This window comes from Myotis nattereri, assembly GCF_964212035.1.
Source record: "Myotis nattereri genome assembly, chromosome: 6".
In the NCBI taxonomy this organism is placed as follows: Eukaryota; Metazoa; Chordata; class Mammalia; order Chiroptera; family Vespertilionidae; genus Myotis; species Myotis nattereri.
The window spans coordinates 8,938,281-9,081,688 of NC_138081.1; the positions used below are offsets into that span (position 1 = coordinate 8,938,281).

At 47.2% G+C, this 143,408-nt stretch overlaps 2 protein-coding genes across 4 annotated transcripts; both read left to right on the top strand.

Moving 5' to 3' along the window:
• Positions 1-12,650: 12,650 nt before the first annotated feature.
• On the top strand, positions 12,651-78,222 carry MAPK14 (mitogen-activated protein kinase 14). 2 transcript variants are annotated; one of them, XM_081094363.1, is made up of 12 exons: positions 12,651-13,108; positions 36,670-36,799; positions 43,953-44,011; positions 49,579-49,690; positions 50,446-50,475; positions 50,676-50,723; positions 52,177-52,291; positions 52,860-52,931; positions 63,889-63,968; positions 71,373-71,451; positions 75,128-75,301; positions 76,056-78,222. In XM_081094363.1, the coding sequence occupies exons 1-12, from the start codon at positions 12,993-12,995 to the stop codon at positions 76,121-76,123; spliced, it is 1,083 nt and encodes a 360-aa protein (XP_080950489.1). In that variant the 5' UTR covers positions 12,651-12,992; the 3' UTR covers positions 76,124-78,222. The 2 variants fall into 2 exon arrangements, with proteins under 2 accessions (XP_080950489.1, XP_080950490.1); XM_081094364.1 differs by lacking the exon at positions 63,889-63,968 and adding an exon at positions 67,874-67,953.
• An 18,324-nt stretch (positions 78,223-96,546) lies between these two features.
• On the top strand, positions 96,547-105,904 carry MAPK13 (mitogen-activated protein kinase 13). 2 transcript variants are annotated; one of them, XM_081094361.1, is made up of 12 exons: positions 96,547-96,771; positions 97,442-97,571; positions 98,773-98,831; positions 102,883-102,991; positions 103,163-103,192; positions 103,547-103,594; positions 103,715-103,829; positions 103,958-104,053; positions 104,623-104,702; positions 104,905-104,983; positions 105,100-105,273; positions 105,584-105,904. In XM_081094361.1, exons 1-12 carry the CDS (start codon positions 96,653-96,655, stop codon positions 105,661-105,663), a joined length of 1,119 nt encoding a protein of 372 aa, XP_080950487.1. In that variant the 5' UTR covers positions 96,547-96,652; the 3' UTR covers positions 105,664-105,904. The 2 variants fall into 2 exon arrangements, with proteins under 2 accessions (XP_080950487.1, XP_080950488.1); XM_081094362.1 differs by having other exon boundaries at positions 103,982-104,053.
• The last annotated feature ends 37,504 nt before the right edge of the window (positions 105,905-143,408 follow it).

Here is a 143,408-nt window from a genome sequence, read left to right on the forward strand (position 1 = left end):
CATTATCCCTTTACCTTTCCTGTTCTTCCTAGCAACTGCTTATCTATTTGACCATTGTCTGATTCCCATACTAAATGTAAGTCTAAGAGGTGGGACTTTGACTGTTCATGGCTGTATTCTCAGAGCCCAGAAGAGTGCCTGACACTTAGTATGACCTCAACAAATATTTCTGAAATGACTACGTAGTATCCAGTTGGTGGCGTCATGGTGTAGCAGAAGAAGCGTTGCACAGGTTCTCAGGAGAATGGGCTTCTGGCCCTGGCTGTTCTCCTAACTAGCTGTCTGCCTGGGGGCAAGTTTCTCAAAAGATAAGTTTCAGTTTCCTTGTCCATACAATGACAGGGCTGGACCAAATGATATCTGAAGGCCACTTTAAGATTTAAAAGTCTGGTTTTAAACTCTAGAGACAGTGAGGAGGAGGAGGAGTTGATGATGGCTGTAAATCCACTTCTGAACGAAAACAGAACCATTCTTGATCATCTGTGTTTTTAAATAACAAAAAAGGCATAAAATCTAAAATTCTTCCACATAGTTCCGCCCGTGTGGCTCAGTGGTTGAGGTCAAGCCATGAATCAAAAGGTCATGGTTCAATTCCCGGTTGGGACACATGCCCAGGTTTTGGCTCGATCCCCAGTGCAAAAGGCAGCTAATCAATGATTTTCTCTCATCATTGATGTTTCTGCCTCTCTCTCCCTCTCCTTTCCTCTCTGATGTCAAATAAATAAGTAAATAAATAAATAAAATTCTTCTACATAAATGTAAAAAAGTATATATATATATATATATATATATATATATATATATATATATATGGTAAAAATCATATCTCTATATATAAAAGCCCAGTGACCATTACGGTGGAATGACTGGAACGACCAGTCACTATGACGCGCCAGCCGCAGGGGACACCACCAGTGCCGCTGCCAAGGCTGAGGGCCCCGGGGCCAGTTGCGTGGCCATCGCCAAGGCACTGGTGGTGGCTCCTGGTAAAGAACGTGTAGGTGGCCAGCGTGAGCGTGCAGCTTGAGACGAAGGCTCTGTGAGACAAATTTAATCAGCTGGGCACCAAGATGACCATCACCAAGGCTGGCAGGTCAGGGTGCCCTTCTCGCTGCGGCAACCCTCCCCACATGGCACCAGTCTTGGGCAGCAGGCTTTGGCCCAATCCATGCGAGCGAGACGGAGAAGCGGGGGTGGGGGGACATGGCCTGGCCACCTGCGGGTCCCTCTCCGCATGGGCCAACTCCTTCACTCTCCGAGTCCCGGCTCTAGCGACAGCCGCCTGGCGTGCCAGGCTGGAGGGTACTGCTGGGGAGGCCAGGAAGGTGGCAGAGAGAAACCCTGTGGACTTGCCGCCCAACCAGCAGTCCAGGACCCGGCACCACCAGAAATGGACCAGCTCAGAGCATACCAAAAGCCTGTGGGGAAGGCAGCTGCCTGTGAGGGGCCTTGCTACCAGCTGGCTCCCGGTGATTCCCACCTCAAAGGGAACTCAGTCTTTGGTTCCTTAGTTTAGTGTATCCTGGCTAAAGAGGAGCAGCTGGGCACATTTTAGGGGCGAATGAAGACTCTAAAGCAGTGTGTTCTGTCCGTGGAGATTGCTACCCACTTTCTTAGGCCTAAATTCCGGGTGATTGTGGGGCCTGGCTCTGCCATTGGGGCCTGCGTCTTCCAATTAGCCTGTATTTGTTGTAAGGGCCCAGAGAGAAAAAGGGGAACACGTTCTTCCATGCAATGGATTTGACCAACAGACAAAGGCGAGTGCCAAGCTGTGTCTAATGTACACACAGAGACACCAGCTCTGAGTCCGCCTGGCCAAAGGGAGCTCAGGGCCTGCTTGCAGAGCCTTCTGGTAGTTTCTGTTTCCTTGCAGAGGCCATCCTCCCTGGGAAGCCTGGGGCCCATGCTCAGCTCCAGCTCAGTGGGTCTTCTCCAGGCCCCTCTGTCTGGCCGGCCCTGCCCCTGAGTGCCCCCCCCCAATTAGGGGTGTGGCTGGCCTACCTCCCACATCCCCTCCCCCCTGGCGGCTTGACCCTGATTGGCCCCCTTTGGGGTGGGCTGGCTATACCTCACCCATGCACAAATTCATGCACTGGGCCTCTAAAATATATATATACTAGAGATTTGGTACATGAAAATTCATGCACTGGAGGGGGGTCCCTCAGCCCGGCCTGCCCCCTCTCACAGTCCAGGAGCCCTCAGGGACAGAAGGTGATCCAGCATTCAGGGGAACTACACCCCATCACACCTCTGCTGCTGCCACTGCCAGCAGCTCAAGCCTTGGCCGGCCCTGGTTACCTGAGCCTCGGACAGCTGTGGTGGCTGGGCAGCCACCATCCAAGGCTTGCCTGGGCCTTGGGCCAGCCCTGGACGACTAGGGGGCTGAGGGGACTGTGGGTCTCCGGAGGCAGGCATGTGGAGCAGCCTGCTGCCCTGGCGGGGCTGAGGGGACGGGGCATCGCCATCTTGTGGCTGTGGGTGCTGCCATCTTTGAGGGCAGAGCAGTCAATTGGCATATTCCCTTCTTATTGGCTGTGGGTGCCGCCATCTTTGAGGGTGGGGCAGTCAATTAGCATATTCCCTCCTCTTTATTAGATAGGATATATATGAGGCCCAGTGCACAAAAATTTGTGCACTGGCGGGGGGGGGGGGGGGGGCGGAGGGGGGTCCCTCAGCCTGACCTGTGCCCTCTCACAGTCTGGGACCCCTTGGGAGATAACCACCTGCTGGCTTAGGCCCGCTCCCCGGGCTGCAGATGGCAGGCCCAATCCCGCGGTGCCTGCCCCGCCTCCCGGGTCGCAGATGGCAGGCCCGGATCCCGTGCTGGGTCGCAGATGGCAGGCCCGGATGGTGGCGGGCCGGGCAGCGAACTGCGCTACCCTGCCCCGCCACCCCAGGTCACAGATGGCAGGCCTGGATGGCGGTGGGCCAGGCAGCGGCTCATGCTGCACCGCCTTGCCTACAGTATGCAAATTTAACAGCCATCTTTGTTGGGTTAATTTGCATACTCTTCTGATTGGCTGATGGGAGTAACGAAGGTATGGTCAATTAGCATCTTTGTCTTTTATTAGTGTATATATATATATATATATATATTAGAAGTCCAGCGCATGATTCAAAATCGTGTGGTGCTACCCACCCTCCGGTCCGGCCCTGCAGCAGCCACAGCCACTGCTGGTCCAGCCCTGCCTCCCTCTCCGGCCTTTGAAGCAGCCGCGGCCGCAGGTGTACAGAGGCCCCTGCCACCCCACCCCCAATGCTGCACGCACAACCTCCTCCTGTCTGGTCGAACCGTTACGGCATCCTAGTTAATTAGCATATTTCTCTATTATATATATCCACATATATATATATGATTGATACCTTGCATTTGCATAATACACTGCAGTTTTATAATAGCTATAAAATATATAGGTAAACACAAAGTATGTAGATTATATAAATAGTTCTTTTTTTTTTAATCCTCACATGAGGATATTTTTCCATTGATTTTTTTAGAGAGAGTGGAAGGGAGGGGGAGAGACAGACAGAGAAATACTGATGTGAAAGAGGCATATCGATTGGTTGCCTCCTGCAGGGTCTCTGATGGGGGCGGGGATCAAGCCTGCAACCAAGGTATGTGCCTTTAACCAGAATCGAACCCATGACCCTTTGTTCCTCGTGCTGACGCTCTATTCACTGAGCCAAACCAGCTACGGCCAAATAATTCTTTAATAGTTGAGGCTGCAAACAAGCTTAATACATCATCAACTTTGCTTTCCTTCAGAATGACCGAGTATCATCATCATTATCATCGCCAACATTTATAGAGCACTCACTATATGACAAGCATTGCACTAAATTTTTTTCATGAGTTTTTTCATTTAATTCCCACAATAATCCAAGTATTACTGTTATCCCTATTTTATAGGTGATAAAACTGAGGTTTTAGAAAAATTAAATAATTGGGTTATAGTTACATATTGTATTTTTACCCTTAAAGGGCTGGGTATCACTGGTGTGCTATATAATACATATGAACTAAAAATCACAAATTCTATAAAGAAGTGAGAATGTTGTTGGGGAATATCAAAGATGGAAGAGGTATTTCACAATGAGTCACTTAAGAGAATTAGGACTTCATGTCTTTTACAGAAAAACAAACAAACATGTAGAACTGTACATTAATACATTCCCCCACCCCCCCCTTATAGCAATATTGACCCAGTTTTGTTTCGTTTTACAATGTAACTTTACAGTAAAATTCCATTACTAGAATATATCTCTTTCTGGCATCTAAAAAAGCCTAATTAACCTGCTAATAATATTGAGATTATAGTAACGGCCATCCTGGGTTGGATCCAGGGTCTAAAATCCAGCATTTTGTTTCCAAAAGTGGCACTAAGGCCAGGTTGGTGAAAAGCTGGCAATGTGTGAACATTAAGGACCGTGGGAACAGTGGGACTCAGGGGGCAGCGGCAGCCACTCAGCTCCAGCAATTGTTGTCATGGGTCATGTTGGGCCCAGCATGGCCAGATCTGACCTTTTCCAAGAGAAGCCATAATTCCAGAGTTTATGTGAAGTCTTCTGACTTTTAAATGCTGTCAATTACTTTACATATTTTTAAAACCATAGTACACATCTAATAAACACCTCTGCAGGCTGGATTTAGCCTGTGGACCTCCATGTGTGACTTCTGTATCGAGAGCCTTGTTACTGAAGACACACACACACAAAAACCCTCATCTCCTCCCATCACAAATTAGTTTATCCTCCAAGAATTTCCCTCTCTTCCAAAGCTGAAGTATTTATGTTTTCTGTTGTTGTACCCTTTGGAGGTATCATATCCCATGAGTTCATTTATGGAAAGTAGTATTTCATTATACTGTCTTCAATCTACATCATTTCTATTCAAAAAATGGCTTTCAGACTAGTCTAGACTAGGACTTAGTAAGTTTGTCTGCTTTTATTTTCACAATTTTATAAATTCCTCCCATATGTAATCTTGGTCTTCATTTGTTTCTGACTAAAGAATACTGTTTCACTTGTGGTCAATTAATTTAGTGTTCCACAAACACTTACTGAATGCTAGGTGCTCTGGGTATACAAAAACTCTACAGTTTACTAAAATAAAAATATGGTTCTCTGAGAGTTTAGAAGTAAGAAATACAGGAATTGCCCTAGCCGGTTTGGCTCAGTGGATAGAACGTCGGCCTGCGGACTGAAGGGTCCCAGGTTCAATTCTGACGGAGGGCACATGCCTGAGTTGCGGGCTCAATCACAAGTAGGGGGTATGCAGGAGACAGATGATCAGTGATTCTATCCCATCATTGATGTTTCTATCTCTCTCTCCCTCTCCCTTCCTCTCTGAAATGAATAAAGAAATAAAAATAAATAAATAAATAAATAAATAAATAAATATGGAATTAACAGTTATTGCTGCCTGCCAGGTGCAAGGTTCTTCACACATCATCTCAAGAGATAGGTACTATTTTCCTGATAATGATTATATTCATTTTACTGATGAATTTAGTGATGTCCTCAGAGTCCTACAATTACTAGTAAATAGCAGAGCCAGGATCTGAACTTGGTCTTTCTGATTTCAAAATAGATACCACATCCTAATACCATTGTGATCTCCTACAGAGTGGAGTTAATAATCCCAACCCAGAGGGATGAGGAAGACCTCCTGGAAGAGATATGATTTGAGCTCTGCTCTGTCCAAACTGGGGGCAGGGATGAGACTAAGGTATTTTAGGAATAGGATAGGATAAATGTCAGAGATAATAAAATAATAAGGCAAAAAAATTTTTTAAAGATAATAAGGCAAGTAATTCAATAGATTTTAGTAAAGTCAATGATAAGCCCAAAAAAGTAGGTTGAGGCCTATTGTCAGAGGGTCTTGAATGCTTGGTTCAACCTGGACGTTTCAGCTGTTGAAAGTGTTTGAGCAGATGTAGTCATATGCACAGAGACATACTTTGGGAAAACAAGTATGTTAATAGTATGGTCTAGAGCAGCCGTGGGCAAACTACGGCCCGTGGGCCGGATCTGGCCCGTTTGAAATGAATAAAACTAAAAAAAAAAAAAAAGACCATACCCTTTTATGTAATGATGTTTACTTTGAATTTATATTAGTTCACACAAACACTCCATCCATGCTTTTGTTCCGGCCCTCCGGTCCAGTTTAAGAACCCATTGTGGCCCTCGAGTCAAAAAGTTTGCCCACCCCTGGTCTAGAGCTATGCTGTCTATGACAGTAGCCATTGGCTACTTGTGGCTATTTAAATTTAATTAAAATAAAAATTTCAATTCCTCAGCCACACTAGCTACATTTTCTTATTTTTAAAATATGTTTCTTATTGATTTTTTTTTTTTTTTTAGAATGAGAGGAAAGGAGAGGGATAGAGAAATAGAAACATTGATGAGAGAGAAACATCATTGATCAGCTGCCTCCTGCATGCCCCCTACTAAAGATTGAACCCGAAACCCAGGCATGTGCCCTGACCAGGAATCAAACCGGTGACCTCTTGGTTCCTGGGTCGATGCTCAACCACTTGGCCACCCTGGCCAGGAACACTAACTACATTTCAAGTGCTCAACAGCCACACATGGCAAGGGTTACCATACTGGACATAAATCATTTTCATAATCACATTAAGTTCTACTGAACAGTACTTGGAGTTAGAAGATGACCAAGCTAAAACGACCAGTTTGAGACCATTACTATTACCTCTAGGGGAGAGGTAACCAAACCATAACTCATGGGACCATAGTGAGGATGTCTAGAAGGGGCAGATGGAAGGCCGTCTGTAAAGGGCTCATCCTATGACTAGCTAAAGGCAATAAAGAAAAACGCATGATTTCCTTATTGGGTTTCTTTTTGGCAGTCTTCTCCGGACTTTCTCCAGCTCCATAAGTCTTTCTTGATTGCATAGAAGCCCTCATGATTCATTTGCATGCACCAGCAGGACCCTTTCCTTTCCCAACAAGGTACAATGACCAGAAGCTCCTACTGACAAGTGGCAGATGCACTTTGGTGTGGAGAAGGTGATGCATCACAGAAAAAGTCATCCAAACCACACTGATGGGAAAGAGACCTTTCAGCCAAGACACAGCACACGAGGGAGCAACACAACGACTCCCGAGCATTGTTAGTGCGATGGGCCTCTGCCCACGGTGAGAGCGGCCACATGCTAAGCTCTGCCTGTAATCTTGAAGATAAATGTCTACTCAGAAAACAATTCTCTGATGCTTCCTGCTATCAGACAAAATATTTAAGTGGATGAACCGTGGGTCTGAACTACTTAAGGTTTCATTTTGTAATTTCATAAATGTGACATAATTTGGGGTATCTGGATTTACTACTAACGAATAGAAATTAGTTTGATCTCTGTCGTCCACACTCTCCCTACATAAACAGCATCACCATCCCCTGGGAACTAGGTTAGAAATGCAGATTCTCAGGCCCTGATTAATCAGAAACTCTAAGGGTGGGCCAGCAATCTTGTTTAGGAAGGCCTCCAGGTGACTCTGCTACACAATAAAGTAAGCAAACCACTGCAAACATAGCCAATCACCTTTTTCAGTCTCTCCATGCTAAAATGGGGACACTGTTAAAATACAGGCACTTTTGACCTAGCTCCATTATCCTCTAAAGATGCCTACCTACCCAGCCACCCATTGATTCGTTTACAAAATGTGTTGAAAATATTTTAAAAGCCAAGAATAACTATTTTAAATACAACCCAATAAATGTGAAATCCTGAGCCTTAGTTTAATTGCAAGAATCTTTCCCACAATATTGTCATCTTTCCTGTTCTCTTAATCATGGGAAGGTAAATTTCACTTTCAACATTTCAAAATAAGCACTTGGAATTTCATCAGAAACAGCCCCTCACCTATTTTTTTTTATTTTTTATTTTTTTATTTTTTTTACCTTTTAAAATGGGGAATGTATGTGGAATATGGAAAAGGCACAAGCAAAGAGCTTTCAGTGTCCTTCAGTCACTGTCTGGTGGCTGGGGAAGAACAGTAAGATGACAGACCCCATGGAGCTGACCAATGGGCACAGACACAATGATCTTGGGGGACAGGTAGGGTGTGCTGCTGAGAACTCATTATCGGGGTGGGGATGTTGGAGAAGGCTTCGGCGGGGAACACTGAAACATTGATTAGAAGAGAAAGGGATTCAGGGGGTGGGGGTGGGAGTGGGGGCTCAGTTGGGGGAACAGAATGAACAACAGCAGTGACCTGTGAAAGCAGGAGGCACGCCGGCCGTGGGGTCTCAGGAGGAGATGGACGGGTGTGGGGTGAGGCCCGGGCAGCGGACTGGTCCTGGGGCTTTGACCAATCAGACCCACGAGTTTGAAAGGATGCGGCTTGCAAAACGCACGCATCTGCCACGGCCATTCCCCGCGGCCTTTCTGCAGCGGAGACAATGCCTCTGAGAGAAGCTGCCAGGAACCACCGTCATTCATTCCACACATTTGGACTGAGCGCCCGCGACGCGCCGGCCCTGCGGCGGACGGCGCCCCCGCCCGGGACGTGGACCTGCCACCGGGACGCGGGCGCCCCGGACCCGCTCCAACCCGCAGCCCCGGCGCCCGGCTCTCCCGCGGCGGCTCACCGGCTCCTCGGCGCGGGGCGCAGTGGGCGCCGGGTCCCAGCAGCTCCGGCCGGGCTGGCGGCGCTGCCCACGGTCGCCGGCGGTTCCCGAGCCGTTGCGGCCGAGCCCGCGGGCGTTCCGGCGGGCGGGCGACAGGCGTGGGGCGAGGTGGGGGAGCATGGGCAGCGGGGGTGGGGTCCTGGGCCGCCCTCCCTATACCTGGGCCGTGGAAGCCCCTCACCTGTGCCACCCAGGTTTGACCACTGGTTTGACTACTCTTTTTTTTTCAGAGAGGAAAGAAGAGGGAGAGAGATAGAAACATCCATGATGAGAGGGAACCATTGACCGGCTGCCTCCTGCACGCCCCACCCTGGGGATGGAGTCTGCATGTGCCCTGACCGGGAATGGAACCGTGACCTCCTGGTCCATAGATGGACACTCAGCCACTGGGCCACGCCCGCGGGCTGACTGCTCTTGATGGAGGGCCCACCTGATGCCAAGCCTCGCCCCGCCCCTCACAGACAGTAACTCACTTGTCTCCCCACAACCACATCAGGTCAGAAGAGGCCGAGGGAACGGGAGGCTAGAGGGCCCCACAAGCTGACTCCCCCCACTGGGGGACACTGCTGCCCAGGCCTCCGGCTCTGCTCTGTCCCTTGACCTTCCTTCGAAGCTGTGGGCGCAAGGGGCCACATGCTAGCCTGACAAGCTCAGGGAAGGCCTGCTTGGCCGCCTTGCAAACTCAGAGACCTAAATTAGCCACAAAAGATGGTCTGAAATAAAAAGTTTTTAACGAAAAGCAATTTACGGTGAGCAGTCATGTTCTTAGGTAGCTATCTTCCCTGACAATCTTCACCTTAACTAAGCCTGTCTACTGTCTTCTGGCATCTATGATAACATATTAAAATGTCAAAGTAGCCTAGCTGGTTTGGCTCAGAAGATAGAGCCGTGAGCCTGCAGCCTGGAGGGGCCTGGGTTTGGTCAAGGGCGTATGCCTGGGTTGGGCGCATGCCCACTCCCCAGTAGGAGGTGTGCAGGAGGCAGCCAATCAATTACTATCTCTCATTGATGTTTCAATCTCTCCCTCTCCCTTACTCTCTGAAATCAATAAAAAAATACATGTTTTTAAATGTCAAAGTAATTTTCCTTTTTCTGGACCCCTCAAAGCACAGGCACTGCTCCGCCGAGACCACAGATCTCATTGCCACTGAGTTAATTGTTGACGGTTAACTGTCTTATCCTCACCCATGTGAAAGAAGTATGTGTCTATCAATTTACTTTTTATCCAGTCCCAGAGGTTTCCCTGCTTTGCTTTCTCCAGCCTCCCTAATCTATCACCAGTGGATTTCATGCAATCCACTTATGTCACCTCTTTTGATTGCAATGTATAAAATACTGTAAGACCCAAAGCTGCCATTCTCCAGAGCATTATCTCAATCCATTGAGATTCTGCTTCGCCGCATTGGTTGGCAGTTTGGCTCACATAAACTCACAAAAATTCTTCACAGGTTTGAATGTTTATTAGGTTAACAAAGCTCAGTCCCAGCCCCTGTTTCTCACTGCAGCCTTATATTTCTGATCAGCCATTGCAGTTTTACAATTGCTGGATTGCTGTATTCATGTCTAACATAGTATTCACTTTTCCCATTCCTTTTGGTAACTGTCTCTCCCCTATAAAGACAGGGATTTTTATCTTTCATTAACTACTGAATCATCAATGCCTAAAACAGTGTGGTAGATATAGTAAGTGCCCAAGAAATTTGTGTTGAATGGTTGAATGACTGCCCTCAAGTTAATTGTAAGCTCCATGTTGGCACAACCAAATTTGCTTTTAGATCATCCTTTCATCAGAAATGCCTGGCACCTAGTAGGCATTTAATACATATTTGCTGAATGAGTGAGTGAATGTAACGCTCACTCTATCTTTACCCTTTTGGTCACTCTCACCTCATTATCCCAATTTGTTGGATAAATTTATGATTTTCTTAGGATTCCTACTTCCAAGTTTCCTCCCTCATCTCCTTGATTCTCCACTCCAAGCCCTCATTTTTTTTTCACAGTCATATTTTTTCTCTCACTTCTTCCTTCAACCTTCATTACTTCTTTGAAAGCTCCCTAAACCTGCAGGTAGGTTGGCTTGGAACATTTTCAAGCACCATGTCTTTGTAGGCAAGAGAATCCAGGCTAAGCCACATTGAATAAAAAAAATAAAAAATAAAAATAAATTTTAAAAAAAGCTTTGCCTGAATCAGGTTTTAGGTTTTCTAATTTTTTTCCTAGAGGAGAACTGAGGATCCTGTACTACCTGTAGTGCAGGTGCTCTGCTGCTGGTAGTGACTAACCGCAGTTCAATGGTCATAATTTGTTCAACAAGTATTTATGAAATATCTTTTATGTTCTAGGCACTGTGTTAGATGCAGGGACAAGACAGGCAAAATTTAAGCATTCCAAGGGATGCATAACACAAAAGAGAATAATCATGGGAAGTGATGAGAACTGGCTTGTACCTTGTTATTTCTTTTCGGGTCCAATTCTTTTGCTTATTTTAACAAGCTTGAGCATAGGAGTAGGTTGGTAACAGTGGGGGTAGGCATGGGATTATAATACCTTGCCCATTTATATTTAATATCTTGTTCAGCTTTACAAATGACCCTATTAGGTGGGGATGTAAGAAAGGAGTTCTCTTTTGCATTAACTGGAATTAAGGTCTAAGAAAGATCAATTGACTTGCCTAATAAGACCACTCTCTGCCCTGGTCTTCTAACCCTGAGAGGCATGAATTAAATGCTTAACGTCCTCTTCAGTGGAAGTTCTTCAGGGCAGGAGTCCATTTCAAACCCTCAGGGAAGTGTTTTTTGTTTTATTTTGTTTTGTTAAATATATTTTTATTGATTTCAGAGAGGAAAGAAGGAGAGACAGAAGCAAGAATGATGAGAGAGGATCAGGGATCAGCTGCCTCCTGCATGCCCCCTGCTGGGGATCGAGCCCACAACCCAGGCATGTGCCCCAACCAGAAAATGAACCGTGACCTCCCGGTTCATAGGTCCATGCTCAACCACTGAGCCACACCAGCCGGGTCCTCAGGGTAGTGGTTTAAAAAATACATCTCAAAGGGAGGTACCAGAGACTTTCCTTAATCAGAAGGGGCTGGGCGGTATTGTAAAAATGCACATTCTTGGTGCCCATCACGGACCTATCCAATCAGACTCCCTGTCTGGGGATCTGCATTTTTAAACTCCCAAGGTGATTCTTATGCACATAAAAGTTTGAAAACTGCCCTAACCGGTTTGGCTCAGTAGATAGAGCGTCCTCGGCCTGCAGACTGAAGGGTCCCAGGTTCGATTCTAGTCAGGGGCATGTACCTTGGTTGTGGGCACATCCCCAGTAGGGAGTGTGCAGGAGGCAACTGATCGATGTTTTTAACTCTCTATCTCTCTCCCCTCCTCTCTGTAAAAATCAATAATATATACATATATATTTTAAAGTTTGAAAACTCCTAGGAGAGTTAGGTTGCAAAGCGTCAGTCTATTAGGCAGGGCTGATAATTACTTTTGGGATAGATTTAATCAGAATTCCTAAGAGTAAGCCGTATGTCCTTGAGTAGATGGGAATGCAACAGCTTTCTGGACTGAACCTTTATCTCTCTTTTTTGAATGCAGTGATTTCTTGGCAACTGGGTGTTCCGCTGCGCAGGTGCTCTGCTGCTGGTGGTGACTAACCGCGGTTCAAAGATCTTTTGGCTCTTTTCCCGACACTCACTGTCAATTTCCACCAGGCATTTGCCCCGCCGGCCACGGTGGGGCGCACGCGGCATGTGTTGCCTGCTTACCTTCTCCTTCCCGGGTCGCCTTCCCGCCCGTAACCGACGCCAAGCTCCTTCCACTGGTGTCCAGCTGTTGCTCTCTTCTCGCGAGAACTGCTCCTCCCGTCCCGTCCCCTCCTCTCCCCCCTCCCTTGGGCAGGTTCCATATTGGGTAAAATCTAGGTTCGCGGAGCGTCTCGGGAGCTCATCTCGCGAGAGTACAGCGGGAGGCTCCTGTTCTCTGGCTCGCGAACAGCGACCACTGGAAGCCCGGGCGGCGCAGCAGCTGGAGCCGTGGTCCCGTGGCGCAGCCGGAGGCGGCCTGACAGGGAAGAGGGTGCAGGGAGAGCTCGGCGGGCGCAGCCTTGAGCCCCGGAGTGCGTCCTGCCCGTCGCGGGGCTTGCTCCCACCGCTGAGGCGCGCCCAGCCTGCGGCTGACAGGGGCCGCGCGCGGGAGTCAGCGGGGTCGCGGCCACCGCACCTGCGCGGGCGACCAGTGCGGGTTCCCGCCCTACCGCGTGGGCAACGAGGGCCAGGCAGCGGGTGCGGGTGCAGGCGGGGCCCCGGAGGGCCACCTCCTCCCCCCGCGGCCGCCGCTGGAAGATGTCTCAGGAAAGGCCCAAGTTCTACCGGCAGGAGCTGAACAAGACCATCTGGGAGGTGCCCGAGCGCTACCAGAACCTGTCCCCGGTGGGCTCCGGCGCCTATGGCTCCGTGTGGTGAGTGTCTCTGGGCCTGGGGCCGTGGCGGCTAGCTGGCCCCGCATGCCCCAGAGCCAGGCCTGCCCCGCGGCTCGGCGATGCACCAAGTGGCAGGAATTTTCCTTGGGGGAGGGCATCGCCGCCCTTTCGACCCCTGTCCAGCGCTCCCTGTGCGCCTTGCACCCTCACCCTGCACACCTAGGTGGGCGGTCGGCTGTGTTCAGGATGCAGGTCCATGGGGGGCGGGCGGTGGTGGTGCTGGAGCTCGGCCCTGGCTGCACCCTGCGCATTCCCTCCTTGGGGGTTGCTGCTCTGGGGCCAGGCACGGGGTCGGGGGGGGGGGGGAGCGGCACTTTCCCGGGGGTCTCCTGCCGGCGTCCAGCAGAAGGACCCTCCCCGAGGTGCGCCCACCCCGGGCGCCGGCGCCTGCCCTCTGAGCACAGCAGCCCGGGGAGCTGCCGGGAGAAGCAGGAGGGCAAAGACCGACTCGGAGACTGCGGTCGCCTGAGCAAAACTGACGGCGGAGGGCGTCAGGCCGGACTTGGTTGCAAGCTTCTGTGTCCAAATCCCATTTTGAGAAGCGTTCTTTTTGAGTTGGCAGTTGAATTAGCAGCGGCCCATAGAGCTTAAAATACCGACTTTATCTCGGAGAGCCCTGTGCCAGCTTGAGTGGTGCGTTTCCGATTCGGTTGAAAGCGCATTTCCTTTGGCAGCTGGGGGGTGGGTGAGATGCCGGCGAGAACCCTGCAGCCGGAGAAGCTGGCGGCCTCGCCGATTACTCACATTCCGCTGCTCATTTAAGTATTGTTGGACGAAACAGTGTTCTCAGTTGGAGCAAGTGAGATTCCGATCCGTTGGGCGCCCTCGAGATCAAACAGTTCTTCACAATGCTGGGAGATGTTGTAAATATTTTCCAGTGGCGGTCATTCTTGAGCACAGGACCGTGTGTTTAAAGTCCCCGAGAGTTTGCAGGGGGCTTATCTACATTTATCGCCTGAGGATCACGATGGTTTTGTGGGGTAGATCAGCTTCAGTTCACACTGTGGGTTTTAAATGAAATTAAATTAATACCATGAAATTTCCAGATCTGAAACATTCCACTTACCTTCGCTAACTTCCAAGGTTTTAGACACTACAGTTTAGATTTACTGTAATTCAAGAGCTCCTGATCGGAAGCTTATTCGTGTAATTCGTGCCCGTTGAATATTTGAAAAGGGGTCTATAAAATTATTTCTTGTTTTGGAACAAATTCCAGGCTTTTGAAGTGTATTCATCTTTAAATGTAATTCCTGTGTTTCTTAAAGTCACATCGTGAATTTCCTGTTTGGTAGAATCTTCTGGGTAATTGAGATTGTGCAATTGTGTCCGGCAACAGATCATATTGCAATATCTAGTTCAGGCTGCTTTAATTATGTTGCTGATGGCACCATATTGACATCTTTTCCACGTTTTCGTAGTATGATGGACTGCATTTTAAGGGAATTTGCAGCATTTTACTGTATGTCCAGTTTATGTGTTATTGACTTGCTACTTTTCAAAGATGTATTTGGATCATTGCTCCTTTTATAGCTCATTAATCTGCTTTGTTTTTTATTCTTGAATTGACACATTCAAGTTTTTGTTACCAATGATGTTTACTGTAATGCAGGGATACAGTAGATTGGTCCAGCTATGATGAGTTTAGTGAACTTGAACTGCTTGCAAGGTTTCCCTGCTGTTGGTGTGAATAGCTCTGCACTGGAACTGGAGGTTCAGATTCACAGCGAAGTGACGTTAAAATGAACTCCACAATTCTTTAGTGCTAGTATTCTTTTCTGGCTTGGGAGCCAGAAGTATCCGACACTTGGAAGTAATTTTGTTAAGCAGGTTTTAAAAAATATGTAATGCATTCACATTGTACAACATTCAAAAGGTGTACAAAGATCTCCAGTGGAAAGTCTTTTCTTTCTGTTCTCCAGCCATGCTGTTCCTTTCCTCAGAGATAGCCCCTGTTAAGTTTCTTCAGTGTCCTTCCAGGAAGGCAGAGTTTGTTTGTTTTGTTTTTTAAGTAGTATTTCTGGGAAGGCGATTTAAGGTGTAACCTTTAGCACATTAGGGGAGGAAAGTACAGCTGATAGATGTAATAATTGACAAATATAACTGATTTTGGATTAAAATCTCAGAATTTAGATCTAGAAGTAAGTGTGTATATCATTCAGAGTAGTTATTTGGAGCTCTTTCCATTAGCAACTTTTCAGGTATGGCAGAAAATACTCCATGAACTTCTCTTAGAATTCATTTTGAGCCTGTGTTATTTTTCACCATCTTCATCCTTTGAGCGTAGATTTTGGGAAATAACAAAATCAGATTGAATCCGAACAATTTAGAGAATTTGTACTAAAGTCTGGTGAAAAAGATTAAGCAGTCAGGTTAGTGATACTGTTTTGTGTCTAATAGGAGTCTCAACTAAAAAGTAATGACACAGAGTTTCTTGTGTGACTTGTAGAACTGGATCTGAAGTCTGTTCCCAAAAAGAATTTCTGAAAGTATTTTAAGGAATGCAACATCAGTGGAATATGTGTCAGCTTCCTAATTTGATTGTTCTGAACTGCGATATGCTTTGATGTGTAACTTAAATTTTTTTTTATGTAAAGGCTATTTTTCATTATTTTAATTTGTGCAAAGTATATAATAAAAATGCAAATAGAGCTGGTGTGATGACCAACCACAAATCAAAGAGTAAGGAATCAGACTAGAAATTTGAGAATTGATAAAGTTTTACAAATATGCCTTTCCTTTTTAAGGGATAAAGGGAACTAAACTAAACCTTGCAGTTTGAGGAACTTTGTACTTTGTCTGTGAGGGGAAATGAAGCAAAATTGTTTAAGAACAGTTGTTGCAAAGCATTGATTTTGTGGGTTTGGGGCAGAAAGGGGGGAGGGAATCTTTGTGGTTAGTTTAAGGAAACATAAACAGGAACTTAAATGCCTTTTTCTGGGGTATGGTAACCATAAAATAGGTGAGAATTGAGTATTACTCTTAAAACATATTCAATTACTTATTCAACGTATTTATTAAATACAAACTGTGGACCTGATAGTGGACTGGGTTTCTTGGGATAGAGTGCTGAATGAGACAGAGCAAGATAATACAGTCCCTCATAGAGCTTATAAACAAATGTGATTAGAAACCACATTTTATACATTACTTACTATGTTCCCAGGCATCGTGCCGTGAGATTTATATTTATCATCAGTATATAGAGTATATAACAAAACTTTCAGTAAGAGTTTGGCAAAATTTCTTAAATCCAGTTCCCTGAATGCTTTGTGGAACAATTGTATATTAATAAATATAATAAATAAATTAAACTAATTTTTCAATATTAATGCCCATTCATCATTTAAAATCTTTCATTTTTATTTATTTACTTTGGATGAACCAGGACACAAATAAAAATATGCCATCGTTGAGTATATGAAGATGACTTTCTTGCCCTGACCAGTTTGGCTCAGTGGATAGAGCATTGGCCTGCGGACTGAAGGGTCCCGGGTTCGATTCCAGTCAAGGGCATGTACCTTGGTTGCGGGCATGTCCCCAGTAGGGAGTGTGCGGGAGGCAGCTGATCGATGTTTCTCTCTCATTGACGTTCTAACTCTCTATCCCTCTCCCTTCCTCTCTGTAAAAAAATCAAAATATATTTTTTTAAAAAGATGACTTTCTTGATATACTCAATGAGACAGACTTGCCTTTTACTTTACTAGTGGTGACAATAAGCCCATGCTGACCTTTTTTCCCATTGTTTTTCTTGGTAACCAAAAGTAATGTGATTGGCTGAATATAATTAGTGCTAAACAATAAATATTTAAACACAATGGCAAATATTCGTACTGATATATACTTTTATTTTTAATGTCTTTATTGATTTTATAGAGAGAGGAAGGGAGAGGGAGAGAGAGATAGAAACATTAATGTGAGGGAATCATCGATTGGCTGCCTCTTGCATCATGGAGCCCGCAACCCTGGCATGTGCCCAGGAATCGAACCGGTGACCTCTTGGTGCAAGGGACGACGCTCAACCCACTGAGCCACACTGGCCTGGCTATATATAAAGACTTTTAAGAAGTTCAGTCAAGTTGGCTATGAAGCCATTTTACTTGTCAAATCCCACTTTTCCACTGATAGTTTTCCATTGGTTCCCATTTTAAAATAAGGGTATTCTGGACCTCTAGCTTTTCAATTCTGCCAGTTTAATTTTCTGACACTGAGGAGTACTCTGCTTTTGATTTCACGCTGTGTTGTTTGCCTCCCCCTGTCCCTTCTTTTTGAAGAAAGGGGTTGCTGGGTCACTTGTCATAGAGCTGTGATTATATAAAGACAATCCCACCAATGTCATTGCCCATAATCTGAGGGATAATGACTTGACTTATTAAAGTCCCATCTCTTCCTCAGAATTGATAAAACAAAAATGAACTTACTGTCCAGATTAAATTTTCTCCTCAAAGAATTATTAGGCAGTGCATGTAGTTAATTCCTGAATTTATGACTCTTGTTGATTTGAAATTCCTCAATGTGCATTTTGTAAAGTTGAGTCTTCTGTGTATGTTTGTGTTATGTAAGTATAGGACATAAATAGAAATAATTGTCTCTCTAGACCTTTGAAAATACATTGGATTTTTGCTCTTTACTGTGAAATTTGGTATTGATTTGTTCCTGTCCAAGAGATATAATTACTGTAGTGCTTTAAAAAAAAATCCTCATTATAAAGTGGGTTCCCTAGATCAACCGAAGGACTTGTATGCATGCATATAAGCATAACCAATGGACATAAGACACTGGGGGGTAGGGGTGGCCAGGGGATTGTCAAGGGTGGGGGAAAAAAAGGACACATATGTAATACCCTTTGTAATACTTTAAGCAATAAAACAATAAAAAAAAATGAAAAAAAAAATAAAGTGGGTTCCCTGACTTGGAATCTAGGGATTCCAAGATATCTTTAAACTTGAAATGTGTGTGTGTGTTTTTAAATAAAGCTTTCAGTATTAGAAGTAGTTTGTCTTTGCATAGTGCTTCCATAAATTATGTATATATGTGTTAAGGATTTATAAAATTAACTGGCTTTTCAGCATTTCATTTTTTTACAGTTTTAGGGAAGAAAGAGATGGTGGTCTGTAAGTTCTGCATTTGAGAAATAGGTCCTGGCTTCAGACATGCTTGGTTCCCAGGCTGAATGTGGGGAGAAAGGGCAGAGAAGAGAGGGGACTCTAGGGTGACCCCTGAGTTTTGGCTTAGGACAAATGGATAGATCTTAGTGCCATTATCTGAACTTTGGAGTATTACAGGGCATAGGATTTGGAGGCAAAGAGAGAGGAAGATGGGTTCATGCTAATCTCTTTGAGGATAGGACTCTGAATATTATACTGATATTTTGAGCAACTACTATGTCTTTCTTCAGGTGCTGGAAATGGAATATGAGCAAAACAGGCAAGAATTTCTGCCCACAAGAAACTATATTCTAAGGAGGTGGAAGTAGAAGATAATAAGTAAAAATTATAGTATGCCAGGTTATAAGTACTATGAGGAAAATGAAGCATGGAAAGGAGAGGGAATACTGGGATGGCGCTTTGAAGCAGAGTAGACAAAATGATATAGAACACCTGTTGGACATGAGTGGGGAGAGAACATTTCAGGCTGAAGGATCAGCAGGTGGGAAGGCCCTGAGGCAAAGGCCCCTTGCTCTCTAGGAATAGCTAGACCAGTATGGCTAGAGCTGAATGAACCAGGCCAAATAGTAGTAGGAAAAGGAAGTAGAGAGGCTGCAGATGGGCAGGGATCATGAAGGGTCTTTTTTAAAGCCTTTATAAGAACTGTGCCTTTCACTCTGAGAGTGGAGGCCATGGAGGGTTGTGATCAAAGAAGAGACAAGATTTTTACCTTCCGTTTTAAAACATCACTCTATGCAATGGCCCCAGTGAGGTTGAGACAGCCCCTGTGCTGAGACGGCCCCGGTGAGGCTGGGACGGCCCCGGTGAGGTTGAATCAGCCCAGTGAGGTTGAGACGGCACCGGTGAGGTCGAGATGGCCCTGGTGAGGCTGAGACGGCCCCGGTGAGGCTGACACGGCCCTGGTGAGGTTGAATTGGCCCCAGTGAGGTTGCAACGGCCCCTGTGAGGCTGAGATGGCCCCTGGGAAGGCAGGAAAAATACCACATGAACTCTCATTTATGGATAATAAGGACCATTATAGACTGATGAACAAAAATGGATACAGAGGCAGAGCAGCGTTGAGCAGACTGTCAAACTATAGTGGGAAGCCTGGGGAGGGTTGGGGGGGGGGGTAGGAGATCAACTGAAGGACTTGTATGCATGCTTATGAGAATAACCAATGGACACAAGACACTGGGGGGTGGGGGAGGCTGGGGGAATGTCAAGGGGTGGGGGGGAAAGGAGACATGTGTAATACTCTTTGTAATACTTTAAGAAATAAAAAAAATTAAAATAAAATAAAATAAAACATCACTCTACTCTGCGTCCCTACTTTTTTCATTTCTGTTTTTTATCCATTTAGAGGTATTCATTGTAGTTTAGGGTTGATTGGGAGAGTCAGATGAATTGGTGCACAGCCTGGACTAATGCTCACAGCTGTCATTCCAAAAGACTCAGTACCAGAGCCAGTACTTTTGGTGGGCCCTAGAAATTTGGGGTACTCAAGCTCTTTAAATAACATGGGCTTCCTTCACCTTTTCAGGTTTCTGAAACCAAAAGGAAGGGAGCAAAGAGATTATCGTGAGGCTTCTGTGACACAGGAAGATTAGCCTGCTGGCAGGTTTTTCAGCTTTCTTTGGGTTTCTAGGTGTGTGTGTTTTGTTTTGTTTTTTATTGTCAGGTCATATTTTAAAAGTAATTTTTGCCTTCCTTCCACATTTAAGATTTCATTTAATTTCTGTTTTATTTGGTCCTGTATCAACTTTACATTCATCCGCCTTTTCCCCATTACAATAATTGTAGTCGAGATGGGATTGTTGTTACCAGTTACTGATGTTTTGGCTACGAGGTCCCCAGAACCTCTCTCTTAACTTGAATACATTTTATGGATTAAAAGATTACACATACATGACCCTATAAAAGCTCATAAGAATGATTGTCTTCCCCACCTTTACCGATACAAATTTCTCTCCTCTTACAGGAAAGCTATGCCCCCTTTCGCTGCTCTGACATATAGTTGCAGAAAATGTGTTCCTAAACACTGATTCCCATGGCAACATAACAAAAGGTTATAGAAGAAATGTTTATTCTGTTTAGATCTGCTGTCAGAGTAACTTTAGACCCTGAACATGTCAGCTCCTGTTACTTGGAATGATGTTGTTAACAGATTTCCTTGTTTTCCTCAAAACCTTCACCCTTAGGCTGCGGTGGTATTGTCACTGTGCCTGTGACGTGAGGAAGGTATGTGAGTATGTGTGCCTTACTGTCATTCTACTCACATGTATGCTTGGGTTGCTTTTCCAAGCCTGTCATCCAGAGGGTAGGCATCACGTAACACATGACCATGGAAAACAAAAACCAAACCCCACGAGCATACCAGGTGTCCCTTTTGTTTGCTTAAACCCATTAACTCAGTATTGCCAGTGCTTATAAAGATTAAAAAACAGCAACAGCAATGCAGGAAGGATCTCTGCTTTTGAAAGTATCATTCCACCAGGGGCATATTTATGTTGTTTCCTCAGATTGCTTTGGAAATCCTCTTTGTTTCTCCATTTTTTAAAACTCAAATTGCCATCTCAAATCTACCTTTATATTTCTAATTGCTTCCTTGAAATCTTTTAGATTTTTCTGTGTCTCTTGAATCTGGTGACATCCTGGTCACTTTTTACATCTAGGGCAACTTCATGCAAGGCTATGGGTTGAAGATCTGTGTCAGAGAAGCCTTTCCATCTGATGACTCACATCTAGAAAGTGGTGACATCAGCATGTGCCCACAAGAGGTCAGAACTTCTCCTTTTGATCTGCCAAGGGCTCAGGGAGGCTATGATTTAGGGGGAGGAAGGAACTGTGAGGGTAAAGGTCCTCTAAATCCTTAACCCAGCCCTATACCTGCACTTGAGCAGTGTCTCTGTGTGACAGTTTCTCACCTACAAATTAATCTGCCCCTAATCATGCCCTTAGTCTGTCCTGTGACTCTAGCCTGAGGTGTCTGGTTTATGCAAATGTATATTTCCTCAGCCCTGTAGTAGATATAACTTTATTCCCAGAAATAGTTGCCTTATTCTTACTATCCCTAATAGCTATTTCTTTATAGCCCCTTTGTCAAGTCCTTCATCGAAGGCTTTAGCTAACTTGAACCTTCTTGTACCCAGCCTTTTGAGTAATAGTTTCTGTTTATGTTTTCTTCTCCAGGCTGCCAAATGCTGGTGAAAATCTTAGTTATCTTCCTATTTGGTATAATAAAAGATGACTCCCTAACACTCTCTTAGTATTAAATTTAAGTGAAATATTGATGTTGGTTTCTTAAATTGATATATTTCTAATAATTTCCTCATCTGATATTATAAGTTTAGCTTGCTTCATTTTTCGATTCCTAGTTTCGTGTCCTAAGTGCCTTTATGCTTTGAATGATATGCTTTGAAATGAACAATCTCAATAAATTAAATGATAGAGATACTAAAAGGAGCTAAAGGGGGAAAATAGCAAATGAAGAGAGCAGTAAGTATTATGAGTATCTATCAAGCTGTGTTTCCATTTTCTAATATACAGTACATAGTATTACCTAGGATTATACAATCTATTGACATTTTGAGTGGGATAAATTTTTTTGTTGTGGGGGCTGTCTTGTGCATTATAGGATGTTTAGCAGCGTCCTTCTACCCTACCCACTAGATGCCAGTAGTAACCCTCAGTTGGTACAACCCAAAATATATCTAGACATTGACCCATGTCCCTAGGGGCAAAATTATCCTTGGTTGAGGACTACTTATATAACCTTGTATATTTAGATCGATTGGCCGTGAATAAAAATGAGATTGGATAACTTGAATCTTCCCCCTGCAACAAGGATAGAAGCTATATACTTTCTGTGCATATTTCTTTTGAACCCATTTCTTGATACAGTCTCCACAGTGGCCTTGTTCATATACTGTGTGTCCAAGCTTGTACTTAACAAACTTAATCTTAAGAATTTCCCCCCCTTTGGATTTCAAGTCTATTGAAATGTAGTGTTTCTTGCTTTCCCTGATTACTTTCCTACACATTATCAAGGACAGAGCTCTCAGAGACATAGTACTAACCACCCCAGGAATAGATTCATGTTGTAAAATTGTATGGGTCAGCTTTAGATATGTGGAGCTGATATTTGAAGGAAGCTTATCATTAGATGAATGACAGTTGTCATGAAAATTACAACCAGGGACTGAGCTAATTACCTGAAGATTTCTATTACTGTAGGTATTTAAAGCAACATAATTTTGAAAGTTTGAAATATGTGTGTATATATGTGTTTTTATGTTTGTGTTTTATACTTATGGTAAGAAAGGAAATCTGTTGGTCATCCATCATACAGTATTAAGGGCTCACTAGTGTATAAAAGAAATAGATATAAAATGTTAATGAACTGTATATAGGTATTGATGTGTATAGAGGTATGGGGACATTCTGGGCTATAGTAGTTAGAATGGTTCCATGGAAGGAGAAGGATTTGAAGGCTATTTTGAAGGATGGGCAGTATTTGGAAAGGAAACATTTTTAGATTAACAGGAGAAACCATAACTAAAAGAATTAGATATGAGATGGACTGGCCCGATGGAGGAATATCTAAGTAGGGTGAACCCCAATTGTTTTTATGCTGTTTTGTGCTTCAGAATCATTTGTGGAACTTTTTAACATGCAGGTGCTTGGGTTCTACCCTCAGAAATTAAGAATTAGGTCTGGAATAGGGCTAAGGCATCTGCATTTTTCTAGGCAATAGAGAGCTGTTAGAGTTGAGTTGTAAAGTAACAAGGAAAAGTGTTATTAAATTGGAGGTACAGAATGGATTAGAGAAAGCATATGTGTTGCTTTGTAAAAGTCTTCAGTAATTTGTTTGTGTGTGTCTGTTCATTCTGACTCCGCAGCTAGATTTCTCAGTTCCTTGAGGTCAGGAACTGTCTGCTTAGATATGTATTAATCTTGCAGTAGTTTCAGGCACTGGGCTAGGTTCTGAGGATAAACTGTAGCTTCTGCTCTCCCTCCCAGTCTAAGTTGGGAAACAAATATATAAAGGAATAGTTTTTTGCAATTCAGTGTCATTAAGTATTGGTTACATTATATTGCTGTTTTTAGTAGTTCTTAGTTCTTATCTGGTAGTCACTGAATAAGTATGCATATTAACTTGTAGAAACAATATTTTAGTTATCTGTAGGGTGACAACAAATGATCGAGGATTTGGGCCCTCAATTACATTTAATAATCTGCCTTATTTTACTGTCATTTCAGAGATATGCTCAACCTCAAATTTGAGAATAAGAGATCTAAAAATAAGTATTGAAAATTGATTATGTAATAAGCCCCATACTATTTAATTTCAACTTGGAACATTTAAAATTACCTGCCTTACCTAAAGGTTAATATGCAAAGTGTCCCCTTGGGTGTTCGACCGAGAGACTGGGAGTTCGATTGCTCACTATGATGTGTGCTGGCCACCAGGGGTTGGTGTGGAATGAAGGAAGGCCCTGGCCGGCAGCCGGAAGGCCCCGATCGGCCCTGATCACCAGCCAGGCCTAGGGACCCTACCCGTGCATGAATTTCATGCATCTGGCCTCTAGTATAATTTATAAAGTACTTTCACATAATTATCTTGAGCCTCAAAACAGCATTTCAAGATAAGCAGAGCTGGTGATACTACCATTTTATTCTATTTATTTCATATTTATTTTATTTTTATGCATGGGTAGGGTCCCTAGGCCTGGCTGGCGATCAGGGCCCATCAGGTTTCCCGCCTCCCTGCCTCCCCGCCTCCCCACCACCTCCTTCCTTCCCTCACCACCTGCGCACCACCACCACATGGTTCCCCGCCTCCTCCTTCCCTCACTCCCTCAGCGCCCCACCTCTGGTCATCGACATGTTCTGTGCCGCCCCCTGGTGATCAGCACATGTCATAGCAAGTGATCAAACTCACAGTCAAACTACTGAGAGGGAATTTTGCATATTAGCCTTTTGTATATATAATTAGAGGCCCGGTGCACGAAATTCGTTCACGGGTAGGGTCCCTAGACCTGGCCGGCTATCTATGGGGCAACTGGCAGGATGATGGGGGGGGCCCCACTGGCACCCACCTTGGCCGGCCTGGCGACGCCTGCTCACTTGCCAGTCCTGCCCCCTGCCGCCGGTTGCCTCCCTCTGCAGAGCAACTGGCGGGCAATCAGGGGGCCCCCCGCTGGCACCCACCTTGGCCAACCTGAGACCAGCGGGCTGGGAACAGCTCCTGCACAGAGCGTCTGCCCCCTGGTGGCTAGTGCACGTCATAGTGACCGGTCATTCCGCTGTTCGGTTGATTTGCATATTAGGCTTTTATTATATAGGATATCGATTTTACTTTATTTTATTATTCTATTTTTGGTTAATCATCGCTTGAGGATATTCATCCATTGATCTTCAGTGAGAGCGGGAGGGAGACGGAGAGAGAAAGAGAAACATTGATGTGAAGAGAGACACATCAATCGATTGCCTCCCGCAGGTGCTCTGACCAGGGCCAGAGATCAATCCTGCAACCCAGGTATGTGCCCTTGACCAGGAATTGAACCCTAGACCCTTTGATCCGAGGCTAATGCTCTGACCACTGAATGACTTTGTCAAGGCAACACCACCGTTTTATTGATTTGGAAACAGGTTCATAGAAACTTTGGCCAAGATCACTTGCTGGGAAGTGCCAGAACTGAAACCAGAACACAAATCTTTTCACTTCTAGTTTACTTTTCTCTGTATCAGACTGCATGTGTTTGTGCTTAATAGAATTTTTTTAGGTTAGGTCCTCAAAATACTGCAAACAGAGACCTTTCTCTAGGGTGCAAAAGTAGCTTTGTTAAATGGAATTTCAGTGATTTTTCTAGAGCACTAAAAAGATTTTATCTAGCATTCCCAAACGTAAATGAGCTATCTTGAAAATTCCAGTATTTTGATTTTAAAAAATCAAGTTGCTTTGGGGAGGTGAACACACAATACAATATACAGATGATGTATTATAGAATTGTACACTCGAAATATAATTTTATTAACCAATGTCACTCCAATATATTTAATTTAAAAAAGAAACAAATCAAGTTGCTAAGTGTTATGATTTAAAAATATGGCTATAAATTACTTGATACTCCTCCCTTCAAGAAGTGGAGCTTAATTCTCCTCCCCTTGAGTACTGACTATACATAGGAATCCACTTCTCTAATGTATAGAATGTGGCAGAAATGATGGGATGTGACTTCTGAGGGTAAGTTATAAAAGACATTGTGGCCCCTACCTTGCGCTTTCTTTGATATCAGTTGCTCTAAGGCAGTTTCTCATCCTCCGTACTATTGACATTTAGGCCAGGTAATTCTTTGTTGTGAAGGATGTTTAGTGATATCACTGGCCTCTACCCACTAGTTGTCAGTAGCAGCCCCTAGTGCCCCTCCCCGCCACCCCCTCCCCCCCCCCCCCCACACACACACACCAGTTGTGACAGCTAAAAATGTCTGACATTGTTAGATGTCCCCTGGGTGCGGGGTACAGTTGGTCTCTGTTGAGAACCACTACTTGAGGGGGAGTTTTAGAAACTGAAAAGCTGGAAATTGGTTGCATTGCACATACTTGTGTTAATACCATTTTAAGTTCTTCCCATCGATAAGAAAGTGATACTGTAAGAGGCTAAATTCCATTTTAAAATACCACGTGTAGTGCAAATAGTAAATAATTTTTTGATTTTTGAAAAATCTCAAAGTATTATGTAGACATTAAAACAAGATATTTGAAAACTAGTGGTGATATTAAAAGAAAGCTCACAATGTTTTAAATGTTATGAGTTTATAAAGTCAATTTTAAATTCCTTCCTACTCTGAAGAATATATGTTTTTCAAAATATATTTTTATTGATTTCAGAGAGGAAGGGGGAGAGAGAGATAGAAACATCAATGATGAGAGAGAATCATTGATCCGCTGCTTCCTGCACATCCTTAAGGAGTGGGGTGGGTTGAGCCTGCAACCTGGACATGTGTCCTGACCAGGAATCAAACCGTGACTTCCTGGTTCATAGATCAATGCCCAATCACAGAGCCGCGCTGGCTGGGCTGAAAAATATTTTTTTTTTGAGGTTCCTAAATCAAAACTTGAGCTCTAGTTTTTGCATAAGTTGCCTTTATTTTCATGTCATTTCTAGGAAGAGGCAGAGCATAAGCATCAAAACTACATGATACTTGCATCTGTGTCTGAATTTAGAAGAGAGAAAGTAGGTTTGTGTAGTAGAGGATATATGTACCGAAAAGTATTTCCAGTATGGTATTTATTATAATTTATATCAAGCATTACTAGGTAAAGGGAAGGTATCAAGTCTGAATTACTTAGTTATTTAGGAGGCACATTTTGAAGGCAATTAGTAACTGGAATTCAGTTGGGAAAAAAGCCTCAAATTGTATAATCTGTGGAAGAGTAAATCTTTCCATTGATTTCCAAAAATAAAATTGTGTTTATCTTGTTAACCATTATTGAGGGCTCATTTTTCCTTATTAACATCACATAGGGATTAGAAAAGTCACCTATGACCATTGAAAGAAATTGTAAAATTACTTATGAACAAATTATTCAGAGACTTGCCAGGTGATTGATTATTTTTCATTCTGTTGGGGAAAATCCAGATTGTTTTCTGAGGACAATCCTGGTGCACTTTTTGTCCTCTCATGCTTTGTGGACGTGGCATTTGTCTGGGTTAGGCAGCACATCACCTTTTTAAGTGGTTGTCTCCCTTCCTCTACCTACCAGCTCAGCTGACAGAGCATATTGCTCTGCCTTTATCCTGCAACACATCTGCAAGCCAGGTGCCGGTCATGGAACAAACACGAAGTCTCTATACCTATCAAAAGCTCAGTTGATGGGGATCATCATCTTTGGAAGATTGTCTAAAGAATATGGAGTTTATTAATCTCTTTTTCTAAACATACTGAAGATTTCCGCTCGGATTAAGTCTGTCGGAGCAGCATACCATACTATTTTATACTCCCCTTCCTTCTTTGCTAACAATGAACTGCATTTTGGCTTTGTGAAGATGCTCCAAGGAAAGAACCACCTGAAACACACTATTATATTTGTGTAAAGCTGTTGATAGGACATCTTTGCCACATTATAAACATACACAGGAGTAGGAACTTCTCTAGTTTTATTACAGGAATAATTATGCCTCTCTTCAGTTCTCCTGAGTACCTGGTTTGTTTTTATTATATGGTTCTTGTGACACATGTCTTAACTGGTTGTTTTTTGTGTCATGGCTTTCGTGGACTCCGAGCCAAATTTGAGGCCCATCTCTAACCATATTTAGAAAGGTCCTCCTGAGAAACGTTTATGCTAACCTCACCCATATTGAATTTCTTATTTGTCTTATTTTCTCTTAATCACAGTTGTGGGTATATATTTCCAGGCTGCTTTAAATTCATTGTGGAATAAAGCAGGGTGGGATATATAAATAAATTTAGAAGTTAAACAAAATTATATTAGTATGTAGTAAGCCTTCTTTATTTTCTGGGCAGTTGCGGGGGAGGCAAGTATGAATGTATAACAAAACATTCAATTTCCTTAATGACTATTATTGTGTACTAGGTACTGCATTTATGAGAAGCAGTAAATGAGTGACAGTGACATCCTAATGTTGTAATAACTGCTTTTAATGAGTTTTATATTTATTCCTTTATTTTGTTTAACTTCAGTGATTTTATAAAATGTGAATTAACTATAACTTTGGGAGAATTCATTTGAATTTATATTCAGGGGAAAACTTATTAAGCAATGTGTTCTGAATTTTAGTTTGGAGAATCTGGTCATCATAAAGATAATTCCATTTTATTATATTGTTAATGAAAACAAAGTTTTATTTGTAGTTGTAGTTTTTAAAATGTGATTTGAGGAATCTTCTCAACTGCTAATACTAGTAAGTGAATCATATAATAAAGGCAAAGTCAAAAGCTGGTCCTAGGGTTGTCCTTATTCTGGCAGCTTGGCATCCTGGAAAAAGAGTGAGCATTGAAATTAGACAGATTTGGGTTTGAATCCCACTGCATACTACTTATATGACCTTGGGTGAGTTGTTAATACTAGTAGGCATTTCTGCTTTTGTTAATTACAATGTTCAATTTAGGATGAGTTACATGATTTCTCTCTCCAAATACTGCATTGATCAGTGGTAGAAACAGGAGGCTGGGTCAGAGCAATTAATTGCTTAAAGAGGTGGGGGTGGGAATGGATTGCATATTCCTTGCTTCAGCAGCTTTTGCTATAATGATTACTATTAAGCAGAGAGCAGTTTCTCGAAACAATTCTTACTTGTTCTCTTTTGTGAGTAAAGTGTGTTTTAAAAAGTGGGAGTGGACCTAGCTGGTTTGGCTCAGTGGATAGAGCATCGGCCTGCAGACTGAAGGGTCCTGGGTTTGACTCCAGTCAAGGGCACATGCCCAGGTTATAGGCTCAATTCCCAGTAGGGGATGTGTAGGAGTCAGCTGATCAATGATTCTTGATATTTCTATCATTGATATTTCTATCTCTCCCTCTCCCTTCCTCTCTGAAATCAATAAATATATATATTTTTTAAACATTGGGAATGTGTGTCCTTTGAAATAAAAATTAGTCATCTGTTCTGAGGAAATCATGCAGTTATGGAAGAAACAGTGTAAATTATGCAGACATGGGCAAAAGTAAGTTTACAGTTGTGAGTATATGAAACAGTTTATTCTTGTATTATTTATTTGTTTTACAACTGTAAGTCAACTTTTCCCACCCCTGTATATTAGGAGTATAGCTATATAAGTATCATTTGAAGGGAAAATAATTGTTAATAGCGGTTTTATTAAAGTTTGAGTGTCTCTTTTGTTTTAGGGTAATAGAACAACACAGATGACTTTTGCTTCTAACTTTACTAATGCTCTTATTAAAAGGTAAAGCTCACACTGGCCAGTTTGCACAGTGGTTAAAGTGTCTCCGTATGCACCAATGAGTCTCGAGTTTGATCCTGGCCCCAGTCAGGTTGCATTCTGGAGGCAACCAGTCACTGTGTCTCTCTCACATCGATGTTTCTTTCTCTCCCCCTGCCCCTCCTTCCTTCCACTCTCTCTGAAAAGCGATGGAAAAAATATCCTCAGGTGAGGAGTAACAAAAAACACACCACTTGGATTTGAATTGCAGCTCTCCCAATTTCTGTCTATTCCCTGAATATATTACTTAACCTCTATGTGCCTCAGTTCTCTCATGTGTGAAATGTGAATAAAGTTGTGATCATTAAAGACATTCATTCATGTAAAGATCCGAAAACAGTGACTGTCAATAAATGTAGTTTTAAAAAAAAATTTTTTATCCTCACTTGAGGATATTTTTTCCATTCTTTTTCAGAGTGGAAGGGTGGTGAGGAGCGGGGGAGAGAGAGAGAAACATCGATATGAGAGAGACACATCAACTGGCTGCCTCCTACCTGTGCCTCAACAGGGGCCAGGGCTCGAACCTGCAACCCAGGTACATGCCCTTGACTGGGAATTGAACCCAAGATCCTTCAATGCTCAGGCCAATGCTTTAACCACCGAGCCACAGCGGGCAGGGCAATAAATGTAAGTTTTTAACATTAGTATCAGTTTCTTATTAGATGCTATTGAATTTATCAAAATTGAGAACCAAATGAGCAGTTAAAAGTTTTTCTTTAATATTTCAGATAACTATTATTGTAAAATACTCTCTTATACTTTGTTAAGTATTTATTGAGATTGTAACATATGCCAGGCATTATTCTGAGTTTTACATAGTACAATAGTGAGTAAAACAGATGACACTTTTTGCCCTCGAGATGTTTAGGATGAGTGGAGCAGGCGGACGTTAGTAATATCTAATACTGGGCTTTATCACATTTAGTCCTAACAAACACCCTACAGATTAGATATAAACATTATCCTCCTTTTATATGTGAGGCTGAGAGAATTTAATTAACTTTCTCAAGATTAGACAGCTACTCCAATCGTCCAATACTAAAGCTGCAGCTCTCATTTAACCACTCTGATGGGTTGTAAATAAACATACAGTAATAAACTGTAATTATTGGGGTCTGTAGGTACTGATTAATCCTAGCCTGCCTCTTAATTAACAGATACAGGAGTCAAATAGAGATTGAAATATGTATTCTATTACTGTGAAGCTGGCATAGAGAACGCCTTTTAATGCTTGGAGGAGCAGCTCAGGTGGGCTTCTTATTTTTCCCCACTGAATTTAACTCGCACACTGAGTCACAGGCAGGTCAGCTAGAAACCCGATGACAGTCTTGCTCCAAGAATCCCCGTCAGGCTTACAGTGGAGTAGAGGAGAAACAGAGAGTCGAAGGAAATGGGCCAGACAGGAGCAATGGCCATTGCTTTCAATCTCACCAGAGCCAGTGAGGGCTTTAGAGAGAGTGTAAATTTACTTGGTACTTCCAAAAAGAAGTTAATCTTTTATGGGTTTGTTGGAACAAGGGGAGTAGGAGAGAAGAGAACCAGGCCCTCCCTTTATGTGGGATAAGGTAGGAAGCAATGAGGGTGTTGTGACAGGGAATGGCTCCTTGGGACCCGTTAGAGACATCTCTGCAGGGATGGCTATTTAAGCCTATGCTTCAAGGATAGGATTCAGCCGTGGGGGGAGTGGAGGTGTAGCGATGCGGGGAGAAGAGCATTTCAGGGACCAGGAACTGCCTGCCTGAAGAGCTGAAGGAACTGACAGGAGCCAGCATGTTCAGAGCACAACATGTCTGAGGGGAAGGAGGACCAGCACAGGAGCAGCGTGGGATGGCCTCCGGTGGTCAGATCACCTGAACCTTGTAGGCTGATAGGATATTTGCTTTTTATTTTATATGCCAAGGAAATTCTTGGAAGGATTTGAAGCAGGGGAGTGGTGTCATCTAAGTTATATTTTTTAAAGATTGTATTGTATGCTTGTGGAGAGTATATTAGAAGGTAGCAAAATAGAGGAAGCGGGGAGACCAGTATAATGAGCAGTCTGGTGATGAGGATGACTTGAGCTGATGTGGAAGCAGTAAAATGAAGAGAAGTTGAATTAGCCCTGGCCAGTGTGCTCAGTGGTTAGAGTGTCGGCACAAGCACGAAAGGCTCTCAGGTTAGATTTCTGGTCCCATTCAGGGCACTTGTGGGAAGCAGCCAATTGATGTGTCCCTTTTACATCAATGCTTTTCTCTCTGTGCCTCTCTCCTCCCTCACTCTCTCCATCTCCTTCTCCCTGCTCCCTCCCTCCCTTCCATTCTCTCTAAAAATCAATGGAAAAAATATCCTCCAGTGGGGATTAAGAGAAAAAGAGAGAGAGAAGTTGAATAGAGATGTGTTTGGAGATGGAAACCATGAGATTTGCTGATAGATTTGCATGGGTCGGGGGCAGGAGACGAGGAAAGGGAGAAATCAAGGGTGGCATTCAAATGTCTGGCTCGAACAACTGGATGAAAACCATTTGCTGAGATAAAGGAGACAGGGAAAGTAGTTTTGGGTGTTTTGAACTTGCTAAATTTAGATGCTTATGTGTTTTTATATGGAGATGTCAGGTAGGCAGTCAAGCGCAGAGGGGATTTCAGTGAGAGACGTAGATTTGGGAGTTTTCAATATATAGATGGCATTTAATTTAAAGTCATGGGTAGAGATGAGATCATCGAGAATGAGAGAGAGAGAGAGAAGAGAAGAGGGCCCAGTACCGTGCCCCGAAGAACCCCAACGTGCAGAGCTTGACTAGCGGAGACAGAAACGGTGCTGCCGCAGAGGACATAGGAAACCAGTCGAATGTGCTGATACGGACTCCAGGGTGGACGGTGTTTAGAGAAAGGGAAAGTGGCAACTGTGTCCATTGCTGATCCAGAAAAGTGGCCATTGGATTTGGTAACAAGAGGGCATCGAGGACACCGAGAAGAGCAGTGTAGTAGCTTGAGGAAAGATGGGAGCTGAGGAAATGTCGTGTAGATATCTGTGCTTCTCAGACCTTAGATGCAGATAATTACCTGGAAATCTTGTCAAAATGTAGATTATTTTCCAGGGCCTGAGATTCTGCATTCTAAGAGCATCCAGATAATTCAGTGCTGCTGGTCCATGGATTTGTGGTTCTCAAATTCCAGTGTGTGTTAAAGTCACATAGAGGGCACTGGCTGGTGTGACTTGTTAGTTGGGCGTCGTCCCATGCACTGAAAGGTTGGTGGTTCCATTCCTGGTCAAGGCACATGCCGGGGTTTTAGACTCAATCCCCTGCAGGAGACAGCTGATCAGTGTTCTGCTCTCACATGGACGTTTCTCTCTCTCTCCCTCTCATTTCCTCTCTCTAAAAATCAATAAAAAATCTTCTAGAAAATTATGTGGAGGGCTTGATAAAGTACAGATTATTGGACCACTTCAGACTTTCTGATACAGTGCGTCTGGGGTGGTACCTGAAAATTTACATTTCTTTTAAGTTCCTACGTGGCACCAAATCTGCTGGTCTAGGAACCACACTTTGAGAACCACAGGAGAGGTTTTAACTGCGATGGGGAGCTGTCAAGAGAGATTTTTCATTTATTTGTTGAGGGTGGCAAATAAGTAGAGCATTTTTATGCTGATAAGAATGATCCCTAGGGAGAAACTGATGATATAAGAGAGAAAGGGAACAAAGGAGTCAGCCCTTGAAAAGATGAGGGAAGATGGGCTCTGAAGCATGCTTTGAGGTCTTGGGTTTTTATAATAAAGAGCATGCGCCCTTCACTGTGGCAAGAGAGAATGCAGAGGAGATGGGTCCATGGGTTTGTAGATTTAATGATAGGCAGATGCAGTTCCCCTTTGATGGTTTCTATTTCCTCAATGAAGACATGGGCTACTCCTGAGGAAGGGGGGTGACGTTGTCAAAGGCTGACTTTGAGTAGGAAAATCAACTTTAAGAAAAAAAAATGGCAGTATTGAGAGGCTTATTTGAGGTTAAGGTAAGAAATTAAGAGTGAAACCGATCTGTATGATTGTGATTTCCTTTTATTCTTTTTTTTTTTTTGTCTTTAACCACAGTTAGTTTTTCAACCACAGTCCGACATGGAGAATTAAGTAGTTGAGATCTCCCAGAGTTAAAGTTTATCTAGGTCAGTGGTTCTCAACCTTCTGGCCCTTTAAATACAGTTCCTCATGTTGTGGTGACCCCCAACCATAAAATTATTTTTGTTGCTACTTCATAACTGTAATGTTGCTGCTGTTATGAATCATAATGTAAATATCTGATATGCAGGTTGGTCTTAGGCGACCGCTGTGAAAGGGTCGTTCGACAGCCAAAGGGGTCGCAACCCACAGGTTGAGAACTGCTGATCTAGGTGAATATAAGAGAGAGAGAGAGAGAGAGAGAGAGAGAGAGAGAGACGCAGGGAGGGAAGAACGGAGGGGAGAGAGAGATTAGAGAAGTGGTACAAGGGAACCTAGACTACAGTCTAAGCCTGGCAAGAAAGGAAATGAAGACATGAGAGGGTGCAGGATAGAAATAAGCAGTGATGAAGAGGTCAATGAATTACCATAGTCAGGTACAAGTAAACTAAAACTAAAAGGCACAGGTTTGTGATGGAAAATCAGTGCTATCATTCAAAATTTGGTAGACAGGGCAGCTCTTGGTGGTGATAGAGGTCTAGAGTGTGGCACAAAGATGGCTGAATGAGGTGGAATTTCCTGGAGAGGTCAGGAAACTGACCAGGATGTTGGACGTGCCCTCCTGGATATTGAAGTTGCCAAGAATGATGACAGAAGTTGGGAGTGGAGAGAAACTTTGAGATAGGAACTAACTTTTCAATGAATGATGGAAAATCCCAGGTCAGTGGATAACAGCAGCAGAGAGGGTTGTGAACAGGGACTTTTATAAAACAAAGGGAGAGTTCGGGTTGGAAGTGGTAATGCTTGGCAAGGCGGACATCTACCCCACCTGCTAGCCTTGAGAAACCTGGGATATGAGGGAGAGATGCCCTCTAGCTGCCAGGCTGTGAGGGAAGTAGTATCTTCAAGGGACAGCTTAGTTTTAGTTAAAGCAGATGGAGGGAAGGTTCAGAAAAGGGGTTGAAGAAGATGTACATGAGTTGATCACAAATAGGGAGTTGAGGAGCAAGGACATGGTGTAAGGATTTGGGAGTGAAGGTAGGGAACTTCTGGAGTAAGTCCAGAGTCATATGGGAAAGAGAGTTTGGTGATAATAAATGATCTGAAAGTCTTGGATGCCCATTAGAGACTGACATAAACAGGAGGATGAGGCATGATGGAATTAGCCAAGTCTCTAAAAGTACTTAACATAAATGGTAAGTTTGTTGCTGCAGATGTTCTGTTAGTGGTCGGCAAACTCATTAGTCAACAGAGCCAAATATCAACAGTACGATTGAAATTTCTTTTGAGAGCCAAGTTTTTTAAACTTAAACTATATAGGTAGGTACAGTCAACTTTAAATTCAACTCTAAATTCACGGTTTTCGTCTTCCGTTTTTCTTTGCTTCTTTGTAGCCATCTCAAACAGGGCACCTAAAAAAATGTTTCATTTTATAATAATAAAGCCACCAACACAAAAGAATTACAATTCTTAAATTGATGACAAAAATCCCTGTAGGATTTGCAGCTGGTTGGAAAAATACAGGTAACTTTATGCTTCGAGTAGGTACTTTTGTCACCTGCGCGCGATTTGCAGACTCGACTAGCACTAACCACTGCACATGAGACTGCTGACTGACTGGCTCACTCAACTGGTGCATGAATCGCGCGTGCTGCGTCTCCCGTCGCCCAACTGACCAACACCCCCCACTTCTTCTAACGCCACTTCTTCAAAATAGACTCGCCCAGGCCGAAAACCGACTTCTGGCATGGGCCACGAAGTTTCAGTCGCACTGTACGTGCGCGCCCCCACGTGGTATTTTGTGGTAGAGCCACACTCAAGGGGCCAAAGAGCCACATGTGGCTCGCAAGCCGTGGTTTGCCAACCACTGTTCTATGCGATCGGCCTCTGCCTACACCTCTGACCTCATTCTCTTCAGCTTCGCTTGCTCCCTGTGCGTGCACGCCATCTTTCTCTCGCCCCTTCAGCATGCTGTAGTTTTTCTACTTGTTTCCTTTCCCCTTGGTTTGCACCTGCTCTTCTGAGAGGCAGCATAGCAAAGTGGCTAATAGCATGAGCTCTGGTTCCAGACTTCTTTCTGCCACTTTCTAGCTTTGTGAAGGTTATGCAACCTCTCTGGGCTTCAGTTTCCACGTTTATAAAAGTGATAGTAGTATTTACTACAGAGGGATGTTGGGAACTAAAAGAGTTAATTTTTAATATGTCAGATGCTTTCAGTGGTTCCTGGTATTCAGTGAAGATTCAATAAGTATTAATTTTCTTTAATGCTTGAAGCTCTTTTTTCCTATTTCTTTACATGGTTGCTACTTACATTCAGTTGTGTCAGCTTCCCCAGACATCCTAGCTAAAGTAGCATGACTCCATTTGTTTTCTTAACCCTGTATACCATTATCCTGTTTTATTTAGTCATAGCATTCATCACTGTATTTTTAAGGTTTCATGGGTTTTTTTAGAGAGAGAAGGAGGGATAGAGAGATAGAAACCTTGATCAGCTGTCTCCTGCATGCTCTCTACTTGGGATCGAGCCCACAACCTGGGCATGTGCTGGAAAGGGGATTAAACTGGTGACCTCTTGATTCATGGGTTGACACCCAACCACTGAGTCACACTGGCTGAGTCATCACTACTTGAAGTTACTTTATTTTCTCTTCCCCTCTCCCCCCTTCCTCTGAGGGTAGGGGTTTGTTGACTTGTTCCCTACTATATCTCAGCTTCTAAAAAGTGTCAAATACTTTAAAGGTGCCCAAAAAATTTTTGTACCAACTTGTCCTGAAAACATGGTGGTTTCCAAGGCCTCTACTCTGAACAGCCAGCATGCTGTGGCAAAGGGACAGTGAGACGCAGGCAGAGAGGACAGACGGATCTTGCTCTTTGTGGATCAATCTGTTGGCTTCTCTAGATCAGGTGGCCTTTTTTTTTTGAGCTACTGGGACATAGCCACATCCATTTTTTAGATTTATTATCTGGCTGCTTTTCAGCTACAACCACAGAGTTGAGTAGTTGTGACAGAGACTCTAAGCCTCACAGAGTCTAAAATACTTACTGTCCAGCCCTTCACAGAGAAGTTTGCTGAGCCCTGATTTAGATGTATAGAAAAAAAAGGCTAATAGGAAACACCAAAAATAATAACAAGTTTTATTTGGGTTATGGAATTACAGGTTATTTTAGTTTTATCTTTATACTTTTTTGGTATTTTGTTATAGACCCATTTAATTTGAAAATGAAAGAGCCTTGTAAATGCTAAATTTTGAAGTATTTAGAGCACATTTAATGATGGTTTTTGTGTGTGTGTTTTTTTCCTTAGTGCTGCTTTTGACACAAAAACTGGGTTACGTGTGGCCGTGAAGAAGCTCTCCAGACCGTTTCAGTCCATCATTCATGCCAAGAGGACCTACCGAGAGCTGCGGCTGCTCAAGCATATGAAGCATGAAAACGTAAGTTCTTCACTCAAGGGAGAACAAAGTCTGCTCTGAATGGACTAGAAAAAATTGTTTTAATTACTGCCGATGGAAATACATTCGAGGGCATCAGACTTTGAACCATGCTTCTTACACTGGGTGTTAGTGGCCACTGCATTATGTCAAAGCCTTGGGATGCAATTGGTGCATCTTCTTGGAGTTTGGGTTTTACTCAAAGATTTTTAGAGGGAAAACATTAAAATAATTTTTTAATAAAAAAAGATATATTATGAGTTATAGCAATTCATAGCGAGTTTTAAGAGAAAATATTTTAAAAAATGTGTTCTTTACCTGGTTTACTTAAGGCCACCTTATCAGAATATGGGGATCCATGGCTATTTTGTATTATGGGTTATTTCAGTGGAGAAGTTTGAGGAAAGAGTACCTTAGGCTCACTCAAAGTCCTATCAGAGATGGCTCTTATTTTATGTACAAATTAACATTATAATTTTTCTTTTCGGCCTGCAAAAGCAACTTTACCAGATTTGGGTATTTTAATAAATATGACAAAGGCATTATTTAAATTAAAAAACTTTTTATTTTCTATCAATTTGGAAATTTGAGAGCAATGCCATCCTGCAAAGGAGTGCTTAAAAGTTCTAATTCTAATATGTAAAGAGCCAGGGTCCATCATGACCTAAGCGTCCGACGGACAACTGAACACCAGGCTAGGGTCCCAGCTGGTACAGCAGAAGTCAGTCCTGGGTCCCAGCCACCCGCGGCGCAGCGGCGGGCGGGAGCTGTGGGAACGGAGCCATGCTGCCATCGGACTGCCTCTGGGTCCCTGCCCCCCCCCCCCCCCCTAGGCTCCAGGGAACCAGAGCCATGATGCCATCGGACTAGCCTCTGGGTGCCTCCCCCCAGCCCTCAGGCCTGGGGAACTGGAGCCATGCTGCGATGGGACTGGACCCTATCCAAGGGGTCCCAGATTGTCAGAGCGTGCAGGCTGGGCTGAGAGAGACCACCACCCCAACCCCCCCTTGCCCCCCCGCCAAGTGCACGAAATTTCATGCACCGGGCCTCTAGTATGGTAAATAACTGGATGCAGTTGGAATATTATCTGAAAGTGAAAAAACAATTGACTGAGGACACTTATTTTCCTGTGTTTTGAAATCAAGTTAAAAAGAATTTAATGTGATTGCTATGTGAAAGGAACTGTAAATTTTGTAGCATTGTAGAAACAATGACTGTAGAGATTTTAGAGTCATTTGACACTATTGATTGTTACTGTGTAGGGGAAAAATTCAAAGCCTAAATTTATTACTTGCCTATTCAGACTTTTTCTGTTTTAATAATTGAACTTTTGTCCATAGTAAGAAAAAAAAACACCCACAATAAGTGATACATTATTAACCCTTTGTGGTCCAATTTAATTTTGGAATTCAGACAGTCTGGTCCAAATTAATTGATGGGATTGAATGTTGAACCAGTTTGTGGTGTCAACCTCAGCCTTGACATTGGACCTGCTCCTAGCCCCTGATCTGTCGAGTCAGCCTTGATGTTGGACCGAAAAGGTTTAATATACACTTGTTTCACAAAGTCTACATTGAGACATAAATTCAGAATTGGATTATGGGTGCTGTTATAATTTTTCCTAGGTATAATAATTATAAATTTATAATTATAATTTATAATTATTCTCAGGTATAATTTTATAGGAGCATCCATGTGCAAACCTAAGTTTTTAAAAATTTCAGTGCAGAGCTGCAGCTTTCCTAATCAGTGACATGTTTACAAGAAGTTGAGATTGTGGAAAAAGCTGGCAAGAGAAGCTTGAATCCAAGGTCTGCATAAAATAAAGCCTGGCCTGGCAGCTTAATTGATACGTTTACATTGAGTTTTTAACACAGTTGAGTGTGTATGCTGTTTTCATTACATATTAATATGACAGAGACTTGTCATAGCTTTTTAAATATAAAGAATACTTAGAAAATGGAATGCAAGCAAACATAGATAGAACCCTAAAATACCCCCAGGAGGCCCCAGGATCCCACACTAATTTAAGAACATCTGGTTTACCAGTGCTATATACTTCATTGTTTTGCTTTTCTTTGTAGACAAATTAAGCCAGTATTTAGGGCACAATTTATTTTGGGTTATCTGAATCCATGCCTTGACTTTCCTCAGTGATCATAAGCAACAATCTTACGTAGTTTTTTTATGCTTTCATTTTCTGTAATGATATAATTTGAAATGTGTCATGACATTGGGCTGGTTACATTTGGGCCATTTTGTATTTGTAGAAATGAGGACGCCAGAGAGATGGATACAGTTTTTCTCATTTAGGAGAGGTTAAGACTCCTTTTAAAAGGAGAGCTGAGCCTGGCTAGGGTCATTCAGGGGTTGAATGTCTACCATGCACCAGGAGGTCTCAGTTCGATTCCCTGTCAAGGACACATGCCTGGGTTTCAGAGTCCATCCCCGGTACAGGGTGTGCAGGAGGCAGCTGATCAATATTGATGTCGATGTTTCTCCTCTCTCTCTCTCTCTCTCTCTCTCTCTCTCTCTCTCTCTCCCTCTCTCCTTCTCCCCCTCCCTCTTCCCCTCTCTTCCCCTCTCTTCCCCTCTCTCTAAAATCAAATGGGGCCAAAAAAAAAAAAACATTAAAAAAAAGAAAGAGGGCTGACTGTATTAGAAAAACAGGGTTTTAATGTACATAAATTATAAGCAACTTGCTTAATAGCAGTTCATCATTTTTATATTAAGACTAGAGGCCCAGTGCACAAATTCATACATGGGTGGAGTCCAGCTGGCCTGGCCCCAATTGGGGCAGATTGGGCCCAGGCTGGCTGGGGGGAGGGGCCGTGGGCAATTGGCCAGCAGACCCTGCCCCTGATTGGGGTTGGAGTGTGATTGGGGATGAGGCCAGCCATGGGGAGGGTCTATGGGTGGTGGGCTGGCTAGCCCCAACCCTGATTGGTGTGGGGGGGTGGAACTGGCTTGCGGGAGGGGCCACGGGACGATCAAGGTGGTGCCAGCCGTGGGGAGGGACTGTGGGTGGTGGGCTGGCCAGCCCCGCCCCTGAATGGGGTAAGGGGGCCAATCAGGGGCCAGTGGCCTGGAGGAGGGGCCGTGAGTGGTTGGCCAGTTGGCCCTGCCACTTATTGGAGTGGGGGGGCCATTCGGGGGTGGAGCTGGCTGTGGGGAAGGGTGGAGGGGGCCCATAGGGGTGGGGCAGGCCAGGGGGAGGGGCCTCAGGCAGTTGGCTGACTGGCCCTGTCCCTGATGGGGTGGGTTGGCGATCTGGGACGGGGCTGGGCAGAGGAAGGGGATGCAGGAGGTTGGCCGGCTGGCCCTGGCCCCTATTGGGGGGTGGGCAATCAGGAGTGGGGCAGGCCGGGGGGAGGGGCTGTGGGCCATTGGGGTGGTGGGGGCTTATCAGGGGGTGCTGGCTGGGGGATGGGCCACGGGAGGTTGGCCAGTCAGCCCCACCGCCCCCCTGAATGGGCTGGTTTGCTGGCCGCAGTGGGCATCATAGCAACCAGTCTTTCCGGTTGTTATGGTGCTCTGGTCGCTGGCTTTTATATATATAGATAGATGCTTAGATTTTAGCAGTAACAGTGTAGAGGGCCACCTATGCTTAGATATTGGTGATTTGTTGTTTGAACAAAAGAAGGCACATGGCTGAATGTTTCATAGTTCTCTGTTGTTTTGGCAAATATTTGAAGGGGGAATGAGAAGAGACCAAAAGACTGACTCAATGTAGAAAAATTCCTGAGTTTCAGTCTTGTCTACAAACAATTGTTAGGTGCTTACAATGTAAAAGTAGTTTTACCGAGTAAAGAACCAAGACTTCAAGTAAGCTTAAGCAAGAATTTTTTTGTTATTGTTAATCCTCACCTTAGGCTATTTTTTCCATTGCTTTTCAGAGAGAGTGGAAAGTGGGGGGGGGGGGGGGGGGGGAGGAACATCAGTGTGAGAAAGACACATTGACTGGTTGCTTCCCGCATGCACCCTGGGGAACGAACCCAAAACCCAGATACATGACCTTGACCAGGAATTGAACCTGCAACCCTTTGGCACACCGGCCAATGCTCTAACCACTGAGCAACCAGTTAGGACAAGCAAGGATTTTAAAAGGAATTCCTCTCCGTTGTCCTCTTCTTCCTCTTTCTTCTTTTCTTAAATGACTGTTTTGGGCCACCGTCTAATTTTTGGGTAGCCACCAGGCACCAAAGACAACAGCAATAGCAACAGCTTAAAACTCTTTAAACCAGTGGTTCTCAACCTTGGCTGCACATTAGAATCACCTGGGAATCTTTTTAAAATCCTCCCGGATGAGGCCCAGAAATCAGGATTTTAAAAAGATTCCCAGGTGATTCTAATGTGCAGCCAAGGTTGAGAACTGCTGCTTTAAAAGTTTAAGTCCTGGTGATAATGAATGACAGGTGTACATTTATCAGGTGGGTAACAAGAACTAGGGGATGTTTTCTGTGACTGTAAGTTACTCTGAACAAAGTTAGCTTGCTCGTTCTTGATTGAACTTGTGACCTTGGCCTCATTAACACCTGCTCTAAGGAAAGATTAAAGGGAAGCAGCTTGCCAGCTGCATCCTTTTGCTGTCGGGGTAATTACTACTAAGACTGCCCCGTTAAAGGACCTGGAGATCTGTAAGTTTTGAAATTTAAAAATGATTAAGGGAATCCTTTCATAAATTTTATTCGGGAACCTTAGATTCAGTCTTACCATGGTAGACCAAGTGGTGGTTTTGTGGCTTGTGTTAAATACAGTAAATATTGTCTTCAATTGATTACTAAGTTACAGTGTTCATTTTTTGAGTGTTTGCTAATTTAATAAAAATGTATTACCCTGTTAGCTTTTGGACAATTGTAGGGCAATTAGAGATATTTGCTGATTATTTGTATTGTAAATGTTTTTTTCTAAAAATTTGAATCCTGGCCTTTTAAGTGTCATATAGTGGCACAAAGAGTAAGAAAATAGGCCAAAATATGATGAATTAAAAGGAAATTTCCATTAAAGAAATGAGAAATTATTAGATTATGTAATATTCCTAATATGTTCGCCTGATCTATTTTAATGCTGAGAAATGTTTTTTACAGTGTTTTCCTTATGATTAACACTCAAAAATATGATTAATAGAGAAGGGATATTTTGTAAAAGCTTACAAAACATTTAAAATACTTTGATGTTGCCCTAACCTGTTTGACTCAGTGGATAGAGCATCACCCTGCAGACTCAAGGGTCCCAGGTTTGATTCCGGTCAAGGGCATGTACCTTGGTTGCGGTCACATCCCCAATAGGGAGTGTGCAGGAGGCAGCTGATCGATGTTTCTCTCTCATTGATGTTTCTAACTCTCTATCCCTCTCCCTTCCTCTCTGTAAAAAAAACAAAATATATAAAAAAATACTTTGATGTAAAAACAACAACATAGTTTTAATCTCATAAAACTTGTCTCATTTAAGGAAATTAAAATTTGATAGGGCATTTACTAATATGATTTGCTCTACTTTTTCTAAATTAGTTAATTGTACTTTTTTAAAATATATTTTTATTGATTTCAGAGAGGAAGGGAGAGGAAGAGAGAGATAGAAACATCAATGATGAGAATCATTGTTCAGCTGCCTCCTGCACGCCCCCTACTGGGTATTAAGCCCACAACTTGGGCCTATGCGTTTGACCAGAATCCAACCCAGGACCCTTCAGTCAGCAGGCAGACGCTCTATCCCAGGGGTGGGCAAGCTTTTTGACTCGAGGGCCACAATGGGTTCTTAAACTGGACCGGAGGGCCGGAACAAAAGCATGGATGGAGTGTTTGTGTGAACTAATATAAATTCAAAGTAAATATCATTACATAAAAGGGTATGGTCTTTTTTTTTTTTTAGTTTTATTCATTTCAAACGGGCCGAATCCAGCTCGCGGGCCGTAGTTTGCCCACGGCTGCTCTATCCACTGAGCCAAACCAGCTGGGGCAGGGGATGATGTTCTTGATCATTGCTAGTCTGGATCCCCCAAAGCCACAGCCGGGCACTGGCGCTCAGAGGAAGCCGGACCGTGTATGTTCACCTGCCCTTTAAGAGGACCTGCTGGGTCTCCAGCAGCCTCCGTGTCCTCAGCCACAATCCCCACTAGTTTTTATAAGCCAAAGTCTGTGGCTTCTCTTCCCAGCTCTGGAATCCTGGGCTGGGGGTCTGGTGTGGGGCTGGGACCCCTTGCTTCTTACAGGAGGCCTCTGCAGCCGAGATATCCCTCCCTATTGAAAACAATGCCTCGTGTCGGTGTTGGGCCAGCCCGTTCCTCGTGCACCTCTCCTACCATTCTCCATGTGCTGCTTCTTGAATTCTCTAGTTGCAGGACTTCCATTCAGCTAGATTTCAGGCGGTTCTGAATGATGTTGTTCTGTATTTTGGTTGTTTTAAACTTTTCTTGTATTGAGGAGATGGGGCATCTCATAAAGGGAACCAGTGATTAGAAATGTTGGAATGGGTGGATAATGTTGGCTTCTAGCTCTCAGTTCCCTAAAATACAAATGGGTAGAGGGGAGAGAGTAATCAAAAGACCAGAGATTTTAAGGCAGGAGTATATCAAACTCAAGGAGAACAATTGTGATTTAGATGGAGAAGGAAAAAGAAAATGATTTCACTTAAATGTAAAGCACTGCTGAGAGCCGTGGATACATATTGGTAAGATCATGGATACACTGTTGGTGAGAATGTAAGTTGGCCTCACTTATGGAGGACAATTGGATAAGACTAAAATCCTTAAATATATTGGTGTCTTTTTCATGGAATAATAATACATTTTTAAAAGAAAAATGATACTGTAATAACAATTGTAGAAGTGTGACTTGTTTCTGTTTCTTAGACTATTAGTGCATGTTAAGTCAAGAGCCCTAAACTTTTTTGCTTCCTGATAAACTAGTAGCTGTATATGACTAAATCCTAGGGAGTTGAATGTTTTTAATAGTAAACTATATTTTTATGAGAGGTAATATTAATAAGTAAAAACAAAAGCATAATTTTGATAGAAAATGTGTTATACAGTGTATATATAATATTGTGATGTTATTGAACTCAACGGGATTTAGAATCAGTTCGTAGTCATAGACCTGATGGATACTATACTAAGTTTAGTATTTATTGACTGTTTGATTTTTATGTTTTCTTACAGGTGATTGGTCTGTTGGATGTTTTTACACCGGCAAGGTCTCTGGAGGAATTCAATGATGTGTGAGTAAAGCTTGTGCATTTGTCTTCCTCCGCTGGAAGATGAAAACTAGCAGCCCGTGTCTATTCCTGAGCCATTTAGCAGGATACAGACTTCAAAAGAGTCTTTAATTCTATCGTCCAGTTCCCCTGGGGGGTGGGATAGATACAGAAGATGTGTATTATGGGTAGTGAATGTATTTTCATCATTTCAGTCAGATTGTACTCTACTTGGAGAGTCAGTGGTGAGTCCTTGCAAATGTTCAATGGAAAAGAGTATAGGGAGTTTGGACTATGATTTTTGTTCTGAACTTGTCTGCCCCAGCTTTTAAAGGGACACTTTACATGCTTACATTTACATAAAGATAAGTAATGGTCCCTTGGTTCCACAGAGGTTCTTCCTTCTCTTTTATCCCACCCGTGTGTGGGAACTGGTACTAGGACTGCATGCTGACCCTGAAGCATTGGATTTCTGCACTGGGACAAGGGGTGGGCCTCACATTTTGAGAAAGCTGATGAATAGTTCTGATTCTCCCAGTTTTGTGACCATCTCTATTATTTTAGTGGTGGGGGCTAGGGAAAATGAGACAGGGAAAGAGAGAAAGCTGCTACAAGGATATGTTATTAAGTTGCTCACTATTGTGGGCTGGTGGGCTAAACAGGGCTGCCAGGATCTTCTAGGAAGCTATACAGAGGGCACCTGAGATGGAGAGCATTTACCCACTGGCAAGATTACTCCATGGGGCATTTGTGCCCTCATGTGCCCAGGTTATATATGTGTGAATGCAAGACACATGAGTGCACAGGTGTGAGTGCAAGATAGATTCCAGCAGGTATTTTTGTAACGTACAAGCACTCCATTGCAGGTTTCCCACTGCGGAATTAGCACACCCCCTCCCAGAGTGGTGTGTTTTGTGTTGTTTTTTTTTTTACCAAGGCTGAGCCTACATTGACACATCATAATCACCCAAAGTCCGTAGTTTACCTCAGGGTTCACTCTTGGTATTGTACATTCCATGGATTTGTACAAACATATAACAACATATTATTTTGATGTACACTGTATTTTCATTGTCCTCAGAATGATGGTTTTGATATTCTGCCTATATGTGGAAGAAATGCTGAAGTAATGTGTTTGTGAATTACTTTGGAAAACATTCGAATCAGGTCTGAGCTATATCCCAAAATTTTAGGTACAATGAAGATGGGTTTATTTAAACAAAGAAATTAATGATTTGCTGACCTAGGCAGATGCTGTATTTTGGCTTAATCAGGCATTATGGAATTGGATTAGTCCTATGTGAAAAGACCTTATTTAAGGCTAGTGTCTTTTTGAAAGGTTAAGTTTTATCCATTGTAGTGCCTTTGACTCCTTTATCCTTTTGAAAGCCTACCAACTTAAGCATACCCACTGAACCAAAGTTGTACTTATTTCTTCTTTGAAGGAGTAGAGGAATTAGACTCATGGGTGTCTGGTGGGAGAGCATCACAGGCAGAAGGCACTGCCAGGGAAAGGCTCTGTGGTGGAGGCTGCGTGATGTGTTGGAACTGCAGCAGGAGTAAGGCGGGCTGGTGTGGAGCTGAGTGAGAGCAAGGGAGAGAAGTGGGTGATGAAGTGAGAGTGGTCACTGGGACGGCCTACTGGATTATGTAGGGCTTTATATGCAGTTGAAGGGATTTTTGCCTTTTGATGAGAGGAGGGACATGATGTGATTTTTATTTTTAAAGAATTATTGTCTGCTGTGTTGAGAACAGACTGTAATAAGTCCCAAGGATCATTGAACGTTATTTCAGAGGCTTGCGGTTGTCAATCCCTGTGATTATTTTAAATAGTTTCTTTAAATATGGAAGTGTTTTTTGCCTTTTCATAATTGTGCTTTATCAGTTAGGGCTGGCAGTAGGAAAGATGCCAATCTGTAGATGTAAAAGTTTTTTCCTACATAGGTTCTTTCTGACTATTATGCTTTAAAAATAAAGGTGGTAGGGTAGGAATCTTGACAATTGGGTGTTACCCAAAAGTGCCTAATAACTGAAGTTCTAGAATAGGGCTGTCTACGGTACTGAAAATCACTTATTGTAGACATTTGCCGGTACAGTACATTTTAGTATGAGTCACTTTAAGAAATGGTGGTTTATACTGTTTATAGTTTGATTAGATTTAAAGGAGACCATTTTCACAAGAAAAGTGAAAAACACAATTTGTATCAGCCCATGAAATAACCTTTTCTGCCGTTAGCCTAATAAAGCCCTACTCATTTACCTCCTTTTTAAAGATGGGAGAACTAGGTATAGAGCTGTCCAGCTGTTCTCAAGTCAGACCTTTAATTTATTTGAGATGTTATGAACACTGTCATGAGCACAGCCTTTAAAAAGATGTGATTGCATTTGCTTTCCAGAGACAAATGCTATAGAAGCTGGGCTACCTAGTAATGCTCCTTTTGGAATTGACTTGTTTAAAATGTGTTCATCTACCATTTCCTCCCACTCCCTGGCTCACTACTTTTAAAAGTTGGCATGATGCTTGCTTTTGGCTACTGTTGAGAGATTCATTTTGGAAACCTTTCTGTATGTAATGCGTTGAAACTGGACAATTGGTTGTCATGAATTAGTCTTTGAGCTTCATGGAAGCAACATACAGTGATTTTGTTAATTCTTGCAAGACACTTCTGCCAGGAATAATGCTTTTCAGTTGATTTAGTTGCAGCCTAGCAGCAGTGCTTGGTAGTTGTTACTGTATAGACTGGTCTTATATACTTACGTAGTGTTTACGGTCTTACCCTCCATCTGGAAATTTTCGTGATAAAATGGATGTGGTCTCTGATGGGGAGGAGGCTTGAAGGAAATTACATGCTGGTGGAATATTCTAACTAAAAATATGATCTCTCTCTCTCTCAAGCTGTGCAGTCAGGGGTCTCCTGGCTGTATAGGATTCCTTGTCTCTGGTAATCATTAAAACACAATAGTTATGCTTGAAATTACTGTGGTTGCATTGGTAATACTACTGCTTAACACTTCTGTGAACTAGCAGACATGTTAGAGGGTTAAGACTTTTAGGTTTTATTTCAAGACAAATTAAGGCAGATTCTAGGTAGAATCATCCAAAACATTGTTTAACTTTTCTCCTTAAAATTGTTTTTAAATGGTGAGAGAATAATCCTCTTTCTACTTGATGTCATAAAATAGAATTATTTGCAAAGCAGTCTTATAAGACAGAAATAGAATCTCTCTTCCTCAACCTGAGCCTTGCAATTTGTCATAATTGGTGTTACGGATATTGCAGCCATCTGCCCAGGTTTTCGGGGAGAAGTTCTGATTACAAAATATTAACCAGTTATTCACAGTATTATCATATTTGTCAGATTATGTGTCAATTTTGGTTTTAAAAAAATACAGTGACTGATTAGGATAGAATATTCATTGCTGCTTTGCCAGCTTTCTTTTTCATTAAAGATTAACTTTGATAATAAATATTGAGAATTGGTAAGAAAATTATCAGGAGATACTAGTTCCCTGGTTATTGTGACATTTATAAAATATTTTAAAAAGATCATTCTCTCGACTTAAATTTTTTGTCAGCAGGAAGAATTCAGAGGCAGTATGTGCTGTGATTAAGATCACAGTCTCTGCGGTCAAATAGTTTTGAATGCAACCCCTGACATTTCCACTCTTTTAACCTTGGGCAAGTTGTATTTTCTTGTTCTGTCTCTGTTTCCTCATCTATGAAATGGGAATACTAATGGGACTTACTTCTCAGAGTAGTAGAAAGAGTGCATGAGACATGGGTGTAATAAATAGTGCCTGGTGCAGAGTAAGCATTACCTGCCTTTAGCTATGCTATGCTGGGCTTGGAACATCTCTTAAATAAGAACTATCTTTATGAAAAAATTTCAAAAAGCCTAATTTTTGTGGTTTGTTTGTTTTGTTAATCCTCACTCAAGGATATTTTTACATTGATTTTTAGAGAGAGTGGAAGAGAGAGGGAAAAACAGAGAGAAACATTGATATGAGAGAAACACATCGATTGGTTGCCTCCTGTACTAACCCCACCAGGGCCCGGGCCAGGAAGGAGCCTGCAACCCAGGTACGTGCCCTTGACCGGAATCAAACCCAGAACCCTTTGGTCCACAGGCTGATGCTCCATCCACCGAGCCAAACCAGCTAGGGCACAAAAAGCCTAATTTATACTTCATATTACATTTAGAGTGCAACGTTTCCTCAAAGGCAATATAAATGTGCAACTTTTAAAAATATGAAATGCTAAAAATCTTACCTTAGGTCATATACATCTAGGCTAATTCCTTTTGATCTTGGTGCAATTGGGAACTGACCATAGCAGCCCAATAGGGAAATTAGGAAACAAAAAATTTCCATTCCTCTTTGAGGAAAGAAATTAATAAATATAGTGGGGTGTGTGTATGTGTGTGTGTAAAGAGAGGTCATACACATATTTATTCATATAATGCATTATAGTAGACTTAAATTTACTGTCCTGGTTTCTTTCCCTCCAAGTTTATTTTTTAAAAAGAAAGAAATGAAATGCAATCAGCATTCTTTAAAGCAGAACTAATCTACATTATTATTCAGCCTCAGGAATAGGTTATGTTGATACACAGTAGATAAAACCTATTTTTTAAAAATTCAGCCTCTATAGTATTGATGTGGTTTTTACGTTCCCCTCGCCTTGTAATACAATAATGAGTAGGTAAGGCATTGCATCTAAAATATCTGTGGCAGACCTGTTCTACTTGAATGTAATCATTCCCTAATCTTACTGTGTAATAATAGGATTAATTACCAGCACCACACCTGTGAGGAGTCGTTCTGGAATGCCTCATCTTGCTTACAGATAAAATGTGTTCCCCTTTCTTCAAAGTAAATGCAGGAATACTATGAGTGAACAATATTCTTATACCAGTCATTTCTGAAAAATGTTGTTATAATTTGAAAATTTAAAGATACTCCTATTTTTTTAGAACCTATAACTTGGAGTGAGGTGAAAATGCAATGATGGATTTATTTTTTTATTTTTTTATATTTTTATTGATTTCAGAGAGGAAGGGAGAGGGAGAGATAGAAACATCAATGATGAGAGAAAACCACTGCATGCCCCCCCAAAGGGGATCGAGTCCACAACCTAAGCATGTGCCCTTGACTGGAATTGAACCTGGGGCCCTTCAGTCTGCAGGCCAACACTCTATCCACTGAGCCAAACCAGCTAGAGCTGTAATGGTGGATTTAAAATACAAGATACTTATTATGGCCAGGCATTTAGTTATACTAGTATTGTACATTTCTCATGCAATAATAACATTTTTAAAGAAAAGTGATGCAAACAGATATCATTCTAATATCCATTTTTATTCTTTAGAGAACCTAGGAAAAGATATGTCAATTAGGAATGAGTATAAAGTTTTTAGAAAAATAGATGGCAGGAGATAAAGTTAAAATAGTAGTATTAAAAATGAGTCCCTGTGAGAAGTTACTAAGCTGTTAGGTATCACTGTTGTACTTCCGTGGGAGGCTTTTTCTTAAAAAGATAAGAACTTCCTTAAGGTTTCTGGATTATTGTGTAACTCTCCATTAATTTCTAGGTATCTGGTGACCCATCTCATGGGGGCAGATCTGAACAACATTGTGAAATGTCAGAAGCTTACGGATGACCATGTTCAGTTCCTTATCTACCAGATTCTCCGAGGTCTCAAGGTACAGACAGCACTAGTAATACTTTTGAGACATGAAATTCTCTCCCTTCTTCTCTCTCTTCTATTTAGGACTTAAGGGGGTTGGGGGGGAGAGACAAAAAAAACTTGTCTTGTGAAACATTCAGAACACTCCCAAATCACTAGTACAATCATAGAATTATGAAGCCCTGTGTTACTCAATGACCACAATTACCAGCATATGGCCAATCTTGTTTCTCTTGTAGTCCCCAAGCCCTGGATTATTGTAAGGCAAGTCTAGACATCATCTCATTTCACCCATAGATACTTCAGAATGCATGTCTGAGAGTGGAGGACTCCTCATTATTACACCTAAACAGTAATAATAATTTCTTGATATAATCTTATATCTGGTCAGAGTCATGTTGAAACTTTAAAAAGATCCTTAAGGAGACTAACTTATTTGTGAGAGGGGCAGATAAACAGTGTTTAAAATTAAATCACTTTTGATATTTAGCTGCTTCGAATCTTCATTGAGCTATAGAGAACCAACTGGAAAATAGATTGCAAGAACTGTTTCACTCATTACTTCAGCTTTGAGTCGAGTTCATGGTGTGGAAATCATAGTTATGATAAATGCATAGACTACTAATAATTACTTGTTCTGATTTCTAATCCCATGGTTTATACTAGCAGTTCTTACTGTTTCCTGAAAATGTACTTCAAATAAGTCATATAAGGTGGCAGTGGGAGGTTGGCAATGACTTCTTATTTAACTGACTCTTTTCTATTTCACAGTATATACATTCAGCTGACATAATTCACAGGGTATGTCTTGTGTTTTTTATTAAATTATTTTGGGGAACTGGTGGCAGGGGGGGCTGGAGGGAATTAGGACTAGATAGTGACTACAGAATGGAAATTGTCTGTTTATGGCTGGGTGAAATCTTTATTTTATGTTAGGATTTAAGCAGAGAATTCACCGTGCACCATAAAGCTGTTCCTGTCCTCTCTGTCCTTCCTCCTAGGACCTGAAGCCTAGTAATCTAGCTGTGAATGAGGACTGTGAGCTGAAGGTAAGGCGAAGAGACGGTGGGAAATAGTTGTTTCACTTTGTAATTACGGGCTTGATAAACCAGGCACATTTATACAGGGAATGGTTGGTTATATAAGCCATAACTTTTTATCTGGAAAGTCATTTTGTCCTCAAGAATATCAAACTTTGATATTTAAACCATAGATTTAGTAAGCTTTCGTTTTTGTGTGTGTTTTTTTAATATATTTTTATTGATTTTAGAGAGGGAGAAAGATAGAAACATCAATGGTGAGAATCATTGATTGGCTGCCTCCTGCACGCCCCACACCAGAGATTGAGCTAGCAACCCAGTATGTGCCTTGATTGGAAATCAAACCGCGACCTCCTGGTAAATAAGTCGACGCTCAACCACAGAGCCACACCAGCCTGGCAGCTTTAGTTTTAAATGACATTGAAGGTGGCGTCGGGTATCTTGTTTTCATTCTAAAGGTTAAATTTGAAATTTAGTATATTAGTTATAATAAAGGAAAATTACAGTCTGAATATCAAGTAAGCAGTCCTGAAGAGATAATTATTAGATTAAATTGAAAAAATGGCTGAAGCCTTTTCATTCAAAATAGTTCAAATAAGATAAATAAATTATCTATAAAGAACAAGCAGCTCTGGAATTTTTTTGTTTCATTTCTTTTTTTAATATATATTTTTTAATTTTTCAATTAAAGTTGAATACAGTATTATATTAGTTTCAGGTTTCATTTCATCTTTTACTCAAATTTTTAAAACATAATTTACATACAGTAAAATGCATCCTTTTAAGTGTACATTTGACAAATTTATTTATCCATGTAACCACCAACTCAGTTATGATAAAGAACATTTCTATCACCTCAGAAAGTTCTCTGTGCCCCTTCCTAGCCGATCCTCACCCCTCTGCTCCTAATCCTGGCCACAGACAACGGCCGACCTGCTTTCTGGCACTACAGGAAGATTTATCTTTTCTGGAGCTTCATGCAAATAGAATCATACAGTATTTGTGTGTGTGTGTCTGATTTTTGCTTAGTATAATATTTTTGAGATTAATTTGTAGTGCGTGTTTCAATAGTTCATTCCTTTTTTTTATCACTGAGTAGTATCCATTTTATGAATATACCACAATTTGTTTATCCATCCATCCATCCGTCAGTGGACATTTGTTTCAGTTCTAGTTTGGGGCTATGTAAAGCTGCTATGAACATTCATGTGTTAACTTTTGTGTGAACGTTTCTTTTCATTGCTCTTGGGTAAATACCTAGCAGTGGTATTCTCATTTTGCTTTTTGTAATTTCATTTTTCAAAGTACTTGCTGTGTTTCTCATGCATTCTAAATATAGACCGGGATATATGTTTATGAAAGTACTATTTTGTTCTCCCTTTTTATAGGATTTTTTTCATCTTGCTTTACAAGTCTTAGGAGGTTGACTCTTTCAGCACCTGATTTCTCTTCTTTCCCTTAGATCTTGGATTTCGGCCTGGCTCGACACACGGATGATGAAATGACAGGCTATGTGGCCACCAGGTGGTACAGGGCTCCTGAGATCATGCTAAACTGGATGCATTACAACCAGACAGGTATTGCTTACATTGGTTATTTAAGGCCTATTAATGCCATCTTGGGTTTATTTGGGATTCTCAGAAGTAGAGATAGTGGGAATAGGAGGAAACATCTTTTCTTCCCTCAGTGATCCTTTTAAAGTCCACAAATAGGAAATATTTCGGTAGCTCAGACAAAGTGGGATTTTTAATACACAGTTTTCAAATCTTGTGATTTAACAATTGAGTTTTTATTTATTTGGATTTTCAGCTTATTCTCTGAGTATTTCTACCTGAAGACAATGGTTAGTAATCTTAGCCTCTCAATATTGGGAGAATCTACGATTTCTACCAAGAAGAAACTTTTGCTCCTTTGTACCCAGCTTATTTCTCTTGCCGTAATTATGTCTGGCCTTATCCTACCTATGAAGCCCTTTACTGGGGTGCAGGTCTTAATAAACTTACTTATTTCTGTAAAAAGGAGTATGATTGTTTAAACCAGATGCCTTAAATATTCGTGTGTTTCGCCCTTAGTTATAGTTTCATTGGGAGCCAAGTATGGTAATAGTGACATTGTATACACTGTTACTTCTCTTTAACTTTCCAGTTGACATTTGGTCGGTGGGATGCATAATGGCCGAGCTGCTGACTGGAAGAACATTGTTTCCTGGTACAGACCGTATCCTTTGAAAGTTTGGGTTCTTGTTTTTTAATTGTATCCCAGTGTCTGTGGTAGTATATGGCTTTTACCTGTCTCTAGGGAAGGTTCTCAGATACTTGCTTTTATAGTCCAGATATGCACATGAGATCTGCCCCTTGGCAAGAAGAGGCTTCGGTTTACTTTTGTGAGTTGGAAAAATTCCTCATCAGCTGGAAAACCCTTTAAAGCTTTCATATGTCATCATTTTGCAGTGAGTTTAAGATTATATTCGTATTCAGCGACCTGAGGGTATTAGTCTGCTTGTACAAACACAAATACCCAATTTATAAATCAGGGGTGTCTCTTTATGTTTGGTTTACATATTAAAAAGGCTATCCCCTTTTTTTTGGTCTCTGTAATGATATACCTACTTGTTATGTTTGTTTAACAACAAATAATAAAAGAAGAAGTAGTAAGGTCACCCTGTTGTGGGCCTTTTTTTTTTTTCAACACAACTTAATTTTTATCCCAGATAGGAGTCAAACCTTAATTCACTTCCAGACTTACTGTCTAGTTTGTGATTTATCATGGCCTCTTTATTTTAGCCCTTTCCTGTCTGCTGCATGCCTGCTTCACTGTTTAGTATTAGCATTAAAATGTGCTTTGTTGGAACTCCCATTGGTTCTATGGGGTGAAGATGTTTGTGAGAAAGAATGTTGAAATAATATTTTTAGAAATTAGGGTGGAAGATGTTTGTAAACTTCATGGGACTAGCCTTCGGGGGATAGGTGGCCTCCAGAGGCGTGCATTCACCAGCTTCGGTCACCTGTGACCTGGAAGCAGTTTGTCCCCTCACCTATGCCAACTGTGGTTTATAAACCAGAGTGTCAGTTTACTTGCGTAGAGTTTGGGATATGCGTCTATGGTGACCGATGTTCATGTTATCTGTCCACATGTTCTAACTGTCTCCTTCCAGAGGAAATGTACTTTCCTGGTGACCCTCAGGGAAGCTGTATTTTCCTGGGTCTCACTGGATCGATAGGGCTCAGCCTCCTTCACTTTAGTTCACTTATGGCTCCTCATCTCCAGATTTGAAGTTAGTTTAATACCTGTGTTTCTCCTTTGTCTGTGCTTCATTCACCTTGTATCTGTTTCTTAGAAATTTGGGGTCAACATTACACCCGAGCTAATTGGGGAACATTTGTATTTCTCCTTTTCCTCAGGTACACAGCTCAGAGTCCCACCCTGAAGTCTGTCCTCCGAGCACAGTGCTCTGATGCTGTCCTCTGCTCACCTCTCCCCTTCCTCCCCTCTCTCTGTCTCTCCATCTACCTTCAGGAGACACTGACACCTGCACGCACACCGGCAGGGGAGAGAGCACTGTTCTGGAGTCAGACTTCTGGGTTTCCCTGGGAGCTCTTTGACTCCAGCTGGGTGACTTTGGGCCGTTGCCCTTTTTCTGTCTCTCGGGTTCCTGAACTATAAAATGCTGGTAATAGTACATACCAGTACCTCACACGGTGCTAACTGCTTAGCACAGAGCCTGCCAGGAAACGTTAGCCGTCTTCTTCATCAATGATCATTGGGAAACAGTTTCTCCCTTTATCTTTGCACTCTGTTGTCTACCTATGAATCACTAAAGCAAGACTTTTTGCTTTATTTAAATTTATGGCAGGTAGTAAAGGATGGATCCGCTTGGCAGGCTGCTAATAGAAAGGTTTCTAAGCAGTTGTGGCCTGTGGCTCACCTTGGAGACGCTGCCTACTCCCTGATGCTCGGCCCTTTAGAATGCTGACTTGCAGCTTCTAAGACTCCTTCCCTTGTGTGCATGCTTCTTCCCTCCTCTGAACTTTAGACAGAAAACCTAGCATTCAAACTCTTTACTAGGTGAGTCTTTTTTTAATACATGTGAATTTATTTCACAATTCTTATGTTAGTAATGCACTGTTTTCTACTTGGCTCTTTTTGAGGCAGATCAAATTCAGAAGATTTGTATTTGTAACATACATCACTCCCTTCTTGTCAGTTGCGTCTCTGTGGATGTAGCTTTGGTTGCCTGACAAGGAGAGAGGGAAGTGTTTTCTGTTATTTTTTTCTTGCATGAAGAGTACGGTCGCTTCTGTTCTAGCACAGTGGTTCTTAGCGCCCCTTGTGAATATTTTGGGGAGCTTTACAAACCTCCCGAGGCCTGGGCACCCTGCAGACTCCACTTCGTTGGTGTGGTGAGTGCCCAGGCCTTGCAAGAGTGAAGTCCCGCTTGATTCTTGTGTGCAGCTAGTGTTGAGTACGCCTTGCATTTGGGACTGGTGGTTTTAGCTTTAAATAAGAACTAAGTATTACTGTGGTGCTGCAAATGTTGTATATCTTCCTTTCCAGTGTGGTGATTGGTAGCCATCAGCCACATCTGGCCAGTGAGCGCCTAAAACGTGACTAGTGTGACTGAGGACCTAAATTAAAAATACATTTGTAGTAAAATGTATTAACAGAAAAATTTACCAATTACACTTTTTTTGTGGTAAAAATAAGCATAACATAAAATTTACTATCATGACCATTTTTCAGTATACAATGCAGTGGTGCTAATTATACTCACAAAGTTATGTAAGTATCACCACTCTCTAGTTCCAGAACACATCATCACACCAAACAGAAACTCTGTACCCATTTCTCCCTCTCGCAGCCTTTGGTTACCTCACTTCTAGTTTCCGTCTCTATGAATTTGCTTATTCTAGGTTTTCATATAAGTGGAATCCACACTGTATCTGTCCTTTTGTGTTTGGATTATTTCACTTGGCATGTTTTCAAGTTTCATCCAGTTCTAGATTATATAGAAATTTGTTCCATTTTATGGTTAAATACTAGTCCATTATATGTATACTAGAGGCTCAGTGCACAGATTCGTGCACCGGTGGGGTCCCTTGACCTGGCTTGCAGGGATCAGGCCGAAACCGGCCCTCTGACATCCCCCGAGGGGTCCCAGATTCTGAGAGGGTGCAGGCCAGGCTGTGGGACCCCACCAGTGCACAATCGGGGCCAGGGAGGGATTGAGGGAGGGTTCTAGGGTGTGTCTGGCCCTTCTCGCCCAGTCCTGATCAGGGCCAGCCAGCTGGGGAGGGACCATGGGAGGTTGGCTAGCCAGGGAGGGACCGCAGAAGGGTTCCTGGGTGTGTCCAGCCCATCTCAATCCCAAATCCCAATCAGTCCGACCCCAGCAGCAAGCTAACCTACCGGTTGGAGCGTCTGCCCCCTGGTGGTCAGTGCCCGTCATAGAGACTGGTTGAACGAATGGTTGGACACTTAGAATATGAGGCTTTTATTATATAGGAGATCACATTTTGTTTAATCCATTCATCTGTTCATAGGCACAGGTGGTTTCTACCCTTTTGGCTATTGTGAATGGTACTGCAATGAACATTGGCGTGCAAGTACCTGTTTGAGGCCCCACTTTTACTTCTTTTGGGTATATACCTAGGAATGGACTTGTTGGGTCATATGGTAATTCTGTGTTTAGTTTTTTTAGGAACTGCCAAACTGTTTTCCACAGCAGCTGCACTATTTTATAGCCCACCAGTGATGTATGAACAATTTCTCCACATCTTATCTTCACCAATACTCAATTATATCTTTTTCCTTCTCTCTCTCTCTCTCTCTCTCTCTCTCTCTCTCTCTCTCTCTCCCTCCCTCCCTCCCTCCCTCCCTCCCTCCCTTCCTTACTAGTATAGTCATCCCAGTAGGTATGAAGTGTTATCTCTATGTGGTTTTGATTTGCATTTCCCTAATGACTAATAATGTTGAGTAGTTTCTCCTGTGTTTACTGTCCATTTGTGTGTATATATATATCTTTTTTGAGAAATATACTAGTATATCCAATCCTTTACCCATTTTTTAATTGGGTCTTTTTGATGTTGAATTTTAGGAGTTCTTTATATATTCTGAATAGTAAACCTTCATTAGATATATGATTTGCTAATATTTTCTCCCATTCTGTGGACTGTCTGTTCAGTTTATTTATTTTTAATCCTCACCTGAGGATCTGTTTGTTGATTTTGAGAGAGAGACAGAAACATCATATCTATTAGTTGCCTCCCATATTCACCCCTACCAGGGATCAAACCCGCAACCTTTTGGTGCATGGGGATGACGCTGCAGCCAACTGAGCCACGCCAGCCAGGGCTATTCACTTTCTCAATATTGTCCTTTGATGCAGAGAAGTTTTCATTTTGATAAAGCCACAACTTATCTATTTTTTTCTTTTGTTGCTCATATTTTTAGTGCCATTTTTTATGACCAGATTTAAGGTCATGAAGATTTACTATTTTCTACTAAGAGTTTTATGGGTTTATCTGTTATACTTGGGTCTTGGGTCCATGTTAAGTTAATTTTCTATATGACGTGAGGTTAGGGGTCCAATTTTATCTTTTACAAGTGGAAATCCAGTTGTTCCCAGCACCATTTGTTGAAAAGACTATCCTTTCCCCCATTGAATGGGCTTGGCATGCCTGTCAATGATCAATTTTATGCCATTGGTCTGTATATTATCTTTATAGCAGTACCATACTGTTTTGATTACTGTAGTTTTACAGTAAGCTTTAAAATCAGGAAGTGTAAGTCATTCAACCTTGTTCTGATTTTTAAGACTTTTCTTTTCTTTCTTTTTTTTTTTTTTGGCTCTTTGGGCTTCCTTATAATTCTATATGAATGTGAGGGTGTGTTTTTCCATTTCTGCAAAAAAGCTGTTGCAATTTTTATAGAGATTGCATTGAATTTTTAGATCACTTTGGGTAATATTGACATCTTAACAATATTAAGTATTCTTTTCCAGGAACAGGTGAGGTCTTTCCATTTATGTAGATCTTTAATTTCTTTCAGTGATTTTTATAATTTCCCCCCCCTTTTTTTTCTCTCTCTCTCAGATGTTTCTTTCTAATGAACTGACCATTACATTTCCTAAGTTCTGAAATGGCCAACAGACCATAGAAAGACATTTCTTTAGGCTCCTGCTTGAAACCAGCAGCTTCAGCAAACTGCTGGCCTTGATTCAGGGCCAATGTGTTTTATAATTTTAGTGGACAAATCTTCCACCTCCTTGGTTAAATTTAATCTTAGGTATTTTATTCTTTTTTTTTAAATATATTTTATTGATTTTTCACAGAGAGGAAGGGAGAGAGATAGAGTTAGAAACATCGATGAGAGAGAAACATCGATCAGCTGCCTCCTGCACATCCCCCATCGGGGATGTGCCCGCAACCCAGGCACATGCCCTTGACCGGAATCGAACCCGGGACCTCTCAGTCCGCAGGTTGACGCTCCATCCATTGAGCCAAACCGGTTTCGGCTGGTATTTTATTCTTTTAGATGCTATTGCACATGGAATGCTTTATTTCCTTTTCACTTTCTTCATTGTTGGTATATAGAAACACAACTGATTTTTGTTTGTTGCTCTTGTAACTTGCAGTTTTGCTCTGTTTGTTTATTAGCTCTAGTAGCTTTCTTGTGGATGCTTCAGTATCTTCCGTGTCATCTGTGAAGAGATAGTTTTACTTCTTCAATTCCAATTTACATGCCTTTTTCCCCTCTTATCAACTGGCTCTGGCTAGAACTTCCAAATATAGTACTGAATAGCAGTGGTGAAAGTGGGCATCCTTGTCCTCTTCTTATCTTCGCGAGAAAACTTTTAGTCTTTAACCACTGAGTATGATTTTAGCTGTGCATTTTTCAGGAATGCTTTTCTTCATGTCAAGGAGGCATCTATTCATAGTTTTTTATTTGTGGTGTTTTGTTTTGTTTTGTTTTTTTGTAATCCTCACCCTAGGAAATGTTTTACTGATTTTAGAGAGAGGGGAAAGAGGAGAGAGAGAAACACCGACGTGTGATCGCTTGCCTCCTGTGCGCATCCTCCCACCCCCTTACCCTTTCACCTCCACCGGGGATTGAACTAGAAACCTAGGTATGTGCCCTGACTGGGAATCGAACCAGTGACCTTTTGGTGTTGGGGACAATGCTCCAACGAACCGAGCCACACTGGCCAGGGCTATTTATAATTTTATGAGTGTTTTTATCTGATCTGAATTTTAAATTTCATTAGACTTTTTTTAGATCACATTTAAGTTTAACCACATGATATTACTGGTATTGTATTGTATTGTGCAGTTTTAGATCTCTGCAAATCTTTCCATTTTACCTTTTCATTTTTTTTGTGATCAGTCTTTTTCTTGAGAGATTCCTTTGGTACTGGTTGTTGAAATAATCTCTGGAGTTCTCTTTAAGATAAAAGAATTACTAATTTTTGTCTTAAAGCTAATTACATATTGCTAGGTCAGAAATTATTCTCATTTGTGACTTTGCAGAACCCTTCCAACTAACTCAAAATAGAATTGTAATTTTCTTTAAAGAATGAAGCCCTTCCTTATGCGTCTAGTTGACTGGGTACATCAAGTGGACACAGCTGACAGTACTTTACTCTAGAAGAAAGTGAGGATCCAGAATGTCTCTTCAAGTATAGTATAGTTAGAAAATGTTGTTACTGACGCTTGAGTCTGCAGCCTGAGGAAGGAGGAAATGCGATTCATAGCCTGTTACACATCACATACTGCGTTCTCTTCCAGGGGCACAGCCCAGGCTTACTGCCGTTTTCCTGCCCTAGGTGAATTTCCCCATGTGTAAAACCTTACTCTCCTTTCTGTATTTTAATGGAAATGGTTCCCTTATGACATTAACTGGAGGGTAATGGGGCTGCTGAGTTATACTCCACTTGCCGTCAGCTTGCTGCTCTGCTCCATGTGATTTTCCCTCGTGTATTAAATTTACTCCTTACTCTGTTCATTTCATCTCTCTTTTCAGACACTTTATGAAATACTTCAGACATAAAAAAGACAATGAATAAATAGCCCAGCCGGCGTGGCTCAGTGGTTAAGCGTCAACCTATGAACCAAAAGGTCATCGGTTCGATTCCCAGTCAGGGCACATGCCTGGGTTGTGGGCTCGATCCCTGGGGGCATGCAAGAGGCTTGATCCATGATTCTCTCTCATCATTGATGTTTCTATCTCTCTTTCCCTCTCCCTTCCTCTCTGAAATCAATAAATATATATATTATTAAATAAAGGAATTTTCTTTGTATAACAGTGAAACAACTATTTTGTTGATCAAGAAGAGAATCAATCAAGTTGCCTAGGGCTCATTTTGGCCCATCCTGTCTGTCACCATGAGGATTTCCCACTCTCCAAAGACCAATGTTCTAACTTTGCCCCATACAGACTGGTTTTTTTTTATTGAAAACTGCTGCTCACAAGCAGTAGTGGTTGCAGGTAGGCCCTGCAACTAGTTCTGTTATTCATCTTCAATTCTTCAATCTGTGGAGGTTTCTAGAAAATGCCTAGCACACTTAGAACTGACTAAACATCCTTCTTACTTTCCCTCTAGTTCCCCCGTTAGCCTTAGGTTTTTCCCTTACCTAGTCCTTCTAGTTTCCTTTCACTTTTGTTACAAAGGACCTAAAGAGTAATCATAGGCTGAAGTCATATTTGTATCTCTTTATGTTTTAGGAAGTATCAGGAAATTTATGGCTTAAATTTTGACAAATGTGGTCATTATAATTAAAATATATTTTTAACTAACAGTAAAAATAACACCGGTTGGGGAGGGGGGATTAAACCTATAAGAAGGATGGCTTGCTGTGGAAATAACTGTCATATGTGGTAAATCTTGCTTTGCTTTGCTTATATAGCTACTTGAAGCTCCTTCTGGCCTTAACTGCCTGGACACATTGTAGTGGCCTTACAGTGGCTGGTACTGCTGAAGACTGACCTGTGTTTCAGTGGACTTGCCAGCCCTTGGAGAACCTATGGTGATGTCCTTTGAGGTTTGCATGCTTTGACTTCCTTCACGCAAGTGCTTTTAGCTGCTAAGTAGATTGTTTTGGCATCGTGTGTCTACTAATCTCCTAAGTATTTACTGTCATGCTCCACCAGCTCTCTCTGTCCATAGCCCTCACGCACTCATGCGCAGTGTTTGTATCTCTTTATGGTGAACACTTCAGATGGAATGTTTGAGAACTTGTTAGGCCCCACGTTAGGTGATGCGATTTTTCTTGATTATTTTTCTGTGTTTAGACTTTATACAGAGTTTGGTTCTTCTAGATTTTGAGGGCAAGGCAGAGGGGTGGCACTGCGTTGAAAGGTATAGTATAGAAAATGTTTTCCAGTCTGCCCATATTTACTGGCCTGCTTTGTGGAAGGTGCTGGGATAAGATGGTACCTGTCCCCCAAACCGGATGGTCAGACCCAGTGGAAGGTGAGTTACAGGCATTATTTGAATAAATTTTCACTCTCTGATTATAAAACAAGACAGAGTGACTTAAAAAATACTATATTAGAGATATTACTAAGTTAACAAGAAGAAGCAGGGATTCATTTGAAGTCCAGATAACCAGGAAGACTTCGTGGCAGAGTTACTTGAGCAGGGCTTTGAAGAGTAAGAGAAAAAAGGCTTGGTAGGAGGGGAGAATGGAGGGTAGTCCTGTTTGTGACTTGGGTAAATAGGAAGTTGAAAGCTTAGACGTGCCTGGAACATTTATTGTCAATTGAAGCATTGGGTGCATTAAGGAATAGTAGTTTGAGGCAGAGTCAGAAGAGAAGCCTCACGCCAAGTCAGGGAGGCCATGAATGTGAGGCGAGGAACTGGGAGAAGGACACGGCCCCGCCTCGTTGCTGCAGTGGGCCTCCAGTGTGTGGAGTGAAGTGAGGGCGTTGAGAAACCCACACCCAGGAGTCTTCTGTCTCCTCGGGAGCTTGAAGCTGCCTCGTTCTCACTAGTCAGAAGTCTCCGAAACAAGACACCCAATCTCAGCGTTACTTCCAGAGGTTAGTTTTGATGAATTTATCATAAAACTACCTGTTTGAGAGCTGAGGGAGTCTAGTGGGGTTTTTTCATATGCAATATATTTTATCTTTTGGGATAGCGGCCTAAGTTAAATTTACTTCTGACGAGTTTGAGCAAACTAAATGAATGCAAACTGAATCATTTTACATGAGCAGAAAGGATTCTGTATTCTATTGTTACATAATTTGATTATTTTAGAGCAAGATGGTATGCATTCTTTTCTCTGCTCTGTCTTCATTAATGTATGCTTTAAAAATTTTCCCATAAACTAAGAAATAAGTACTGAACATTTAACCTCCAGAACACATTAACTTCTGCCATTTGCAGATGACAGAATTCTCTATTCTTAATTCAGAAGTAACTTGTGTAAGTGGATTTGTTTATAATTTCTAGAAATAAGTTTTTTGGGTCTAGGATGGGATTCTGCAAACCTTTTCTTAAACAGCCAGGTAGTAAATATTTTAGACTTTGGGGACCATATGGCTTCTGTTGTGTCCAGTGAAAGCAGTCATAGACAGTACATAAATGGACAGGCAAGACTCTGTTCCAATAAAATGTCATTTTCAAATCAGGCAGCAGGTTGGGGTTTGCTGACTCCTGTCTAGAATTTACTTCCACGTTAAGCCAATTTCATGTCTGGGGAAGAGAAAAAACCCACCAAAAACAGGGCAAAATGCCAGTGATATTATTGCATAAGTAATTCCTGTAACTTAGGCAACAACTATGACTTGCAGAAGCCATTATTTTTAAGTTACATTGTATTGCCTTTTTACCTATAACCGTAAGAAGGAGTATTTCCTTCCTCCTTCTCTCCATCCTGTTCTACCTTCTCCGCAAATATTTTGAGTGCCCAGAGGCAGCAGGTGTTAGGCTGAGCACTGGAGATAAGTGGTGGGCAGGCGGAGTGGCCCCTTCCCCCAGAGAGCTGCAGATCAGTAGAGGTGGCAGGCAGTGAGCAAATAGTGGTTAAAGATTATGGTGAGCACTATGGTGTTTTCAAGCATCATGCTGACACAGATAATGGAAGTGGGGGCTTCTTTATAGAGTATTGGGGAGGCCTCTCTGGGGAGGTGAAGTTTAAGCTGAGACTGAAGTTGAGAAGAACCTAATCATGCAAAACCTGCAGGGATCAGAGGTAGTCATCCTCCCGTCCTGTCCCCTCGAATGTCAGTTAGACATGGGTAAACTACTCAAATTTTCAGAGATTATTAAAAGCTGTTTTATAAGATTCTATCCCCCTCCTTTTAACTTTCTTTTCAGGCAAGGCTGAAAGCAGTAAGAACAAATGGGAGTTTTTGTCTTCTCATTAATATGTGCACATACATTCTGAGGGCACTTGAAGACTTGGCTACCAGAACAGAGATTTGGCACTGTGGCCTATTATTTAGAACTTTGGGGATATGTGAGGTTTTTTCATGTTTTTATAAGGTTAAAACCTCATCGGTCCTGCTTCATTACGGCACTCCTGGAGGTCATCCAGGTGCAGTGTGGGAGTGAGGCCTTCTGCTGGCTGTCACCCACAGTACTCTGCCTGCTGTGGCCAGGGCGGGGAGAGGCATTCCAGAGGGAAGTTCAGTGGTTAGGCTCTGGGATCTGCACAGACCCTGCCACATTACAAGCTCCTAGGTCAGGCCTCGGGGGGATAGTTACAGGGGGGCTGCTCTACCCTGGCTCCTGTGCTCTGCTGCTTTGTTCTGTAGCACTCTGCTTACCACTGCTCTTGGCTTAACTGGCTACTGATGTTTTGATGGAAGGTGAAGAGGTAGGTGTGGACTGAGCATCTGGACGGAGGAAGCTCTCGTGTTTTGCCTGCTGTCTCTGAGCTCAGTACCCAGCTTCAGTCGCTTCACTTTACTAATGGATGTGGACAGATGCACAAGCATCTGGTGAATGTCCGTGGGGTGTGTGTGGTAGCATTTTGAATCCTTGTACAGGAGGGCATGCCCTACTTGAAGTGACCGTCCTGCAGAAGCCTTACTAGACGATTCACCATTTTGGCTTGGTTTTTCATTTTTGTCATTGGGGTATTTTGTTTGTTTTTGTTTTGTTTTGTTTTATTTGTTGTTTGTTTTTCATTTTTATTTTGTCCCAACATTTTCCTTTATAGTCCACCTTTAGATATTGATCAGTTGAAGCTCATTTTAAGACTCGTTGGAACCCCAGGGGCTGAGCTTTTGAAGAAAATCTCCTCAGAGTCTGTGAGTTGATGCTTTGATTGTAATTATCTGCCCTGTTGGGAGTCTGCAACTTGCCTTCCATCTGTACCTTGACTCGGGTGTGTTTCTAAGCATGTGTGCCCTTTGTGTGCTGACTTCTGGATGAGGGTGTGTGTGTGTGTGTGTGTGTGTGTGTGTGTGTACACTTGCACACATACACACACACCCTCCTGGTCACATGCATGAGTGTGCTTTTTTTTCTATCTGGTTATGCATTAGATCACGGGGCCTGTATTGGGCAGTGGTATCCTAGTGGTAGTAAATGAGATTTGAAATTCTAACTCATTCCCAGACGGTAGTGGAAAATTTATGTCTCTGTTTCAGCCCTGACTTTCTCGTTCTCAGAGGTTTCACATGTAGTCAAGGGCTCTTTTCACTTTTGGGTTGGTGTTTGTTCTCAGATCATGTGGTTCACCATGGATGAGTCTACCATCAGCACTAGAAGAAGAAAATGTACATTCCACGTTATTGCCCTTTTCCAGAAGCTCCTTGCTTTCTATTGGTTTAGAATAGACCACCTGCACACCTGTGTAAAGCACCAGTTCCTCTCTACCCAGTCCCCAGACCAGCAGAGGTTGCACCCCACTACTGATGCCTCAGAGCCATGGGAGTAGGCTTGTAAATCCTTCCTCCCACAGCCTGACATTGTAATTACAAATTTTAATGACCCGATAAGAAGCTTTGGGCAGTGCTTTCCTGCCTCCACTCAGGCACTGACAGAGAAGCCACTCTGGCTTCCTTTGGCCATGATTTCCTGCTGTTGGGCAGGAGATTTGAGCGAAATAGTGAAAGCCCAGCCTGTCTCTCTCTTCCCTCTGTCTGCTGCCTGGCAGTGGATAGAGGGGAAAGGCTGCAGTAGTGCCTTCCTGGGTTCTCCTAGCATTTCTGACTGAAGTGGTCCCTTCGCCCCATTGGGAAGATGGCTGGGTAGCTTGCACAGGTGAGTTCAAACGGTTCATCATCCCTCTGTCAAAATGCAGACTGTTGTCATCTGGCATGTGTTTGGTACATTCCTTAAAAGGACCACAAAGCCCAGGGTATTTGTGAATTTCCACTCTGACCATATGTAAGAGAATGTACCGGCCCTATCTTATTTTGTTTTATTTACTTATTTGGTGCGATGAAGCAAAAGCACAGAAAGGCTGTGACTTGCCTGAGTCATGCACTAGGTCACTTTGCAGAGCCGAGCGTAGATCCCAGATGCTCTGAGAACGTGAGCTGAACCTGAATCTCACGTGACTGCACATTATGTGAAAGTCACTGTCAGCCCAGGGGAGTGCTTTCTTCTGCTTTATGAGATGCAGAAGCTGTATTGGAGCCAATCAGAAAAGATACAAGGAGATGTTTAGAGAGGACACGTGCTTTTTTGTTTTAAAAGCATTTGCTTAGAAAGATTGGCTGGTAGAGAGGACATGAGGGAGGGGAGTGGGGTTGAGAAGAAGTTGGGTTTATTAATGAGCAGAGCTGATGAGACTAAGATAGCAGATTCATGCCACCTGGGGTGGCTACCACAGCTCCTGCTCAGTCCCCTCCCACTCCTACCCATCCGCCCAGAGATATGTGCCATTAGTCACAAGATTTTCTAAAACAAAAGGTATGGGTAAAATAGTATTTACTATTATTAAGCCACCATTTATTCAAGTGCCTGACCTAATATTGAAATGTCTTTACTTTTGGTGAAATAAAACACATAATATATTACAAAGCTCTGAAGTTGGGCATAATAAAATTGGGTACCAGCATACAGAATTTACTCAAATAATATTGTACTTAGTATAGGAATAAGGTGGTTTGGTTTTTTCCCCTACATAATTATGGTGAGTGGATAAAAGTAGTTTAAACATTCAGAAGGGTAGGCAAGATTAATTTGATGTTTAGTGATATTGCCCAAGTGCCAATTTATTTTAAAAGCACGTGATGTGTGGAACACGTTATATGAAAATAACAAAGCCAGGTGAGTAAAATTAAAGATTTTAAAAGTTAATAATTCATTATTGAAGGAATATCGTAAACAGAAAGGCAGTAGCTATTTTCGTTACTCCTGAAAAGTAGGGAAATAGTGTAGAAATTGAGTCAGTAAAGAAGAGGACATTCTGAGTAAGAGAACACAGTAGCAGGGCTGGTTGAGAACAAGTCAGGATGTGCCCTGAGAGAAGGGATAAATTGGCCCTGATGGATGGCTAAGGAGATAGGCTTCTTTTGGTTGGTGACCCAGTACATATAGCAATTAGTGAAACAACGAAAATCTTTTTTTAAAAAAAGCCAAAAGAGCCGTTTCACTGACTCATTCTCACACCTTTCCCTAGAAATTTATTTTTTCTAACTCCTGACAAGAAGCGGGTATAATAGCCTTTTTGGCTAAAGAAGGCAAACCAGAAAATGTACAGGACAAGTACATGGTAGGGCAAATGTAGGTGCACAGTTGTGAGTACATGAAACACAGTTTACTCTTGTTTATTAATCATTGTATTATTCTCCATACGGACAACTGTACACCTGTGTTTGCCCCTCCCTGAATTATTCATAGGAAAGAAGAGAGAGGTGGCAGGATTTTAACATTTTAAAACCCAACTGGCATTCTATTGCTGGTTTACTTACTGACCCCCTTTTGTTATTTCTCTTGGCATGCAGTGTACTGTTTGTTATGTCATTTCTTTAGAGGTAAATCTAAACTTTGTGTGAGAATGTTAAGAGACCTTCATCCCACCTTTAGAATATGCTGGCACATAAAAGGCAGGGTAGAACCAGCTCTTTTCTGATGGCCAGCCTTACAGGTGTTTGTGGTAGTCTGACCACTAGAGAAATTGAGTTCAGGGAGTGAGCTAAAGCAGAAAAATTACTGAGAGAAGCCACAAAGAAGTGAAATCGCTTGACCAGGGTGCTTACGAAGATGATGCTACAACCGAAGGAGGGCGTGAATAGTGAACAAGAAAGGGAGTATGACAAGGTTTTTATTGAATTGTGTTGAGGATTTTAAAAATCCCATCACTTCTGTTTAACAGGAACACATGGTAAATAAACAGTCCTCCTAATATTTTCGAAGAGGGGAATTGTGTTAAAATTGATGGCACAGCTAAGAGGAGTACAGCCTATGTATGTGCTTGTTTATAGTTCTGCCTTTGTCGAGTAATTGCAGTGTTCTGCAAACATCGTCCCAGCTGTGTGTTAGCTGAGGCCAGTCTGGTCACCGGTTAAAACGACTGGAAGAAATCACTGTTGTGCCGGCTGGGACTTCTGTGACGGACAGCAGCCTGGAACTTCTCTTTTGTCTTTACCATTAGCTTCTAACTTACCCATGTTCCCTTTCTTCACTTACCTGTGTGTTTGTGGCATGTATTTTAAATGTACCACTGCTAATGTCTCTGAAACTTGGCATTGCTTATCAACCCAACACCCGCCCATGTCTCATATTGGAGGGGTGGAGATCACCAGAGCCTGTGCCTCAAAATTTAACCTCTTCCTTAAATGGGCACACTGGGTATATTCTTCTGAACTGAATTGAGTCAACATTTTTTAATCATCTCCATTGACCTACAAGTAAACGGGTTTTAGCCATCAGTACTTGGAGTAGTTCTCTGGCTGGCATCCTGGATCACGGGGCATCTCTTTCCAGGAATCTTGAAATATATAATGTTAAAGATGATGCTAAGGCCACAGAAATTTGTCCTTATCTGCACGGCCAGCCACTGGCTACATGCCTGATAAGTCTCGTGCCGTTCACGGAATCATGCTTCAATATGCAGCCTTGGGCTCTGGCTTGGGGTGGGTGGGACTGGTGGGGAGTAGGTTTTCTATTTATTTGGGGGTGGCTATTGGCCTTTAAAACTTGAGTTGAAAGTTATTCTTTGCACTATATGTTTGACAATGCCCTTGACTAGGCATCTAAGATATTAACCAGCTTCAGCAGATTATGCGTCTGACGGGGACACCCCCTGCTTATCTCATTAACAGGATGCCAAGCCATGAGGTGAGAACAATAGCCTGCACAGGGAATGCCCCTATTTGATTGCCACTGTATAACCAGCACACTTGTACTGTCACTGAATGCTTGCATGTGCCTTGCGGCCACTGAGGTACCAGTGCCTGTGTGCTGCTGCAGGATGTTGATAATTGGGATAAATTCTCGTCCAATCCTGTGGACTGAGAATACAAGTTATAGACTTACATGTAGAAATGATGTTACTTTTCTACTTGGGTTTTGTGAATTTAGTGCTCAAGAGGCTGTTTTGTCTTCCGGGTTCTGTGCTGTGGCGAGGGCATGCTGCCATCTGATGACTTTCAGCTGCAGCTACAGTTACTGACGGCATTAGCATACTTCCCTAGTCATCAGTTTTTTAATGACCAAAGAGGGTTCTTCATTTAAAAAACACTAATACCCAACCACTAATAAGTACTACGTTCAAAAGAATACACAGGTAATCCTATCTAATAATAGACAAACATGGTAATTGACCACACCTTCGCTACGCCTCCCATTGGCTAGTCAGAGCGATATGCAAATTAACCACCAACAAAGATGGCAGCTAATTTGCATACTGCAGGCAGGGTGGGACAGCGCCATCCCGCCTGCCCCTCCGCCATCCGGGCCTGCTATCTGCCACCCGGGGTGGCAGGCGTCCCGTGTGCAACCCCACCCGGGGCGGCCAGGCGGGGCAGCAGTGACCGGCCGGCCTTCCTGGGCGTCCCCTGTTCGACCTGACCCGGGCGGCTGGGCAGGGCAGCAAAGGCTTGAAGGCAGCTCTGGCCAGAGCAGCGAAGGCTTGAAGGCGGCTCCGGCCGGAGCGAAGGCCTGGGTCCCAGGTGCCAGAGGAAAACCTGTGCCGGCAGCCAGGGGAAGGGAAAGCCTGTTGCACGAATCTTTTCGTGCAACAGGCCTCTAGTATAGAATAAATGTGAATACCTACGTAGGGTGAGGTGCCTTTTTTACAATTCTTAACTATTTAGTCTAACTGTAGTCCTGTCATCAGAGATGGTTGGGGCACTTTTATCTAAGGTGCCCTCACTTTCTGGGAGCCGGGTTGGCATCACAGAGGCCCTCCTCTTCAGCTACACGCAGCTCATCTTTGTCTGCATTTGTCTTGTTAGAGGGATGACTGTTCTCTACAGGAGACAGGCCTCTCTGCCCTCTGGTCCCTTCAGCCTCTTTCTGTGTGCTCAGGAGGAAGGGACTACAGCAGGGTTCCTCAAACTTTTTAAACAGGGGGCCAGTTCACTGTCCCTTAGACTGTTGGAGGGCCGGACTATAGTTTAAAAAAAAAACTATGAACAAATTCCTATGCACACTGCACATATCTTATTTTGAAGTAAAAAAACAAAACGGGAACAAATACAATATTTGTATTTGCATGTGGCCCACAGGCTGTAGTTTGAGGACCCCTGGACTACAGCCATGCAGGTATTCAGTTCCTAGAACTTGCTTTTCGAATCAGAAAGACCCTCAGCTGCTTTTCAAAGCGGGTCTTGCCAGCTCACTGCACATGTATTGAGAAGGTAAAGTTGCCCTAGCAGCCAGAACTTTTTCTAACCTTGTGTGTACACGTGTGTGTGTGCGGCGTGCACCCACATACATGAATGAGTACCTTTTTTTTATGTTGAGAAATTGTGAGGAGGTGGTTAAAATCGATTCAAAGAAGTTTTATCTCAACTGCGCAGATAGTGGGATTTATTCATTGAAACAGGGAAGGTAATTGATGTAGTTTAACACCTAATATCTGATGCCCGAATTTATAAGTTACATTTGTATTTTATGTGGTTATTCTCAAGACCAGTTTTTGGTTTTGCCTTGATTAGAGCTGTCAGTCCTTGAAAGAATTTGGCACCTTACATTCCCTAGAATGTAGCTCAGCAGTTGGGTAGTTGGCACATCCTTAGGACATGAGAGCAGACTTCCCTCCTAAAGGCAGCCATGGTACAGCCAGTGTCGCTGAGCTCCCGCTCGGAACACAGTGCTGTGCTGAGGAGGCGCTGGTTCGCATCACCCGCCTCGCTCCCGCACTAGGAGGTAGGCACTGGGACTGATCCCTTTTTGATAGCTGAAGAACTCAAGACTTAAAGATAATAAGTAACTTGCTCAACAGGTTAAAGTCAAGATTCAAATTCAAGCCTGTTCCAGCCCAGGGACCAAATATAGAACAACCTATTGGTAATATAAATGCTGTTTGTGTCAGAAATATAGTTTGAAGCTCTTTCATGAGTTTTCTCTTGCTTGAGTAGCATAATAACCATATGATGTAGACAAGCCACATACAAGCACCGAATATTAATATTTTGCAGATGAGACTTGAGACATGCCCAAGGAGATGTAGCTTATAAGTGGCAGGGGGAGGATTTCTTGCCTGGGCCCTGTAATTTATAATCTGCTGTTCTTTATTGCTCTCATTGGTTTAGTATTTTTAACATGTGTTCGAGCCTCTTTGGATATACTAAACTTACGTTTACTTGTTACCAAGATTGCTCGGTAACAAGGTTTAATATTTATGCTCTGGGTGTGCTAAGAGCATCCACTGAGACCAGCACCATCGGAAGACTGCCAGTCCTGGACTTCCATTAGGATGCCAGTTCCTACGCCAGTTTTAGCTTTTAGGGAGGCTGTCTCAGAAAGGGCTGCTTCTTAGATATCTTGGCCTCACTTTTTAAAAAAATATATATTTTATTGATTTTTTTATAGAGAGTAAGGGAGAGGAATAGAGAGTTAGAAACATTGATGAGAGCCGAAACCGGTTTGGCTCAGTGGATAGAGCGTCGGCCTGCGGACTGAAAGGTCCCAGGTTCGATTCCGGTCAAGGGCATGTACCTGGGTTGTGGGCACATCCCCAGTGGGAGATATGCAGGAGGCAGCTGATCGATGTTTCTAACTCTCTATTCCTCTCCCTTTCTCTCTGTAAAAAATCAATAAAATATATTAAAAAAAAAAAAAAAGAAAGAAACATTGATGAGAGAAAAGCATCAATCAACTGCCTCCTGCACATCCCCTACTGGGGATGTCCCCACAACCAAGGTACATGCCCTTGACCAGAATCGAACCTGGGACCCTTGAGTCCGCAGGCTGATGCTCTATTCACTGAGCCAAACCGGCTAGGGCTTGGCCTCATTTTTTTTTTACTTCTGATCAGAAAGCTAATGAAAGGGAACTTGATTAGTTAGCATTATCGTCCACTTGAAATATAACTGAGATATAGCAGGGATATAAGTAAGGTAGTGAACATAAATAAGGAAGTTTAGGACAGCACTGAGAGAGAAGTCCCTAATAACTACCCAAGACAGTCATGAACATTGGAGCTAGCGGACTTTGTCAGCTAACGCTTCTTCCTGGTCAGGCCCGAGACTCTCTGAGGGCAGTAACATCATTGAACAAAAAGCCATTTTGAAAACCCTTTGTTTTTGCAGGCAAGAAACTACATTCAGTCTTTGACCCAGATGCCGAAGATGAACTTTGCAAATGTGTTTATTGGTGCCAACCCCTTGGGTAAGTTGACTGTATCCTCATGTCATGGATATGAAATTGGCTATGACAAAGTTAGGGATTTGAAGTCTGTGACTTGCTCACAGGTGCTGTCGTTTCTTACCCAGGCTGAGGGGAAGAGCAGCTGTCACAGACAGTGTTGTGGGCCCCGGCGCTCCCCGCTGTGTGCCCTGCTCACTTGTACCCTCAGGTGCTGCAGGTCTGTCATCCTCCCGCACTTTCCCTTCCCCTCTTCTTCTGCTCCTCAGAGACAGCCATTCTCACTGGAGCTAATTTGCTGCCTCAGGCTTTAAGGAATGGCCCCATATTCCTGCCACCACCACTTCCAGGACCATTAGCAAAGGGACATGACTAGCAGCTGCGGGATGTATACTGCCCTGGCTAAAGAAGGAGCTGCCTTAGTCCCCAAAGCTGGGGCCGATGTGTGCTTCAGTGGCCCCTGAAGGTGGCCTCATCTGAGGCTCTAGCACCCTGACTCGGGGTGCAGTAGACAGTGGCGAACGCAGAGAGCTCAGACCAGAGGGGAGCGAGGAGAGCCTATGATGGTGGTGTAATCAACCTTCTCACTTTTCTCAAGAGTGTATGGTGGGTCAGCCTGCTCAGCAGTCCCAGCAGCTGTGCCTCAGGGTCGCGAGGACTCTTCAGAGGCTGGAGTGAGACTGAGAGGTTTTACCTTTTAAATATCCCATCAGCACAGTTGACTGCAGTCTTAATGTCACTGTGGAAAGTCGCACAGGTACTCACTCTCACTCTGAAGTGTTGGGCGATCGCTGGTGAGTTCATGTCCATCCTGGAGGTGGAGGGTTCCTCGGGTCTCAGCTGGTCACACTTGCTTCCAGGAACAAATCCACAGACTCTTCGGGGGGTGTGCAAAATTCTTGGGCTGGTTTAGGTTGGCATCTGCCCTGCTGTGCTCTCATTGGCTGTGTCTGACATATTTGAGCTGTATTGTCTAGTTCAGGGATCTGTGAGACGCTCTCTGAGTTGTAAGTACTCCAAGAATTTGGGAGATGATGTTGTATGCTGGTAGCTTTCTTGTCTGTCATTCTGTTCTGGGTGTTTTTTCATCACATCGGCTCATGTTTCAGATGTGGCAGTGCTTACTTTGACTTCCTGTTTGCTGACTCCGATGTGTTTATTCATTTTTCTGGGGGGAAAGGGGGTAGGTGTGTGACCAGCAGCTTATTTAGGTCACCTACATCTGATAGGTGTCCCCTTCTCTGGAATCAAAACGTGTAAAGGACTAGACACCGCGTAGCACTGCAGACTGCAGGCGAGGTGCGTGGAGGCGTTAGGCCATCTGTGCTCGCACTGCCGTTCCGGGAACCTCAGCCCGATGCCCTGCCAGGCGCTGATGCCATACAGTCTCTTCTTGCAGACGTCTGAGAACATGGTGTTACTGACCAGGAATCTGTGCCCAGCTGTTGGCTGAGCAGGAATGTAAATATTGACACCTGTTATGTCAGTCACTGACTTCCTGTTTCACGTTACCCTCCAAACACAAAACTGAAACTGCCCTTAGATGTAGTGTGTGTGTTTGTATCTGCCCAGATCTAAGAGGACCCTCTTTCTTACCCCGATTGTGTTCCTTGTCAGGGGCTTGTTTGCAGGACATGGTACCCTTTACCCTCGGGGTGGCAAAGACCATATGCTTCAAACAACAGCTGATGCCGTTTATTTTTTCTAAGAAGAGAAGGACATATATCCAGGCATTTCTCCCAAGGCTTTAAGTGTAAACTGAGCCTGAATCAACACTTAAGTATTCACCTTGTTTTCTATCTCTTGAAACCAAATTCTTTGGTTTCTCTGGAAGGCTACAGAATGGGGTCTTTTACCCCCTGGGTGTACCCAGCAGTAACCTCTTCAGGAACCTGTTCTCTCCAGTGAAGGGACTGTCAGTAATTTGCAAAGCCTCGGAAGCCTGGTTTCACAGGTGGTGCCTGTGATCATGCAGTGTTTGGCCTGCATCCTCTGAAACTCAGCACACCCTCATTTGACAGAGTTAGAAAATCACCTTTTTGTGACCCTACTGAAATAACTGCTGTGAAGAAAAATCAGGGGATGCTGGAAGCCTTAAGTGAAAGGGCCTGAGGCTGTTCTAGCATCATTCATAACGGGACAAATGGCCTTACTGCTCCTTCAAGTCCACATTCTTACCAAAAATGCTTAACCCACTTCTTACCTAATTGTTAGATCTAACTGGTTTTCAGGGGAATTACAGGGGGTAGGAGAAGACAAGGGTGTAGATTCATGATGAACATTCGCAGGACAACCGGGCTGTCTGAATAGGAAAAGGGAAAATTAGTTTCTCTAACTAGATCTAAGATAATAGGTAAGATATTTTGAGAAACTAAAGAAACCCAATCAAATGCAGTGTGTGGCCCTTAATTGGTCCTGGTTTGAACAAGGTGGGTGTAAAAGACAATGATGGGATAATCAGAGAAATTCTAACTTGAACTGGATGTTAGATATTTGGGAATTACATATTTGTCAGATGTGATAGTTTTATGATTATATAGGAAGATGTCTTTTTAAAAAAATATATTTTATTGGTTTTTTACAGAGAGGAAGGGAGAGGGATAGAAAGTCAGAAACATCAATGAGAAACATCGATCAGCTGCCTCCTGCACACCCCCCACTGGGGATGTGCCCGCAATCAAGGTACATGCCCTTGACCGGAATCGAACCTGGAACCTTTCAGTCCGCAGGCCGACGCTCTCTATCCACTGAACCAAACCGGTTAGGGCAGGAAGATGTCTTTATGTGGAAATATTTAACTGTAAAGTATCATGTGTATAATTTTATTTTAAAATGGGGGAGCAATGCCCTGACCGGTTTGGCTCAGTGGTAAAGCGTCGGCCTGCGGACTAAAGGGTCCTAGGTTCCATTCTGGTCAAGGGCATGTACCTTAGTTGCAGGCACATCCCCAGTAAGGGGTGTGCAGGAGGCAGCTGATTGATGTTTCTCTCTCATCGATGTTTCTAACTCTCTATTCCTCTCCCTTCCTCTCTGTAAAAAAATCAATAAAATATATATTTAAAAAAATAAAAATAAATTTTTGTGGCAGCAAAAAATAGAAAGAAATACAAAATGTTAATTGTTGGATGTGGGTGGTCAACATGAATATTCATTGTATTGTATATTGAAAATTTTCACATGAAAATTTTAAAAATAAAATAAAATATCAGTTTATCCAAATGCCCTGCCTCTGATCCACACACTCATGCAAAGAAAGCCCTCATTCTGTCCATTGTTTGAAGACCCGTTTGATGAATAGTCATTTGCCTTATGTTAGTAAATAAACAGTGAGGGGGACAAAAAAGTTGAAAAATTAAAAACCAGTCCTACTTACCTCTTCTAGGTCACTTTAGTTCTAAGCTTTCGTTTTGACACAGTTGGACTATAGTGGTAACAGTTTGGCCGGACATTCCACAGAATGTCTGCTTGTTCTCATGGAATCTGTTATTTTTTTTTTTTTTAATTCTTCAGTAACATATTCTTTAAAAATAATACAAAATACACACAAGAGAGAAAAGTGAAAGTATGTCCTGGAGCCGACGCTCTGGAGGAGAATTCTTCCTGTAGGCTTGAAGGGTGGAAGCTGTGTGTTTGCTTAGTAAGGCAGAATTTTTGCTAACATGTTAAAAATTAAAACCTTCCCTTTTTTGTGGACTAACAGCTGTCGACTTGCTGGAGAAGATGCTTGTACTGGACTCGGACAAGAGGATCACGGCAGCCCAAGCGCTCGCACACGACTACTTCGCTCAGTACCACGATCCTGACGACGAGCCCGTGGCTGACCCTTACGACCAGTCCTTCGAGAGCCGGGACCTGCTTATCGATGAATGGAAAAGTAAGGCACGAAGGCAGCACTGACACCTGCCTGAGAGCTTGGTCTGACAATCCTTCCTCGGTGAGCCGCTCGCCATAAGCTGTGCACAGGAGAATAAAATGCCTGGCTGGCAGCAGCTCGCCAAAACTGTGGTCAGGGCCTCGCCCAGAGTGAGTGCCTCTGTCGAAAGCGTGAAGGGGTGACACTCTCCAAGCCGGGAGACCCTCACGTCTGCTCTGATTTTGCGCGCAGCCCCTCACACCTGCCTCGTCTCTGAGGTTCTCAGAATCTTTTCCTTTACAGCATCTCTCTGAGATGAGTAAAGGAAGGGGATTTTTACAGTTTTATACTTGATACAATTGGGACAAAATATCTTGCCTATTACCTTAGACCTAGTTAGGGACACTACCAGAAATGGGACCCAGGCCTGATCTCATATTCTTTCCATAAAACACAAATCCGGAGCTCCGGGCAACTGCCCAAAGCCAGGCTTTCCTGCTGCTGGAGCTTGTTGGCGGGCTGCTCCGTTATTGAGCTCTAGGAGGAGGCACTGAGCGATGAAAGAAACAAGGAAGATGGGTTTAGATATGTGCCCTTGAACTTCTGAGCAGTCACATGATCCAGTGGGATATCACACAGCAGTGAATGGTTACTGGCAGCGTCCCTCTCAGCATCAGCTGGGAGAGGCAGGGCAGGTCTGCGCTCAGAAAGAAGCACAGTGCTTGCCAGCAAAGAGCAGCCTGACCTCACCTGGGCTTTCCTTCCCAACCCCTAGGCCTGACCTACGATGAAGTCGTCAGCTTTGTGCCTCCGCCCCTTGACCAAGAAGAGATGGAATCCTGAGCACCTGGTTTCTGTTCTGCTGATCCCACTTCACTGTGAGGGGAAGGCCTTTTCACGGGAACTCTCCAAATCTCATTCAAGTGCCTCCTGTTGCGAAGATCTCCTCCATGGTGGAAGAGGGGTGTGTGCGTGCACGCATGTGTGTTAGTGTGTGTGTCTGTCTTTGTGGGAGGGTAAGAGACTGAGCAGCAAACTGCCATCACAGAGACTCCGTGGCGTCCAGACACCCGTGGCCTCTGCTCCCGCTTCTTCGTGAGTCGGCTCTTAGGGTGGTTCAGTGCAAAGTAACAAATATTCAGCGTCCTACATCCAGGCATGCTTTTACTCTTTTGGCCTCTCCTGTGGGCCCACCTTGACCACAGTGGCACAGAGAAGGCTCGCCCCTTCTGGCTGCTTCAGCTCTGGAGCCGTCCTCGGGAAGCGTACAGCCAAAAGGACCAACTGGCTCTGTGCGCCTGTCTGAGAGCTCGCTCTGTCCCATTCTCAGAACTCAGCAGGTGTATCTGGGACTCTACATATGTTTGTGCCTTAAAAGGGAGAAGAGAGTGCGGAGATGAAGTTCTGAGCCAGGCGAGTAGTCAGCTGGGTGGACGACCTTGTGAAACAGCCTTCAGAGGCTCCGTGTGCATGTGTGGGCATGCGTGTATGTGCTGCTCTCTCGATCCCGGGTGTTGTGCCATTTCTCTGCTTGCCCCCCTTCAGTGCAGAGGTTTCTGGAGAATTGGACCCAGTCGCCAGAGGCCGGCTCTTGCTGTCTGTGGACGTCCTGTGTGCTCTTTCTTCCTAGCAGAGTGATGATGTCTTGCACGCCTTGCTGTTTGAGCATGCACAGCTGCTTGCCCTGTTTTTTCAGGAGGCCCTGGTGCCAGGCAATGTGCCAGTGAGGACTTCTTGGGAGTTCCGAACTCGTGTCACCTTGGCTGATGCTACGGGCAGGTGACATCTTCTCTTCAGCCCCCAGTGCTATTTTGTGTTGAACACAATTGATACTCCAGGTGCTTTTGATGTGAAAATTATGAAGAAATGGAACAGATGGATATATAGCATTTTCTTTCCTGCCATCTGGTTTTCAAGAAACTATTTTTGGGGAGCCATCATGGGAAAGATGGGGCTTTTCCCAGGAAACCTCAGCCTTTGGAAACAAGTCATTCTCTCCCCTCCCAATAACCAATGCTAAGAAACGCCGAAATCAAAGTGAAAAATAAACGCTCATGAGGCCAGAACTCCTTTCTCTATTTTTGTCTAAATATGGTTATTTTTCTAAAAAAGTAATGAGGTGTCTTTTCCACCTTCTTTAGGGTCTTCTTGGCAGCATAACGTTGGCTTCTTGGTCTCGGCTTAGGGAGAAATGAATTTTGTATTTTGCAGGAATCCTTTGAGAATGTGATTCCTTTGATGGGGAGAAAGGGCAAATTATTGTAATATTTTGTATTTTCAACTTTATAAAGATGAAATATCCTCAGGGGTGGAGAAGAGTCGTTTTCATAATTTTCTGAATTTCAGGCATCTTGTGCTACGTAAGGGCCCAGGTATTTAAACCTTTTGTGAAATGAGAAAGCGTAAGGCCACTTGCAGGGTCGGCCGTGTGACAAAATCTCTCACTGGCGCAAGGTGTTTCCATTTCTGTCACAGTGCAGTGACTGTGCACTCCAGGAGGACAGCGTAGGGCCGAGTCAGCCGGAGCGAGGGCACGAGGCAGCTCATGGCAGTCATGCCACACCCGGGATTGTCCCCTCTTTAAGGAAAATGAATGCAAAGGCCTCATCTCCTTGCGTGCAGTTCAGATCCTCACAGCCCACGGCAGGGTGAATTTTGTCAGCGTGTGGGGTTGTACGTGCTAGTGTGATTTCCTCCGACGTGCTGCTCTGCATACCTTCCCGTCCAGGTCTCTGCAGGTGTTAGGAGCTGAGCAGACTGGGGAGGGCTCCTATGTCTGAGAATCATGCTCCCATCTCCTGACTTCTCTGAGCGGAACTCAGAAGAGAGAATGAGGGAAACTTCTATTTTATTTGTACTTGTGAACTTGGCTGTAATCAGTTATCCCATATAGGATGTCACACAATACCACTGGTCAAAATAAAGCCTATTTTTCAAATTTAGTGAGTATCTCAATTTTATTTCATTTTTCTCTTCATCATTTTTATTTAATGCTCAACATGGCTTTATATCAATGTTCTTTCAGCTGTGGCCTGGCATATGTTTCTGACAGATCTTAATATTACTCCTAAAATTCAAAAAAACATGGATATAGCTCCTTGGTTGTACATTTATGGTGAAGCAGATCTGAGTCTTTGAAGCGAATGGGCAAAGCAAAGGGCAGATAAGGTATAAGGAGGCAGGCACAAGGCGTGTTGCCCTTGGGCGTCAGAGTAGCCTGGGACAGGGTCAGAGACCACAGTCCAGGGGCCAAATCCACTAAAAATAGTTTTTACATTTTTAAATGGTTGAAGTAAGAACAGTGTTTTTGTAACGTGTGAAAAATAATGTAAATTCAAATTTCAGTGCCAATAACATTTTATTAGAACACAGTCACACATTGGGTTAGGTGTTGTCTGTGGCTGCCTTCAGCTGAATAGTTGTGGCAGAGAACATGTGCCTACAAAGTCTAAACTTCCTACACTTTTACAGAAAAAGTTGACCAACCCCTGGCCCAGGATTTCCATTTCCTCATTTGTAAAATGAAGTTTTTTAAAGTAGGTGCTTGGTTTTGTTCAGGTTTGACGTTCTAAGACTACCCATAGAAAGTATATTTTTATTTTTAAATTTCTAGAGAGAAGGTTGGATGTGTACCTGTGTGTACATTGATTATAGACTTCTAAGCTAATGTATTTTATGACTCTTGTGTATGGCCCTTGACAGTTTTCTTCAGAACATCCGAGGATTTAAAGGGCCCGAGTTCTCTCAGCTGTTCTTAGGGTCTGTGTTGGTTGCTCCCTTCTCAGCGGCTAGGCATGCTGGCAGGTGCCCAGGGTGGGTTGTGTCCTGGGTCATCTGGTTCCTGGCTGGTAGTCAGGGATGGTGGCAGTTACAGAAGGCAAACCCAGCACAGGCTCTTCTTCATCCTGTTCTGTTCTCTGTGACTTCTTAAAGGGCTCAGAGAAAAGGCGCCTTGTTGTCACATGTGCTACATCAGCCCCCGTAAGGACCAGGCAGTTGTAGGAAATGTTTTGCCTTCACACACTAGACATGAGCGCCAGAAAAAAACTCACCTAAATGAATCCACATAGAAATGAGGACCAAAATTTCATAGTATGTGGGGGCAGGGAGAGGAAGTCTGCTTGGGACTTTTACCATGAAACCAAAGTTATAAAAGCAAAGTCATAATTTCAAATACCCTATATAATAAAATGTAATATGCAAATTGATTGGTCGCTATGATGTGCACTGACCACCAGGGGCCAGATGCTCAATGCAGGAGCTGCCCCCTGGTGGTCAGTGAGCTCCCACAGCGGGAGTGCCGCTCAGCCAGAAGCCAAGCTCAAAGCTGGCGAGTGTAGTGGGGGTGGTGGGAGAAGCTCTGCAGGCGAGTGTTAAGGAGTGAGGGGTCCCAGACTGCGAGAGCCCCAGACTGCAAGAGGGATGTCTGACTGCTGGCTTAGTCCCAATTTCCAGGGGCATTGGGCCTAAGCCAGCAGGTGGACATCCCCCGAGGGGGTCCCAGATTGGGGAACCCCTCCCCCCCCCCCCAGTGCACAAATCTCGTGCACCAGGCCACTAGTATTCTTATAATGAACAAAGAATGAATCAAGTGTTGGAGTTTAAAGTGAAATTGTGTTTAGTATCCTACAATATCCTTCCTGTTTTACTTTTGCAGCATAATCTAAGGTAATTTTTGCAAAAATATTTGAGGTCTTGCTCAGTTTTCCTAAGGACCTCAATTTTGATAGTCACATCGTTCTTTTTTATTGGCATCTATTGGTGATCACTTTATCACCTTTCCCTTCAGTAACTGGGCTGAGTCCGCGAAGTCCACATCTTTCAGTGGCTTTGCTTGGTAGTTGAGCAGTGTTCTAGCATTGTTTATAAAAAGTTCACCAAATCCACCATCTTTTACTAAATTTGCAACTTTGCAATTAATCTCCATTATATGTGTGTCATTTGCCATATGCTTACAATGTAACCAGTTAGAGACTAACGGAGGACAAGACCGGAAAGGGTAGGATAGGCACTCTGGGTTCCGAGGCTTGTGGACAAGGAGGGACTGGCTTGATGACAGTTCAGCAGTGAGTGTTTTCTTGTGATGACTTTCACAGGGACTCGGCTAATGAGTCTGTGAGGAGTAACAAAGACCCTTTTTATTGCTAATACAGATGTTTGAATATACATTCCCTTTGAACTTCGCATTTACACTTCTCAGAACTTAGAGGCCTCCTAAGTCTACAGAGAAAAAAGGAAAAGGTTATTCAGCGTTATGTTCTTTGTAATAGCAAAACATTGGCAGTGAACCACACATCTGTCAGTGAGGACTTAATTGATCTGTACAGTGGGAAACCATAGAGCTGGGCGTCATATGTGTGCAAGATGGGTGAGGAGTGAGAGAGAGAGTAAGTGGCGAAGCATACATACCGCCCCCCATTCTGCATGATGGTGATACCTATGGCTAGGGAAGCCCTAGGGGAACACACACCAAACTCCGCAATCACCTCTGGGTACTGGGATGATGTGGCTCTAACATGTTTTTTATTTTGTTTTTGTTTTTTATATTTTTATTGATTTCAGAGAGGAAGGGAGAGGGAGAAATAGAAACATCAATGATGAGAGAGAATCACTGTACGCCCCCACACTGGGGATCGAGCCCACAACCCAGGCATGTGCCCTTGACTGGAATCAAACCTGGGACCCTTTAGTCTGCAGGCCAACGCTCTATCCACTGAGCCAAGCCAGCTGGGGCTTATTTTGTAATGTTTTAATTGATTTCAGAGAGAGGAAGAGAGAGGAAGACAGAGAGAGAAACATCAATGATGGGAGAGAATCATTGATCGGCTGCCTCCTGCACACCCTCTACTGGGGATCGAGCCCAAACCCTGAGCATGTGCCCTGACCAGGAATCAAACCCGTGACCTGGTTCATGGGTCGACGCTCAACCACGGAGCCACACCGGCCGGGTGTGACTATCTGTACAATTTCTCTTACGTTGGCTTTTTTTAAAAGCGTAATTTTTAAAATTTTATTTTTCAATTACAGTTGGCATTCAGTATTATTTTGTATTAGTTTCAAGTGTACAGCATAGTGGTTAGACAATCATATACTTTACAAAGTGTCCGTTGGCTTTTCCAGTGCCCACCTGGTACCATACATCAAGCATGTCAAACTCGCGGGCCATATGTGGCCCACATGAATATTTTTGCGGCCCAGCCAATATAATGGTATGAAATGTTTTAATAAAAATTTCATAGCTTAATTTTTATAATATTTATTAATAACAACCTGTAGCGAGGCCTTGACTTACGAGTTTAATTCGTTCCATGACGGAGCTCGTAACTCAAATTACTCGTATATCAAATCAAAAAGTGAACGAGTGAGACACGTGATGCTGGGCTGATGATGTGGCGTTCACTGTGACGTTCGCTGCGCCAACTAGCGGTGGGGTATCTGAAGCTGGCTCGTAACCCGAATTTTAGCTCGCAACTCAAAGCAAAAAATGGGCCGAGAGACGGCTTATATCTTGAAAAACTCGTTAGTCGGGACACTCGTAAGTCAAGGCCCCACTATACAACGGTCGCTAATGACTGATTACTATAATCATGTTGCATTCATTTCCCTTATGCCCAGGCGCACCATTTCTCTCCACTAATACTAGCAGCGAATATTTTATGTTAATGATGACTCATTTATTTCAGCCCTCTGTATTCAGCATGTCTTTATTGAAATAAACCTACATTTCTATGAAAATTGAAGCTTTTGTTTTTTTGTGGCCCACAGAAACGTAAACCTTGTTTATTTGGCCCGTGTTAGCCTTTGAGTTTGACATGCTTGCCTTACATAGTTATTACAATAATTTTTTTAAAAAATCAAAATGTATTTTGATGAGAAAGACTTCTACAGCCTGTGTGACCCGGGAACCATTCTCCAATTTCCATTTTGCCAGGGCCAGAGCCCCCTCTTCAGGACAGGACTCCCCCCAGCTGCTGGGCCCCGGGCTAGCGGAGTGCCCCACAGCAGGGTTCTCTCCTGGGGCAGGACTTGCTGGTTTCTTCCCCAGGAGAAGAGAATGTTGCACGGATCTGAAGCGGGATTTTTCAGCCCTGGCCCTATTGGCATCTTGGGCAGATAGTCCTTCGTCACGGGGGCCGCCCTGTGCATTGTAGGATGTTAAGCAGCTTCTCTATCTTCCACTCACAAGATGACAGTAGCACACATACCCCCTCCCAGTTTGGACACCCACTGTCTAGACCAGTGGTTCTCAACCTTCCTAATGCCGCGACCCTTTAATACAGTTCCTCATGTTGTGGTGACCCCCAATTTCATTGTTACAAATTGAACATAATTAAAGCCTAGTGATTAATCACAAAAACAATGTGTAATTATATATGTTTCCCGATGGTCTTAGGCGATCCCTGTGAAAGGGTTGTTCGACCCCCGAAGGGGTCGCGACCCACAGGTTGAGAACCGCTGCTCTAGACATTGCCACGTGTCCCCTGGGAGCAAAGTCATTCCTGGCCGAGAACCCCCGGTCTGAAGCTGGAGGCATCTCCAATCTTGCAAAATACCAAAGCCTCTTTTCTTGAAAGAATTGAAGGTTCACACCTACTAGCCTGTCATCAGTTCATGAAATGGTTTGGTCTCTTGAAGGGAAGTACAAACAGGAAAGGCCCTTTTAAAGACCTAAACATATCCTTTCTGGGGGAAAAAGGAAGATACTAGATACTCGGCAGTTCAGAAGAAAGTATATTCAATGCTGGCTTAAGGCTATCTCATGTCTAAAAAAAAAACACGAGGTAGGTGCTGAGTGAATAAAGTTATCCTTTGTTCAGAAGCTCTTTGGCCATTATCCACAAAATTGAGTGAGTAAGCTGGGGTATGACTGCAAGATTTCTGAGATAGACAGGAGATGAGTTACAGTGGAAAGAATACTGGGTGGTGGTGGTTTTAAATATTTTTATTGAATTTTTAGAGATGGAGAGGGAGAGAGAGAGAAACATCGATGTGAGAACAGAACATTGATGGGCTGTCTCCTGCACACCCTCTACTGGGGATCCAACCCAAAACCCAGGAATCAAACTAGCAACCTTTCCGTGCACAAGGCGATGCCTAACCTACTGACCTAAACTGGCCAGGGCAAGAATACTGGGTTTGAAGCCACACAGACCTGGGTTCAAATCCTGGCTCTAGCTCTTGTCAGGTATATGACCCTGGAGTAACAGTTTCTAGCTTCCATATGATTGCAAAGATTAAATGAAATACCAGACCTCCATGTGCCTGCTGTACACAAGCTACTGACTGGTTTACGTCTCCCCTGAGTTGACCTTGGGCACTGAGGCTGTCCTGTTGGATGTGGCGTTCTGTGTCTGGGAACTGTGAGTTTCTAGAACCAGTGTGGAGGAGAGCTCCGGGAGACAACACCGGCCCAGGGCGGCTCCAGTGCAGGTTCTGGAGAACTCATCATTGAGCTGGAGCCTGTGGTCTGAGCGACTGCCCACAGCCAGTGGGATACTGTTGGCTGCAAACCTATTTGATTAATTCAGTTTTTAAAATGTGCTGCTTATTTTTGTTATTTTTTAAAAATTGATTTTAGAGAGGAAGGGAGAGGGTAAGACTGAAAGAGAAACACATGTGAGAGAGAAACATCGATTAGTTGCCTCCCGTACGCGCCCCTACCAGGGATCAAACCCACAACTCCTTGCTGCACGGAACGATGCTCCAACCAGTGGAGCCACCCCAGCCAGGGCGTAAAGAATGTGCTGTGTTTAGAAGTCACCAAGTAGTTAAGAGAGGAAGTAATCTTAAGTCAAATTTTGCAGTTCTATGTACTAGTATTTCCATCACCTTTTAGTGACATTTGAGGGGAAAACATGTATGTAAAACCACATGACCAGCCTCACCCCTTGAAAAGACCAACGGTTCTCAACTCTATGAGATGCAACAGCTTTCGTATAACTAATATTTTGCAGTATGCCTTTCATGATCCTGAAGTGAAATTCATAGGTCGCATTCAGATACACACACAATTTCAAAGAAAATATAATGATCTATACAGGCTGTCCCAAAAAATGTATACACACTTTGAATAATTATTCATTCCAGTGGGTTAAATCTGGAAAGAGAAACATCAATTGAGCTATGAGCTCTTCAGGCGTGTATACATCTTAGAAAAATATGAATGCACTTCAGCATCAAAGACGATGCAGTAGGCGCTGGCTCCTAACCCTTGAGTGTGGCCTGTGTTGTGCTGTCCACTCACATGCCATGACTGATGGCTGTCCCATGACATCCTGAAATTGGTGAGCAGCTCTTGGTAAAACTTCAAACAAAACAAGTACAGTCACTTTTTATTTACTCGGTGGTTGTGGTCCCGGACATTTTAAGTATATTAACGCGTAAGGAACTTTGTCTTATGCTTATAATCGAGTAGCAGTCCAGGCTCAGGTGCAGGCTGCCCCCTCCAGGGTGGCAGGGTGTATGTTTGTGGTAGGAGGCGCCTGTCCGTGGGACTCCCACTGCACGGGGGTCCCGCACGCCACATCAGTGAAGCCCCGGTCACCGTGGCAACGGCCCAAAGTGGCCCGTTGAGAAGTTCTGACTCAAGAGATGTGGAGCCCTGAGAAGTGAAACCTCCAAATTGAAGGACAGTTGAGACTCTATTCTCTCTCCTTCACCTCCCCCTTCCCTACTAAACAGTAGTTGTTTTATTGAATCCCACAGTACATCAGGCAATGTATATTTTTATTTGTATATTCTAGTCAAGTAATGTGCCAAGTTCTCATCCAGAGTCACGTTACAATTGAGGCTGGAATCAACAGATCGCCCTGCTTTCAACAGCGAAGGACTCCCACTTCCAGAGATCTGTGGCGCTGACGTTAAACGTGCCTCTCTTGGTTTTTGAAAGAAAATCAAGAAAAATGTATTATTTCTGTATCATTTCCTTGAAGGACTTGCTGACTGCTGCTGGCCAAGTACAGGTGTCAAAAGGGCGCCACTGTCTGTGGCAGCCACCGCTGGGCACTCTCTCACCTCCAGCCCCGGCCGCCTCCCTGGCTTCCCTGCTCAGCGGGGACAGACGCACCGCCAGGCCTGTGGAGAGCAGGGGCCGCCGAGGGCTGCAGCAGCTTCACATCGCCATTCCCTGTGCTGCTCTGCACGCCACCGTGGGCCCCGCCTGCTCCTTCCCCAGTCGTAGGCTAACTTTCCACATCGCTCTGTCTGTACGTCCGCGCTGACCGTCCCCAGGTTGGGATCAGGTGTCCCCTCGGTGCTTCTCGGACTCGTCCGCAGGATCGGTGGTGGCACTGGCCCCGCCGCGTTGTCACTGCCTCGTGTTTGTATCACCGGCTCGAGGATCAGGACGCTGGCTCTGGAGCCAGTCCGCCCGACTCCAAATCCCAGCCCCCTCTAAATCCTAGGGGTACAATCTTGGGCAGATTACTTACCCCCTGAACCCACCTCATAGAGTTGTGAGCGTTAAATGAGTTAAAACCTGTAAAGTCCTTGGCACACGTGAAATGCTCAATAAATATTAGCTCTGGGCACAGACTGTCTTGTTCACTCCCGTGGCCCCATCACCCGCAGATCCGGACCCCGTGGGCATCCGCTCTGGCTCCCTGAGTCAGGGTGACTGTCACCTTTTAATCATTGCACACCACCTTGTCCTCTGCTTCCTGCCTTTGCAATCAACAATCTTTAGAAGCAAAGATGATCTAAGGGAAGAAACCAGATATGTCAGCGTAGCTGTCCTGCCTAAGAAACGGCTTAGGAAGAGGCAGGTGTCAGAATTGGATTCTGAGTCTCTCCTACATCTCACTGTGCAGTGCACATTGGATGCACAACAATTTGCTGAATGGGACAAGAATCAAACGATGTTTGAAGGTGGCCCATGGCCGTGGCCAGATGAGTGCTCCTGTTTCCCCATCCCTCCGCTGCGTCCCCGTGAAAACGTCAGGGGAAGAGGGGATGGGAAGTCAGGGTGGTCTCTTGCCCCTCCTTCAGCCGTTCCACAAACCGGGCCACTTCTCTGTGCCGGGCACTGGGAACGTGGGAAACGGAAAACACTCCTGCCCTCTCGGAGTTGGCCTCCTAAAGAGGGGAAGACAGTTGGAAACAGTACCTGTTCCATGTTCCCGGCACCCCTAGAACAGAGCCTCTGAGGGCCGGCTGCTGGTGGCCATGTCGGGCGGTGTACCGTGGGCCCGCCTCCCTGGCACTCGCCTGGCCGACGGGGGGATTGTTTTGTGGGAGACCTAGCCTGTGTCCTCCAGGTGTTACCTCGACCTGGTTGGCTGGCTCCACCTGCAGGGCTGCCAGGGCGGCCACTGCTTCCGGCTGTGAGGCAGGATGGCATCACCCACCACCATTACCCAAGGGCGCTTCGCCCGCTTGGCCATGGCTCAGGCACGACAGCTGCGGGCCGGCTCTGCCCAGGGACAGGCAGTGACTGTCTGGTAATGGCCGCTGACAACGTGCTTGTGGTGGGGAGTGTCCCCATTTGGAGGATATGCTGCCCCCAACAAGCCCCACCTGCTCCCGGTTAGGAAACACCCCCCACCCCAGCCTCTCGCCTCAGGTGAGTCAGGTGCCCACTCCAGGTGTTCCTGGAATTTGCGCCAACCTGGCTGGTGTCACAGCATCGCCACCTCACTTTTCCCGATTGTTATTCTTTCATGACACACACGACATGTTTATTGTTGAAAAATGTTAAATGCAGGCAGCATCCCTCACCCCACCACCCGGAAACAGCAGGTGTTCACAGGTGGGTGTGACTCCTAGAAAATGTCCTAAACCTGTAAACACGCATCACTTTCCCAAAATGAGCGAATATTGTTCAGTCGACTGCGTCAGCAAATGGTGGAGCCAGCGGGCTAACTGCTCTCCTTCAGCCGCAACCACCTCAGACGGACCAGAGATTTACATGCAGTCGGGGTTTGAGGCAAGTCCCCAAACCCAGGGGCCCTAAAGGGAGAGGCTCATGACGGTGACGAATCAAAGGCTTAAGACTTGTCACAGCGAAGCGTTGGCAGCACTCAGTGCGGGCGGAGCTGCCGGCCTCACGTGCCTGCGTTCTATTTCCGGGTAATTATTCAGCAGACACGTTCCCGCTGGGGCTCAGGGAAATGAGTGGGGAATTTCCGTCAGTATCGTTTGTAATGGCGGAGCAGCCGGAACCACCCGCCCCACCCCACCAGCAGGAGAATACGGTGCAGCCCATTCATTCACACGACGAAATATTAGGCAGCAGGGAGAACAGATGAACTATAATGACTGTGCCAACCCCAGGGACAGCTGGCACTGTGGAGACACCTTTGGTGGTCACAGCTGGGGGTGGGGAGTGGCAGCTAGGGGTAGAGACCAGGGGTGCTATTACAATACACTGGACAGACCCCTCCCACCCCCCACCCCCCCCAAAGAATCACTGGTCCCAAATGTCACTGGTGCCGAGGTGAGAAACCCCGAGCGAGTTTGGGCTCACGTGGGCAGATGCCACCATGAGTTCCGGGTGGAAGAGGAAGTGGCAGGATGAGTGGTTGATTCTTGGCAGCTACAGACACGGACAGCGCACGTGCGAGGTGCGTGTGGCAATAACAGCCACTCCCTCATCGGGAACAGTCCACCCTGGCGTTCCTTTTACCATTTTTTTTTTTTTAATAAACAACCTAAAAACAAAAAATAAGTAAACAGCAGCCTGCTCTTTAAAAAAAAAATTTATTTCAGAAAGGAGGGAAGAGAGAGAGAGAGAGAAACATCAATGATGAGAAAGAACCATTGATTGGCTGCCTCCTGCACACCCCACACGGGATGGAGCCCACACCCCGGGCATGTGCCCTGACCGGGATTCAAACCCTGACCTCCTGGTTCATAGGTCAATGCTCAACCACTGAGCCACGCCGGCCGGGCTCCTTTACCCTTTTCCCATGACGCTGGAACTGACGCTGGAAACGCCTCTTTATCAGCGATGATACAGTGGTAAGCGCATGCCCTTGTCTGTGTTGGGTGGACTAACTTGTGGCCCTGGAATTCCCAGGATAAAAGGGATGCTCATTTTCACGGTTTCAATGACAAACGGTTCTGAAACCCTGGGCCCATTTGCCCTCCCACCTGCAGGGGACGGTGTGCTGGTTGCTTTTTGCTCCCCTCCCTCGAGGTATGAGCCCCTTGGGGACAGGGACGGTGAAGTTCGCCCATGCATCCTCAATGTCTCAACAAGTGCTCACAGAAGCAGGTTGAGTTAAGGCTTTGCAATACATTGCTAAGTAGGTACAGGGGACAGAGAGATGAGCCACTCAGGCCCTCAAGAAACTTAGTTTAGTTTTGTTTGAAAGGTAACTGGCAATTCGAGTCTAAGGACCTGCTGTGCCCTAAGTCCTGCAGGAGTGGGGGACTGGGAGGGGGTTTGCAGGGGGCACGTGGGTAGGAGTGGCCTGGCAGAGCCAGGTCTGGAGGCCCAAGGGTCCCCCCATCCTGGCAAAGCAGAGGAATGGCATTCTAGGCGGCAGCAGCTCAGCACAGGTGTGGTGACAGGGGTGGGTGAGGCAAGTGTGTGAGGTGGCCAGAATGGAGGTTGTTCATGCAGAGATTCCGTGGGGGATCTGATGAGCAAGAAAGGCAGGGGGCCGATGGGGCAAGCCCTGTCCACAGGCCGAGGAGTTGAAACTCTGCCCTGCAGGGGTGACGGGTGTCGGGAGGAAAGGCTGCTCTGAGCTGGGGGTCATCCCAGCAGGGCGCCTGTCACAGCTGTCCGGCCCCAAGCTGCACAGCGGCTGCACCCTCCAGGGGCCGAAGCCAGATTCCCCCAGGGTGAGGAAGAGGAAGGGAGTGGGAGGTGGGAGGAGCACAGTCCCGGCCCAGAGGATCCGGGGGCGGTTTGTACCTGAGTAATCCCTTATTCACCCCTGTTGGCAGGTGTGCGGGAGCCCCTTCACGGTGGCTCTTGAGAATGGATTTTCTTCTCAACTCCGTGCTCAGTGACATCAGGTCCGTACCTTGGACTTGGACTTGGCCATGGAGGGGTTTTTCTGCAGCAGAAACTGACAAACACTGTGCTTCAGGACTCCCCATCCCCCAAGGCCAGCCCAGCACACCATCGTCCGTTTCCTTCCGGAAGCAGGGGAGATGCAGTTACTAGATTTGGAGAAGGGCAGGAAGGGAGATCCTTGTCAGGGAGGCCAAATGGGACCGGGAGGAAGATGAGTGTGAGGCGCCCTCCGGAGGACGTTCCGTTTCCTAAGGGCCTCGCTGGTGCTTCGCCCGCACTGCCCGTGGGGCGGAGCGCAGTGGTTACAGCACTGACTGCAGACGGACAGCCTGGGCTCGCGTCCTGGCTCTGCTGTTTACCAGCTGTGTGACCCTGGGCACATCACTTGGCCTCTCTGTGCCTCGTGTCTGCCATGGTAAAGTAGAGGACATTATTGACGCACTCATAGGGTTCTGCAGAGGGTTAAATGAGTTCCATGTACATAAAGCGCTTGGGGCGATCTGGGCAGGTAATGCGCACTCTGTCAGCACTTGTTAACTGTGTGAAATAGAAGGGAGGCAGGGCCGTACCTGCGGGCACACAGAGCTGGAGTCGCAGCCCACGCCTCGGCCGTGGCAGGCAGTCCTGCGAGTCTGGTCTGGGTCTCCATAGGACGATCCCTGAGTCCTGGTGCTGCCTGTTTACATAGAAGGGGAGGAGCAGGCCGACCCGGTGACCCGTTCCTGCTGTTTGGCAGGCACAGCTGGGACTGCTCCAGGCATGAAGGTGAGTTTGGGCAGCCTATGCACAGTAATAAGAGTAGCTTCCGTTTATAAAGCCCCCACTTCATACCTGCCATTCAGTCAGTCACTAGATGCTGCGTTTGGGTTTCAGCGATGGACATCTATACTAATAAAAGGGTAATATGCTATTTAGACCGGGAGACCTTCTGGACAAAGTCATGGTGGTGGGGCCGAGGCAGAGGCGGTTAGGGGTGATCAGGCTGGCAGGGGAGGGCAGTTGGGGACAATGAGGCTGGTGGAAGGGGTAGTTGGGGGCAAGCAGGCCAGCAGGGGTAGCAGGTGGGGGTGAGCTGGCCAGCAGGGGGTGCAGTTGGGGGCAAGCAGGCTGGAACTGGGGTGGCAGTGGGGGGCAAGCAGGCTGGAACTGGGGGAGCAGTTGGGGGTGAGCAGGCCAGCAGGGGTAGCAGGGGTAGCAGGTGGGGTGAGCTGGCCGGCGGGGGATGGCAATTGGGGGCGAGCAGGCCGGCAAGGGGGGACAGTTGGGGGTGAGCTGGCTGGCGGGGGGTGGCAGTGGGGGGTGAGCAGGCCAGCAGGCAGAGTGGTTAGGGGCGATCAGGCAGGCAGGCAGGTGAGCGATTAGGAGCCAGCAGTCCTGGATTTCAAGAGGCCCAGGATCGGGCCTAAACCAGCAGTCAGATATCCCCCGAAGGGTCCCAGATTGGAGCGGTGCAGGCCGGGCTGAGGGACACCCCGCCCCCCCGCCGTGCATGAATTTTGTGCACAGGGCCACTAGTAAGTAGTATAGAAAACCTCTACCCTCATAGACCTGGCCTTCTAAGTAGACGGTAGAGACAGATGATAAACAGGCAAACAGGGAGAGATACGGCTTTGAGGGAAATGAGGCCAGGTAAGGCAGGCAGCCGGGGCCTGGGATGGAATCAGGGAGGACTCTCAGAGGCAGTGACATCTGAGCCGTCCTGAAGGATGGGAGGGAGCACAGTGTCTGTGGCCTCGTCAATCCAGTCTCATCACATCCTCCTCCACTGAGCAATGAGCTCCCATGTTACTGACCAGGAAGCTCAGAGACATGCATGCACCTGCTCAAGGTCACACAGCTGGAGGTGTTGGCACAAGAGTCAAGCCCAGCTCTGCCTCCCAGCCCTTGGCTACCCTCCACTGGCTCACAGGAGCTCAAGTTCACCCAAAGAGCGTGGACATCACCCAGAGTCATGGGGTCAGGAGGATAGTATCGGGGTCCTGAGGTGAACAGGTCTGGCGTTCACTCCATGGCTTGTCCTCAAAGAAGTGAGTTTGGGGCTGAACTTTAAAGCGCAGGAAGGAAGGGCGGTTCCAAAGGGGAGGGGGTCTGGCTTATCCAGAACCTCAGTGGGGACAGTGAGGGCCGTAGGCAGGGAGGGGCCAGCTTTGGAAGGAAGTTTGGTGCCAGAAGAAGTCCCCAAATTTGGGTCGTGCCCCCTGGTTCAAAAACCTCTCCCACCGCACACAGGCTGGCTTCGTGCCAGGATGTGGAAGCCACACAGTCAGATGGCTCCCAGGCCGGGCCTCCAGGAGCGAGGGCAGAGCGGAGAAGAACCGAAACCCTTCAGTCCAGCCAGAGACCACGCGGCCCCGACAGGCCCCGGGACCTGATGCTAAGCTTCGTCCCTGCTGCTCCTCAGCCCGCCCTCTAGGACTAGGTCTTCAAACCACCCCCCTCCACCCCCCACCTTATACCCACAAGAGACAGCAAAATCTTTGATTCGTTTTCCTTCTGTCCCTGGTGCCTGGGTTCCTGGCCCAGGTGGCTAATGGCCGTGTGGGACTCCACACATGGACGGATGGACTGGACCGAGCTCGGGTGCTGAACTGCACCGGCTGCAGCTCTGGACACTGGCCTGCTTTGGGCCCTCCTGGAACCCCAGCTGCACCCTTCCCAGGACTGGCTTCTCTCAGTAAACTTTGCTTCCGCTAAAAAATAAAAAATAAAAAATCTTTGATTCATCCATTTGCTAAGCTTTCCTGAGCAGCTCGGAGGGGCCAGCACGGGGTGGAGCCCAGCAGCTGCCTCGCCCTCACTCTCAGACCTCACCGAGGCATCGTCCCAGGGGAGATACCACCGCGAAGGGAATGAAGGCGCGCAGAATACCACACAGGACAACGCAGAGGTCAGGAGCAGAGCGGAGTCCCACAGAAGGACCCCGGCCGCATCTTCACAGGATTGGGCCGGGGGCCAGCCCTGCAGGCTGGGTGAAGGGATGTGGGTCTCGGGGTGTAATGGCGGATGGGGAGTGAGGGCCAGGGCGGTGTGCCTGTGAAGGGGAAAAGTCTACCTTCAGGGGCCCCAGCAAGGCAGCGGTGAGGGCCACGGGGACAGCTCTGCCCCGGGACAGCTCTGTCGTCCACCAGGGGGTGCTAACGCTGAGGGCAGCGAGCAGACAGGTCAGAGGGAGGGGCTGGGAGGCTGAGGGAAGGCTCCTGCAGTTCAGGGCCTGTGGGAAGAGGCCCGATGGATGTGCTGCTCAGGCGCTGAGCCAGCCCCAGTCCCCGGGAAGGGCAGAGGTGCTGGGGAGGGATGGCTCAGTGAGCCAGAGGCCAGCAAGCTGCCCCAGTGTCTGAGCGGGTCCCAGTAGGGACTTACCAGAGACTGCTGGGGGTGGGGAGCGGGGGGAAAGGGAGGAGACTGGGTCAGATGTGGAAAAGTTTGGAGGAAATACACCTGTTCCTCCCCAGAGATCCGAGGGCTCACTGCTTGGCCCATGCAGGTGTTGCTCAAAAGTCGCCTCTTCAGAAACCTTCCCTGACACACACCTGGGCTGGGGAGGCAAAGCTGGACAACACGGGAAGGAGCGTCCAGCGAGCACCTACTCTGTGCCAGGCATGAATTGGACACCTCTTGTGTCATCGCTTTCAGTGCTCATGATGACCCTGTAGGTGGGTATAATTACCTACTCCTGTTTTACAGATGAGGAAACTGAGCCTAGCTGGTTTGGCTCAGTGGATAGAGCAGCCGTGGGCAAACTACGGCCCGTTTGAAATGAATAAAACTAAAAAAAAAAAAAAAAGACCGTACCCTTTTATGTAATGATGTTTACTTTGAATTTATATTAGTTCACACAAACACTCCATCCATGCTTTTGTTCCGGCCCTCCGGTCCAGTTTAAGAACCCATTGTGGCCCTCGAGTTAAAAAGTTTGCCCACCCCTGGGTTAGAGCATCGGCCCACGGACTGAAGGGTCCTGGGTTCGATTCCGGTCAAGGGCACGTACCTTGGTTGCAGGTTCCCCAGCCCTAATCAGGGTGCGTACAGGAGGCAGCCAATGGCTGTGCCTCTCTCACATCGATGTTTCCCTCTGTGTCCCTCCCTCTTCCTTCCACTCTCTCTAAAAATCAATGGAAAAAGTTAGCTGACTTAACAAGCCACGAGCGGCCCCCACGTGCAAGGCTGTCCTTGCTGCTCCCACCTCCCGGAGATTCTGATTGTCGTGTGGGGTTTGGAAAGGCGCAGAGGAGCATGGGAACCTGAGTTGGGGCCAGAGCTGTGGGCTCCCATGCTGTGTCCTTCCCGAGGGGCCCCAGGCGTCATGACTTCTGTTTGTACAGGTCTCGTGGCCAATCGCGGTGAGGATCTGAGTTGCTGGCCCTGCCGTTTGGGACAGAGAGGGCTGGAGTGTTTGAGACAAGATGGATCTGGGGGGTCAGAACGGGGACACGGCAGGTTCTAAGAAGCCAGTCACCAATCCCCCAGCCTTGTCCCTGCGCTCCGAGGCTCACAGTCCCTGGGACAGCCCTGCAGCACCAGCCCCTCTTTCTCAGCCCTCGGGCCCTCTGCCCGCGGAGTCACGCCCAGCTTGTTCACCAGGTGGTTTCTGGTGACCTTTGGCAGGAGGCACGGATGTCCCCGCCTCAGTGGGTGGCGGCCACACTGCACCTGGAATGATACGTCCCCGGGACGCGTTAGACATGCTTGCCATGCTTTGCTCTCATTTCCATTTTACAAGGGGCGGGGGGGGGGGGGGCATTGGACTCAGAGGGGAAGGAGCTTTGCCCGTCGCCCAGCTGGCAGGACAGAGCCCGGATGGAGGGCAGGTCTCACTCCCAAGCGGGTTTCCTACCCCCTGACCTCCGCATCAGCGGGGCAGAAACCAACACTGCAAACTGGGCCGATGGCTGGGAAGGCAGAGCAGAGGGTCAGAGTTCAGAGGAAAAAGAGGCCCAGGGGCTGCGGAAGGGGAGTCCCCGGGCTGCGGTGGGGGCGGGGGTGGGGGGAGGGTAACGCCGGACTGGATCCCTCTCTCCAAGGCTCTGGCTGCTGAGTGAACGGCCGCCCAGCGGAGGCCGAGGTGGGGGTCAGTGTCAGCGCCTGCGCCTGAGTCACTTCCTGGCCATTGCCCAAGAGGCTCCAGCCGCAGCCCAGCGGCCGCTGTGCCCTTGCAGGATTGCACCCACTTGGGCAATGAGCACTTCCCTGGTATTCCTCACCTTCTGGGGTGGCCTCTGCCACTCAGGTTTGCAAGACCCAGCAGCGAGGCTCAGGCCCGTTCCCACCCTGGAGACCTGGATCCTCAGCCCAGAAGGAAACCAAGTCCCCGGACAGTTCTCTCCTGTCTGCGCCTGTCTGTTCCAACCTGAGAATTGGGGTTCCTTCCACCCCAAAGGCCTGAGCCTCTCCCGTCCTCCCAGGCACCCAGCGCCTTCCCTTTTCCTCCCACAGGGTCTCAGGGCCAGAGTCAGGGGCGGGACAGGGAGGGGGTGGGGAATGTCAGACACCAGGACAGCACGTGCTGAGGGAGACATGCCTGTTTGAGCAGCAGAGATGTCCTCATGATGTGCGAGGGCAGATGACTTCAGACACCGGCCACTTCCTTCGAGGGGCAAGGCCTCTCAACCCAGAGGCACAGCACAGCCCCGGGGCCCAGAGCCTGGATGCTAAAGCTGGGATGTACCAGCTTAGTCAACCAGCTGTGTGACCTTCAGCAAGTTACTTAACCTCTCTGATCATCAGGTTCCTCACCTGTAAAATGAGGATAACAATAGTACTGACTCACAGGCCTCTCACCAGGATTGAGGGAGTTGTGTATGTAAAACACTTAGGATGATGACTGGCAAATGGCTAACACTAGTGTTCATTAAATAAATATTTTTTAACTTCTAATGGGCTGACTCTCCCATTCATTCTCCATGTTTTTTTGTATATCCTACTATGTGCCAGATATAAACAAGACTGATTCCCTGCCTGCACTGCCTGTTGGGTATTTCTGTGGGATCCCTGCGCCCCTCCCCCACAATGGTCTTCTGGACTGTGGTGCTGTGGGGCTTCGTGGGCGCGGCTGTGGCACCAGGTGTGTGTCCCCCAGCTTACTGAAGGCCAAGGGCAGGTCCCTTTCCTCCCTCAAGCCACCTTCTCTCTATTTGACAAAGTGGTCCCCACCCCTTCCTCAGCCCCATTTCCAGGCCGGCCAGGGTTTGGACAAGTCAGGCTGAGCATCCGGACTTCTTATAGCCATTCTCTGCCCCCTCCTCTGTTCCTGGGAGGCTCTGTGATTCTTTTTTAAATATACTTTTATTTATTTAAGAGAGGAAGGGAGGAGGAGGGAGAGAGAGATAGAAACATCAGTGATGAGAGAGAATCCCTAATCGGCTGCTTCCTGCATGCCCCACACTGGGGATCAAGCCTGAAACCCAGGCAAGTGCCCTGACAGGGAATGGAACTGTGACCTCCTGGTTCATAGGTTGATGTTCAACCACTGAGCCCCGCCGGCTGGGTGGGCCTCTGTGATTTAATTTGAGCACAGAATTCTCTCCATGCTGCACAAGCGACAGACACAGGTGGCGGAGGCCCTGGGCCATTAGGAGGCTCGCAAAAACTGTTCAAAACAACATTTCAACCTGGACTGGATAGCTGCTGATCACAGAATTTCTGTTATTCATTTTAGGTGTAAAAATGATCTTGTGGTATGTTTTTAAAATAATACTTATCTTTTAGAGATACAAAAATATTTATGGCTGAAATGATGACACCTGATTTTGTTTCAAAATAATGAGGGAGGAGGGATGTAGATGGAATGAAAGTGACAAGGAGTCGATGTAGTTGTTGCAGCTGAGGATTTGGGTCATGGACCCTCACCACCGGTGTGGCCCAGAGACCCTCTGAGCCTGGAACCAGTTAGAAATGCAGAATCTTGGCTCCGCCCCAGACCGCCTGAGCCAGAAACTGTCTTTTATTAAGTAAAATTCCCAGGGGATTCGTATTCACAGTCCAGTGTGAGAAGCACTGGGCTATTTAGCCTATTTTTGTATGTTTGAAACATTCCATCATCAGAAGATTCTGGGGTTTGGTTTTGTTTTTCCAAAACTGTCTTCAATGTCACCGGGAGATCTTCCCGCAGAGTCCGGGCTGCAGAGAGCTGGGGGGCCCGGTCTTCCCGCCGGGGTGCGACGCGGGACCCCTGGTCCAGGAGGCCGCTGGGCGGCTGTGGGCCGCGGGCAGGCCCGGGCGCGACGGCGGGCACCTGGGCGCCGGCAGGTGGGACGCGCCGCGGGCCGGCCCCGCCTCGCGCGGGGGAGGAGCGGGCGGCGCAGGTGGGCGCGGCCGGGACCGGGACACGGGCCGGTGCCGGGAGCCCCGCGGGCGAGAACGCAACCGCCACGCTGGGGCCGCCGAGCTGGGTGCGTTGGGTGCGCGGGATGAGCCTCACCCGGAAAAAGGGCTTCTACAAGCAGGACGTCAACAAGACCGCCTGGGAGCTGCCCAAGACCTACCTGGCGCCGGCGCACGTCGGCAGCGGGGCGTATGGCGCCGTGTGGTGAGCCTGGCCGCGCGCCGCTGGGGGGCGCGGGGGACGCGGGGGGCGCGGGGGACGCAGGGGACGCGGAGGGCGGGGGGCAGGGGACGTCGGGGCGGACCGACGACCGGCGATCGCCCAGGACTCGGGGAGCCTCCCGACCGGCCCGGCCGCGCCGAGGCACCTCTCTGCGCTCCCGGACCCGCCTCGGTGTCCCCTCCCCTCTGCGCTCCCGGGACGCGCGCCCACCACCCGGCCTCCAGGCCCGGGGCACCCGGCGCCATCTCTCGCTCCTGGCTTGTGGGGCTCTGTGGGGTGAACTAGGACCGAGTCTGGTTCCCCAGGACTTGAAGGTATTAGGGACCCCGGAGTTCTTCCGGGTGAACCCCATGGTTGCGAACGGGAGCACCGAGACCCGCAGAAGTGACTCGCCAGGTGGTGGGGAGACCCCGCGGCCCCGGGTCCGCTGATGGGAACTGTGTGGGTCCTGCTCTGACCTCTGGTGTCTGCGGCGCCCGCTCAGGCCCCCGCCCCACCGGGCTTCAGCCCCGCACCCTCCAGCCAGGGCATCCGTGTCTCCCAAGCGGGCCTGCGGGGGGCGGGCGAGGGTGGCCTGGGAGATGCCACCCAGGATGGGAGCGGCGCGGCCCAGGGGGGAGGCGCTGCCTGCTGACCTGTCTGTGCCCCGCAGCTCCGCCATTGACAAGCGGTCAGGGGAGAAGGTGGCCATCAAGAAGCTGAGCCGTCCCTTCCAGTCGGAGATCTTCGCCAAGCGGGCCTATCGGGAGCTGCTGCTGCTGAAGCACATGCAGCATGAGAACGTAGGCCGGGGTGCGGGGTGTGTGTGTGTGTGTTTGTGTGTGTGTGTGTGTACAGCCCACCGGGAGCGGCCCAGGCCGCCCAGAGCTCAGGCCAGGGCCCGGGGAGGGAGACCTCCTCCTGCCGCTCTGATCCTGGCCACTCGCCTCATTGTGGACATGGGGTGCAGGACCTGCCTGGCTTACTTCCCAGGAGGGTGTAAGGGGGTGTGGCAGTGGAGCAGAGCCACCTTTTGAGGTGCAGACCTGCCGCCCGGTGGGGAGGTCATGGGCACAGAGGAACTTTGTAACGTGGTCCTGATCCAAGAGGGGGGGGGGCGGGCGGGGGCCAGGACCCAGGCGAATGTTTGCGTATGTGACCCTCACAACAACAACAGGTGCATACAGTATTGAGCACGTATGTGCCAGGCTCCGTTCTAAGACCATTGCATAAACCAACTCGATAATGCTCACAGTATCACGTGAGATAAGTACTGTTAACTCCCATGTACAGATGGGGAAACCGAGGCACGAAAGATCCACAGGTTGTATGTATGGTCAGTGGGTGGCAGAGCTGGGATTGAATGCGGGCAGCCTGGCTCCAGGCCTCAGTGCATTAGGCTGCCCTGTCTGATAGAAGCAGCTAGGAAACGAGTGGCCCAGCCTTGGGTCTGCCGCCAGGCTTTGCTCTGGACACCTGGATGGGAACGCAGACATTAAAATAACAGCTCCAGCCCCTTCCTCTTCCCCGAGGCCTCCAGCCAGGGTGATCTTGCCCTTGGCGCTGAACCAGCCCTTTGGAGGCAAGAATCGAAGTGCCAGGAGACCCAAGGTCAAGGGCAGGAAGCCTGCTGGCTGGCAGGCCCCTTCCCTGTTCCTTCCTGGATTCCCTCCGCCATGCGTGGGTCCCTGCTCGCCGGGAGGGTGGCTTTGTGCTGCCTGCCCTGAACATCACACGTGGGGGCAGTGAGCAAGGAGTACCCACCTCTCCGTCTCCCAGCCTGACTCTCCATCACTGCCCCCCCACCCCCCTACCCCCTCACCCCCAGTAAGGGGTTTCCTCTTCCGCCTCCACCCCTTAACTTCTTCCAAGGACAGGGGCACTGCCTCCAGCTGGAGGTGGTGTGTGAGGAAGGGGTGGATGGTCCCGTGCCTGGCGGCCCGGGGCAGGGGGTGTGGTGAGAGGGCTCAGGCCACCCGGCCCTCACTGGCCACCTTCCCCCAGGTCATCGGGCTCCTGGATGTCTTCACCCCAGCCTCCTCCCTGCGCAGCTTCCATGACTTGTGAGTGGCCGCACTGGGTCCCAGGGAACCGCAGTCCTTACTCCCTCTGCGGAGCACGTTGGGGGAGGCGGGGGCTTCAGATCCTCTCTTCCGGGGGGCGGGGGGGGGGGGGCTTCCTGCCTGGCATTCCCTGTGCCTCGCAGTGGAGGTGTGGTTCTCTCTGGGGAGATCCTTCCAGCCAAGGGCGGAGGGAAAGGCGGGCAGGAAGAGGTGGGAGGGGCTTTGTGGGGTGCGCGCTTGGCTCAGAGCTGTCTGCCAGCTGCTTTGCTTGTTACTCAGCTTTAACACCACCAGGACACCATTGCCAGTCCTCACAGGGCTGGCACCAGCTCCCCCGGGCATTCCTGGGGCCCCAGATATGGGGCCGGCCCTTGAGGCTCCTTCTAGCATGAAGCAAGGATCAGGAAGCCTGGGCTGCCTTGGCTAATGGGGGTTGACAGTTAGAACCAAAACATGTCGTTGCTAAACGCATGGCTTGGCTGGTGCAGTGGCTGGTCTGAACTTTGGAAACCTTTGAGAAGGTTGTTTTGTGTTTTTTCAGTCCTATTTCGAATGCTCTGAAGACCTCTTTGTTAGCACGCTTTTGTTGTGAGTGTAATGCAGTAATTTTGAATGGAGTGGGTGTTGTTGTTGTTTTTTTAAAGGAGGTAACATTTTATCTTTTAAAAATTTTATTTTGCAATTATAATTTACATGCAGTATTATTTTGTATTAATTTCAGGTGGACAGCATAGTGGTTAGCTAATCATAAACTTCACAAAGTGCCCCCCCCCCGATATTTCCAGTACCCATCTGGCACCAAACATAGTTACTGCAATATTATCGGCTATATTTCCTGTACTGTACTTTACATCCCCATAACTATTTTGTAACTACCAATTTGTACTTTTCACTCCCTTCACCTTTTCCCCCAGCCCCCCAGCCCCCCTCCCCTCTGGCAGCCATCAGTCTGTTCTCTGTATCTGTGAGTCTTTCTGGTTTTCTGTTGCTGTTATTTAGTGAAGTCATATGGTACTTGCCTTTCTCTGTTTGACTTATTTCATTTAGCACAATACTCTCTGGTCCATCATGTTATCGCAGGTGGTAAGGTTTCATTCTCTTTTGTGGCAGAGTAATGTTCCGCTGAATACAGGCACCACGGCCTCTCCCCCCAGTCCTCTGCTGATGGGCACTTAGGCTGTTTCCACGTCTTGGCTGTTGTAAACAGTGCTGCAGTGAGCAGAGGGGTGCATGTATCTTTTTGAATTCGTGTTTGGGATTTCTTTGGATAAAAACCCAGAAGTGGACTTGCTGGGTCATAAGGTAGTTCTATTTTTACTTTTTTTGAGGCCCCTCCACACTGCTTTCCGTAGCGGCTGCACCAGTTTGCAGTACTCCCCTCCCCCAGGGCATGAGGTTCCTATTCCCCGCATCCTCACCGACACATGCTGTTTGTTGATTTATTGGTGGGAGCCATTCTGACAGGTGTGAGGCGTATCTCATTGTAGTTTTAATTGGCATCTCTCTGATGGGTAGTGACAGAGCATCTTTTCATATGTCTCTTGGCCATTTGTATGTCCTCTTTGGAGAAGTGTCTATTCAAGTCCTCTGCCCATTTTCTAAGTGGATTGTTTGTTTTTATGGTGTTAAATTATATGAATTCCTTATCTATTTTAGATATTAACCCCATATTGCATGTATCGTTGGCAAATATCTTTTCCTATTCAGTAGGCTGTCTTTCTTTCAGTTTTGTTGGTTTCCTTTGCTGTGCAAACTTTTTAGTTTGCTGTAGTCTCATTTTTGTTTGTTTGTTTGTTTGTTTCCCTTCCCAGGTAGCCCAGGTTTATTTGCAGCTTCTGAGTAAACACTTGAATGTGCACAGGCTCTTCGAGAGTAAGTGTCCCAGATGGAGTTCAGTATCTTTCTCCCACGACCTGTTCTTCCTCCCCCTTGTATGCCAGTATATAAGCCTGAGATACATATTTCAAATACTACTAAGAGCAGTCAGAGCATTACTGCCTATGTTTTCTTCTAAGAGTTTTATGGTTTCAGGTCTTACATTTAAGTTTTTAATCATTTTGAGTTATTCTTGTATATGGTGTAAGAATGTGATCTAATTCTTTCCTTTTTCTTTCCTCCTCCCTCCTCCCTCTCTCCCTCTCTCCCTTCCTTCCTTCAATCCTTCCTTCTTTCTTTTTTGCATGCATCTGTCCTGTTTTCTTTTTTTAAATATATTTTTTATTGATTTTTCACAGAGAGGAAGGGAGAGGGATAGAGAGTTAGAAACATCGATGAGAGAGAAACATCGATCAGCCGCCAACTGCACATTTCCCACTGGGGATGTGCCCGCAACCCAGGTACATGCCCTTGACCGGAATCGAACCTGGGGCCTTTCAGTCCGCAGGCTGACGCTCTATCCACTGAGCCAAACCGGTTTCGGCATCTGTCCTGTTTTCTTAACCCCACAGACATCTTCAAGACCATGGAGGTTTTGAGCAGGGAAGTGAGACCGGATTTGGGGGGATATACTCTGGTGGCAGCGAGAAAGGGGCAGGGGCCAGCTCTGGGAGGTGGGAGCTGGAGGGTAGAGTTCAAGACCCAGACCTTGATCTACATAGAGTAGAGGTGATGGATGCCGAGAGCAGACCTGAGCCCCTTGGGATGCAGTGGCTGGGAGGGTGGCGTAGGTCAGGGCGTGCCACATTCCCGCTTGGCATACCAGGGGGAGGAAGAACAGGTCGTGGGAGAAAGATACTGAACTCCCTCTGGGACACTTTACTCTCGAAGAGCCTGTGCACATTCAAGTGTTTACTCAGAAGCTGCAAATACATCTGGGCTGGGAGCGTGGATCCGTGTTGGAATAATCACCCGGGGTGAGAGCCGAGGCCAGGCCGGGCAGTGCAGAGCCTGCACGGTGCTGTTGATGGCGGTAGCATCTCTGAGGCCCAAGAGGACGCGCTGAGAGCACCTGGATGGGGGGAGTGGGGGGGGGGGGAGGGGGCAGGTTGGCAGAGAATCTTGAGTGGGAGTCAGACTTTACAGGAGGTCAAATAGGAAGGGGGTGGGCGCATATTAGGGACCTTGATCAGAGCAGCTTGGGTGGTGCAGGGAGAGCAGACAGCAGCTTGTTGGAGGCCTGGGATCGAAGGCAGAGGGGTCAAGAGGCATGGACCCCTCTTTCTAGAAGTTTGCTGGGAGAGAAAGAGAGAGAAGGGGCAGTTCCTTAAGAAACAAGGTCAAGGGAAGGTAGTTCCAGCACAGTGAGACTTCCGCGAGTTTGTGGGCCAAGAAGAAAGAACAGGGTCTCCGCTGAAGTGAAGGACAGAGGCGGGAGGGGCGGGTGAGGAGCAGGCAGCAGGAGGGAGGGTGTGGTCGGGCGGGAGCTGCAGAAAGTCACAGGTTCACCAGGTGGCCTCCACCACATCTTGTGGGCCCCCCCCCCCCGCCCCCAATGTTCCTTTTTCGATCTGTATCATTTTTTGTTCTGGGCTTTGCTGTTACTATGTGAGTAACAGTTATTTGCTGACCTCGGTCTGTTTTGCAATTCCTTAAAGGGCGCAGTGGCCTCGCCACCTCCTCCTTCCTTCTTCCGCCTCCTGCGAATTGTTTTCTTGTTCCCTCCTTGGCAGGGAGACTGTTGGGTTGTTCCTAGAGCCATCGCAGCCAGGCGCGACCCTCTGGGCGAGAGACGATTTGGACAGAAGCAGAGGGGAATATTGGGCGATGTTTCTAACGCACAGCTCTGGCTTCTATGGGGCGTGGAGGAGGCGAGGCGAGGGCACCTTTGAAGAGAGGGAACCCAGCTCCCTTTGGCTTTCCTGAGCGCGCTCCAGCTGAGACGCTCACCCTGAGCTCTGCCAGCTGGGCAGCCAGCGGCCAGCACGGAGCCAGGAGGCCCCTGAGGCAGGGTGGGGGCGGGGGGTGTCTGGCTGTCTGTGGTTGGGCGGTTCTGCTCACACTTGGAGGGCATCGCTAAGGCCCCTGTTTTGCCCCAGCCCCTCCCCACCCCCCTCTGAGCTCAGACCTGGGCCGGGTGAGACTGGGCATGTACAGAAGCCCTCGTGCCTTGCAGCTACCTGGTGATGCCTTTCATGCAGACGGACCTGCAGAAGATCATGGGCATGGAGTTCAGTGAGGACAAGATCCAGTACCTGGTGTATCAGATGCTTAAGGGTCTAAAGGTGCGGGGGCGGGGGGGGGGGGCTGGGGGGGGGGAGCTGGAGGGTGGCAGAGGGGGCGAGACCTGAGGTGCGGGGAGGCCAGGCCTGTGGCCGGACGGTTTCCGAGCTGGGGAGCCTGGTGTGAAGCAGCGCACAGGACCCACCTTCTCTCTCTCTCTCCCCCCCACACAGTACATCCACTCGGCTGGGGTCATCCACAGGGTGAGTGCTGGGTTGGCTACGCTCCGCCCACCCCAGGGACTCTCCACAGCCGGGGAACTGGCGGGGGTGGGGGTGGGGGTGGGAACGGTCCTTCCTCGGGGACGTGGGATGTGGATTTTCAGGCCCAGCCTTGGCCTAGGAGGCCAGGCAGCAGAGTGGCTGTGCTCTGGGGACCTTCGGGGGAAACGCTGTGAGCAAAGCCAGCCCGAGCTGGTGTTTGGGGAGCACCTCGGAGCTGCCGGCCTCAGCGTACACATGAGGCCGAACCCTGCAGGGCGGTCGCTCGCTGGGCCTGGCGACGGGACCAGCTCCCATCTGCCTCTCGCCTGGTGCTCGGTCTCTCCTCTCCTCTAGGACCTGAAGCCAGGCAACCTCGCTGTGAACGAGGACTGCGAGCTGAAGGTGAGGGGCCCAGGCAGGGCGGCCGGGGTGGGGTGGGCCCCTCTCCCGCAGAAGCCCCCCGAAGCTGCTCCGAGAGCTCCCCTCCTCAGCGAGCTCCTTCCCCGTGCCCCCGAGTCATAGATCTTGGATTTTGGGCTGGCGCGGCATGCAGACGCCGAGATGACTGGCTACGTGGTGACGCGCTGGTACCGGGCCCCGGAGGTGATCCTCAGCTGGATGCACTACAACCAGACTGGTCAGTGGTCAGCGGCCAGGGGCCTGGGGCTGGGGGGCCTGGGGCTGGGGCCGGGGCCTCTCGCAGCTCCCCGAGGCCATCTTGGTGACTCTGGGCTGGCTGCCTGCGGGCCGTGGTCAGCGGTGCAGGTGATGCTCCCTCCCTCCCTGCAGTGGACATCTGGTCTGTGGGCTGCATCATGGCGGAGATGCTGACGGGGAAAACGCTGTTCAAGGGGAAGGATTGTATCCTTTGCTGGGAAGGCCAGCTTCCATCCAGGGGTCCATCCCTTCAACAGGCCCTTTCTTCCTTACGTCTGTTTTCTTCGTGTGAAAGGGACACGTGCTCACTGTAGAACAGTCTTCAAGTGCAAGTGGGGAAACGGTGAAAGGCAGCCCCGTCTCTCCACCAGGACGCAGGGCATTCTTCACATGTTGGCCCCACACACTCGCGGAGGCCGTGTGCCGGGCAGGCCTTGATGAGAGGGGGCGGTCTACCTGCCAACGCAGAGTGGGAGGGTGGGAGACGACAGGGGCCTGGTGACCCGGTGGGCTGAGGGCCAGAGCAGCAGGCCAGCAGCACCTGTGGGAGGGCCCTTACCCTGGCCTGGCGGGGGGTGGAGGGGGGAGCCTTCCAGAGACCTGAGTCCTGAGGATGAACCTCCTGTCCCCAAGCAGGAGGAGGCAGGAGGCGGGGAGGCGCCTGGAGCCGGGGTGGCCGCCGCAGGGCCGGTGGGGGTGCTGGAGGGCCGGCGGGAAGGGCAGCTCCAGATCCGCCAAGAGCGAGCGAGGCTGAGCCTTAACCTGCTGCCGAGACCTGGACCAGCTGACCCAGATCCTGAAGGTGACCGGGGTGCCAGGCCCAGAGTTTGTGCAGAAGCTGAAGGACAAAGCGGTGAGTGGCAGCGGGCGGGGCGGGCGGGCGGGCCTTTGGGAGGAGGGCTTCCCTGGGCGCTGCTGCCGGGGCAGGCGCTTTGCCTTCGTCCGCTGTGGACTGCCCGGCGCCCGCAGCCCTGCTGGGCTTTTCTAGACTCTGCTCTCCCCAGGCCTGGGCGCCGGGGCCGACGTGGGGGTTACTCATGCTTCTCTGTCTTCAGGCCAAATCCTACATCCAGTCCCTGCCGCAGAGCCCCAAGAAGGACTTCTCTCAGCTCTTCCCCAGCGCCAGCCCCCAGGGTGAGTCGGGCTGGGCCTGTGCCCCTGTGTGTGTGGGGGGGGGGGGGGGCGGAGGGGGGGTGCAGGGGGGGACGTGGCCTCCCCCAGGCCTGGGTGCGAGGCTCCTCTCCCCGCAGCCGCAGACCTGCTGGAGAAGATGCTGGAGCTGGACGTGGACAAGCGCGTGACGGCCTCGCAGGCCCTCGCCCACCCCTTCTTCGAACCCTTCCGGGACCCCGAGGAGGAGACGGAGGCCCCGAAATTCGATGATTCCTTAGAGCACGAGAAACTAACGGTGGACGAATGGAAGCGTAAGCGCTGGGGCCCGGCCCCCCCCCCCCCCCCCCCCCCCCCCCCCCCCCCCCCGCTGCCGCAGCCTCTCTCTGCTTCGCCTCCGCTTTCCTGTCTGGCCTCCGCTGGCCCCTCTGCCCCTGGAGACCAGGCCTCCGCCCTCAGCTCGGGTGCTGCCTCCGCGGGCATTTCCTCCTCCCTGGGCTGACTACTGCTCCCTGCTGTGTCTGCGGGTCGGGGACCGGGGGACCGGGGGACCGGGGACCGGGGACCGGGGCCGGGCTCTTTCTTCCCTCAGCCCCACCCACGGGAGCCACCTGCCTTTCTCAGAGCACATCTACAAGGAGATCGTCAACTTCAGCCCCATCGCCCGGAAGGACTCGCGGCGCCGGAGCGGCATGAAGCTGTAGAGAGGGGCCCGGCGGACCCTGCTGAGCCCGGGACCACCACGGAGCCCCCTCCTGCCTCTGCCCCAGGACCAGCGTTGACCTGCCACTGCTGAATGCTTCGTGGAGTGTCGCCTCCCAAGCAGAGGGCAGAGGGCCCCGTCCTGTGTAGGAAACAGGCCTGTTGGAGGCAGAATGAGAGATGTTGGTTGGAGGAAATCGCTGCGACTGCGGCGGCCACATTAAAAGCCTGTGGGGACAGTCGCCTCTGTGTGGGGTCCCTTCTTCTCGCCTGCAGGGGGGCGAGGAGGGTGGGCCGAGCGGGTCGGTCCGCATCCGTGATGGCGTGTCCGCTTCTAGGGCTGCCGTGACAGATGGCCACAGGCTGGTTGCTCGGAGCAACAGAAACGTGTGCTGTCGCGATTCTGAAGTCTGAAACCAAGGTGGCGGCCGTGCTCGCTCCACACGGAGGGTCTCGGGGAGAGTCCTTCCTCCCCTCTTCCAGCTCCGGTGGCGCCCAGGATCTTTGGTGCCCTTGGCTTGTCGCCGCCTCCGTCCACTTCCTGCCTGTCTTCACGGGGCCTCTCCTGCGTCTGTCTGTCCTCCCCTCTTAGAAGAACACCAGCTATTCCATGTAGGGTCCGCCCGTGTGATCGCATCTCAGTCCTTCCTCTTTGCCGCTGCGGAGAGCCCGTTTCCAAGTGAGGTTTCTTCCTGAGTTCTGGGTAGACAGGACTTTGGGGCAACCCTATTCAGCCACTGGAGATGGCCACCAGGGAGGGCCCTTTCCCGCCAGGCGGGCGCTCCTCTTGGAGCCCCCATGCTCGGCTGCTGAGTTAAGAAAGTTGTGGAGGCAGCCACAGCTGGAGAGCCGCAGCCACAGCTGGAGAGACAGCATGCAGGCTATTTGGGGGGGGGGGGGGAGGGGAAGGGGCGCGTGGGGGTGATAGGCAATCAAGACCTGAGACCAGCAGGCCTGTTGACTGGGAGCTGCGAGCCGGAAACGGGCTTTTCCCAGGCTTTACAGAGCACTGCTCTGCGCCTCCCCGTTGGGAATGTCCGTCTCTGCCCAGCCCTAACCTGACGACGGCCGGGACCCTTCTGCTCAGGTTTGGGAAGCTGGTAGGACAAATCCCCACATGCAGTCAGGAGCTGGCCCCGTCGTTCTTGCCCTGGGCCCAGCGGGTCTCAAACTTCCCTGTGCACCTTCCTGGGCCCCACCTGGGGGTTTGGATTTAGGAGCCTGGGGTGGAGCCCCTAGAGCAGTGGTTCTCAACCTTCCTAACGCCGCGACCCTTTAATACAGTTCCTCATGTGGTGGTGACCCCCAATTTCATTGTTACAAATTGAACATAATTAAAGCATAGTGATTAGTCACAAAAACAATATGTAATTATATATGTGTTTTCCGATGGTCTTAGGTGGCCCCTGTGAAAGGCTCGTTCGACCCCCAAAGGGGTCTCACCCACAGGTTGAGAACCGCTGCCCTAGATTGTTGGAATGCGGGCCCCTTCCCCTCAGCCTGAGCCTAGCGATTCTGATAGGTATCAGGCCATATTTAGAGAGACAGTTAGCTGATTTCTGAGCCATTTAATTTGTCAAAGGCCTAAATGAGGAACCTGCAGGGGGAGGCTCAGGGGTTTGGATGAGCCTCACACTCTCATCTTACAGATGTTAAAACTGGGCGCAGACAGGGCAGTCGGGGCGGTGGGGCTATTCTGTGTGACACTGTGATGCTGGGGACCTGGCGTGACGCACGTGTCACAATCCATAGAACGTACAACAGAGTGAGCCGTCACGTAAACCACAGACTTCAGTTAATAATGATGGACCGAAGCGAGTCCATCACTAACAAACGGGCCACACGCATGCGAGTTGTTAATAACGGGGCGACTGTGGGGACGGGGGGAATACAGGGAACCTTCCGCACCTGGGGCACAATTTTTCCATAAACTTAAAACTGCTCTAAAACGTGTATTTTTTTAAAGCCTCAAATAACGCCCCCTCCCTGTGAGGTCCAGCCAGAGCCCCAGCTGGGAAGAGGGGGACTGGGAGCAGCCTGGAGCCCCCCAGGCTCTTGGCCACACCTGGATTCCAGGGCTTGCGGCCCCTTCCTTCTAGCCTGGCTCTGGGCGCAGCCCCCCCCCCCCACCCCCACCCCCCACGCTGCCTGTGTGCACGGATTCCTCTCTCTCCCACCAGATTCCTCTCTCTCCCACCCAGCGGCCCTGCTGTCAGCCAGGGAGGAGTGGGTGGTGCGAGGGGCTGGCTATGTCCTGCCGCTGCCCTGACCTCGCTGGTCGCTAAACTGCCCCAGGTGTCCTGAGTCTAAATCCCTCCGCTGATTCCTTCTGAGGCTCCTCGCGGGCTCCAGGGAAAAGCCCAGCCTTCGGTCCTGGCATTCGAAGCCCCGTGCTTCTCTCTGACCCCACCAACTCCCCTGCCTCTCCTGCCTCCACGCCCTGTAGCCTGCCATGGAGCACGAGTCCCGGATACCCCACGACTCACCTGCACAGGAACAGATTAAAGGCTCTGACAAGGCCTGCAGCTCAGCCTGGCTTAATGAATGTGCTCACCCACGGGAGCCCGCTTTCCCCTGGCAGCATCACACAGAGCCCAATGCAGCCCGGCGCACGTCCCCATACCCTGGGCTCTCAGAGCCTCTGCACAGGGGCCCTTCATCTCTCTTCTCCCTGAGGAAAATCCTCCTTGTTCTCCAGGACTGAGCCTCAGCCTCCCTCCCCCATCTCCCTCCGCCCAGGCCCAGCCCAGGCCCTGTGTGTGGCGTCTAACGTGTTGTTCTGTCTCCTCTCCCCAGCCCACTGGGCGCCCTGCTGGGATCAGGGCTCTGTGAATGAATGAATGATGTGCCGGGTCCTGCTGGTCATTTTTCCACCCGGACCAGACCAGCATGGTGTGGAGAGCAGCCGAGAAGCTAGCGGGAAGCAGCAGTGGTGGCCGGCCTGCACCTCAGGGTCGCCCGCCCCCTAGAATCTCTAGAGCAGTGATGGCGAACCTTTTGAGCTCGGTGTGTCAGCATTTTGAAAAACCCTAACTTAACTCTGGTGCCGTGTCACACATAGAACTTTTTTGGTATTTGCAACCATAGTAAAACAAAGACTTATATTTTTGATATTTATTTTATATATTTAAATGCCATTTAACAGAGAAAAATCAACCAAAAGTATGAGCTCGCGTGTCATAGGTTCGCCATAACTGCCTAGGCGCTCAGGCTCCCAGGCCCCCTGCATCATCACTCAGCGGCCTCCAGTCCATCCCGGAATGAGACTTCTGCGGTTGCTTCAGCCCCTTCCCTATACTTACCTCAAGCCTGAGAAGTTTCCTGAAGGGAGGGAGGGTGCTGAGCAGCGGGTGGGGGTCCCTGGGTCCCAGCCTCACCTGTGGGCACACGGCCAGAGGGCGCTGGGGGCTCTGGCTCAGGCAACCTCTCAGTTGGCCTGCAGGTCCGCGGGCAGGTCTCGTGTGCCCAGTCCTCGGTGGACAGGCTGGGCTTTGCCCTGTGGCCAGTGGGGCAGCTCAAAAGGACTTTGAGAGAAGGAAGCCGGCCCCAGGGACTGGGGACAGTTTGGTGACACCGTGTGGCCTCGATGCCCACCTTAGTGAGATGAAGGTGTCCTTGCACGAAGGCTCAGCTCCTCTCCCAAGGCAGCTGGGGCCTGGCCCCCCGGGTCACCCAGGGCAGGGCTTGCCTGGTGGGTGCTGGGGTGGCCCTGCTCCCAAGAGGCAGCCCATGGAGAGGCAGGAAGGATCTGCCCTCCCAGCGGAGAGCCCGGGTGCAGAGGCCAGCTTTCACCTGGCACATGAAGCAGTGTCAGCTGAGGGGGAGACGTCCCTGCCCCTCCCCACTCTGGGCTCTTGTGTCCTTCAGTTCTGTTGAAACAACCCCCTGAGAACCAAGACTGGGTGCGCCCCTCCCTTTACCCCACAGTGAGCTCGGGCTCTCCCCTCATCCTCCCTCACCCCCTGCCATCCAAGCTCAGAGGCTGGTGATCCCCTTGTTCACAACGGGCAGCGAGGCCCAAGGGCGTCAGCTAAGCTGCGGATCTCCGTGGGCTGCCAGTCACCCTCCGCCCCCTCCCCAGATTTCCCGGGGCAGGTGGGGCTCAGCCTGGCTCCTCCCGCAGAGCCTCTGCCCGCTGCCCGCTGCCCTCTGGCGGGGGACTCTTGACATTTGGGGACCATGGATCCCCTTCTCAAAATAACATTTTCATGTGAATAAAATAAAACACAGGGTTGCACAGCAAGCTAGGTATGTTGGGATACGGTTGTGGAAATATTTGTTTAAATGTGTGATGTTGGGAGACATGGTCTCTTTGTTAACACGTTGCATAACGAGAGCTGGGGGAGCCTAATGCACAACCTCGGTGTGAAGTGAAGACGGGTGGGTGACGTTCAGGCTCCCTGCGCAGGGAGGGGACACAGCTCTGTGCCGGCACCACCGACACGGGGAGTTGCCGCCTGGGTTCAAACGCAGGTGAGTGGGACCCAAGCTGTAATATCAATCCAAGTTCATGGCCTCTGAATTAGTGTATAGTTATGGTTTATAGACCCCAGTTAAGAACCCTTGTTCTAAAATCAGGGTGTTTTTTAAAAATATATTTTTACTAGAGGCCTGGTGCAAGAAATTCATACACTTGGGGGTGGGGGTGGGGCAGGGGGTTCCTCAGCCCAGCCTGCATCCTCTCGCAGTCCAGGAGCCATTGGGGGAGCGGGCCTAAGCTGTCAGTCAGACATCCTTAGCGCTGCCAGGGAGGCAGGAGAGGCTCCCACCACCACTGCTGTGCTCGCCAGCCATGAGCCTGGCTTCTGTCTGAGTGGTGCTTCCCCTGTGGGAGTGCACTGACCACCAGCGGGCAGCTCCTGCATTGAGCGGGATTGGGCTGAAACCAGCTCTCCAACATCCCCTGAAGGGTCCTGAATTGTGAGAGGGCACAGACCAGGCCAAGGGACCCCACCGGTGCACGATCCGGGAAGGGGAGGAACCACAGGAGGGCTCCAGGGTGTGTCCAGCCTATCTCACTCAGTCCCAATCAGCCGGACCCCAGCAGCAAGCCAACCTACGGGTTGGAGCGTCTGCCCCCCAGTGGTCAGTGCACGTCATAGTGAGTAGTTGAGCAGCCTTAGCATATCATTAGCATATTATACTTTGATTGGTTGACCGGCTGACAGGACACTTAGCATATTAGGCTTTTATTATATAGGATTGATTTCAGAGAGGAAGGAAGAGGGAGAGAGAGATAGAAACATCAGTGATGAGACAGATTCATTGATTGGCTGCCTCCTGCACGCCCCACACTGGCACTCGAGCCTGAAACCCAGGCATGTGTCCTGACCTGGAATCAAACCTCGACCTCCTTGTTCATAGGTTGACGCTCAACCACTGAGCCATGCCAGCTGGGCAAGATCCCTGTTCTAGAGCAGCGGTCGCCAACCTTTCAGACCTCACGGAATACCAGTGATCCTCGGACCACCAGTTGGAGACCGCTGTTCTAGACACTGAAATGAGGCTGTAGGAATCCTCTGAGATGTCTTACCTGCCCCACCCCCACCTTGTTTGCTCAGGCAGCCAGGACGCACCCGGATGCCTACAACACATGTTACCCCGCAGGCCCCTGCCTCCCAGCCTCACTATCCAGGGTGGAAGGGGTCTGACTGGGGCATTTTGTAGGGAATTTTCCAGGCCTCTGTATCTACTTTGCAAACTGCGTGGAATTCTCCCACCCCCACCCAGAGCGTCCCTGTAAACGTTTTCATGGTATTTGGGCCCAGAGTAGAGGCTGGGGCCCAGATCCCTTCCATTTACCACTGCACCAGTCTTTCCTCCACCACAGAGCGTGATCGCTCACTGAGATCAAAGTGCGGTTTCTCTCCCGGCATTGCTGCCCCTGCCCCCAACCACCACAGGCATAAGATAGCCGGGCCTAGAGGCAGATGTGTGTGAACTGGCCTAGAGAAGAAGCTACCAGAAAAACACTTGTTTCTCTCTCTTCTCCCAGAGAGCTCACCCTGAGAATGTTTTGTTAGGACGCTGGGAGGAGAAGGTTGGGAGGGAGGGAGGGAGGGAGAGAGGGAGGGGGGTACGTTTGAGGAGCTGAGGTGTTGCTCCTGGCCGTCAGCGGCAGAGGACTGAGTGCCCATGTTCTTTGGGGCTGTGCCCAGCTCGCCACCAGCACTCTGGCGAAACTTGGGGGGAGGCTGCTGGGTCCACGCAGGGAGGCTGGGCCTCAGCCTGGGGCTCTGGTCTTGGCGGAAACTCCTGTGTCCCGAGGTGTCCAGGGGCTGCAGAGCCATGGGCTTGAATGAGCTCCGAGGACCCAGACAGACACAGTTGGTTTCCTCCCAGCGATTATCTTCTCTCCTTCCTTCGAGCGCCCACATTTTGTTCAGGCTGGGCCCCTCCTCCAGCCCCGGAGGTCACCCAGGGCTGTCCTAGACCAGGCGAGCTAACGTCTCCTTGGCTGGCGATCGGTTTAGGACTCAGGTCTGACCAAGAGGGCTTGGGGGAAGGCAGGCTGGGAGGGCGTCCGGGGGACCCGCATCTGCTGTCTGCCCTGCGTGGCTTTGGGAGCTCGTAGCTCCGGCAGCCATTTAGGGACCAGGAGGAAACAAGCCCAAGGTAAGGGATCCACACACTGGGGGTGACAGACCAGGAAGCTGTGGACCACTTCAGGGCCTGCCTGCCTCCGGGGTCCCGCCTGCCTCCGGGGTCCCCACGTCCAATACGGAAATAGCTGCAGCTGACTCCCCTTCACACAGGCCTTCTCCCACACGACGCCCATCCATTCTTACTGAGGCAGCGTCTCAGTGGCTTTAAGGACAGACTGATGGTCAGAGGGGCTTTTCTCGTGTTGCAGGGTCCATAGAACTCTCGAACTTCCGTGCAGTTCTAAGGAGGAGACCCAGGAAAGACTGCGTTGGATTTCCCCCCTGCCCAGAGGATGGGCCCTGGCTCAGGAGCCACGCTTGGTCCTGGCTCTCCTTGTCACCCTCCGTCACAAGAGTAGCTCCTCGGTCCGACCCAGTCCTTCCCTGTGCACTGTGCTCCGAAGTTAAGTGCTGGGCTCTTGAGGCGCCGCCGGCTGCTCTGCCATTAACCAGACATGGGATCTTGGGCCTCAGTTCGCTCATCTGTAAAATGAGGGTAAGGACACTAAAGAACTCAATGTAAGGAATGCACTCAGAACAGTGCCTGGCACATAGGAAACACCCTAAGCATGAACTGTTTCTTATTTTCTCGGCCACACCCTCTTCCCTCTGTGATGATCACATCTTCCTGGCGTCTTCACTTCCTCCTTTCAACAGCAGTTTTCTCCAAGCACCTGGTCCCCTTCATGTACATCCTCCCTCTATAGGTCCTTCAGGGGTCTGGTTCCAGTTGCCCCTGACTTCTATTATAACTAGAGGCCTGGTGCACGAAATTCGTACACTGGGCGGCGGGGGTAGGGGGTGGTGTCCCTCAGCCCAGCCTGCACCCTCTCCAATCTGGGACCCCTCGGGGGATGTCCGACTGCCAGTTTAGGCCCAATCCCTAAAGGGGCAGTCGGACATCCCTCTCACAATCCAGGACTGCTGGCTCCCAACCGCTCACCTGCCTGCCTGCCTGATTGCCCCTAACCACTCCCCTGACAGCCTGATCGACACCTAACTGCTCCTCTGCTGGCCCGATCGCCCCCACTGCCCTCCCCTGCCGGCCATCTTGTGGCTGCCATCTTGTGATGACCATCTTGTGATGACATGGGGGCAGCCATCAATGGTCTCATACATGGGGGTGGCCATCTTGTGAGGGCATGATGGTCAATTTGCTTATTACCTGTTTATTCTATAGGATTCTGGTACATGCAACCTCTCCTGCAGCGTGGAGTGGAGCACAGGGCTTTGCATACAGAAAGACCTGGGGTTAGGAGAAAGAGGGATTTAAGGAACTGGCTTATGTGGCTGGGGACAGGGGGGAAGGGTGAGCGAGTCTGAAGTTTGCAGGGCATGCGGGCAAGCTGGAAATGTACGTGGGATTTCTATATTTCGATCTTGAGGCAGAATTAATTCCTTCTCCAGAAAACCTCAGCCTTTGCTCTTAAGGCCTTCAACTGATGGGATGAGGCCCACCACATTATGGAGGGCAATCTGCTTTAAAGCCAACTGATTGCAAATGTTAATCACATCGACACAGTCTCCACAGCGTCATCTAGACTAGTGTCTAAGCCAGTGGTCCTCAACCTTCTGGCCCTTTCAATACAGTTCCTCATGTTGTGACCCAACCATAAAATTATTTTTGTTGCTACTTCATAACTGTAATGTTGCTACTGTTATGAATCGTCATGTGAATATCTGATATGCAGGATGGTCTTAGGCGACCCCTGTGAAAGGGTCGTTCGACCGCCAAAGGGGTCGCGACCCACAGGTTGAGAACCGCTGGTAAGCAAACACCTGGGAGCACAGCCTAGCCGAGCTGACACATAAAATCAGCGATCACACCACTCACTCGGGGGCAGGGAATTTCAATCCTCGGAGGCTCGCTTCTTTCTCTGAGTGGAATACCTCATAGGATGGAGGGGTCCGTGCACAGAGTGCATAGTAAAGGGCTGCTGTTTGTACTATTGCGCTGGTTGTGCCAGGAGGCGCTCAAACACACCTGTTGACAATGACAGTGCTCTCCGGAGCGCCAGGAAGCCAGGCCCTGAGCCTGCGCTCATGCTTTCGGTTGGGTTTCCAGGCATCACACGAAGAGGAGTTCCCATCTGACTCCCACCCACAGGCTGGCCCGAGCCTTTGGTTCATGTGAAAACCCCTAAAAACGAACCTCTGGGAATTCTTCACGCTCTTCTTCGTTCTAAAAAAAATCTGTTTTTTATTGATTTGTGAGAGAGGGAGGGAGGGAGAGGGAGAGATAGAAATGTTGATGAGGTAGAAACATTGATCAGTTGCCTCCTGCACGTCCCCCACCGGGGATCGAGCCTGCAACCCAGGCATGTGCCCCAACGCCCATGGGGGCGTCTTGGTGCCTGGGATGCTGCTCAGCTAACAGCCACGCTGGCTGGGCTTCACTCCCTTCGCTATGGGGAGAGGAGGGGGTGTCTGCACAGGGTTTCTTCGTCCCTGAGACTGTGGGGGTTGGAGCAGTGCGTCAGGAAGAATTAAATTTTCCATCTTCAGCAGCTTGTCATCTGAGCTGCGTATTCATGTTGGTAAACAGCCAAGCAGGAGCCAGACGACAGCTCAGTTTTCCTGGAAATCAGGAAATCAATCAAGCTGCCAAACTGAGGCGTTTGCATTGTGAAATACTGGAAGCTGCTTTTAAGTAAGAATGATTTTTAAAGAGGAAAATTCTTTTTCATTCTTCCTCTCTCTCCCTCCCTCCCCTCCTTCCTTCCATTTCCTACACCCACTTAAAACGGGGGTGTTGCCCACAGTGTGACTGCTTCTTCTAATGGGTTCGGCCTAGGCATGAGTTTAAAAAAAATAGGTGGGATGAGATATGGGTCTCGCTGTCTCTCTGAGACCTTTCCATTGTCCGGTTAACCGGCACCTCCCCTGCCTGTCCAGGAGTCGGCTTGCCTTCCTGCCCTCCTGTTTCCTGCCCCTTTTCACGATAAAACCGTGATTTCAGCCACCTCTTCCAGAATCAGGAAAACATTGCGGAGATTCCTCAGAAAATTAAAAATGGAACTTCTCTTTGACCTAGTGATCCCACTTCTGGGAATATAGCCTAAGAAACCTGAAACACCAACCAGAAAGAACGCATGCACCCCTATGTTCATAGCAGCGTTATTTACAATAGCCAAGATCTGGAAACAGTCCAAGTGCCATCAGTAAACAAATGGATAAAAAAGCTGTGGTACGTTTACACCATGGAATACTAGGCAGCAGTATAAAAGAAGGGCCTCTTACCCTGTGAGACAGCGGGGAGGGACCTGGAGAGCATCACGCTAAGTGAAATAAGCCAGTCAGAGAAAGACAAGTATCACAGGATCGCACTCATATGTGGAATCTAAGTAACAAAATAAACTGGATCCAGAGACATGGAGGCACGGAACAGACTGACAGGTCTCAGAGGGAAGGGGAGAGGCCTGCCGACTCCGCCAATTGTCCGAGTAGAATATATGGGGTGCTATCCAAGGTGTCGCTTGAGATAAACTTAACTGAGCAGGTGTTGGAACATTAAGTGGCTGCTAGCAAAGAGACTGCTCTAAGCAAGCAGGGCCGAGGGTAGGCGTCATCCTCTGGCCTTACATTAATGTAGTTAAGACCACGGAGGAACGGCGCCGCACAAGAACATGCAGCTGCAAATCCCACAGCACACGTTATTCTCACCAGGTTCCTGGTGCCGCGGGCTCAGACTTAACGGGGTGCCCGGGGAAGAGTGGCGTCCTCGGTGGGCAGCGGCAGATCCGTCTTTGGGGGGCTGGCCGCCTGGTTGGGTCGAGTCAGTGGGAGGAGGGCGACTGAAGTCTCGCGATCGGAGGTTCGGCCGTTCTGCTGGGCGTGGAGCAAGGCAGCGTGGAGCGTGGATCAAAAGGATGATGGATGTCTGAAGTCGGGGACCCGTTTTTTAAGCCTGTTCTGGCCCACGGCAGTCCTGGGGGCTTTCGGTAACATACGTCATCACACAAGCGTTAATCGGAGTACAAGGTGGGTGTCAGTTACACACGTCATCCTCAGGGGTGTCACGCAGGGCAAGTCTTTTCTATGTCACACACACACACACACACACACACACACACACACACACGGAGGTGGTTCCCTAAGTGGTCAAGTCTGACCCTTAACATGTCACTCTAAGCCAGCCGTGGGCAAACTACGGCCCGCGGGCCGGATCCGGCCAGTTTGAAATGAATAAAACTAAAAAAACAAAAAAGACCGTACCCTTTTATGTAATGATGTTTACTTTGAATTTATATTAGTTCACACAAACACTCCATCCATGCTTTTGTTCCGGCCGTCCGGTCCTGTTTAAGAACCCATTGTGGCCCTCGAGTCAAAAAGTTTGCCCACCCCTCCTAAAATCACAAATTTATAAACTAGAAAATTATTACTATTACAGGGGTTCGGCAAGAGATTAACCAAAGAACTTGTATGCATGTATACATGACCCTGGACACAGACAATAGCGTGGTGAAGGCCTGGGGTTGGGCGGAACCGGGTGGAGGGGGCTATGGGGGGGGGGGGGTTACCTATAACAGTCTCAACAAGGAAGATGTTTTTTAAAAAGAGTACTGGGGAGGGGGAGAAGGAGACACATAGAATACTTTTGACAATAAAGAATTTAAATTTTTTTAAAAATATATTTTATTGATTTTTTACAGAGAGGAAGGGAGGGGGATAGAGAGCTAGAAACATTGATGAGCGAGAAACATCGATCAGCCGCCTCCTGCACACTCCCACTGGGGATGTGCCCGCAACCAAGGTATATACCCTTGGCCAGAATCGAACCTGGGACCTTTCAGTCCGCAGGCCGACGCTCTATCCACTGAGCAAAACCGGTTAAGGCAAGAATTTAAATTTTTTAAAAAAGAAAGTAAAATTTCTGATAAAGCAAGGGGAAAACAAGAGTACTGTCAGGCATTTGTAAAATGTCTCTCAGCTGGGGTTTGTCCGACGTTTTCCTCATGATTAGATGGGTGATGTGTTTGGGGATGAAGCCCACGGGGTGAAGCCACTCTCTGTCCGTTCTGTCAAGGGTGACGCTATCGACAGGACTCGCCACCCAGGTTCGCAGTCTCTGCCCGATCGATCTGTCCCTCAGCCCGGATTCCCCTCCGCTCCTGCTGTCACTGAGCAAGGCTGCCCGCAGCGGAGGGCGGTCCCAGCCCCACCTCCTCGGGGGGAGCACGCGAAAGCGATGTGGAGTTCTGTGCGGGAGAGTCACTCAGCAGTTTACTTGTATCAGAAGGGACTCGGATGTTTCTTTACTACTTTGGCTTATAATCCAATAAATGATCTAATAAATAAAAATAATAAATAAGAAAAGCTTTACCGTTTGACCTGCTATGTAGGTTTTCTTCCTTTTGTGGGAATTGAGCCCGTAGCCGAGACTCCACTCAACCATCATGCAAACACAGGGGGCCCTCAGGTGAGTCGGAGCTATTGTCCACTTCTCCCGCGTGGATGCTGGTCAACCTCCACGTCCCCTGTGGACGGGCGTCCTGAAGGCCCTTCCTCTCTCTTCTTCCTCGTTGACCCTCGCAGCCTTTCCCATCCCTGTGTCCAGATTCCCACCCTTGGTGAGGAATCTGGGGGAACTTCATTCTGTTTATATGAAACAATAAAGCCAAATACAATAAATAGCATTCCTAGGTATTACAGCTATTTCTAGGTGCACTGTCTTGGGTACTTTAAATATATAATTTCTAATCTTCACATTAATTACAAGTAGTTACTATTCGCATTTTACATCCATGATAACTGGATCTCTGAGAATTTAGAACCACCCCCTGAGGTTTCCCTCCTACCGTCCAGTGTCCCCCCCCCCTCCTTCACTGTCCCTCTCCCCACCTCCCTCCCCCATGACCTTGGGCAGCCACTTCCTGCTGAGCTCACTTCCTTGTCTGGCAACACTGTTGGATGCATTCAATGCAACGCACGAAGAGTCTTCCATACAGAGCTCAGTAAATGGCCCTGTTATTACCGTCCATTTCATAAGGACCAAACTTACGTTTTGTGTTTTGTTTTGTTGTTTTTTAAAATACTCTCTATTCTTGGTTCTCTTTTCTGCATATGCCCACTTCTAATGATCGCTTCTACTCTCCTGGTAATTTAAATGTCATTAAATGTCATCTATATGCCAATGAATACCAAGTGCGTATCTCTACCTCGGATCTTTCCTCTAAGTTTCAGACACCTCAACATCTCCACCTGAGTGTTTTAAAACAAAACTAGAGGTTCATCTTCCAGTAGTGGTGGCGTAGCCTGTATTGTAGTATAACAAGAATGGACCTTGGAAAAAAATTTAAAAAACCCAATTATTTAAAGGGACAGGAGAGAACAAACACAGAAACTGGAGCGGCGCCAACCACCAATAGAGGGTGGGGCAGCGGCTGAGATCTGCGATTGAATGATTTTGCCTGAAGGCGCGGGGAGCACGGATGCCCAGGATTCAAGCATAAACTTGCTAGTCTTACTGGTTTAACAAGTCAGAGAATGGGGTTTCAAAAGGAAATCCAAGAAAGAAAGAAGCCACAATGGCGTTCTAAAAGTGCATATAAAATTTGACCAAATCCTTGGCTGACTCCTGATCAGTGTAGGTGCAGGAGGTAGTCCAAGGGCCCCAGCAGAAAACAACCAGAAAAAACGACTGGAGCTGAAAGAACTGAACGGGAATGTTAGCTGCTGCCAATCTGAGGGGACACAGAATTAGAAATGTTATGCCTGCTTGCTTAAAAATAAACACGCTTTTTATTTTTTAAATACATTTTTATTGATTTCAGAGAGGAAGGGAGAGGGAGAGAGAGATAGGAACATCAATGATGAGAGAGAATCATTGATCGGCTGCCTCCTGCCTACCCCGCAATGGGGATTGAGACTGCAACCCAGGCATGTGCCCTTGGCCGGAATCGAACCTAGGACCTTTCAGTCCGCAGACCGACGCTCTATCCACTGAGCCAAACCAGCCAGGGCAAAAAATAAACACTCTTTAGAGCAGCGGTTCTCAACCTGTGGGTCGCGACCCCTTTGGGGGTCGAACGACCCTTTCACAGGGGTCGCCTAAGACCATCGGAAAACACATATATAATTACATATTGTTTTTGTGATTAATCACTATGCTTTAATTATGTTCAATTTGTAACAATGAAAATACATCCTGCATATCAGATATTTACATTACGGTTCATAACAGGAGCAAAATTACAGTTATGAAGTAGCAACGAAAATAATTTTATGGTTGGGGGTCACCACAACATGAGGAACTGTATTAAGGGGTCATGGCATTAGGAAGGTTGAGAACCACTGCTTTAGAGGAAGATTAAAGAATCTAGATTTTCTACAATTTTCATCTACAATGCCCAGGATTAAAAGATTTTAAAAAACTCACAAGACAGAAAAATGTGACTCATAGCCAAAAGAAGGGCAGTCAATAGAAACTAATTCTGAAATAACTCAGCTATTGAATTAGTAGATGAAAATTTCGAAGGGCCTATGATAAATATTCTCAAGGACTTTTAAAAAATACACCCACAATGAATAAACACATGGGCAAATTCAACAGAGACTTAGTTAGACACTATAAAAAATAACCGTTGACAATTCTAGAATCAAAAAGCACAATGTCTTAAGTGAAAAATTCACTAGATAGTCTGAATAGAATATTGGAGATAGAGGAAAAGTGAACTTGAATAAAAATAAAAATAATATACACTAATCCAAAGAAAAAAATATTTGAAAAAAATAAGCAAAGCATCATTGACTTGTAGGACAACATCAAGTCATCAATATCAATACATATAATTCAATTTCTACAAGGAGAGGAGATAGACAATTGGACAGAAAAATCATTTGGAAAAATAATGGCCCAAAATTTGCCAAATTTGATAATAAATATAAACGAACAGATCCAGGAAGCTCAACAAACGCAAAGCTTGATAAATACAAAGAAAATCACTCCTGAAACACATGATAATCAAACCACAAAAAATCAAATGGAAAAAGAAAAGAAAACCTGGAAAGTGACTAAGGAAACCAACATGGTCTGGCCGAGTGTGGCTCAGTGGTTGAGCGTTGACCTATGAACCAGGAGGTCATGGTTGGATTCCTGGTCAGGGTGCATGCCTGGGCTGTGGGTTCGATCCCCAGTGTGGGGCGTGCAGGAGGCAGCAAACTGATGATTCTCTCTCACCTTTGAAATCAATAAAAATATATTAAAAATACATACACACGAAAAAGCGGAAGTCCCCACCCAGCCTGGCAGGAACTTCCGGCTCCGATTGCTTGGGTCTCATGTGGCCTGAGCGGGGCCCGCAGAGCCGGGGTGGTTCTGCTGGAGAGTGAGCAGTTCCTGACGGAGCTGCCCAGGCTCTTCCAGAAGTGCCTGCCGGCTGTCGGGCAGCGTGTTCATCACCCCGAGTGGTGTGATGGCCGCACTAAACCCATTCCAAGGCGAGGCTCATGGAGGGCTTTGAGCCCTCAGACAAGTGTCTGTTAAGAGCTACTGATTAGCACAGTCGTGAGCTCCAAAGAAGTGACTAAGTTTCGGATGGATTGTTCAGACCTACCGAGAGCAGACATGACGGGCTGAAGAGGAGGGACACAGAGCGAGAGTCAGAAGAGCAGAGCGGCACAGGGAAGGCCCGGATCCCCTGCTTCCACCAACCAACCACCGAACCGCTATTTTTCCTTTGGTGTTTACTTTTGGCCACAAAACTAGGCTTCTGGGTCCCCTACATTAACTGTTTTCATGTGAGATTATGTTCGTTTTGGATGGAAGAAGAGCTGTGATGTTTACAGGGTAGTTATAAGAAGCCAGTTTGCTTTAGATCTGGCTAATTTTCTATGTTGCCTACTTGCATATTCCTGGATTTTAGTTAAAGAATCTGTGCATCTGTGCAAAGAACAATGCATCATTAAACCTGTCTATTTATCAGCAAAAAATTATATATATATATACATATATATATACACATTTATGTGTATACATTTTATTTGTTAACTTTAAAAATAATTTTTACTTTAAATTATAGTTGACATACAATATTACATATATTAGTTTCAGTGTACAACCCAGTTATTGGACATTTATATAACTTATAAAGTGATCACCCTGATACATCTAGTACCCATCTGATGCCATACATAGATATAACAATATTATTGACGATATTCTGAAACAGGAACTTTTAGGGGTGAAAAAGACAGGTTTAGGAAATTTTAGAAATTAAGGGGACCATGGAAGACGCACAGGGCTGCGGAGCAGCAGAGGCTTATTTCCATAGAACAGGGGAGCTGAAAAGCTGCAACAGGTACATGTCCACCGAATGAGGGAGCTGGGAACAGCAGAAGGTTCGAACCTCCCATGTGAAGTTCGACCTTTGAGCTCAGAAGTTACTATACTAACGAGTCCAAGGAAATAGTGACCAATCAGAGGGGATATCAAGGCACAAAGATCTACAGCCTTTATAAGCCGTGGAAACAGGGGCTCGATGGGCCCCTTCCCGCTCCCCACGTGTGAGTCTGTGCTGTGAGATCCTTTCCTCTTCCCCACGTGGGAGTCTGTACTTGTTCTTCAGTAAATGTCCACCTTTGCCATACCACCTTCCGTCCGTGGATGCATTCATCGAGTCCCACGGACAAAGAACCTTTGCAGCCTGCCCAGGGGAACACCTGGTAAGGATGTGGAGAACAGTGTGGCGTTTCCTCAAAAACTTAAAAATGGAATTGCTGTTGACCTAGTGATATTACTTCTGAGAATATATCCTAAGAATCCCAAAACACCAATCAGAAAGAATATACGCACCCCTATGTTCATAGTTATTTACAATAGCCAAGATCTGGAAGCAGCCCAAGTGCCCATCAGTAGGTGAGTGGATAAAAAAGCTGTGGTACATTTCCTCTATGGAATACTGTGCAGCTGTAACAAAAGGATCTCCTACCCTCTGAGACAGCATGGAGGGACCTGGAGAGGGTCCTGCGACTAGTAAGTGAAATAAGCCAATCAGAGAAAGGCAAATATCACATGATCTCACTTATATGTGGAATCTGATGAACAAAATGAACTGACGAATAAAACAGAACCAGTGGCATGGAAACCTGGAGCAGGTTGAGAACTCTCAGAGGAAAGGGGGTGAGGGGCAAGAGATTAACCAAAGAATTTATATGCATATATGCATTACCCATGGACACAGAGAATAGGGTGGTGAAGGCAGGGGGCGGGGGTGGGGGGGGACTGGGTGGAGGGGGGCAATGGTGGAAAAAGCGGGGGGAGGGGGGCATCTGTAATACTCTCAACAATAAAGATTTTTTAAGAAGAAGAAAGCGGGGGGGGGGGGGGCGAGGGAGGGGGGCGGGAAGGCAGTCCCTTACTGGCATGGTACTTCCTGATGTCAGGGAGGGAACATCCAAGGAACCAGCCCAGGTTGTCTTAAGGCACCTGCGCACTCACCTGCTGCCTCTTGGTGGCAGAAGCTGCTGCTCCCGTTGTCTTGACATTTATTAAAACTGAACCTCTTCCTAAAAGCATCACACCATCCTCTGCTGACATTAAACGCTCCCGCTTTAGACCCTTCACCTTCATGTTAAAGCCCATAGCTATGCCTTCCTTATGGCAACCCTGCACCCACTTAAAAACTGCATTTTCTTTTCTTTTTTCTTTTTTTTATTGGTTTCTGAGAGGAAGGGAGAGGGAGAGAGAGATAGAAACATCAATGATGAGAGAGAATCATTGGTCGGCTGCCTCCTGCACACCCCCTACTGGGGATCAGCCCACAACCCCGGACATGTGCCCTTGACTGGAATTGAACCCGGGACCCCTCAGTCCGCAGGCCCACGCTCTATCCACTGAGCCACACCAGCCAGGGCAAAGCTGCATTGTTGATATCGGAGAAAGTGACTTCTCAAAAAGTGCCAAGTTTTCACACCTGCTGTCACAGCTGCAGCGGCGGCTTCATGAATTCCCTTTTCCCTTTTTTTTTTGCCCTGGCCCTTACACGGGACTTATTTATCCTTATTTATCGTGACAAGTGGGCGGCCACAGCTGCGGTCCCCAGGCCACAGCACATCGAACAACTCAGCCTTTCCTTCGAGTTCCTGCGCTCCTTGGAGCCCCGGCAGCACCACTCTGAGCGGGTCCCCTCGTGTGATCCCAGGTGCCCGGCTTTGCACTATATCTGATAAATGCCAGAGACCACGCTTTCCTGCCACCCGCCCTCACAGGGGCGATGCCCCGCGCACCCCGCTGTGACTGCGCCCTGTTTTGAGTGGGGAGACTCGCGACCCTGCGCTCAGCCATCGCACCGGCAGCGGCCACAAACGATCGCAGCGAACAGCGTGCCCTGCAGGGACGTCTATGCGGTCGTGACTTAGCATCCGCACATTTGGTGACACTTATCCTGATGGCAAATGGCACATGTACAGCCTGTGTTTGTGCAGGTAAGTTCTGATACATTTAAACTTTATAATAGATTTGTTTTATGGTAGTAAATGATAAAATAGATTAGTATCTACCTATATCTTATGTGTTCATGACATCCCTAACTTTTTCTCTCTTTTTTTTTTTATGTATTTTGTAGGCTATGCATTTTGTCTGCAATTTTTTTTTTCAAATTGTTGCAAATCTCCAAGATTTTTTCAGTATATTTCTTGGGGAAAAATCTGCAGTTAAGTGGACCCACGCAGTTCAAATTCATGTTATCCACGGGTCAACTATATTTGTAACCATTTTTTTACATTTTAAATGTATCTTTTTGTTATTCATTTCTAATTCAATCCCATTGTGTCAGAGAATATCATATAGATACTAGTGATGCTTTTAAAAATAGACTTTCTTTTTTAGAGCAGTTTGAGGTTCACAAAAAATTTGAGTGGACACTCCATATAATTTCTTTTTTTTCTCTTTAATATAGTTTCCGTACACTGCCTTTCTTCCTCCCCACAGCTTCTCCTGTTATTGACATCTTGTGGTATCTTTATTACAATCATTGAACCAATATTGATATACTCTTATTATAAAGTTCATCATTTAGATTAGGGTTCACTCTTTGTGTTGTATTTCCATACATTGTGTGTGTGCGTGTGTGTGTGTGTGTGTGTTTTGTTTGTTTGTTTTAAATATATTTTTTTTTATTTCAGAGATTGAGGGAGGGGAAGAGAGAGATTGAAACATCATTGATGATAGAGAATCATTGATCGGCCGCCTCCTACACGCCCCTTACTGGGGATCAAGCCCACAACCCGGGCATGTGCCCTTGACCAGAATTGAACCCGGGACCCTTGGGCCCGCAGGCCGACGCTCTGTCCGTTGAGCCAAACCGGCGAGCGCTATTTCCACGCATTTTGATGCCTAATGCCATGTGTGCACGTCGCAGTTTCACACAGAAATGTTCCGCTGCCCCCTGTGCTCCATCTCCTCATCCCTCCTCCCCTCCGGCTGCACCCGGAACCGTCCATCTTTTCACTGTCGCTCTCGTCTTGCCTTTTCCAGAGCTGAGCTCACACAGTAGGTGGCTTTACACACTGGGTTTTCCTTTAGCGACACGCGTTTAAAGTTCCTCCGTGTGCTTTGTGGCTTGGTAGCGCTTTTCTTTTTCACACTGAATAGTATGCCCCGGGCTGGATGCACCACAGTTTGTTTATCTTGGTTGCTTCCTGTTTGGGGCAATTACGAATAAAGCTGCTATGAGTGTGTGCAGATTTGTGTGTGGGCGTAAGTCACCAGGACCACTGCCGAGAGCGCCCAGGCGGGCTGCCCCTGCTGGTGGTGCTTGCTCTGTGTCTCACTGGCGTTTGAAGAGGGCAGCCGAACTGCTTAAAGAAGGGGAACCCGGGCGCCTCACGAGGTGCTGGGTGACGGCAAGGGTGTGTGGGCTGAGGGACCCAGCGCCAGGGCTCCCAGCACACCGACTCTGTCCTCCCTCCCTCCCCGAAAGCACGTGCTGGGCAGCAACTGCACCATCAGCACCAGGTGGGCAGGCGTCTGGGAAGCCAGCGCCTCACAGTGTGGTGCTGCCCCTGGCTCTGTGCCCTGCCGGAGCCAGTAACCGGGCCTGTGCCCTGCCAGAGCCAGTAACCGGGCCTGTGCCCTGCCAGAGCCAGTAACCGGGCCTGTGCCCTGCCAGAGCCAGTAACCGGGCCTGTGCCCTGCCAGAGCCAGTAACCGGGCCTGTGCCCTGCCAGAGCCAGTAACCGGGCCTGTGCCCTGCCAGAGCCAGTAACCGGGCCTGTGCCCTGCCAGAGCCAGTAACCGGGGCCTGTGCCCTGCCAGAGCCAGTAACCGGGCCTGTGCCCTGCCAGAGCCAGTAACCGGGCCTGTGCCCTGCCAGAGCCAGTAACCGGGCCTGTGCCCGCGTATCTGCCTTCTGAGTGACTGACAAGCGGGAGCTGCCACCCGCTGGTCCTGCGGTGTCTCTGACATTGTCGGAGATTCAAGTGGGTGTTTTTAAATGCCAAATGCTAGTGAGTAATTACACTAGCAACAAAATCCCTCTTGAATTGACAGAGAATGTACAAATTTATTTATTAGTTCTAGTAGGGTTAGTTTGTGTGTGTGTGTGTTTTGTCTACTCCTTACCTAGTATTTTATTATAAAGATTTCCTGTTTCCAAGTGCAAAAAAAATAAAAAAGTATTACATATGCTTATTCTCCCCTTTGGTACACAAAATGTATAGTGTACCCACTGACACGTGCTGCTGATCTGAAATTAGGAAAATGTATATCAAATCACACTTTAGTATCCTTTGCCAAGTATCGCTTTCTTTAAAACCTCACCTAAATATTGAATGTTATTATTGTTTAAAAAACTCAAATCCAGAAGACATCATAGGTACTCCTTCCCATTTGTTCAAGTCTTTTTCGTCTTTTTTTTTGGTATTACTCAACAACTTGCATATTTCTTATTAAACTTATTCCTAGAAATATCTTTTTAGTTACTATTTTTTAAAATATATTTTTATTGATTTCAGAGAGGAAGGCAGAGGGAGAGAGCGATAGAAACATCAATGATGAGAGAGAATCATTGATCGGCTGCCTCCTGCATGACCCCCACAGGGGATCAAGCCCACAACCTGGGCATGTGCCCTTAACAGGAATCGAACCCAGGACCCTTCAGTCCACAGGCTGACACTCTATCCACTGAGCCAAACCGGCCAGGGCTTTAGTTACTATTTTAAATAAAACTCTTCTTCCATTAATCCACTGGTTCCTGAACATTAATTTTGTTTTCAGTTACCTGACTAAAGTCTCCTGTTACATGCAGTAGTTTTTCAATTGTTTCCCTTAGATTTTATATCATTTACAAATGATCATTTTCCTTCTCCTTTTTTTTTTTACACCCTCAGTTCTCCTCGTGTTATTTAACAGGCGCAGCTGGAGGCTTACTCAGAAATGCAGCCCAGGTTCTCATGAAGGTCTTGGTCATTACTCCGTCAAGCATGGACTAGCCTTTCTGCTTTGGACTGTCCCTCATGATTGCCTTGAAAAGGAACATTCTGCGTTAGTTATAAAGAACATCTCTGACACACACTCAAGCTCTGCAGGCAGAACTTTTCAGGGGAAATTCACATAATGGAAAATTAACCATTTTAAAGTGAAAAATTCAGTGGCATTTAGTATATACACAGAACTATGCAACTACCACCTCTACCTAGATCCAAAACATTTCATCGACCCAAAACTAACCCCACAGCCAGTAAGCAGTGACCACCTCCCCCCACCCCCTCCCTCTAGCCCCTGGCACCCCCAGGGCTTCCATGGAGTCACCTATCCTGGAATCATACAATGTGTGACCTTTGGTGTCTGGCTTCATTTACTTCACATAATGATGTTAAGGTTCATCCATGTTGTAGCATGTATCAGTACCTCCTTCCTTTTTATTACTAAACCAGTGGCCCATTGCACGAAGGTTTGCGCAATAGGCCTTCCTTCCCCTGGCTGCCGGCACCGGTTGTCCTCCGGCACCCGGGACCCAGGCCTTTGGTCCGGCCGCAGCAGCGAGGCTTGGCTTCTCCACCCCGGCTGCTCCCAGCCCCTCCTTTTTTTCCAGCTCCTCGAGCGGAAGCCAGGGCTGGCTGGAAGCCTGGGTCGCCCCCAGCCTCTCTTTGAGCAGAGCCCAGAGCGGGCAGGAAGCTTGGCTTCCTCCATCACTGGGAGCAACCCAAGCCTCCTACTCGCCATCTTCAGTCATCTTCAGTCTTCACTCCGCGCCTGCGTTTGCAAATTAACTGCCATCTTTGTTGGGTTAATTTGCATAGTCACTCTGATTGGCTGGTGGGTGTAGCGGAGTGGCAGAGTGATGGTTAATTTGCATGTTTCTCTTTTATTAGTGTAGACTAGAGGCCCGGTGCACGAAATTCGTGCACTGGGTGTGGTGGGGGGGGAGTGTCCCTCAGCCCAGCCTGCCCCCTCTCACATACTGGGAGCCCTCAGGCGTTGACCCCCATCACCCTCCAATTGCAGGATCGGCCCCTTGCCCAGGCCTGACGCCTCTGCCAGAGGAGTTGACCTTCATCACCCTCCGATTGCCAATCACCGGATCGGCCCCTTGCCCAGACCTGAGGCCTCCCGCAGAGGTGTCAGGCCTGGGCAGGGGACCCCCAGCTCCCCGCAGTTGCAGGCTCCGCCCCTGCACAGGCCTAACGCCTCTGGCCAAGGCATTAGGCCTGGGCAGGGAACTCCCAGCTCCCCACGATCTCCCGCTCTGCCTCGCACGTGCTTCATCGCACATTTAATGGCACATGCAGCACGGAACACGGGTAAACACGCGGGTACATGTCACAGTCACCCACGCCACAGCCACACGCTGGCACCCAGACGGGCACAGGCAGGAGCACGTCGGGCTCATGGCACTATTTCCACTGTTTCCGGGGCCACCAGAAGCTGCCAAGCGGCCTGCAGTGGCTGAGCCCTCCTGGCCTGGCTCGGGGTGTTGCTGGATTGAAAATGCATCGATGGGGGGTGTCCGAGCGGGTGATTGGGGGTGTGGGCCCCGGGGCCTGAGCTCAGGTGGTGGACTGCGCAGAGCGAGGCCCCCGCCGCCGGGACGTGGTCCTGACAACTTTATCCAGAGTCCTCTGGGACCCCTCCCCACTCGGGGCCCAGGAGCGGCTCTGCAAACAGGACGCAGACCTGGCTCGGCCCGGCTCCGAGAACAGCGCTCACCCGCCTCGGCAAGTCCTAAACTCACGCACGAGGTCTCCTCCGTCCTGGGCGCCTCAGCCCGGCCAGCCGGCCGGGGCGACAGTGGGACCAGACCCGACAAAGGCTTTCCAAGACAGGTGAGCGCCCGCCACTCCTGTAGGTGGGGGTCACCTGCAGGTGGCTCCTCCTTCCTGGGCGGCCCTGACCCGGAGCATCTCCCACAGGACCCCCCGGGGGCGGGGCCCTCTCTTCCCTCAGCCTCGACTTCCCGCTCAGAGCCCCGGGGCCTGCGGGTCGCCCGCTGGGACACCTCGCCCGCGTTCGACCTGGTGACCTGGACACAGAGGTGGCCGGGTCCTCGTCCTCCCGCCACGGGGTGAGCACGCAGGAGGGTGGAGGGGTCCCTAAGATGAGCCCACAGAGCGTGGAGAGATGGGGTGCGGGGGGAGGGGCAGCGGCTGCTCCTCAGTCGGGGGGCCCGTTTGCCCTTGTCTTCAAATGCACAGGGGACTGTTTTGTTCCACAGGGGAGTCTGGAGGGAGGTCGGCGCCCACCCCGTGGGACCCCAGCCCCTCGGCCCCCGGACACGGAGGAGCCACCACAGGCGGGAAGCGGGTGCTGGGGCGAGGCTCAGACGGAGAGGGAGATGGAGCTGTTGTGGCGCTGGATGTTGCGCTTGAGGATCTCGGAGCAGGGCTCCAGCACGCGCTCGAAGCGGGCCGGTCCAGCTTCACGCACTTGAGGGGCCCGCGGGCCACCACGGTGGCCGCCAGGGGCCGGTTCAGGAGCAGCGCGATCTCCCCAAAGTAGTCGGAGGGCCCAAGACGCCCCACTTCCACGTACTCCTCGTTCAGGGACCAGCGCTGCAGCTGCTGCTCTCGGGGGTGGCAGAGGGCAGGCCAATCCCTAGGTGCAGTCCCTGGTTGGGCTCAGAGCAGGGCTGATTGGGGAGTTGGGGCGCCACCCCCTGTCATGCACAGAGCAGGGCGGATTGGGAGGTTGCGATGCCACCCTCAGTCACGCTCAGGGTAGGGCCGATTGGGGGGTTGGGGCACCGCCCCCTGTCACACTCAAGGCAGGGTCGATGGGGAGGTTGCGGCACCACCCCCTGTCACGCACAGAGCAGGGCCCATCAGGGGGGTTGTGGTTCCATACCCTGTCACGCACAGAGCAGGGCCCATCAGGGGGTTGGGGAGCTCCCCCCTGTCACGCACAGAGCAGGGCCAATCCGGGGGTTGGGGCGCTGCCCCCTGTCACTCACAGAGCAGGACCCATCAGGGGAGTTGGGGCTCTGTACCCTGTCACGCACAGAGCAGGGTTGATCAGAGGGTTGGGGAGCTCCCCCTGTCACACACAGAGCAAGGCCCATCAGGGGGTTGGGGAGCTCCCCCCCTGTCACGCACAGAGCAGGGCGGATCAGGGGGTTGAGGAGCTCCCCCCTGTCACACACAGAGCAGGGGAGATCAGGGGGTTGGGGCGCCGCACCCTGTCACACTCAGGGCAGAGCCGATGGGAGGTTATGGCTCCACCCTGTCACACACAGAGCAGGGCTGATCAGGGTGTTGGGGCACCTTCCCTTGTCACAAACAGAGCAGGGCGGATAGGGAGGTTGTGGCCCCGCCCCCTGTCACACACAGAGCCGCAGGGCAATCAGGGGGTTTGGGCACTGCCCCTGTCACAGTGATCCAGGTGCCGGGAGGCATATTACCCTTTTACTATATAGGATAGAGGCCTGGTGGACAGGTGGGGGCCGGCTGGTTTGCCCTGAAGGGTGTCTTGGTTCAGGGTGGGGGTCCCGCTTGGGTGCCTGGCCAGCCTGGGTCCGAGGGGCTGATGGCTGTTTGCAGCTGGTCACAACCCCTTCAGGGTGGGGGTCCCCACTGAGGTGCCTGGCCAGTCTGGGTGAGGGGCTGAGGGCTGTTTTCAGGCTGGCGGGTGACTGAAGCTCCTAACCACTCCTTTTTTTCTTTTTTTTTTTTTAATTCTGGGCCAGCTTTAGCTCTGAGGCTTGGCTCCAGCTCTGAGGCCTCGGCTGCTGAAAGCAGGTATCTGGTTTTTTTGGGTTCTATAATCGAAACACTGTTTCAACTCCAGCTCTGAGATCCCGGCTTGCTGAAAGCAGGTTTCTGGGGTTTTGTTTAGCTTCTATATTTGTAACAATGTTTCAAACTGCAAGCTCAGAGCCCAGCAGTGGCAGGCGGGGAAGTTGGCTTCCTCCGTCACTGAAGCAAGCAAGCCTCATGTTCGCTTCAAGCTGCCTGGCTGCCGGCCGCCGTCTTGGCTGGCAGTTAATTTGCATATTTCCCTGATTAGCCAATGGGAAGGGTAGTGGAGGTACGGCTAGTTACCATGTTTCTCTTTTATTAGATAGGATAATATTTCATTATAGGCATGTATCATAATAGTTTACCCATTGATGGGCATTCGGGTTATTTCCACTTTTTGATTATTGTGAATAGTGTGCTACTATGAACCTTGCTGTACAAAGACTTGTTTGAGTCCCTGTTTTCAATTCTTTTGTGTTCTGTGGTTAGAGTAGAATTCCTGGATCATATGGCAATTCTATGTTTAACTTTATGAGGAAGTGCCAAACTGTAAGTTAAATTTTAAAGGTATTTGACTGAAATTTGGGAGAGCAAATGTAAGCCACAAGGGAGAAGATACTGGGAAGGGGCGAATGGATGCTTCTGTAGATGGAGAAGTTTCAATGTGGTTTCCTATGAATTAGTGCAGCTATAATCAGATTTGTTACTTTTTTTTAATATTGAGAAATGAGTGCAAAGTTAAGTGAGTTTAGAGATGGCATTAGAAGAAGTACCAAGTAAGATGGGACAAAGTGCAGGAAGGTGTCATGAAGCAAATGAACTATAATGTGAGCTAATATGATGGGAATAGAGAGTGAGGATCATGAACTCCAAGCTATTACTAATAATGAGAAAACAGCTCTCAGTCATAAGTGATTATCCTCCTAAGAAATCCCTTCAGTGAGATGTGAACTATTGTGCATGACCAGGGAGAATATGGACAAAGGTAAATAGCATCCTACTGAGCACTTTGAAATTGATAATCATGACTCAGCTGTATGAAGAAATAGAACTTTATTCTTATTCTTTATTTTCTTAATTATTGACTAATGGCCCGGTGCATGAAATTCGTGCACATTAAAAGGGAATTAATTAGAGGAAATATATTTTTTTAAAATATATACTTTATTGATTTTTTACAGAGAGGAAGGGAGAGGGATAGAGAGTTATAAACATCAATGAGAGAGAAACATCGATCAGCTGCCTCCTGCATACCCCCTACTGGGGATGTGCCCGCAACCAAGGTACATGCCCTTGACCGGAATCGAACCTGGGACCTTTCAGTTTGCAGGCCGACGCTCTATCCACTGAGCCAAACCAGTTAGGACTAGAGGAAATATTTTAATATTGCTATTTGCCCTTTCTCTATAGTAGAAGTGTCAGAGATGAAAGAAAATTAGTAAGATGCATATGAAAATAATATATAAATTTATTAATAAATAAATAATAACAGCATCACATCCCTGGCCGGCGCCGGGCAGGGGATGCAGCCTCACATCCCCTGCCATGCACACAGCCTTGCCCACCCGCACCTGCCACGCACACAGCCTCCTGCTGATTGGTTGTTACGGTGTGAGGGCGTTACGACCATTTGCATATTACACTTTTATTAGTATAGATTCAGAGAGGTAGGGAGAGGGAGAGAGAGGCAGAAACATCAATGATGAGAGAGAATCATTGATTGGATGCCTCCTGCATGCCCCCCACTGGGGATCAAGCCCACAACCCAGGCATGTGCCCTTGACCAGAATCAAACCCGGGATCCTTCAGTCTGCAGGCCAATGCTTTACCCACTGAGTCAAACCAGCTAGGGCTATTCTTATTCTTTTAACTGATTTCAACCTTGCTGAGCATCAGTCTTTTCCCCCAGAGGCGATAAACACAACTTCTTGCCAAATAAATGGAAGTGCATCAATCTGCATTACAAATAAGTCTCTCCAGGTTCCCCAGACCCTTGTGTGCCCTGTGGCATTTCTCACCAACAATGGTCTGCTGCTCTCTCACTGGTTGATACTTACATGACTGCCAATGTCAACACCCAGCCCCTTCTTGTTAAAGGGATATGACAAAGGCACTCAGGGGAAAAGGACATGAGACAGAGGCTTTCAGCCACTTAAAATATGGACTGTCACATGGCCTGGCTGGTTTTGCTCAGTGGCTAGAGCATTGGCCTGGGGACTGAGGGGTCCCGGGTTTGATTCAGATCAAGGGCATGGACCTCGGTGGTAGGGTCCTCCCTGGCTTGGGCCCTGATCGGGGGCATGCAGGAGGCAACCAATTGATGTGTTTCTCTCACATCAATGTTTCTCTCTGTCTTTCCCTCTCTCTTCTGCTCCTCTAGGAAATCAATGGAGCCCTGGCCAGTTTGACCCAGTGGATCGAATGTTGGCCTGCGGACTGAAGGATCCTGGGTTTGGTTCCAGTCAAGGGCACATGCCTGGGTTGTGGGCTCGATCACAATTGGGGGCATGCAGGAGGCAGCCAATCAATGATTCTCTCTCCTCATTGATGCTTCTATCTCTCTCTCCCTCTCTGAAATCAATAAAGATATATTTAAAAAAGAAGAAGAAGGAGAAGGAGAAGGAAAAGGAGGAGGAGGAGGAGGAGGAGGAGGAGGAGGAGGAGGAGGAGGAGGAGGAGGAGGAGGAGGGGGAGGAGGAGGAGAAGGAGAAGGAGAAGGAGAAGAAATCAATGGAAAAATATCCTTGGGTGAGTACTAAAAACAAACAAACAAACAAATAAATATATAAAAAAAAATATGGCCTGTCACAGACTAATATGAACAGGCCCGCAACACCATTTCTGGGTTCAGCCCCTTTGTGTCAGAGGGTAGCGGCCCAGCACCAGGGGTGCAGGCCTTTGATGAAACATCAATGTCAAGTATTTTTTAAATATCTGCTATTTTGACTTAGGCATACTTTTCCCTTCAATATTATTGGGAATATCATTATTTATTACACAATTGTGTCTTTTATTTAAGACTTTTTCTGATAAAATGTCATATTACTATATACTAGATTACAGTAAAAATGCATTTGATATAATGATAGTGGCTGTGTAAATATAATAGAATGATGCTTTTTTTTCTTCTTTTTAATATATTTCTATATTGATTCCAGAGAGGAAGGGAGAGGGAGAGGGAGAGGGAGAGGGAGAGAGAGAGATAGAAACATCAATGATGAGAGAGAATCATTGATCTGCTGCCTCCTGCATGCCCCACACTGGGGATTGAGCCTGCAACCCGGCCATGTCCCCTGACCGGGGAATCAAACTGTGGCCTCCTGGTTCATAGATCGATGCTCAACCATTGAGCCACGGTGGCCGGGCTGGTGTTCCACTTTTTATGCACTCATTGGTTGATCCTTATATGTGTCCTGACCAGGGATCGAACACACAACCTTGGCATATTGGGATGAAACTCTAACCAATTGCGCTCCCCAGTCAGGATCTTTTAAAATCTTTTCTGTATGTGTGTGTGTTAAGTCAATTTTTTATTGATTTCAGAGAGGAAAAGAGAGGGAGAGATAGAAACATCAATGATTAGAGAATCATTGATTGGCTGTCTCCTGCACACCCGCTACTGAGGATCGAACACAAAACCCAGGATTGTGCTCTGACCGGGAATCGAACTGTGATCTCCTGGTTCATAGGGTGATGCTCAACCACTGAGCTATACCAGTTGGGCTAAATCCTTTTTTTTTTTTTTTTTAATATCAGGGAAGCTTTGTTTAATTATAGTTTTTAGTATTTGTTCAACTTTGTAATTTAAAAAAAGTGCTGGACTTCTATTCCATGTATGATGGTTCTTCGTTGCCTATCTTTAATATTTGCTGTTTTCTCTCAAATACTTTTTTATTTAAAACAATTTTTTTTGTCTTGGGCTGCTCTTGGTTGGGGGTCACCCCAGGCCTAAGGCAGGAAAATGGTGGCTGCAAAGAAGATGAAAAAGTCGCTGGAGTTGATCAACTCTAGGCTCCAACGTGTTATGAAATGTGGAAAGTTCATGGCCGGGGACAAGCAGATGACAATGGTCAGACAAGGCCTAGTGAACCTGGTCATCCTTGCCAGCACCCGTCCAGCCTTGTGGAAATGTAAAACAGGGCACCACACCACGCTGGCCAGGACTGCTGCCCATCACTACAGGGGCAATGGTGCTGAACTGGCCACAGTGTGTGGAAAATACTAGAGTGGGCGTACTGCTGTCTCTGATCCGGGTGATTCCGACATCATAGGAGCACACCAGAACAGGCTGGAGAAAAGAAATCGTGCAAAACTTTCAAATAAAACTGGCCAGAGCTTGGTTAAAAAAAAATTTTTTTTAATTTAAAAATTGTCTTAAAATGTTCTTCTTGTCACCTTATATTTCTCTTAAGGCATCATTGATTGTGTTTTTTCACTTTTTTAAAAATATATATTCTATTGATTTCAGAGAGGAAGAGAGAGAGAAACTTCAATGATGAGTGAGAATCATTAATTGCTCACAACCTGGGCATGTGCCCCTGACCGGAATCGAACCCAGGACCCTTCAGTCCACAGGCTGACACTCTGTCCACTGAGCCAAACCGGCTAGGGCGTGTGTGTTTTTTAAGAGAACATTTATTGACTAAATGCCAGAGGTAGAAAAGTGATTCCTAGAAGAAATGGGCTTAGAAAGCAAGTCCTAAAGGTACAGAAAGGGCCCTTGGAGCTCGGGAGTGAGGAAGGGAAAGGGAAAGAAAGGGAGAGCGAGCTGGTGAGGGTCTGAAGGGCGGAGATTTTAGGGGAGGGCTCAGGGAAAGGTCCTAATAGAATATTCAGAGTTTTCCAGGTTATCATTCAATGCTGCTGATCCTGAGGCTGGTCCTGCGGCTTAGCTGGGCCTGGAGCTGAGACAGCTGAGGCCTCGATGTGATCTCTAGGGAGGAGAGGTCAGGGCATCCAAACCTCACGGCCAGCGATGTGCTAGGGGAGGAAAGTCACCCCAGGGTGAGGTCCCCCCTACAACTGACTGTCCATTACTAGGCACCTGGGGTTCTCCAGGTCACCTGACAGTGAAAAATAAAACTTAGAAGGCAACTAACTGAATTAGAATCTAATCATCACAACTGGGTATCACAGAGGCTGCTGAGACACGTTTCCCCCTGAAATCACCCTCATTTTTATTAAAGAGCCAAGTTCAGACCAATTTATTTACTGCAGTAAGTCTGGTTTCAATTTGGCCTGACTGTTTGCAAGAACACAGTAAGAAGAGCAATAATCATCCAGGCTTTTAAAAAATCGGCTTTGCTGGGATTTCATAACTGAGCTTTGTCCCTCAGGCAAAGGAGCTGAGCCACCTCGTCGCCGCTGCTGTCAGGTTTTCCTGCGATTCCTGTGGACTTTGGGGGAGTCCTCATGTTCTTGAGGTTCCCAAAATGTCTTGAGGTTCCTTCCCTGCCGTCTCTCAGGAAAGCAACCTTCGTTCCTTCCCTGGAAAGACGGCCATGAACCACGTGTCTACGCAAGATACCAGGCTGTTTCTTCAAGGTGCTCTTACTGGCGTCAAGGTCAGTGTTCATTCCTTCGAGCTTTCTGGGGACATTCAGAGCCCCGGCATTTCTCTCTCCGACATGACATTCCAGGCAGAGTCTTGGTTGATAAGACCACACCGGATACTTACCTGGCAGGGGAGACATCATGGTCTTGAAAGTGGTTTTCCCAGGGGGAGGCGTATCCATTGCACTCTGGATGTGCTGACCCCTGGGACTTCCCCAATGTGGGAAATTATCTGCATAATTTGTGGTTGTGGGGGGCTTGCATGCTCTCCCCTAAAAAATAAGTAAGTAAATAAAACAAAATTGGAAACTGGTCTTATTGGATTCATGCAAAGAAACATATGGCCATGACTCACTCATTAAGAATTGCCAAATTCTGGCCCGGCTGGCGTAGCTCAGTGGTTGAGCATCGACCTATGAACCAGGAGGTCACAATTCTTGGTCAGGGCACATGTCCAGGTTGGGGGCTTGATCCCCAGTGGGGAGTATGCAAAACAGGCCTAACTGCAGGGTAGCATTAAACTTAAAGGTGCCATTAACTGGCCAAACCTCTCCATTGTGCACTTTACAGTGGGGCCAGGCTAAGTTACAAAAAATGTTTGAGGCATTAGGTAAAACTTCACCCAAAGGGGTATCTCGAGGCACTGGGGACTTGTCCCCCCATCTGCAGAGAGACGGAAAAATCCCAGCTAGCCCCTGGGCTGTCCTGGGCCGCTGTTCTGTGGTCTGAGTAGCACAGGTCCCTTTACCCTGTGTCCTGAGGGTAGACTTACCAGCGGTTGCAGTGATGGCCAGTCACGGGGAGGATGGACTCACTGGGCTCAGAGAGGAGGACTCCACTCGACGAAGATCCCAAGCGAAGTGTCCCTGCTTGCTCGCCTCTAGACTTAGCAACCTCACCGGAGGCCCCCCTATCAGATCTGTCCGCAAAGGGGTACCTAGTATCTCCTAATGTCTCCCGTGGCCTCGGACGGAAAACTCGTCCTACAACTCTAGTTTCCAACTGTTGGGCTAGGGACCTGTAGCCCTGCCTTCCATGTTCCCAAAAGCCCTGGCCCCTTAGGAGGCCAGGGAGAGGGTTAACTGGAAATGCAGGCAGGGCAGGGGGTCCAGGGAAAACAAAGGCAGATGACACATAGGCAGGGCAGACACGGCAGCTTGAGCAGCCCAACCACGGGAACCAGCCACACAGAAATAATAAAACGTTTCTGGACTCAAGGCAGGAGGCATGGGCCCACAGGGGAGGGCCTGCAGCAACAAGGTGTGCGGACACATAGAAACAGAGCAAGTTCAGCTCAGGGTCAGAACAACACCACACAGAAACAGGGAAAGTTCAGGTCCGCTGCTGGCAGGAGCAATTGAGGGAATCAATCAGGTGACGGCACAGGGAGGCATAGAGCAGGCCTGTAGCAGACATATACCCTGGACTACAAGGCTTTCCCGGGCAGCCCACTGTTGGGTCCCGCTCCCCACTGGGGAGTCTGAATCTGCTTAAAATAAACTTTCCACACTTTCGCTTCAATCTTCTGGTCTTCCGAGCTCATTCTTCAACGTCACAAGACACGACCCCGGGAAATCACCAGGCGAGCAGCCACCCATTGCCACCAGGCGAGCAGCCACCCATTGCCACCAGGCGAGCAGCCGCCCATCGCCACTAGGCGAGCAGCCACCCATCGCCATCACAGGGAAGAGACCCGGTTAAGTTACCCCTGAGGCTCTCATAGAAGTTGGTTTCAGGGACAAAGAAGACTCCTGGCGGCCTCTGTAGCTTAGCTGGGCCAGCCAGCCAGAGACAGAGCCTCGGGCCCGGAGGGCAAGACCTGCTCGCCTTCCCCAGGAAGATTAGAAACTGCCCCGTGGCCCGAGCTGGTTGGGCTCAGTGGACAGAGCGTCGGCCTGCAGACTGAAGGGTCCCGGGTTCCATTCCAGTCAAGGGCACATGCCCCAGTTGCTGGCTTGATCCCTGGTAGGGGATGTGTAAGAGGTGGCTGAAATTGATGTTTCTATCTCCCTCTCCCTCTCCCTTTCTCTCTATATCTCCATATATAAAAGGCTATTATGCTAAGTGTCCATCTGACCGATCGCTATGACGCGCACTTGACCAGGGGGCAGACGCTCAACACAGGAGCTGCCATGACACACGGGTAACTTGCAGAGAAATCGCACCTCGGACCTGGCGCCCACAAAGCAACACTCAGCTTCCCCCAACTGGGACACAGGCCCTGCCATCACCCTGAAGCGACACCCCACCAAATAGCAGCTGATGCTGCCAAGACCCCATGGTGCAAAATGGAGCCCACCACCTAGCCCAGCCCCGGTCGCTGTGAGTGCCGGGTAATGACGTCATGTAGCAATGCCTGGCTTCCTCACCCTAGTGACAACCAGCCTCCTTGCAGTTTCTTCAGCCCAGGAACACGACTTGCTTTATAGCCAGGTGGAAACATTTCACACTTTAACCAAATATCTTTGAAGCGTTTTCCCGTTCCCCCTCTCATTTGATCCTCACAGAAGTCCAGGAGTAGGTAGATAGGAGACTCGGTGGAATCCTATTTTCTTTTCATCAGCCAGAAAATGAAGATTTAGAAAGTTTAGAAACTTGACCTGACTGAAAAGAAGTAAAAAATGGTGGACCTTGAAAATGACTTCAGGTTTTCTCACTGCACAGAATATAGTCAAACACTGCTGCAGTTAAATATTCTGCCTTTGTTCTCCCTGCGTGATCTACAATAATAATCTGTTTTGTGTTGATATTTACTGCTGTGTTACTGACAACTACCTGAAAGAGAAGTTGCGGTGCTTCACTGGGCTGGAAAAAGTTTAGCTAAATCAGAAAGCAGGTCTAATTAAGCAAGTTTATTCTATATCTATAAAAGGCTAAGTTGACTTGTGCATGTGTGATACATATAAAGCTCTTGCTAGCACCAATCGCATGCATGTGTTTCAATCTGTCATTGTCAATTTAAATTTGGTTGACACTTCTATTCTCGAGAAAGGGCAAATAGCGATATTTAAATATTTCTTCTAATTAATTTCATTTCAGTGTGCACGAATCTGTGCACCAGGCCACTAGTATTTAAATAAAAGAAAAAAGAAAATAAACTGCCGGGTTTCCCTTATTTTCCAAGTTGGATGAGTTGAGGCTGTCATTTATCCAGCAAAAGGTCGTGTTCAGACCTCAGAAAGCAATCCCAGTGGAAAAGCCAAAGTTAAAAAGCAGCTGTCCCCTTTTCCTTAGTTACCTTGACCCTTATCTATAGCCTTAACCCTGGGCTCCACCTCAGGGATTTCAAAAAGTTCAAAGAGAGTCAGCCTGAACTTAACTCCAGGCACAAAGGAAGAAAGAGAAAGGAAAGAAATGAACATGCTTCCAGCCAAAGGGCAAGTCTCTCTCTCTCTCTCTCTCTCTCTCTCTCTCTCTCTCTCTCTCCCTCCCTCTCCATTGGAATTAGTAACCTAACAGGGAAAAGCCATAGGGAAGGGCCTTGTATGACTTTACAGTGTTCCTGCTGCATGGACATTGTCTTGCAGTCGTCTGGGTGACTTCCCCAGTCCATGACCTACTCATCGTTTCACAGGAGTCCTCTAGCAGCAGCAGCAATCTGGAGAGGGAGAGAGAGAGAGAGAGAGGACCCCATGGCCGGAGCAAAAGATACAGGGAGGAAAGAGAACACAGTCATGTCTTTCAAGCCAAGGTGGCGAGGACTTACTCTGCTCAAACAGGCGGATTCCACTCTACTGAAGTCCCAAGCGAGGTGCCCTGCTCGCCTGCCTCAGAACTCACCATCCTTACCTAAGCCCCCCCAATCCTCTCCCTTCGCATATCTGTCCAGGTTATCTCAGTAATGTGCTGACATGACATTCTTTTTTTTTTTTTTTTTTTTAATTTTTTTATTGCTTAAAGTATTACAAAGGGTATTACATATGTGTCCATTTTATCCCCCCGCCCTAGACAGTCCCCCAGCCTCCCCTATCCCCCAGTGTCTTATGTCCATTGGTTATGCTTATACGCATGCATACAAGTCCTTTAGTTGATCTCTTACCCCCCTCCCTCCTGCCCCCCAACCCTCCCCGGCCTTCCCACTGCAGTTTGACAATCTGTTTGAGGCAGCTCTGCCTCTGAATCTATTATTGTTCAAAAGTTTATAATGGTCTCTATTATCCATGGATGAGTGAGATCATGTGGTATGTTTCCTTCATTGACTGGCTTATTTCACTTAGCATAATGCTCTCCAGTTCCATCCATGACGTTGCAAATGGTAAGAGTTCCTTCCTTTTTAGAGCAGCATAGTATTCCATCGTGTAGATGTACCACAGTTTTCTAATCCATTCATCTACTGATGGGCACTTAGGCTGTTTCCAGATCTTAGCTATGGTGAATTGTGCTGCTATGAACATAGGGGTGCATATATCTTTTCTGATTGGTGTTTCTGGTTTCTTGGGATATATTCCTAGAAGTGGGATCACAGGGTCAAATGGGAGTTCCATTTTCAGTTTTTTAAGGAAACTCCATACTGTCTTCCATAGTGGCTGCACCAGTCTGCATTCCCACCAGCAGTGCACAAGTGTTCCTTTTTCTCCACATCCTCTCCAGCACTTGTCGTTTGTTGATTTGTTGATGATAGCCAGTCTGACAGGTGTGACATGACATTCTTGAGATGACAAAGTTATATTGTGGAAATGGAGTGGCTGCCACCGGTTAGAGGTGATGGAAGGAGGGACAGGGGAGATCTTTGTGGTGATGGAATAGTCCTACATTGGTGATTAAACAATCCGAGTCACAGGGCACCAAATATGTAGGTGACAGGAATGACACCAGGTGTCTGACTGGTGGGGTGAGGCCAAACCTGGGCTCAGCATCCCCGGTATTTGGGTCCTGCTAGGAAAGAAATCAGAGCAAGACCCAAACTGTAAGAGAACATTTACTGGATAAAGGACAGAAAAAGTAATTCCTAGAAGAAATGGGCTTAACAAACAAGTTCTAGAGTAAAGAAAGAGTCCTTGGAGCTTGGGAGTGAGGAAGCTGATGGTAAGGTGCCTGGGTGGGGTGGGTGGGGTGGGTGGGAAGCATGAGTGTGCTGGGAGAGGGAGATCGCTATGGTTTTGACTCTAAGAATCTCCTAAAAGTGGAATCATATTTGTCTTTTTGTGACTGGCTTATTTCACTTAGCACAATGTCCTCAAGCTCATATGTGTTGTAACATATTGCAGAATTTTCTTACAGTTTAAGACTGAATAATATGGCTCTGGCTGTTTTGGCTCAGTGGATAGAGCTTCAGCTTGCAGACTAAAAGGTCCCAGGTTTGATTCTGGTCAAGGGCACATGCCAGGGTTGTGGGCTCAGTCCCCAATGTGGGGTGTGCAGGAGGCAGCCAATCAATGATTCTCTCTCATCATTGATGTTTCTATCTCTCTCTCCCTCTCCCTTCCTCTCTGAAAGCAATAAAAATTTATATATTTATTTTAAAAAGACTGAATAATATGTATATACTATATTTTTCTTATTCATACATAACTGGACAATCAATGGGTCCATGCTGACAACAAAGATGGCAGCTAATTTGCATACTTCAGGCAGGGCATCCTATCTAATAATAGACAAACATGGTAATTGACCGTACCTTTGCTACACCTCCCATTGGCTAATCAGCATGGTATGCAAATTAACTGCCAACAAAGATGGAAGCTAATTTGCATACTTCAGGCAGGGCGGGTCAGCGCCATCCCACCTGCTCTGCCACCATCCGGGCCTGCTATCTGTGACCCAGGGTGGCGGGTGTCCCGTGTGCGACCTGACCGGGGGAGGCCGGGTGCTGCAGCAGCAATCGGCCAGACCGCCTGGCCGCCATCCAGGCATCCCGTGTGCGACCCGATCTGGGGTGGCCGGGTGGGGCAACAGCGATCTGCTGGCCCTCCCGGGCATCCCGTGTGCTACCAGACCCCAGGCAGTGGGGCGGGACAGGGTGGCTCCTCTGTTACCCCAGCTTCCTCATCACAGCTCCCTTGGGGGCCTAAGCCTTTAGTCGGACATCCCCCGAGGGTTCCTTGGCTGCCAGAAGGATGTCTGCCTGCAAACTTAGGCCTGATCCCCCAGGCCTAAGGGGGGATCAGAACCTTGGGGGCAAGGGTCCTGGACTGCAAATGGGTGCAGGCCAGGCTGAGGGACCCACTCACCCCCCCGTACAAATTTTTGTGCACCAGGCCTCTAGTGATTAATATTTCCCATAACCATAGCTAGTCCCCAATATTATTTTTGCCCCTAAAACATTCATCTATTGATAGATACTTGAGTTGCTTCCATGTCCTAGCTATTGTGAATAGTGCTGCTATGAACATGGGTGCACAAATAATTCTTTGAGACCCTGCTTTCAAATAATTTTGGTAGATTCCCAGAGATGGAATTGCTGAATTGTATGGTAGTTCTATTTTTTTAATTTTTGAGGAACCACCATATTATTTTCCACAGCGTTGTACCATTTACATTCTCCCCAACAGTGCACAGGAATTCCAGTTTCTCCATGTCTCACCAACACTTGTCTATCTTGTTTTTTATTTTTGTGATAGTAGCTACCTTAAGGGGTGTGAAGTGGTATCTTATAGTAGTTTTGATTTACATTTCCCTAAAGGTTAATGTGTTGAGCATCTTTCCATGGTCTATTAGCCATTTGAATATCTTTTTTGGAGAAATGTTTATTCAAGTTCTTTGTCCATTTTTTAATTGGGTTGTTGTTGAGTTTAAGGAGTTCTCTATATATTCTGGATAATTAACCTCTTATCAGATGTATTATTTGCAAATATTTTCTTCCATTCTGTGGATTGCCATTTTACTCTGTCAATAGTGTCTTTCAATGCACAAACTTTTTTTTTTTTAGAATAGTTTATTGATTTTTTTTTTTTTTTAGAGAGAGAAGAAAGGAAGGGGAGAAATAGAGAGGGAGGGAGGAGAGAGAGAAAGAGAGGAACATTGATTGGCTGCCTCCGTCAGGCCCCCTACCAAGAATCAACTTAGCACCCTGGGCATGTACCCTTGGTCGGTAATGGAACCAGCAACCTCCTGGTGCATGGGACCAACACCCAACCAACTGAGCCACACCAGGCAGGGCTGCACAAAAGTTTTTAATTTTCATGAAGTCCAATTTGTTTATTTTATATATATATAAAATGAAATATATGAAATATTTTATATATATATAAAATGAAATGTATGAAATATATATATATATTTCAGAGAAGAAGAGAGAGGGAGAGAGAGAGAGATAGAAACATCAATGATGAGAGAGAATCATTGTTTAGCTGCCTCCTGCACACCCCCTACTGGGGATCGAGCCCGCAACCCGGGCATGTGCCCTTGACCGGAATCGAACCTGGGACCCTTCAGTC

Bases quoted from the DNA above. Each gene is read 5' to 3' on its own strand.
- MAPK13 (XM_081094361.1), top strand. From the start codon at position 96,653: ATGAGCCTCACCCGGAAAAAGGGCTTCTACAAGCAGGACGTCAACAAG. The intron at 98,832-102,882 runs GTGAGTGGCCGC...CGTGCCTTGCAG, and splicing joins CTGCGCAGCTTCCATGACTT to CTACCTGGTGATGCCTTTCA. The intron at 102,992-103,162 runs GTGCGGGGGCGG...CCCCCCACACAG, and splicing joins AGATGCTTAAGGGTCTAAAG to TACATCCACTCGGCTGGGGT.
- MAPK14 (XM_081094363.1), top strand. From the start codon at position 12,993: ATGTCTCAGGAAAGGCCCAAGTTCTACCGGCAGGAGCTGAACAAGACC. The intron at 36,800-43,952 runs GTAAGTTCTTCA...GTTTTCTTACAG, and splicing joins AGCATATGAAGCATGAAAAC to GTGATTGGTCTGTTGGATGT. The intron at 52,292-52,859 runs GTATTGCTTACA...TTAACTTTCCAG, and splicing joins GATGCATTACAACCAGACAG to TTGACATTTGGTCGGTGGGA.